We start from the raw sequence: 132165 nt of genomic DNA, 5'->3' as shown, positions 1-132165 counted from the left end.
CAAATTTGAATAATCAAATCATCATGGTGGGTGTGCACTGCTTCTTTATAGACTAGGTAGAAGCACAGATATATTGAATCTGGATGTATGGACAACAATGCTTCAATTGAAGGTATTGACCCCTAACCTTAATGTGTCTTTTTGGAATGGATAAATGAGCCAAGTGAAGTGCACCTCCATCAGAGATGAATTGAGGCATGCAAGCATGCGTCCTCCTAGAGATATATGCTTTTCACTAAGACAAGTAATCCACATACATGAGCACCTTGCTTAACTAGGACTCTGCCCTATATTTCACTGTGCATGCAACTAACTACATACAATAACAACTTAGATTTAGAACTGAACCACTAAATAAGGAAAAACATATAAACTGGAGTATTATGGATGGCTCATGCATGCTTGAGCACCTTGCTTAACAAGGACTTCGCCTTTTAATTCAAATACGACAAAAACTTAGATTTCAGAACTGAAGCACTGAATAAGTAAAAGCATCTAAACCGGACTTGAATTAAGGATGTCACATGCGTATAGTATCCCCCATCTCTTTGCCCTCCATAAATGCTCTTGCACCCTCATTCCTATTGTATGGCCCTGTTAAAGGAGGGCCATTGCAGCTGTTGTCTATTTTGTTGGAAGAAGAAAGTTGTTATAACTAGAGCATGATAGGAGCTACAGACAAGAAAATTTAACACTTCATCACTGAGGTAAGCATCTCCACCCCACCAAGCCTCTCTCAGAACATCTTGAAATTCCCTCTTTGCCAGTTTGATCAAGATACTTGCAACTTGATGATCTGTAGGAATATATTGAAGAGCTAGTGCTCTCTTTTGAAATCAGTGTCTGATGAAGCGATACATGATCCCAATGTATGCTTGGATTGATCATGAAACATTGGATATTCAGTGAGTTTGATGCAACTATGGTGATCATAGTGATTCATGGTAATGTTCAAACTCAGTCAACTATATTAATAAATTCCGAAACCATATGGCTTCCCAACTAGTAGAGCACTCTGCCATCTACTATTAGAGGAATTTTAAGGTGAAAGGTTGGTCTCGAATTAAAAAATGCACCATCAACATGAATTTTGAAAAAAACTAATAAGATTCAAGATGATGATGTCAATTATAAGGGTAAATACTTTTGGAATATATTTTCTCAAATATATTTCCCATTTATCTCATTGTTCAACAGACAAATTTTTTATGTATTTCCAATCTATTATATATCTATATATATCGACTTCTGATTTACTCAAATTTGAATGGAAATGAAAAATAGAGCGGATTTTTAATAAACCCTTGTAATAAATTGGAAATACATAAGAAAATTGTCTGTTGAACAATGAGATAAATGGGAAATATATTTGAGAAAATATGTTTTACTTTTATTTGTATATTATTTTCAGTTTATATTTGAGAAATTATGTTTTATTTTTATTTGTATATTATTTTCAGTTTTAATAAACCCTTGTAATAAATTGGAAATATGTAAAAAATTGTCTATTGAACAATTGAGATAAATGGGAAATATATTTGAGAAAATATGTTTTATTTTTGTTTGTATATTATTTTCAGTTTATATTACTGCGGGTCTATGAAACTATGCAGAGTAGGTATTTGTTGGATGTGAAGTTTAACACTGTATAAAACGAGTGCTTACTCTTGAAATATAATTAAAAAAGTTATTTTATTCTCTGAAAATTTATAATTCCTATTTTATTATTTTCTTTAGGAGGTCCATTTTAGATCTCAAAATTTCTTTAATATAGGTGCATTATCATTGAAGTTTGTTTCTTGTTGAATCAAGGAACACACTTGAGTGTATGAAGCAATGCTTTGAAATGCTCTTTTTGTCATGAGCACCACTTGCATAGTCCAAATTTGTAAACCCATCCGAGGTCAACTCTCCTTTGCCAACATACTTTGGACCAAAATGCTTAATGTCAAGTATTGGAGCAAGTATTTTTTAGTGATCCAAAGAGTTGTTTGTGCTCCGGCATGTGTTGGCTTAAGGTGCTCACCGCAAAATAAATATTAGGTTTGATATTTACCAAAAACATGAGGGAATCTATCCACTCCCTATATAAGCATCACTTAAATTTGAATTTGAATAAACAAATGACTTTATATTTGCTACCATAGGAGTAGTTGTGGGTTTATAGTCTATCATTTAAAATTTCTTTAGAATCTCAATTGCATAATGCAACGAGTTTTTATATTTTTTTCTATAAATATAAGATTGTCTACATGCAAGGCAAACATATTAGAATTATCAAACAAAGAGAGAATGAAATTTGCATATGTTTGAATGAAACCCATACCTAAAAAAAACTCATTGATCTTTGGAGTACCATGCATGTGGTGCTTGCTTCAACCCATAAATGACCACTTTCAACCTGAAAACATGGGTTTTATGCCCTTGCGCTTTAGGGTCTGTTGATTTATGCACACCTCCTCACTCAAAGCATTAAGAAATGTTGTTCTACATTCATTTAGTATAAGTGTCAACCAAACACTGATACAAAAGATAGTTAAAATGATGGAGGTATCTTTGGCAACATAAACAAAAGTCTCCTTGCTATCAACTCCATTGTTTTGGGAGAACCATTTAGCGACAAATTCTTTTGGCTTCCATCTTTTGCATGCTTGTCCTTGTACAACCCTGTGGAGTCAATCTCTAACTTGTCCTTTAGTTTAGGCACAACGTTAATTTTAGGTATGTTCTATGTTGAGAGCAAATTTACTTCAATTTTCCATATTAGCTCAATATCAATTCCAGATTAGAAATCACATTTAGCATGATAGTAAAATGCAGATAGAACATAAACATAAATCGCAGAAAACAAGCCAAGACAAGAGGACACAAGATGTGATGCTAGCCAGGGACAAACCCCAATGTGGGGAAACCCTTGATCAATTTTTCTTATATATTCTTCAATAGTTTAGTAGAGAGAGAGATAGTACATATACATCAGAAGTCAACACTTTGACTTGACAAGATAAGAGCAGAGATCTTCACCATGAAGATAACATAATGAGGTAGCTGATCTGATCTCAGGTGAAGGCATAGTTTTAAAAACCGCTCAGAAAAACCGGTAACCGGTCAAACCGGCCGGTTAGCTAGCTGGCCGGTCCGAACCTGCCTAAAAACCCGGTCAGCCTCTGCATTTGCCCGATTTTTGGCCCTAACCGGTGAAAACCGGCCGGTTTAGGACGGAACCGGCCGGTTTGTATCAATCCGGCCGGTTCTGTCCTAAACCGGCCGGTTTTAGGCATGCCCAGCAAAACATCAGCATACAGAGAGGACAAGAGCACTGCAACCATCTCCTTTTCTCGGTCATGCCTATCCATTGCCATGGAGATAAGTTTTTTAACAAAATAATGGTGATAGCTCGGGCAGCCCAGATCAGAAAGATCAGCAGCTGCTGAAGCCACATCATCAGTAGCGAAATATTCCTTTATTATTGACCCAACTTTTCCCTTGTATTCCTCCAGAGACTCGGATACAGTTTTACCCACCAGTTGGTGAGATGATTTTAACTTCAATCCTAGTCGGATGCATCTCCATCATTAATTAACAAAAACATGGTTACATTTTTGCATTCAATGGACACTTTCTGAATAACTTCCAAAGTTCCAAGTGCAATCCATTGTTTGGTGAAATTTTCAAAATGGGTTCAATACAAGAGCATCAGCAGAAGACTAAATTCTAATATCAAAGCAGAGTAGATCAATCACATCATATGGTTTTTTGCCAGAACGGGTTCTCTGCACAAGAATCATAAACAGGAGTAACAGTGTGTCAATGAGTGGCTCCATTTGAGCATCCTGTTGCATGCATGTCTAAGAATAGCAGTATCAGACTTGAATTCCAGGAAATCTTTCAACGATACTTCCATATGGGACAGTATAACATAATTTTTAGAGAACAGATCCTATACAATCATCACTAATAGTAAGAGGGACACTAATGAGAAAGCAGTGCGGTGCCATGGAATTTTCAGTTAATCTGTCATGATGGCAACAACTCAGCCTTGAAATTAAAGGCACTCTCTCCACACTTCCATATGCTACAATCCATACTGCGTGAATTTTAACACAACTGGTGATTTTCTGAAAATTGGTCCCATGCACAAGAAGCATCATCTACAGAAGAACAATAATGACAAAAGTACAGTGATTTTCACGAACAGGTCCCAAATCTATGTAAACAAGTTTCTATTCACCAGATAGGACCTCGGGCAGGGCATTTAGGCACAAGTAACTACTAACAGATCAACATATAACAAAGCTTACAAGTTACTAGTAACTACTTAGAAACAACTCCAAGAACCTGGCAGTATATTCTTCATCTATCAGTTGCCCGAGTTTGAGCTCATAGAAATCTTTGGCCGCCTTATCATATTATTCCTAAGATAGATACATCTTAAAAATAGTTTTGTTTCATTAAAAATTAATTATTTAATGTATTTTTTTAAAATCGGTTCGTTTAGACCAAACCAGTCCCGGTTAGACTGGTTCTGGTCGGTAAACCGGTTCATTAGGTGGACCGGTCCGGTCACCGGTTCCGGTTTTAAAAACACTGGGTGAAGGCATATTGCTTCAGCGAATCCTCCAAGGTGACTCCATCACCATGTTGCACCCATCACTGTGTTGCACCTCATCATCATGTGACACTGTGCAACACCTCATCATCATGCTGCACCTGACACTGTGCTGCACCCAATCACTGAGATTCTCTCATCACTATGCTGCTCCCATCAGAGCAATACCACTTCATCATGTTGTACTCATCATCAAGAAGCTGGTGCAATGCATCGTGCTGCAACTATATCTACATGTCCATCATCACCATGCTGTACCATTGTGTTGCATCCATGCTGCCCACAACAGTCATTGCATTTATCATGCTGCATCCATCCAAGTATGCTGCATCATTCACTGCTAGTCTAGGGCTACTTTGGACATCTACATGCTGTCATCCAATGGTCCAAAGATGTCCAATCCACTCACTGCAATATGTGCTTCTAAGAAAGGCTCTTTGTTAAAGTCAAATGGAATGTAAACATCGAAGGTGGATGATAAACATTGAATGTATTATTATTGACATGATATACATTTATAGTACATGTGTGACCGTTGGATTCCACATCCCAATGTCTCTTGGATTCTCGTGGCTGTTCACATTCTACACAACCCATAGAGGATTAGGTGCCCAACATTCCCTTCGTTAATCCAAAGGGATATGTATGAGTCCAAGAAGAGAGTTGTTATACAAAATGTGCAAAAATGCATAGTAGCACTAGGTTGAATGTGCTCTCTGAAATGTTGGTATGGGGGGGGTGGTTTAAGGATGACCACCAACACTGGAATGCTTGGTGCAGTTCCCAGAACTCTTCCAAATCTAGCGTGACGTCGAGGTCTTCTGCTAGAGGAAGCACTCCTCATGTTTTGAAGAGGGAAACCTTCAACCATGAAAGGCAGGTCTCACATTGCATAAAAAGGGAGAACCTCAATCTGAAAAGGGGGGTCTCAACCTGTGATAGTTTAAGGATGACCAACAACTCTGGAATGCTTAATGCAATTCCTGGAACTCTTCCAAAACTGGCAAGAAGCTGAAGTCTTCTGCTAGAGGAAGTGTTCCCAATTCTTTGAAGAGGCATCACCAACTGAAGGCATGCTCAGGGGCATATTTGTCTTTGGCTACAACTCTGAATCTAGTATGGCAGATTGTGGCTCAGGTTTGCTTGATGTGGCTTTGAAGCTTGTAGATGACCATCACTTTCCCCCCCGTCAGATACAAGGTGAGATGATGGAGAAAACTCAACTGCAAGATTGTTCAATACTCCAGAACAAGTTCGGACATATGACTGAAATATCTTTTTGGTTGTTGATGCCCATGGCCAAGAAGCGATCCATCCGAGATGAATCTTTGTTCTTGCAGGAGGCTTGTTTTTGAAGCATCTGTTTGAAGAATGATTGGTTTTATGACAATGCTTACATGGATGAAGATCAAAACAATGATCTTTCGTATGGCCAACTCGGTCACAATGTTGGCATTTAACAATTTTTCACTGCGAATGTGGAGCATAATCTGGAATAGGTGAAGGTGAACTGCAATGAAGAAACCCAACACTTTTTAATTGAATGGGCTTGGAATAGTTTGGAATATGAAAGGACAATTCCTTGTCATATCCGAGACCGTTTTTGTGTTTGTTATGGACAAGCTCTTCCCAAGGTCTGATTATGGGCTTGAGAAGCGTATGTTGAATTTCTGCTTCTGCATTTAACTCTGTTCTTGAGATGGGTACTGCATCTGAATCAATCTTAATCTCATTGATATGATTACTTTCTGGCAGCCGATGGGAGTCAGTCTCAATTTTCTGAATAGAAACAGATTCAGAATGCCAACTCTTTTGTCTTAATTCTTCTTGCTGAAGCTGTGTCTCAAGCTGCAAAAACTCAATTTTTTCTTGTGCATTGTGCAAACGGGTTCTAATGTTAGCAAAAGAATCTTTGTTGATTCTTACTATATCATGATCATAAGAATGTACCTGAATTTTTAAGAACTCTAATACTTCACCAACTTTGGCTATTTAACCTTTATCAAAATTACACTTAAAATTGATCACAACTATGAACTAGGACTTCAACACAAACTTAATGCTCCAACTAGCAAGCAACGATGATTGTAATGCATTCAAAATCCACCAATATTCAACCAATATTTTACAGATTCACATGTATAAACTCTATTGTTTATTAAAACCCTACTAAGAAGAGTATATGAAATTCTTGCTAAATCTATTGATTGAGGGAATGTCCTCAATATGCTAGCTATCTTTAATTCAGACCAAAACCCTTATAGATTACCACATTGAGTATTTCAAGCTTCCGTCCTTAGGGCAGATCAACCTGCTTCAAAGAGAGACGATTGTTTCCAAGGTTATTTCACAAGGTTCAAGATATTCTAAACAAGAAGCATGATCTCATAAATAATTATGTCTGCTGTGCACCTTAAGAATTCTCGAATTGTTTAGGAGATAACGTTGCCTCAGGGACTATCTCAGCCATGCCTCAAGTAGTTCGAAATTGATTATGACTGTACAGACTTGTGCCTCAAGAGGTCGCGCTTCCTCGAAGATGTTACAAGATGAGCCTTAGGGTGACCGATTGCTATAGAGATGGGTGATGAATTGATATCCTAGTCAGGTTGATTGCACCACAGATCCACCCCACCGAATTTACCAGGGCACTACTATGCTTTCGCTGTGGTCATGGGTTCTAGCCGCCACACAAATTTTTTACAGAGAAACAAACTACCACAGAGTGATCTTGCAGAGAGTAAGCAGAGGAAATCAACTAGTTTCAGGATGTCTAATTTTTCCTTCCAAAAAGCCTCACGATAGACCAAGAAGTGACATTCAACCTCAGAGAAATCGCTTTGGTATACGATTCTTGACACTTGGAAGGTTATGTGCAGAATATTGAAATTTGACAAAACCGAGAGAGTATATTGGTTCTTACTGTTAGAATAGCAGTGGCGCAGATATGCGAAAGTGCTAGGTTCCAATCTTGCCAGAAATCTGCCTTCGAAGCTCTGGCGGATATCGTCGTCTGTTACCTCTGCGACCTCAATAAGGCTGCCCACTACTTCGCTGGCCTCGTGGGCATAACGAAATATAACGCCTTCGATGTGATATGCGCCATGGAACATGTGGAGAGAGGAATGGTATTGGGATTGGGCATCGGCTCCACCGTTGCCTTTGCCATGGCCAAAATTGGAGAGCTTATGAAGTTCAGGAGCAAAAATACATCGTGGGCATCCCCACCTCTAAGCGCACTGCTGAGCAAGCCGCTTCTTTGGGCATCCCACTCTCGGTGCTTGATGATCACTGCACCACTGCTCGAATGTGGAGGCACCCTGCTAGAGAAACTGAGTCTCAAGGTCGATTACACATTTTAATGAAGGAATTCCCCCATTTCCATTAGAGAGATATCAATTAAGGATGTTGTCCGACAGTGCCTGCAACATCAAGCCTTTGAAAATGCTCGCAAAACAACACTTGAGAAAAAACCCTGAAACTGCAATAACAAAACTCCAAATACCCGTAGATCAAATGGAACTTAATTTACTCAAATCATTCATCCACGAGGAATATATAATGGGAAATAGGGGATCAAGAACGATTTCGACGATTTTTCTAAAGGTCATGAACACGAGAGCCTAGTTTTCATACTCGACAATGAGTTGGCAAAATGTTGTGGTCATCATAGAGAATATATGCAACGAATTTGAAAAACCAAATGGTCATTGCAGAGAATAATATAGTGACTCCGAGAATTATGGGCTTAGAATAGCAAAACTCTGATAGGGTAGGAGAAACCGAGAGCACAGGGATGAGGCATGGGAGTTACAACAACAAGGACTATAAGACTTGAAAATGACAGGTCCAGACCAAGGGAGACCAATAGAGATATAAAATTAGGGAGGGCAGGAATACGCCTGCAGCTTTGGTACCATGTTAAAGTCATATGGAATGTAAACAACGAAGGTGGATGATAAACATTTAATGTATTATTATTGACATGATATACATTTATAGTACATTTGTGTGATCGTTGGATTCCACATCCCAAGGTCTCTTGGACTCTCGTGGTTGTTCACATTCTACACCAACCCATAGAGGATTAGGTGTTCAACACTCTTAACTCTTCAAGTCAACCTTTCTAATTGCCTCCCACATGTTGCAATATCAAACTGATCCAAACTGGTCAACTCATTGACCCAACATACCTCAAATGTTGTTCCAACCTTGTTTGTACACTGCTGTTTGTGACTGTCTAGTTAGGGCACACTGCTGTAGCATTAGACTCCTCCAACAGACCCCAAACAACCCTTTGAAAGACTGTGGCACAATTTAAGAGAGCCCCTCCCTTGCTACGCTGCTACCTAAGGGCATATGCCAACCCTTGACTACCCTACGCAAGCCCAGCTGTGGTGCTATGGCTTGCGGCCTAGCACAACAACAACTTGTAGCTTTCGGTCCCTTAAAACATGCCCAAAGAAGTGTCAAAATCAACAATGTTTAGCCCTCAAGAACTCGGCCTAACAACTAGCACCCTCGGCCTCCATGACATCAACTCGGACCCTTGTTTTGACCCTAAACCAACCCTTATCTCCTCACTGTTTCTTCCTTCTGTGCTGCGGCTAGGAGACTGCGTTTAGGGTTAGGGCAATGGCCAGATCTCTGTGTTTAGGACTCTTCCTTATTGCGGCTAGGATCCCTTCCTTTAGGACAACGTTAGGAAGCCTTTTAGGACAGCGAATAAGGTCTCTCCTAGACCTGCGATTAGATCTCTCCTTGCTGCGTTATAGTAGCTTCATTAAAGCCTCCTCCATGGTAGTGTAGAGCTAGGGATTCTTCTTATTAGGTTTGCGTAGTCTCTTAGGGTCTCTCCTCCTACCAAAACCCAAAGACAAGTGGAGAGGAAGAGATCACAAGAAGAGTGTGTGTGCAAATGACTAGCAAGCCACCTCTTTTTATACTAAAACGTTGAGCACAAGTGGGCGAAATTTGGTTGTTGGCCGACCTTGACGAATTGTCCCATAACACAAATAAATTGATATCTCCATTAATACGTGTCAGAATTGGATGATCTTTAGATCAATCCTACACCTCTCGACGAGAGGAATCCAACAAAAATATCAACTGCCATAAATAAGATGACCCATGTGGGGTTTGGCCCTAGTTGCCAATTTTAAGATACATTCTCTCATACATCATTCCTCATGATGGAGTTGTACTCCTCTAACATGGCATCCTACGAAACTGATTGATCCATTGCATCTTCAAAACTAGAATGCTTTGCATCAATGATGGAAGACATTAGTGTCACATGGTTCAAAAGCCTCGTGGGACAATGATTTGCTTGAAAATAAATCTTTAAGAGCTCCATTCTTGTGCACCCTATATTATTTTAATAAACCATCTAGGCTTTCTCATTGAATTGGATAGTAAAGAGGCATTTCTTGTGAAAATCTACCCATGATAAAGGAAAAACCTTTAACACAAAGTGAGCTCTGAACTTATCGATGCTTCCATTTGTTGCATGTTCACCCTTGTACAACCCCCTAGAGTTTCACTCCCTTTGATCTAGGCACAATCTCCCATACATCATTACATCATTCTTCATGATGGAGTTGTACTCCAACATGACATCTTGCCGAACCTATTGATTGGTTGCATCCTCAAAACTAAGAGGTGTTGCATCATTGATGGAAGACATTATTGCCACATAATTCAAAATCCTTTTGGGAGGATGATTTACTTGACAAGCACTGAGCTCCAACTACTCTTGAGCTCCTTATACTATTTAGGTAAACTACCAAGGCCTTCTCAGTGAATTTGACAACAAAGACAACCCTTGCACCTTCAAAGGCTTGCTTATTTAACTCTAGTTTTGTTAGAATTTGTGGATCAACCTTTGGGACAAGAGGCTCCTTTACCTTAATTGTTCATTGTTGTTTCTTAAGAATTGGAGGACCATGTATCCTTCTCAAAATTGTGAACTTTGCTCACAACTGCCCTAAGATTGGATGTAGATTTACTAAACTTTAGAGGTCTTATTGTAACCCGCACAAATATTGGGAACTAAAAGCAAGGTGCGCTACTTGAGGCTTCTTACTTGTGAGTGCCTCCTTTGGGATCTTGTCCATGAAAACTTTGAGAACACTTGTTCAAACTAAAGACAATTATAAGAAATCCATTTGACCATATACACATTGATGGATCAAGATCATGTTTTATATAAAAAATTTAAATACATTTTTTTCAAAATTATTTCTAACTAAAAGAAAATGATATAAAATATACAACCAATTTAGCTTGTAGTTTACTATGTACCCCTTGGGTGAGAGACTAAATTGTACCAAGGGATAGCATATAGTTTCATGCATGAGACTAAGGATATATATTGCTAATGTTATAAAAGATTTAAAAAAATTAAAAATAAAAGTTATTGAATGAAACTACTATCAACTTTGGCAACAACAAAACACTCAAAAACACTAATAGATGAAACTTATAAATACTTCCTATTTTCAATTTTTTTTATTGGAAAAAAAAATACCAAAATTATACAACTAAGCCAACTTGTAGTTGAAACCTAACCCGAACTTTTTGTGACAATAAAACCCACTCCACAGCTGAAGGATGCTGATTGGCGATGGCTTTCAAGCTCCTGGGTGGGAAGTTAGTTCGTTGAAGAGGTAGGGAACATGAATACATACATCATCACATTACATAACTAGGATTAGTCAGTGGGGAAGAAGAAGACCAGTACAGAACATAGAATAATGGAGAAGGTAAATAAGAAGAAGAGGGGGGTGCATGAGGAGGAGGAGGAGGAGGAGGCGGCTGGGAAGGAGTTGGAGGCGTGGGAGAGAGCATACGTTGACGAAATTTCATGGGAAGCCTTGCAGGAGGACGAGGAGGGTCTTCTCAACTTGGACAAGAAACAGCAGCAACAGCAACAACGCCAATACAGACACCGTCTGCAATCTGCTGCAGTCGCGGCTTCAAACATTCAGCGAGGATTGATCCGTTATCTCTACATCCTCATCGACTTCTCTTGGGTATCAATCCCACTTTGATCCCCCTTGGCTCTCTCAATTGTATTTTTGTCTAGCAATAAACTAACTTACACATTTGAGATCTCTTTGTCGTTTCGGTTGTATAGATTAGTCGGGTGTGTAAATATTGAAAAATAGATTCTTGGGCCGCCCAACCCTAGTCCCCGATCATTTCTGTGGACTTCTTGGCATGTAGGCTAGTATTCTCTCACAATGTATTGCGCTGCACGTTGCTATGGAAATGTTGTGTCCGTTCATTTTGATTTGATTGGGGAAAGCTTAGGGTTCAAAACTCCATCCCTATTAGGTATCCATGTTCTCACCTTGGCTTGGGAGGTGTTCCTCGGCGTCTTAAATTTTTTGATCATTACATTCTCGCTGCTATGATTTTGTTTATGGCAGTCGCAATAACCCATGACATCTTTCAAATCACCTTCGCCAAAATGGTTGAGTAAAAATGCCTGTGGGAGGTTCGGTGGGCATGTTGATGCAACTATGTTGCACTTCAAATCAACTGGATGGCCATCTTTCCAGGAAAGGGCAATATTTTATAACCTCTTTTTAACATAGAGTGTATTCTTGAATGTATAGTACGACAATCTTTTGTAACCTCTTCCTGACATAGAATGTTTTCTTAAATGTGTAGTATATTTGGTGTTTGTAGTTATGTTGGCACGTTATAATGATCTTGATAATTTCTTAAGAAAGAGAGTAACACCACCTAGATTCTGCAGCTATATATTTCAAGATTCCATCCTTTGCTTCCATTTGCAATTTATATACAAGCTTTAACAATATGCAGAATTACCATTCTTCAACTAAGATGCTGTAGCTGAGTAGTGCGAAAATCACTTAGATCTTTACATCTGGCCTCATACACAAGCTTTCATTTGTTTGTAACCCTTGATCAACCATTGATTTGGCCCAGTAAATAAATTAACTTCATGAGGGGGAGAGTATTTCCGTGAATTACTCTTGTGCCTGTTCTTAGAGGGCATGATACTTTGCCTGTATCTATTATTAATAAACTAATTATTTAATCACTGTTGTCAGAATCTTCATTATATATAGTAATACAATTAACCATTTAATCAAGTAGATGACAAGCTACCTTTCTCTAAAAACACTTCGTGCTTGAAGCATTGCTAGATCAACAACTTTTTCTAGCCGATAGTGGAACATTATACCCATTAAAGATTGCGGTGCCCCTGTAAATTGTAAGAAGTTGTGATTTGCCTTATGGTGAGCATTGACGTGGGTGACTACGAGTAAGATATTGCAAATATTAGCATCATATATGCTGCTTACAAACGACAAATATTTGAGAAATGAGCAATGTTTTTGGTTCATTGTTAAATAATGATTATTTAATGCTAATTCCAAGGAATATTTTGAGTAAGTCAATGAATAAGCATGGGTCATTAATTTGACGATTGTTTTAGGGCTTTAGTTGTTGGAGGCAAGGCACCAAAAGGTTTACACTTGGGGTTTTTTTAATCCTTCATGGGGCTAAATAGATTTAGGATTAAGATGGATATATGAGAGTTGTTAGTACAATGATTATTTAATGTTGGTTCTAGGGAATATATTATATTTCATATAAAACAAGGAATATACACGATTGTTTTATTATACAATCACTTTACATTTTGGTTTAGGGTTTTAGTTAGGGAAGGAAGCATCATTGATTATGTTTTTTATTGGATATTTGATTGAAAGAATATTTCAAATAAGGGATTGACGGGAGTGATTGATTTGAAGGTCACTTCACATTGTGATCTAGGGTTTTAGTGAGGGGAAACCATATTATATTTCATTTGATGTTATATGTTTGTATCCAAAATTTTTGCTTGATTCCACAAGTTGTTGCAGAGGAGAGATAATTACGTTGTTTTGAGTATCCCTGGATCCTGAAAGTGAGTTCGTTTGTGGTTGACCTTTACTATGATTTTTAATAGCTTTTATTACTTTGATTTAATCTAACACTGGAAATTGGCCATTGTTTTGAAATTCCTTTTGTTGCAGAGGTAGATCTGTTTCCTTCTTCCGAATTAGTCCTAAGTCCAATTTATTTCAGTATTGAACAATAATGTGAAAATCAATATTGGTTTCTCAATCAAATGAAAATTTTGAAGCAAGGAGATCTTGAGTGTTGAAATTGTTGAAATAGAGTCTTTGGTATGATCTATGAGCATTTTCTCAGTTCAGGCGAATAAAGCTATCTTAGTTTAGCTTTGTGTGACCAGCATATGTTAGAAATGGAAAGCAGAAGGGTTCCTTTATTCCATGTCATTGGGTGCTTATACTTTTTGTTGAAAATATCAGCGAGAAAAGGGTTCCTTGATTTGTGCCTTAATCATAGGAGCTAGAATGAGTTCCTTATGCATGACTCGAGTTCCTAAAAAATAGGAGATTCCCTATAAATTGGGACGAGTTCCTAATAAAATCCATGAAATTCTTATCTGCTGATAAGAAAAATCTGAAAAACACTTTCTTTTCTTACAAACACAAAATTTCTCTACTCGATTTGCAGCGGAATTAGGAACAGAAATAAAAGCACAATCACACAATTTAACAGCACAATTTTTATGGGGAACCCAACTGGGAAAACCCTTTGCTTGATTATTGAGAGTTTATTGAAGAAAATTGAGCATTAGATCTCTTACAATACAACTGTTTCAATTGAAAACAACCTTGTTTTCCCTGCTTAATCTAAGCTTGAAACCTATGCAAGAATTCTGATCTTTGCTTCCTTACCCAAGGAATTCGTCCTTCTTGAATTCTAACAAGCCTTTCCTAGGCTTGTTCACCTTCTCTCACAAGCTCCATGCACAACCTTGTGCTTCCTATTGTTTTGGTGAGATTTTCTAGTGTGAGTTGATTGAAGAAAAGCACAAGTGATTGAGTTTCAAGTGGTTGACTTGAAATAGGACGAGTTGCATGAGCAGTTAACTCATGCTAACTAAATCAACCACAAAATCATTCCTTAATTAGAAAACTCACTAATTTTAAGTTTTAAGTTTTAACCATTCGAATTGCCTTAAAAAGGAGGAATGGAGGCACAAGCTTAATCATTGTTTTGGTGAGCATGAGTTGGTGAGACCAAACAATCTGAAGCATGAGTTTGTGCGTGGAGCTTGTGAGAAGGAAGAGTGTGCAAGAAAAACTTATGCACAGGGTAGTATAGGGCAGTAGAGATCAGTAGTCTTGCAGAAGTTTCAAACTTAGATCAAGCAGGAAAGACAAGCGTGTCTTTCAAATTGAAACAATTGTATTTTGTAAGAGATCAATTTTTGAGTTTCTCTATCAATAAAATTCTCAAACAAGCAGCGGGTTTTCCCAGTTGGGTACCCTAGACAATTTTGTGTTTTTGAATTGTGTGACTGTGCTTTTATTTCTGTTCCTATTCTGTTGCATCCAGTAGAGAAATTCTGTGTTTATGTGAGAAGAAATTTTATTTCAGATTGCTCATTTTAGCAGATCAGAATTTCGTGGATTTTCTACATTTTTCAGTTATAACTTATGACTCAACTTACTTTTAATACAAGGCAAACCTCACGGGGAAACCCCCAGGCATTTCCCAGGATTTTGTGGATGGTACCCTCTGTAAAGTTTAAACCTGTTGGTGCTGATTATGGTGCCTGAACTGGCAGGTTCATTTGAGTGAGGCATGCAACAGAGGCATCCAGCCTGGGGAGTGAACCTTGAGACCCCCCTGCATGAAGTTCAAAGCACTAAACTGCTTCAACTAGCCCACCATGTTTTACTGACAACAGTTTTTCTACAAAAAGACACGCTACATTGATGAAATGTCTATTGTCATGGTCTCATTTCTGTATAGTCATTACTGTTTGTGCTTTATGCTACTGCCACTAACAAACTTCTAATTTGTGCTTTCTAGTTCTTGTATACATGGTGGAAGTGAGGGCCCTATAATGCAATCATATTGATATGCTTTATCAAAGTTTAAACTAGTTAGACAGATTTATCAGTTTTGTTATTGCCCATCTACCAAATTGGCTATGTAGTCCAAAGCTTGCCTTTTTCTTGTTCCTTTACTGTAATCATATACTATCCTTAGTCTAGTTAGAAAAATCAGGAAGCAAGGCTCTGTATTTGTTTTGCTTGTCAAAAGTTGAAATTGGTTAGATGGATCAATGTTGCAAACATCAGCATCAGGATAAAACCAGCAAGGGTCTGAAAAATAAAAAATAATCAGAAAAATCGAGAAAATATCGGTAAAAATCGGCAAACATTGTCTAGGCCAAAAAAATCACGATTTTGTGATTTTTTCACAATAAAATTGGGATGTTTGTGACACTGAGATGGATAACGGTTCTGCTTTTGCTTATCTAGTAAATTTGGCATATATTCCAAAGCTTGCTTTTTTACGGCTCCTTTATTTTAATTACTTGCTAACCTTAGTCTAGTTAGAAATCTGGAAGTGAGGCTATGAAATACATCGTGTAAATGAACATACATAGCATTGAAGAAGTGCATTTGTTTGGCTTGTCAACTTCATAGCAAGCTCTTGGACAATGGATAATGCTAAATTAGGCTTCCTATTTTCTTTGCATGTTTCCATTGTCATTATGAGTTGTTGTGGTGCATTGGAAATGCAACCATATTGACATGCTTTATTAAAGTTTAAACTTGTTAGATGGGTTTATCATGTTTGCTATTGCCCTCTGCCATGTTGGGCATATAGTCTAGACTCCAAGGCTTTCATTTTTTTGGCTCCTTTATTGTAATTACTTGCTAACCTCTGTATGGTATTAGTTAGAAATCAGGAAGCAATGCTCTGTAGGTGTTTCACTTGTCAATTTCAAAGCAATCTCTTGGACGATGGTTAGTTCTAATTAAGTTTCCTATTTTCTTTGCGTATTTCCATTGTTATCACGAGTCATTGTGATTGATCCATTGGAACTGCACTTGTGGATGTTGATTACCATGGGTTGTCAATTTCAAATTAAGCTCTTGGACAATGGTTATTTCTAATTAAGCTTCCTATTTTCTTTGCGTATTTCCATTATTATCATGAGTCATTGTGATTGATCCATTGTAACTGCACTTGTGGATGTTGATTACCATGGGTTGTCAATTTCAAATTAAGCTCTTGGACGATGGTTATTTCTAATTAAGCTTCCTATTTTCTTTGCGTATTTCCATTATTATCATGAGTCATTGTGATTGATCCATTGTAACTGCACTTGTGGATGTTGATTACCACGGGTTGATAAGGACTGAGATGACATGGATGGTATTTATGTTCTTGATGCTTTACTGCTACCCCTGAGGCCATATTGTTCTTTAAAATTCACAAGATTGACTTCAATGTTGTATAACATATACCTCTATGGTATGAAATACATCATGTAAATGAACATACATAGCATTGAAGAAGTGTTGTGTTATTTATGGCAATGCATATTGAGGGTTTATGGCTTTTCTTATTGTCAGTGCATTGTTTGTCTTTTTCCGCAATTGAACTCATTCTGTATTTTGGAAATTAGAAAGGATATTTGTATTTTGGAAATTAGAAAAAATATTTTTATTTTGGAAATTGGAAAAGATATTATAAAAATAGCATTCTTTTTTGGTACTAGGCATCCATTTTTATTCATATGTCATTTATTGAGATATTTGGCGTTTCTCTGCTTGTATTCTTGCATTCACTTTCTTAAAACCTGATTATAACTGCCACATTCCATCAATGTCTACTTCCCTTTCCAGAATACAGTCCTTGTATTTTAGAAACAATCTACCATGGTTGTGTACCCATGCATTTTTTAAAACTGAGTGGAATGTATCTTCTATGGTAAGTAGCATAAGGTTTTGTCCAGCTCATCCTGTTGCGCTCCTAATTCTCTGCTGTTTTTGTTAACTTTTTCAACAAGTTGACCAGATAGGTTTGTTAGCAGACTCACAATGATAGATCTGTATTTGGTTGGGTTGCCCTGATAAACTTATTTCTACCGGTGGGCACTCTCAATCAATTTGCAATTATAATGAATCATTAATCATTCTTTTGAATACTTATAATTTGCAATTATAATGAATCATTCTTTTGAATACTTATCCTCTAAGTTTCAAGAAATGCAAAACCCCCCACCCCATCCCATACCAAGCACGTTTTGGTGAAACACGTTTATGTTGGAAAAACTGAGAGGGGGTAAATCAATATTTCATTTCAATTAGTTAATTTTAAACTTACAAAGCATTAAATATCATTGGCATCATATCAAAACATAAACCAGCATCACATCAAGAAATTTTTAGGTGGAAACCCTTCTCGGAGAAAAACCACCGAACGCTTTCTAATATAATTGATGAATACAATAATTTTTTAGCTCCAATTGAAGGGAAGCTCCAACTTCCTAATACAATATTAGAAAAACATTTTTTTAACCAGAAAGCTCCAACTCCTAAAATGATGCTCCAACACCTCCAACTGAAGGAACTAGCACCACCCTGCAAGCTCCAACTTGCACCACCCTGCCACCTTGAAGTATTTTCAGGCTCCAACCAGAGGGAGACTTCACTCTCCACCTAGCACCACCCAACCACACTGAATAGAGAAAAATAAATGTGGGCTCCCGTACCAGGGACAATGACCCACTTACAAGGATATACAAATAAACCCTTACTGCTGTCTCTGCTGATATATATACAGATCACAAACTGCTCACAACCTTCAGGACTGCTTTTAAATGTTGTTGTTGATCAGAGTTCAATTTGCAACACACAAAGATACATGTATATAGCTCAATAGTCTATAGATAAACAACCATAGGAATCTGCTTCATACCTCAATTTGTTGAAGAGATCATACCCCACAGAGGAAGATGAACATCAAGCTGCCACCGAATTCCCTTCTGTTGCCACTGTTGCTTCAGACTTGAATTAGGATTTTTCCCTGACACTTTAACTGCAAGTCTGACTTTGAATCTGTATTCAAATCAGTCCTATCACAGCTGTACCAGGTTGCCTTTTCCGCCTTCTAACAGACCTGAACCAACCTTCAAAACTGCCCTCCTTCTTTGGCTATCTTAGCCCCTTGTCTGTTGCTTAGACTTTTGGCCTTAGAAGCTCTACTGTTGTGATAAAAAATGTTAAAATCTGATGTTCTATGCTGTAACAATCACTTGTTACCAAACTTCTTTATGCTGCAATACTAGTTAAGCAATTGTAGATAAAACATAAACCAAATGCACAAAGGAAGACAACCAAGAAGAGAATGAGACACAAAGAATTTAGGTCCAACGACAAGGGCAAAACCCACAAGGGGAAAACCCAACCAAATTCTTCTTCTATTAGATATCAATTGTTCAACAGAGATACAAAGTACAATGAGAGATCAAGAGAATGAATAAGTTCACCCAAATCTGAACAAGCTGTAGAATGAAGATCATTGATAGCAGCAGCTGATGGAAACACATAATCAACCTTCAAGTTCTGCTCTTACTCTCCAAGTCTCTCTTCCTCACAATCTTCTTCAAGTCTCTCCAACTCTGTCTCTCAATTTTGAATCCTTCTTTCACAATGCACAAGTAGTGAGGGGAAAAGATATGAGACACATATATATATATGAGGAGCAACAAATTCATGCCATAATGGAGGATCATGCCTTAGAGTAACTCGTATGCCAAATAGGGAAGAGTAACTTAAGCCATTATGGAGAGAGGCAATGCATGCCTTCAATGGAGGAATCTCGCATGCCTTTGTAACTCATGCCCTTTTAGGAAGTGTAACTCATGCCATTAAGGAGAGAGGGTAACGAATGCCATTTAAGGAGAGGTATGCAGACCTTTGTAACTTATGCATTTAAGAGAGAGTGTAACATATGCTTTAAAGAGTGCGTAAGAGGAATCTTTTATGACATGCTTTCAATGAGTGTGTAAGAGGAATATGCGAAGTCTTTAATGAGAGTGTAAGAGAGAGTAACATAGTCATGTGAGACATTAAGGAGAGAGGAGTACGAAGTATGAAGGTAAGGTGACTTGAATTTCTTTTTGATAATAATATCATAGTTTCGTAAGGATAATGATAATAGTAATGGTAATATTGATAATTAAGTCAAAATTGAACTATTAGGAATGATTAATGATAAGTTGAGTGATTTCCCATTGACTATACTTGATTAGCAATTGATACAAGGTGATTTACTATTTTTGGAAAGTCATACTTGAGATGTTAGACATGACTTTCTATTTTTAGAAAGTCACTCTAGAATTGTCAGAAATGAATTTTATTTAAGGCGATTCATTCCTGAGCTGCCAATTTTCAACACTCCCTCTCAGCTAGGGAGGAATTTCTTTCTGCAACAAAGATCTCTACTTTCTTTGCTCATCTATGTTTTTCTCTGCTCTGGAACATTGATGTCTCTATCTAATGAAGAAGAATCACCATAGGGGAGATTCATCTATCACCCTATATCCACTGATCTTCCCATCTTGACACAGGCTTGGGGGGGATTAACACTTGTCAACACATGACAAGGATCGCGCACAACCAAGTCTCACCTTTACTTGGGGGATTACCACTTGTCAACATGTGACAAGGATCACGCTCAACCAAGATTTACTATAAGATTCAAGTGGTAGAACACCTGCATCTATTGACTTTAGGGGGATTACCACTTGTCAACACATGACAAGGATCTCACACAACCAAGACTCATCTTTGCTCGGGGGGATTACCACTTGTCAACACATGACAAGTATCGCGCACAACTAAGCTACACCCATTGGCCAAATGGGTGATAATCCCAACAAGCCTAGCTTGTGGGTAGGATGCATATTGGGGTATACTCTTGGCAAGTCCCAGACTTGATGGTAGGGGGGATTACCACTTGTCAACACATGACAAGGATCGCACACATCCTACAGTCAAGAGTTCCCTCAACCCTAGGAGCTCTCCTGGCTCCATTCCCAACTTGTGAGCTCAAACAAGAGGGAAGAGCATAACTCAATGTTCTCGATCATCCATGATTGCCCCCACCAGGAATGGTCACATCCGTTAGTCTAAGTTGCTCTCTGAATACCAAGAACTTCCCTTTCGACAAAGGCTTGGTAAGTATGTTAGCTATCTAATCATCAGTTGCAATGTTATGCAGCCTCACTGCTCTCTGCACCATATCCCGGATATAGTGATATTTAATCTCAATGTGCTTGGACTTGTCATGGAATACAAGATTTTCTACCAGTCGAATCCCACTCTTATTGTCACAGTATATTACCGTTGTATCTAGTACATGCTCAGATAGCTCTCCAAAGAGCTTCCTCAGCCATACTGTCTCACAACTAGCTATGCTAGCACCGATATACTAAGCTTCAACTGTGCTAAGGGTTGCATAAGATTTTCTACAAGTTGAATCCCACTCTTATTGTCACAATATATGACTGTTGTATCTAGTACATACTCAAACAACTCTCCAAAGAGCTTCCTCAACCATACTACCTCACAACTAGCTATGCTAGTAGCATTGTACTCAACTTCAGCCGTGCTAAGGGCTACAAACTTCTATTTTCTGCTCATCCAAGATATCATGGCAAATCCCAAGCTAAAGCAACATGCAGATGTGCTCTTTCTGTCAGTAGAGTTACAAGCCCAATCAACATCATAGTACCCATTTAGTCTCACATCTTTGGTAGTATATCTCAATCCAAGATTGATGGTCCCATGTAGGTATCTCAGCATATGCTTTGCAACAATCTAGTGTGCATGTGATGGGTTAATCATATATTGTAATTGACTTAAGAGTATTGACCTCAAAACATATGTCCGTTCTAGTGTTCACTAAGAACATCAGTTCCCCAATCAGTTGTCGATACTTAGAAGGATTAACCAAATCAGGATCTACAACTTCACCACACAACTTTTTGAAATTCATTTCCATTGGTGTATTCATGGACTTACTTTTTGTCTTACCAAATCTTTCCAGAAGATTGACAACATATTTTCCTTGAGAGAGAAAAATCTCACCAGGTTTCTGCGATACCTCAAGGCCCATAAAGTAGTGCATCAAATGAAGATCTTTTATTTCAATTCAGAAGCTAACTCCCTCTTACACTGGAGGATAATAGGTTCTCCACCTGTCAAGAATAAGTCATCAACATATAATACCAAAATCAAAGGCATACATTGGATCGTTTTGATGTAGAGATTTGGATCAACATTGCTTCTGGTAAAACCAAGCTTCATCAAGAAGCTATCAATGCGAGCATACTTGGCTCTTGTGGCTTGCTTCAATCCATATAGAGCTTTTTTCAGTCTAGACTCTACACACGAGTTTTCTTGTTATGTACTTCAAAGCCTTGTTGTTGCTCCACAAATACTTCTTCCTTGAGGAAGCCATGCAGAAAAACAATTTTCACATCCATTTGGTGAAGAGTCCATCCCTGGCTAGCGGCTAGAGCCACAATAAATCGGATAGTAGAGTAGTATATCGAGCAACAAGTGCAAAAATCTCATCATAGTCTATTCCCTCTTTATGAGAGAAACCTCTAGCCACAAATCTAGCTTTATATTTTTCAATACTTCCATCTGCACCATGTTTAATTTTGAACAACCATTTAGAAGTCACAACAAACTTACCTTGGGGTCTTGGAACTACTTCCCATACATCATTATGTATGATGGACTCATATTCTTCGGCCATTGCATCTTTCCATACTTGATTTTGCACTGCTTCTTCAAAAGTGCATGGTTCAACCTAAATAATGTTGCTCATGGCTACAACGTGTCTCTGGAATCGACTGTTAGTTTTTGTAGCATCGGATGGTTTTCTAGTCTCAAACTTTGTGGAGAGGCTAAAACACATGAGATCTCCAGAACCTAGAAATCGTTTCTGGAAATTCCACCAAGAGACAACACAATTAAATTAATTGATCGATACTTAAAAATTGCCTAAGTCTAACTTAGGGAAATCAATTAATTAATAAGAATTAATTGAGAAAGGTGAGAATTCTTTAGAAATTCACATGGTTCGACTTAGAGATGATCGCAGCCATCGATGAGGATTTAATCGAGGCCGTTGGTGATCCAACTGAAGATTATAAGAAGGAGATCGATGGGGTTGGTGAAGAAAACACAAGAAGAGCGTGTTTCCTTGGCAGATCGATTTTCCAGAGAGCAACATTTAGTTGGAAGAAATCGAGCCAGAAGGAAGCAGGATCTAGGCTCTAGAGGGAGATCAGTAGCAGATTTCCGAAGGAGGATTCTAGATCCGGAAGAGTCATTTGATAGGAGGAAGAGTTTTCCTCAGGGAGCTGCGCAGGAGGGCTTCAAAGGAGAGTTTGATTCAGCCAGAGGAAGAGTCGATTCAGTTACTGAGGGTTGGGATAAATTCCAGGAGGCCAAGTGTGTCACTTCCTGGTGAAGATACTGGCAAAGCTGCAGGATTCAACGTGTTTTTGAGGTAGTGTGAATTAGCCAGCGTAGAGGTTGATGCAGGGGCATTTCATGTGGCTCAGTTTTGTTAGATTTCGAAGCAGAATTAGTCGTGGTGCTGAGGTATTGGCTCACAAATATTTTGCCAATATGTCTCTCATATTGGATTGCTAGATTAGGCATCCAAAATTGTACACAGAATTTCTACTGCAGCATAATAATAAAACCCTCATTTGCTCCCCCAATTTTCCCACATTGGGTTTTTCGGGGACCATTGTCCAAAAATAACTACCAATTTTATTGTATGTGTATATTATTTCTCAGTGTCCAGTTTATTTTATGCAACGTTTTATTTGTGAAGAAATTGCAATGTGAGTTATTCGTTATTTTTTCAGTAACAAAATAAACTGAATAATAATTTTATCAATTAGAAGAATAATTTCCAATTGCTACATTTCAAGTGAATTTTTACACCGACATGGTTTCTTGCTTTCTCTGAAGGTTCTTCTGGGGGCAACATGTCTATTAGCATCTTGTAGAGTGTCACGAAGCCATAATGGTCTCTTTCTAGCAGGAGGATCACATGGAGGAGGATCCAAGGGGTCCATGGGCTCCATGGGTTCATCAGCAAGATCAGGCTCAGGCTCAGGATCTTCTTGAGCATCCAAGGCATCATCCTGACTTTCAACATTAGCAAGAGGAGGAGTGTCTCTTGCCTTTCCAAGAGTTGCATCTTCATCAAATGTTACATCCCTGCTAAACTCTATAGTTCTTTGACTAGGCACGTATATTCTGTAAGCTTTAGAATTTTCACAATAACTGACAAACATACCTTTCTTACCTGAAGCTTCCAACTTGTTCCTCTTTTCCTTTGGCACATGAAAGTAGACAGGGCAGCCAAAGATCCTCAAGTGCCCAACTTTGGGCTTTTCACCAGTGAAGACTTCTTCAGGAGTCTTGTTGTTTAAGGCTCGGTGTGGAGATCTATTTTGGACATAGACAACATTGTTAACAACTTCTCCCCATAAAAACTTTGGTAGCTTCTAATCATGCAACATAGCTTTGACTGCTTCCATGATAGTTCTCTTCTTTCAGCCATATCATTTTGTTTTGTGTTATATGGTACGATGGTCCCTTTCTTGATTTTAACTTCTTTGTAGAAGTCAATGAAATTATTTGAAGTGAACTCTCTTCCATTGGCAGATCTGAAGATTTTGATATGCTTTCTAGTTTGTTTTTCTACCAGAGCTTTGAAGTCTTTGAACATGTTAAATTCTTGACTTTTGTTTTTCAAAAAGAAAATTTGTGTTTTGCGAGAAAAATCATCCACAAAGACTATATAGTACAAGTAGCTAGCAAGAGAAGTTATAGGCATAGGTCCACATAGATCAAAATTAAGATGAAGTACCTGATTGGTTTTGCTTTTGCTTGAAGGGAATGGCCCCTTTACATGCTTTCCACTTGCGCACCCTTGGTAGGTCCAATCATGATCCACTCTAATCTTCGACATTTCAGAAACCATCTTTCTCACATGAGGCAATGCTTTGTAGTGCAGATGAGTGAACCTTCAGTGCCGAAGTTCACATTGATGATTGCTGTGATGAATCAACGCATGCATTTGTCTTCCATTGACTTTATAAAAACCTTCAAATCTCGATCCCAGAGTGAAGACATCTCTCATGCTAGATCTCATTGGCTAGGTGAGAACTTTTCCATTTATGAAAACAACTTTCATTACTTTATCTTCTAAGGCATATACAAATACAAGATTCTTTTTCAAACCAGGTACATATAAAACTTCTTGAAGAGATATAGTTTTAATTTGATGCAGATGAAAAGAAACAGAATCATATTCCTTTATGGGATATGTAGAGTTATCTCCAAGTATAATTTTTAGATTTGTCTCCCTCTCAACCAGATTTGAGAGAACTTTTTTACAACCAGTAAAGTGTCTTGAAGCACCACTATCAACCAACTAGCTATCACAAGAATTTGCAAGAGAGGAACTAGAAAGAGCAGAAACGAGAAAGTACGCTAATTGTGTCTCAACTGCATTATTATCATACCTTAGGTTCCTTGAAGTCTTGGAAGAATGATAATTTTCTTTACGAGCAACAAGTGCTTCTCTTCTTCTATAATTAGACTTGAAGTTGTTTCTATGGTTGTTGTAGTTGGATCTTATTTCTCTTTTGTTTTCTGGACAGTCATGAGCACAGTGGCCATGCTTATGGTAGTTGTAGCATTTAACTTTTGATAAGTCCCTGCTCCATTTGTAGGAGCTGATGGATTTGGGAGCAAACTTTCTTGAAAAGTGATGACCTCTTCTTCCTTTTTTGCTTTTAGTCTTCAACAACAAAGGCAGTAGGCTCTCCCTCTTCATGCTTGGGAATTCTTCCTCTGGAAATCATTTTGGCCTCTTCGTGATTGCACTTTCCCAGGAGCTCATCAAATGTAGTAAACTTATCATTGTTGTTGATGGTAGTAATAAAAGTTTTTCAAGTTGGAGAAAGACCTCCAAGCGTAATCAACACCAGCTCTTTATCAGACACAGTTTCACCAACTGTTGACAACTGATCCTTGATTTTTGATATCCTCATGAAGTATGCTTGAATTCATCTTTATGTCCTTGAGTTGATTCTTCAAAGCAAGGATTTGACTCAAGTTGTTTACTTGATACATTACAATCAACTTGTCATAGATTTCCTTAGATTTTTTCAAGTTGGAGACATAGGTGATAAGATGGTCTCCAGGAGGATCAAGGATAATCTTTTTAGCCTTGACTTCTCCTTTCATGTATCTAGCCTTGATAGCAGCATTCAAATTTTCTGGTGGATCTACTACCTCACCTTCAACATATTCCAGCACATCATGCTCCTCAAGAGTAATATCCAATCTTGCCTTCCATGGACCAAAATTTGAAGCATCATTCAACTTCTCTTCATTCTTGAAGTAAGAAGAAGACATCTTGATCAAGTAAAACAAATTTCAATAGCAAATAGGACAACAAATAAGATCTCCTTATTTCAACAACAAATAGGATCTTCAAAGGGCCAACAAGTAAGATTTCAGCAGCAAGAAAGGAGTAGCAAATAAGATTTCAACGGCAAGGAAGGAGCGTCAAGGAAGGACTCCTTATTTCAACAACAAATAAGAAGTGGCAACTCTTTATATTCTTGGGTTTGCTTTCACCAAAGCTTTGATACCATGTTAAAATCTGATGTTTTATGCTGCAACAATCACTTATTATAAAACTTCTTTATGCTGCAATATTAGTTAAGTAATTGTAGATAGAACATAAACCAAATGCACAAAGGAAGACAACCAAGAATAGAATGAGACACAGAGAATTTAGGTCCAATGACCAGATAAAATCCCACAAGGGGAAAACCCCACCAGATTCTTCTTCTATTAGATATCAATTGTTCAACAGAGATACAAAGTACAATGAGAGATCAAGAGAATGAGTAAGTTCACCCAAATCTAAACAAGTTATAGCATGAAGATCACTGATAGTAGCAACGGATGCAAAGATTGGATCAGCGTTCAAGTTTTGCTCTTACTCTCCAAGTCTCTCTTCCTCACAATCTTCTTCAAGTCTCTCCATCTCTTTCTCTCTCAAATTCAAATCCTCCTTTCACAATGCAGAAGTAGTGAGAGGAGAAGATATGAGACAAATATATATAGGAGAAACTATGAATTCATGCCATAAAGGAGGAGCATGTCTTAGAGTAACTCGTATGCCAAATAGGGAAGAGTAACTTAAGCCATTATGGAGAGAGGCAACACATGCCTTCAATGGAGGAATCTTGCATGCCTTTAGGAGTGTAACTCATGCCCTTTTAGGAAGTGTAACTCTTGCCATGAAGGAGAGAGGGTAACGAATGCCATTTAAGGAGAGGTATGCATGCCTCTGTAATTTATGCTTTTAAGAGAGTGTAACATATGCTTTAAAGATTGCATAAGATGAATCTTTTATGCCATGTCTTCAATGAGTGTGTAAGAGGAATATGCCAAGCCTTTAATGAGGGAGTAAGAGAGAGAGTAATGTAGAGTCATGTGGGGTGGAAAGTATGAAGGTAAGGTGACTTGAATTTCTTTTTGATAATAATATCATAAAATCATAAGGATAATGATAATAGTAATGATAATATTGATAATTAAGTCAAAATTGAACTATTAGGATTGATTAATGATAAGTTGAGTGATTTTCCATCAACTATACTTGATTACCAATTGATACAAGGTGATTTACTATTTTTGGGAAGTCATACTTGAGATGTTAGACATGACTTTCTATTTTTAGAAAGTCACTCCAGAATTGTCAAAAATGAAATTTTAGTTAAGGAAATTCATCCTCGAGTTGAAAATTTTCAACTAAAATGTTGTTCTAAACAACCCTCAATTACAACCTTCAATGAGTCCTCAAACATACTATGACAATCTGAAAAATTGTCTTTAGAAGAGGCCTTAGGTAAGACCAAAACTACACTTCAGATCTAGCCTCAGGACTATCACAGATCAACAAAATCATGCCTTGAAATAAATCCCAAAAAGGGGTTTGAATTTGTCCTCAACGCTGTCGCAAAAAAGGGGTTGAATATACCTTAGAGTCTAGCCACAAAGGGCTCAGAGTCTGCTTCAGAAGACTTGATGAGGTAAATTAACATAAATTTTCAAGGATTCAAGGGCCCTAACTATGAAAAAGTTTGAACTGAATTGTTCAAAATGGAGAAAGATCTTGTTGAGGATGTTTTAGCATGTATTCATTCTTCATGGAGTACCTCTGGGGTTAGCATTATCTAAGATGGATGGACAAATATTAAGCGTAAGCCATTTGATTGAATATCATTACAAGTTCACCAAAAGTAGCAATGTTTTTGAAGGCTCAAGATTGTTTAGGGGAGGTAAAGGATGCTCCATTGTTGATATTTTAATCAAAGCTATTGAGCAAGTAGGACTTGCTAAGGTGGTGCAAGTTGTCATGGATAATGCATCAGTTTACAAAGTTGCAGGGTTGATTATTGAGAGCATATATGATTCCATTTTTGGACTCCTTGTGTTTTTCATACTCTAAATTTGATCTTAGAAGTGATTGACAAGAAAGTTCCATGGATTTAGGAACTTACCGGTGACCGGACAAGCAATGGAGATAATTGAATTCATCACCAACCACCACTAGTCTCAAGCTTTGTGGTGGTTGGTGATGAATTAGTTATCTCCCTTGCTGGTCCCGTGAGCTCCTTAATCCATATAATTTTTTTTTTCAATCTCTTCTAATATCAAATTTAGATTATGGACAATGCAAGGATTCCAAACAATGTGATCATATTTGCTCTCAATAATCAACTTTACAACTTTGTAAACCGATGCATTATCCATGACAACTTGCACCACCTTAGCAGGTCCTACTTGCTTAATAGCTTTGATTAAAATTTCGGCAATGCGTGGAGCGTCCTTTATCTCCCTTGAATAGTCACTAGTCTTCAAAAACATTGTTGTTTTTGGTGAATTGGCAATGAAATTAATCAATGGCTTAAACTTAGTATTTGTCCATCTATTGGAGATAGTGCTAACTCCATAGCTACTCCATGAAGAATGAATAGGTGCTAAAACACACTCTCAACAAGCTCTCTTTACTTTCTTGAGCAGTTCAGTTTGGACTTTTTCATAGTTAGGTCCCTTGAACCCTTGAGGAGCTATGTTAATTGCCCTTGCTAGGTATTTCTAATAAGGAGACTGGATCACATTGAAAGGGATACTACTAGCATATATGGCCCTTGCCACTCTTGATCCAAGTTCCTCTCTCCATTGAACATTGATCATTTTAGCTAGTCTACTCACTTTTTTTTTTTGAATATGACTACTCCTATATTGATACAAAAATTTTGTTACAGAGAGGCAAAGGCCTCGAGATTTCTAGCCGTTGTATCGGCATGCTTACAAAAATTGCTGGGGACATTGACCAAAACCCAGCATACTGACTTACTTTGAGACTTGAGACATCTAAAAAACAGTGACAAAATACCAAGACCAGAGAAAGGAACAGCACAACCGCTGCCAAAACAGTGACCCATTAACATTCTGAACTGGAACAGAAGTAAACCGCCCACACCTGGGTAACCGGTAAAGCCGAAATTGAAAACCGAAGTTCTGAGAGCTAGAACCATGAAAAGGCTGTGAATTTGGATGAGAGTGAGCGACTTCAAACAGCAATTGGACAAAAACCTTGAGGCACCGACCTGATCATTCTTCATGCTGTGCAGAAGGTGGTTCTTCGACTATGCGGCAGCCATAAGGATTAGGGTCTTCACTTTTAGAGGGTTGGCCCTCTTTTTCTGAAGGACTTCCACCTAAAGGGGCACTAGGACCAGCTTGGAAGGGCGCTACCTGAGATGCGGAACCGCCTTGGGTGTTCCTTTGAGCATTCAAAGTCTGCATTGTAGCCATCTGGTCTTCCATTCTTGGAACCGAAGGGTGTCCCGAACTATCAGCCTCCCAATCCTCAGAAGCTTCACTCAGCTCAACAGTAACTGAGGCTGTGATGGAGGAGCGGCCAAGGGTGCATGGGAAACGGAAGCGCACTGTCTGGGAGTTGGGATGGAGAGAATGCTCGTCTGAGAGGAAACGCCCACGACCTCTGCCGCGTCCGCTTCTTGTTGCTGGATACCTGTCAAACCGAAAATTCAAGGCCTCTGACGAAGTTTCTGAGGTAGAAGAGGAGGGCTGACGGGAGGCACGTCCCCGTGAACCGCCCCGTCTGCTAATCATTCTGGTTCACAGCTTCGGCATTTTGAAGAAATCTGGAGGAATTAAACAGTCAGCCGAGGAAAGGATTGAGAGGTGGCGACCAAGGGAGTTGGAAGCATACCATCCCCTACGCTTGTCCTCGTCTGGTTTCTGAGACCACCGGTAGCCTGGGCTATCTTCCACCTTGCCAAACCTGCAAGTGCCGGAGAGAGGAGCGGGACAGAGTAACCTACAGAGCAGAGTATCCACCATACTTACATATCTACAGGAGTTGGTGAGCTGCGTAATTGCAGCATTAATGTTTACTGACTGAGATATCAAATCATGGTTTGTGCGATGCCGGCTGGCACTTGTGTTGAGCCACTTGCTCTGCCTTTTCGCCGCCATCCTTCTGAACTCTATGCTATACACCCGCATCCGGGGGTGATGAATCTTGTAGCACCAGAGAATTGCAGTCTTGTATGAGTTGTTCATCATTGGATTCACTTAAAGGTCCTGAGAAATAATGGAGCTGCTGATTGACTCCCTGATTAGCTAGTCTGTCTGCAACTATGTTGCGGGGGAGCCCCCCCCCCCTCGATCCCGCTCCCAATCCGCGCTCCGGGCGGGAGCGACTCGGGAGCGGGTCGGGAGCGCGCTCCCGAAATCGCTCCCGAAATGGGAGCGATTTCGGGAGCGCGCTCCCTAAAAAAATTTTTCGCTCCCTGCCTTTTCGGGAGCGATTTCGGGAGCGTTTTGCTTTTTTTGCAATTTTTTTTTTGTAGTAATGTTTGAAATGCAATTTTTTTTGAAAGAAACAAATAATTTTTGAGTGGGGCAGCTTAATGATCAAGTCTAGGCCTTAGTATTGATATGCTATTCATGGTAATGTTAAATTCTTAAAGTAAAAGTGACATTCTCCTTAATATTCATTTTCATCCTTTTACTTAAATTTTTAACATTACCATGAAATGACTCAGGATGTTTGAGAGTGGTTTCGGCCTCATTGGATTTCATATGGAGAAAGTAGAATTTTAGATTTCATTCAAAATCCAGTAGACTTATCAGTTTTTCAGGATTTCAGGATTGGGGGATTGCAATGTTTCCATTGACTTTTGTCATGTATTAGGGTACGGAACTCGTATTTAATCAAGAACACCAATCCCTCTATGTACCTTGATGTTAGTGACATTGTTTGTCGAACTCCTCTATCATGACCCTCCTAAAAATGTACGCATCACTCAAACAAAATCTTGACTTGACATGCTATGCTTGTTCTATCTTATGTTAATGCTTAGAGGGTGATATTAATGACAAAGATCCCTACAGATACAGAGGTAATGACAAAGATACCTTTGGATATTAATGCTTAGAGGGTGATATTAATGACAAAGATCCTGATTTTCCAACAAGACTCAAAAATTAGACATTTCTCGTGGTGGCAAGAGGCCCAAGCATAAGAAATAGATAATAGATTTACTTCTCTTTTCTAGTTTCTAGTAGCTTTTATAACTATTGACTCTTTCATATTTATTATGATATTTTTTTAAACAATATATGACAATTTAAGTTTGAAGTTGGCAATTATAATTCATTAGTAATGAATTATGAATATGATGCTTCATGAAAGTTGAAAGTTGTTTCATTTCATTTCATTTTATAACATTTCATTTCATGTTAGATATTATTTGTTGCAATGGTTACACTTAGCTTACAAGTACAACTTTGGTGATCAATGATGATAAATGTTATATATTGAATTTTGAAAGCTTGAAACTTTAAGATTGATGAATCAGGAGACTCAATATGTTGTATGTTACTATGTTACTAACTTGTGGACGTGGTTGATGAAGATTATAACTTCTAGATGATTGTTGTTGTATGGCTCAATCTATGTTTTTTTATGTTTTTTATATCTAATTCATCATTCTACATGTTTTTGTTGACATATATGTATCAAAAATTAGAAAATATAAAATATACATATATTTTTAAAAAATCGCTCCCGGATTCGCTCCCAAACTGGGAGCTTCTGAAAATCCCGGTCTTCGCTCCCGCCCGCTCCCGCCCGTTTTCGCTCCCGCTCCCGCTCCCGCTCCCGTTTTCGCTCCCGCTCCCCGCTCCCGCTCCCACTCCCAAGTAACATTGGTCTGCAACCTTATTGGCTGTTTGTCGAATGTGTTTGAAGGTTATGCTTTTGGAGGCCCTTAGCCATTCCTCTATTTGTTCCAATCTACTTAGAAGCCTCCAACTCGAGGCAATCTTTGTTGCTGGGGTGCCTAATTGGATCCTTGTGGCTGCTGCTATTAAAATTTGAGAGTCCCCTTCAACCTCAAGAGGGAAGAAGTCTTCCTTTTCTGCTATGTAAAGACCTTTCCATAAACCTTCTATTTCTGTGGCATTGTTGGTATCTTTGCCAATTGACCCATGATAAATAAACAGAGCTGAACCAACCTCGTTTCTAAAGACCCCACCGAAGCCTGCCGGCCCAGGATTCCCCTTAGTAGCCCCATCGAAGTTCAATTTGTAAGATTGTGAAGCTGGGGGAGACCAGTGAAGGGGAGAAGTAGTTCTGATAGGGGGATTAGTTTTGATTTGAGCTACGAAAGTGAGGTCCATGTTCCAGTCTCTCAGAATGAGGCGTTCCTGAGGAGAGTCTGGCAAATCCGAATCTTGCCAATGTCTTAGCGCAAGAGTTTCCTGCAGATTTCGATTGAGAAGGAGCCATAAGGTATCAAGAGACTTGCTAAGACTGTTGAAGGTTCTATTATTTCTTTCCTTCCATAGGATCCAATAAACGAAGCCCAGAATGAGGCTCCAAAGAGAGTTGAGAAGGCGGCTTTGGAATGGATGCTGGGGCCAGTTTTTGATGGTGTCTGTGATGTTTCCCACACATCTGCCTATCCTTCTATTGCATTGATCAATTCTTTCCCACATCTGTACTGCTAATGGGCAGGTATCCAATAGATGCACAATGGTTTCTGAGTTGAGATTGCAGTTAGGACACCTTGAAGGTCCATTGAATCCATGTTTTTGAAGATTATCCCAGGTAAGGATTCTCCCTTTGCTCAAAAGCCATAAAAAAGTGGAAACCTTAGGCAGAGACCAGGTTGCCAAATTTGTTCCCAAATCTGATCCTTTACTGTTTGCATGGGTTGATATAGGAGTTGGTATGCCTCTTTGGTGGTGAACATACCTTTTGGCGTGTGTCCCCATCGCAATTTGTCCTTTTTATCAGAGTGTTTAATTTTTCTGAGATTTAACTCCTGGTCGATCTCCTCATATGTTTCCTCTTGCCAATTTTCCTGCCAGGTGCTGGCTGCTTTCCAGAGTTTGAAGTCTTGTGGGGGATGCCTCTGCCAAAACTGATGAATATGGATTTGATTGGTTTGCCTCATCGAAGCTTGCCAGTTGGGTTTATGGAAAAGAGCGGCTAGTCCAGGGAGCTGTTGCCAAGAGTCCTCCCAAAATCTAGCTGTGGTGCCCGAGTGGACTTCCCAAAAGCTGTGCGCTTGAATGAAGGCACTCTGTTGCTTGGCAACATTCCAGATTATAGAGCTAGGAGTCGTTGTGCTGATTCTGATGAGATCTTCCCATTGACTACCTGGTGCATATTTTGCTTGCCATAGGCGTGCCCAAGGAATGTGTGGTTTGGAAATCCAATTCCACTAGATACGGGCTCCCATTGTATTGTTGCTGTGTAAGGGATCCCTCAATCCTAGCCCACCAGCTGATTTGTGTTGACAAACCTCAGTCCATTTGACCAGAGCCCATTTCCTGTTGAGTCCATCCGATCCCCAAAGAAAGTTTCTTTGTAGATTGCGGATTTTCTTGAGAACCCATTTGGGAGCTGCCAGTATAGAAAAGAGATAAAGGGGCATAGCTTGGAGAACATATTTGATTAAGACAAGTCTACCAGCTATGTTGAGCGAACGGAAGGTCCAAGAAGAGAGCCTAGTCTCTAACTTATCCAAGAGGGTTCTCCAGGAGGCATGTTTATTAGCAGAGGCCAGCAATGGAGCTCCCAGATATTTCGCAGGAAGCGCAGCTATCTGGAAGCCTAGAATCCTAGCAATGTTCCTCTGAGTCAGGGTGGGAGTATTGAAGAAAAAAAGCTGGGACTTGGAGGCATTGATGGAGGTTCCTGAGGCTTCAGAGAAGAGATTAAGCAGGTCTTTAAAGGCAGTGGCTTCTTGAACTGACGGGTGGCCAAAAAGCATAGTGTCATCAACAAACTGTTGATGAGAGGTGGGGGGGAGTCCGTGTAGAGAGATACCCTTTATAGAATGGGATGAGATGGCAAAATGAAGGAGGCGACTGAGGCCTTCAGCCATTAGAACAAAGAGGAAAGGGGAAAGGGGGTCACCTTGGCGGATGCCTCGGGAAGAACGGAAGGGGGTAGAAGGTGAGCCATTAAGCAGGATGGAAAAGCTAGGTGAAGAGATGAGGTTCATAATCCACCGCGTCCAAGTAGTGCTGAAGCCGAAAGCCAGTAACACCTGATTGATATAATGCCAACTGAGTTTGTCAAAAGCCTTGGAAAGATCTAGCTTTAGAATCATACTTGGCTTTTTTATAAGCTTGAGAGAGTGGATTACTTCATTTGAGAGAATGATGCCGTCCATTATCTGGCGCCCTTCGACATAACTGGTTTGCTCGGTCGAGATGAGAAGAGGGAGAAGAGGCTTGAGCCTATTCGCCAGGACTTTGGATATGAGCTTGTAAATGACGTTACAAAGTGCTATGGGCCTGTATTTGTCAGGCGTGTTGGGTTCATCCACTTTGGGAATTAGCGCTATGAAGGTGGAATTAAGGGAGGGAAGGATCCAGTGCATCGATCTAGATTCCTCCACCATTTCCAAAACCTCTGTTTTAATGAGCTCCCAAAATGCATGAAAGAAGTTGGCTGTAAAGCCATCGGGTCCAGGCGCTTTGCCATCCTTGAGTTGAGCCATGGCATCCTCCACTTCTTGCTTGGTGACGGCTTGGAGCAACATTTTGTTGTGGTCCTCCGAAACCAGTTTAGGAATATGCTGCGTTAATGAGCGTATGGCCTGATTCCTGCATCCTGGCGGCTCCCTGAGAATATCCTGAAAGTATTCTTTGAATTCCTGTTCCACATCTTCATGTGCCTCTAATCTCTCCCCCTGGTGATTGTTTATGAAGGCTATGTTATTATGCATTCTCCTCTGAATTGTTGATCGATGGAAAAATTTTGTATTTTTTTCCCCATCCTTTAGCCAGTTGATTCTGGATTTTTGTCGCCACAAAACTTCTTCTTGCTGCCTTCTTTCATCGATCTTAGTTGAGAGGGACTGCTCCTGTTGCGCATATTCCTCTGTTCTTCCCTCCAAGATAATTTTCTGCTGTAATGAGGCCATCTGTTGCTCCAACTCTTTCCGATTTTCTGAGATGTTGCCAAACTGAGTTCTGTTCCACGACTTGAGAGCCTGTTTGAGATGTTTTAGTTTTTGTTGTAGCTGGAACATCTTGGCTCCTGCTGGGGGGTGGAATGACTTCCAGGTCTCTTCTATGACTTCTTTGAATTTGGGATGCGAGAACCAAAAGGCTTCAAAACGGAAAGGTCTATTGCATTTTCTGCCCGGATGCGACCACTGAAGCATTATGGGCCAGTGATCGGAGCCCGCTTGAGGCATAATGGAAGCACGAAAATCCCCCCCAGGTGTATTGCATTGTCCGATATGAGGAAGCGATCCAGCCTGGACGCAATATGCTGAGGTCCGCTTCTTTTGTTGGTCCAGGTGTACATACCATTGGAGGTTTGAAGGTCCATTAACTGATTGCTGTTGATAAAGTCCTTGAAGCCGTAGCTGTCAGCTTCCAACTTCGATCTGCCTCCGGATTTTTCCTCTAGAGCCGTGATGATATTGAAGTCACTGCCCCCAATCCAAAGGGGGAAATGCCTTTCTGAGTTGAGTGCTGTGAGTGTATCCAAGAGATCCATCTTTTGTTGTAAGTTTTGAGGAAAGTAAACATTGGAGAGATGGCCGTGAATGTTGGTCCCCATTAGATGAAAGGTGGATTGAATGAAGAAGTGTGAGGCATGAAAGTCTTGAAGGGAGAGTATCTGCGGGTTCCACAAAATTGCCAGCCCTCCTGAAGCACCTGATGCATCCATAGAGACTGAGCGGCATCCTGGCCATACCTTGTTTAGAATCCTTTCCAGTACTGTACTGTTTCCTTTGGTTTCTTGAAGAAAGACAATAGAAGGCTTTTCTTGCTGAATCATATTTTTTAACATTCTGTGTTTTGTGGGGCTGTTGAGCCCTCTCACGTTCCATGATATGAGCTTCATGAGGAACCATGTGGGAGAGATTTGAAGAACCTGGTCAGCTTGGGGAATCTACCAGAGTCCACCAGCATTTCTCCTATGATTATTGTCCTTTGCAGATCCGTTTTGCGCCCTCGTTTCTTTGTGTCTCTCAGGATTTTCTTCCCATCCCACGGACTGCCAGCCTGAATGCCTAGGATTTTATTGTGTTGTGCTCTAGCCAGAACTACTTCCAGCCTTTCAATTTCCCTGGGGGGTATGGTGTTGAACTCCTTTTGTCTGCATGCTGTTTCCAGTTTGAGAATATCTAGACCTTCCAGATTTATGCTTTCGGGTTCCTCTTCCATGTGGATCGAGGAGTTCTGATCTTCCTCATTTGTCTGATGGTGAATGCTGAGAGCTAAAGCTGCATCGATTTCCATGGTGGAAGATTTCCGGGCTGTCTCTGGATCAAAGATTTCAGATGAGGTGGAGGCGGGAAAGCTGGCGAGAGTTGAGACAGGGGTCGGCACTTTAGAATGAGGGGCCTTGGGGGGGAGGAAGGCGAGGGGTCTGCTAGAGGGATATCAGTGTGAATCTCCGTAGAGTTAAGAGAAGTCAGAATTTCAAATCTGTTCTGGGATTCAGGACTTTTGGAGGTGCTGGGAGCTGTCGGATTTTTCTTGGCATTCCTTCTACGGCTAGGGACCTTTGTGAAGCCTTCAGAGTCTTTGCTAGTATCATTAGCTGGGGCTTTGGATTTAAGATTAAGAGGACAATCCCTGAAGAGATGGCCATGCTCATGGCATTTTCTGCAGCGAAAAGGTATATGCTCATAATCTATAGTTTGAATCCACTCATAATCGTCATGAAATAGACTTACCGAGTCCGTGAGTTCTTTGGTCAAGTGCATGTGAACGCAGATCCTGGCATAGGAGGTGTACCTCCGGGTTTTTGTTTCTTCGGCAACTTTGATGAATACCCCCAGGTTGTTGCCTATGTCCTTTAAGGTCTCCTCCCTCTAGTATTCCAATGGCAGAGAATACAATCTTATCCATACTGGAGCCCAGCTGAGATCTTCCGTGTCTGGGTTGAATCTTTCCTTCCAGTTGCGAAGGTACAGCCCTAAAGAGTTGAAAAAATACGGGCCTCCTTCGAAGATGCGATGTTTGTCTTCCAAGCAGTTGAAAGTGGCGGTGAAGAAGCCTTTGGGGCCAAGCTGCAGAGAGATTTGTCCTTTGGGCTTCCATTTGGAAGCTATCCAGCCATGCAGGGCCTTTTCAGTAGGCCAGAATCCCATGAACTTGCCTATGAGTGCATGATCCCTCATATATTGGATTTCGCTGTTGATTCTCTGACTGGGGAGCTCTACTTTTATTCTTTCAGCTAGTCTACTCACTTGAATTGATGGGATTGTAGCATTTTTTGAAGATGGTGATTCATGTTGTTGCTAAGCTGCTCCCCTCTTCCTTGCTTCAATCAAGCACAATCCTTGGCTTAATGTTTGGAGCTTGAGGAGTAGCATTGACAAGCTGATTATGCTTTTTTTAAGCCCATAAGCCTCTTCTTGCTCAATCTCATACTTCCTCCTTTCTTGTGGGTGAACTGTCTTTGGGCAAACATCAGTTACATCACCCTTACCCTTTTCCTGCAAAATTTGCCCCTTCATGCTTGGGTAAGAGGTATTGTAGCTCTTGTAAGGTTTCTGACGCATATTGAATATCCATTCCCATGCTTCACCATCTGCAACCCTTTTACTGCAAAAAATGTGCCTTCACTTTTGGGTAAGAGCTCTTGTAAAGTTTCTGACGCAGATTCCATATCCATTCCCATGCACCACTACCTGCAATTCTTGAAACCTTTGTTACATGCTTTCAAATAGGATCGAAGTCGGTCCTTGTGTTGCTCTTGGGCACTCTAGTAGAAGTATTTTGACCGGAAGCCATTATCGCTGCAAAAAAATACAAAAACAATTCTGCAATTAAATAAAATGAAAAAAGAAATAACAAAGTTAATTGTTTCCTTAGAAAACCCCTAGAAATATATTCATAGAAAACAATAAATTAAAAATTGCTAGGATTTTATCACAAGATGTTTTTGTAGTTGTTGTTTAAAACAACACCACAAAACAGAACCCAATGATGGCTGTAGCTGTCCAAAAACACCCCAAAACAACCAAAAATATGGGTGCTGTTCCTCAGATTACCACAAAACAGATAAAAGCTATGGCTGTAGCAACCTAACAATCTAAATCCTCTCTTGCTGAAGTTTCCCTTGCTCAAATTCCCCTTGCAATCACCCTTGCCCAATTTACTTTGCTGAGTGCTCAATTCTCCCTTGCTCAAGCCTCAAACAGTGTGAGGAGAAATGAAAGGGACAACCTCTTTTAAAAGAAAATTTTGATTTCTAGAGGCTTCTAGAAATATCCAAAAAAATAATATTAAAATAAAATAACTAAATAAATTTATTTTTAAAACACTAAAAATCATTTTGGTGGGTCCAAGGTGAAAATGTGGGCCACATATGTGCGCTGTATGAGCATTGAAACGTGCTGTGTGAGCATTGAAACACTTTGTATGAGCACTGTATGAGTGCTGAAACATGCTGTACAGTGCTTGGAGTGAGGCGCATTTTGGCATTTCTGTACTAAAACACGTTGGTGGGGGGGTGGGGGTTCTTGCAACTTAGCTTATTCCTAATTTCAATATACAATTTCAGTTTATGTTCAATCCTTGCATTTTCTGTGGGTGAGTGCTTTTGCCTGGATCTTGCTTTCAAGATTTCTTTTGTCTTTTTAATCTTCTCTCCAAACATCTATTATGTCAATAATTCCCCTAATCTCTTGCTGTTTCAAACTAATGATGGGGGTTCTATATCATTTCAATCATGCATTTCTAGGGATCTTATTTTAAGCCACTTGTTTTTGTACACTTTTTTCCTTCAAAGTTAAATTCTGCTTTGACTGATTGCTTTCTGTGAAATCTTCAATTCTTGCTCGTATTGGATTAACCTCCATTTCATTTTCATTTCATCACAATGCTTACCAACTTATGATTATTAAGTGTTACATGTAGTCAATGATTCAGTATGCTTTTGAAGAGTACTTTGGCATCTTTTCAAACATCTCCAGTTTATCATTAAGACAACTCACATTCATCTGCATATAAGTCATGGAATCACCATTCGGGTTACAATAAAATTTCATGCATACCAAGTCCATTCGTTTGCTTGGCACCATATGGTTTTAACTTCTATGACAATAATGTCATATAGTGATCTTTTCCATTCAGTGTTGTGCATTGCTGCGGACCATGCTCAGCCATTATTTAGGGTCCATAAATGAATGCCAAGGTTGGCAAATGATGTTTGTCTCCCTGGCGGCAGCAGAGAAGGATTTCAAACCAAATCGAATGGTGGTGGTTGCAAATCGTGTTGAGGCATTTGTGAGAGAATTCTTTGATCAAAATCCACTAAGTCAGCTGGGTATTGTTATTATAAAAAATGGCGTTGCACATTGTTTGACAGATCTTAGCGGTAGCCCAGAATCACACATTAAAGCTTTGGGAAATAATCTTGAATGCTCTGGAGATTCCTCTGTGCAAAATGCGCTGGACCTTGCTCATGGTTATCTGAGCCAGATTCCATCATATGGTCATCGGGAAGTTCTAGTCTTGTATTCAGCACTAAGCACTTGTGATCCAGGGGATATCATGGAAAGTATAAAGAAATGCAAGGATTCGAAAATGCGATGCTCAGTGGTTGGATTGTCTGCAGCAATTTATATTTGCAAACACCTCTGTGAGGAGACGAGAGGATTCTATTCCGTGGCACTTGATGAGGTGAGCTTGACTGGGCAATAGCTTTAAACAATAACATGCCATTTTTGCATGTTCCTTTTGTGACTGTTTTATGTTTATTCTGTAGTCACATTTCAAGGACCTTGTGCTTGAACATTGCCCTCCACCACCAGCCATAGCAAAGTTTGCAGTTGCTAGCTTGGTCAAGATGGGATTTCCTCAGAGAGGTGCAGAAGGAGTTATTTCTCTTTGTGCTTGCCACAAAGAAGTGAAGATAGGTGGAGGATATACATGTCCCAGATGCAAATCACGTGTGTGTGAACTTCCAACCGAATGTCATATCTGTGGTTTAACTCTTGTATCTTCTCCTCACTTAGCAAGGTCATATCATCATCTTTTCCCAGTTACACCATTTGAAGAAGTACTCAGTAGGACATCATCAAATGACAGGCTTCCAAGGACTTGCTTTGGGTGCCAACAATTTCTGCCAAATCCAGGTAAGGAATTTGATATGTGAAGTTCATTGAAAGTTAAAATTGAAAGATCTAAGTAGATTTGTTACTGTTAAATGTTTTGAATTTGAAACCAAGGTAACTAGCAATTGCCCCAAAAGGTGCAAGGAGAGGCCGATAGATTTTTTAAATTGGAAAAATGGTATAAAAATTGGAAAAATGGTCTGAGGGTAATATTTGTAGATATGTATGTAGCTACAACGGACATTTTTGCAATTCCATCCTAGATTGCTTTTCAAAGTGTTGGTACACTAATTATATTTCCCAGTAACATTACCATATTTTTCAAAAGCTATTCAATGGTTGTGCTCAGGATATTTAAAAGCTATTCTATTCCTTCTCAAATAAACTATTCAGTTTGCATGGAAAAAACACTTGAATGACCAGGTGTGAGTGACGTACACTACCGGCCAATTGGATAAAACAATTGTTTAATTGGCAAACAAGAAAATTGCTAAGAGGAACAAATTAGCCACTGCAACCAGCTACCGCGAGAACAACAAATTAAGAAAAAAAATGATGAAGTAAAGAAATGTTGGTGCAGGATAATTCCTAGAAAGAATCTCAAATCTGTTTAAGCTTAGTGTCCAGCGTTTCAAGTTGGCAAATTACTCGTGTATATCCATCCATAAATGCATGCCTCTTGAGGAGGAAGCTAGAAGTGAAACATCTGAACCTTCATTGAGTAAAGGTAACTCCTCATTTCCAGAGGAGTATACCCAAAAATAGCCTAATACTTAAATTTTTCTAAAGAATAATGTAGAATTTTTACAACCACAAACCAGTTTAGTCACTGACATCAGCTCATATCTTGCAAACCTTGCAAAAGGTTCAATCAAAAAAAGGATGGCAGAGACACTTATACAGAAACAGATAAGGATGATTTTATAGCACCCTTGTAGCCTTGACATAAATAGTTCATTAGGTAATAAGATGCCACAAGTTGATGCATCAACTTGCTTATGGTGACTTCAGCTTAAACAAAATATATATGAGTATGCAAGCAAGCTCACTGGGTTATCTGACTAAAGCATATGCATATATATGACTGACATTGCAGCCTACAAGCAGTTCGTTCAGCTGCCAAGGAAAATGCTCAAAGATGTATTTGTGCTTTAAGAGATTTTAACGTCTCAAAATGTGACTGTGATCAATAAACGATCTTGAATATCAAAATCAGCAAATGTCTTGACAACATCCATTCCACCGACATAGCGAGGATGCTGGCCAGGAAGAGGCAATGGCTGACTCTGGAGCTTCATGTCAATTGTGTCAAAGGGATGCCCAGACATTAGCTCTGCCGCTCCCCCAACAGTGCTACAAATTGGATCTGTTGCTACATCGGTTACCATAATTGGCAGCCACTAATCCTAAACCGGTTAAGACCAAAAAGAATTGGTTTTGCATTACAGTATTCACATAAAGAATCCCAAAATTTAAAAGATTGACTGTTACAATTTAATAACTCAGTTATTAGTAATCACTGTTCAATTTTGGACATCTACAAAGCAGTTATTTGGTCATTTGAGATCAGAACCACTGCTTAAAGTGTAGGTAGTTGTATTTTGTACAAAATCAAATTGGATACTGATCATAAGAAGGATTGTAAACGTGAGATTAATTGTTTCCCATCATTGTGAAATACTTTAAATAGAATTCCCACAAGTATAAATGGCAGCAGAATTTTATAAATAAAGAAATGAAAAGGCATAGTAAAATGTGTACATTGTAATATTTTTTTGTTTTTCTTTTAATATATTTCCTGCAAATTTTGAAAGGACAGAAACAACACTTAAGGTCTTTCATCAATGAAATATATATAGCACATCTTGTTTCTTCACACCATATATATTAGCTATTGGAATTCAACCCATTACACATAGTGCTTACAATCCATTTGGCTACAAGAACAATACCCTGGCAGATGTAACAACCATGATAAGTCCTACATGTACTCTGGAACATATAACTTCCATGCCTAGTCCTTATCCATTTTTAGCAAAGTTCGTAGATGCACAACAGGAGGGCATTGTTTCTTTAAAAATAATCATTTTAAAGGTGGAAGCCCACTTCTCCCTTTATTTTCTAGGACTGTTGTGGACTGTTGAAAGCACAAGCATAGATTAAACTTCCTTAGCTACAACACGAATTTAAAGTCAAAGGAATACTTACAAAGATGGGCATGGTGTTTGAGACCTTGCATAGGTAGACATGAGGGGTCTTCTTGTTTCTGTTCATGTTCTTACTTTTCCCATGTCATTCCTGTTCTTATTCTACAACTTCTATAACAATAATGGTTACCTGAACTTGACATTTTGGTCAGTCCGAAGATCAGCCCAATTCTGACGTTTCTAGACATGAATACTTTGCTTGCAGCCCAATTCATCATTTACAGAAATTTGTGAGTTCCATAAGAAAACACTGAATGCTGAATTTATCACTCTGAGAGGAAGACCTCGATGTTACTTTGGCCCTGCTGCTAGATGCAGAGAGAAGATGAATGTATTTCTCTAAGGTTTCGTTGCCTGATTCCATCTCAGTTCTTGATCTTCATTATCAAAATTATCTCTTTAATGCGTACCCATTCTACTGTTATTTTAATAGATGGGCTCCCTGAAATCTATGCAACCTCTTGCAAACACTCAGTTTTATGATAGAAGTATTCATATATATTATAACAAAAATAGAAGTCGATCAAATTTAAGTAGATCCAATCATGGTTCAGGAAGCCCAAACAGTGCAGATTTTACCTAGCTATTAGTAGATCACGGATTTCACAAGTATAGGCATACAGATTTAGGAAAAACGTTTTTAATCCTTGTTTTCCCCATTACTGTCCTCAGACATACTGATGTGACAAACCTAGTTTGCAGAAACATCAATATTTGGTTGAGGATCATGGTTTGGATTCTGCAAGAGATATGGCATTCAATAAGGTTAGACAATCTGGGGTTGGCCAACATATTTCCAACGATATTGCAGCTCAAGATTGCATACCCCAAGTCCCAATATCTGATATGTTAGTCATTTGCATGAACTTGAGATATGCATCTTTGATCTTCCCAACCTTGGGGTGAATAATCAAACCTGTGTTTTGATGGGTGCAAATCAGATCTGTGCTTTGATGAGTTTAAACCTAGTGTCCATATTCACTGCAGGCAATTCACAAATCTAGATTCATTGCAACGTTATAATAAGAATTGATAAATCACCCCATCACACCTGGGCTGGAAGAATGATAGACCACCCCACCACACCTGGGCTGGAATAATTGATAGATCATCCCACCACACCCGGGCTAGAGATTCTATATTGCACCTCTCTTATAAGTGTGCAATCATGATATTTACTTCAGATATTTTTGCATTTCATAAACCACATTTTTCTATCCTGCAACATGACATACCTCCACCGGAATGCTTTGGGGACACAGATATCCTTGGATCAAAGTCTGAATGAGTTCCTGCTGTCAAGGGACATCATTTGCTCCTCTGATGAGGATTTTTTATTATCTAGAATAAAAAATGGAAAACCAGGCTAAATGTTTGTTTCAGAAATATCAAAAGAATATATCAATTCTTTAACATGTATAATTGAAAGTTGGTAGTATTCTTGATTTTGCAAAAAGAACTGTAAAAGAGAAGTGTTTGATATGATGAGCAGGCATAACTGCAAAATTCCATTATTGAAGGAATCCACTTGGTTGGGTACTCAACTTATTTTGCCATTAGAAGAATAAGGTAATTCAACGTACCTCACAAAGGCATTGACCACCAAATTTCCAGACTCTATACTGCACCCACAAAAGAAGGTTTTGGAGGAAGGATTTTTGACTGTTCAAGAGAAATTACCTTGTCATCTGTTATAATATAGTCGTCATGGAAAATGACAGCATGGCCGTCCTTAGTGACCTGAAACAAATTTAAAGCAACCTTTGAATTTGTGCAACACGAAGACAAAAGCAAGTTTGAACATTTTAAAAACAAAGCAAATCTCCAAGTTCCGAGAAGGCAACAAGCCTAAACATCATAGCCTATGCCAGAAACTTAGTCTACCTGTACATCGAATTCAACAAAATCTACGCCATTCTCTGCAGCCAGGGCCAAAGATTTTACGGTATTTTCCATAATAGTAGGTCTGAGATTAGGAGCGTCTCCAGCACTAAATACTTTGTAGTCATTTGCATGAACTTGAGATATGCATCTTTGATCTTCCCAACCTTGGGGTGAATAATCAAACCTGTGTTTTGATGGGCACAAATCAGATCTGTGCTTTGATGAGTTTAAACCTAGTGTCCATATTCACTGCAGGCAATTCACAAATCTAGATTCATTGCAACGTTATAATAAGAATTGATAAATCACCCCATCACACCTGGGCTGTAAGAATGATAGACCACCCCACCACACCTGGGCTGTAAGAATGATAGACCACCCCACCACACCTGGGCTGGAATAATTGATAGATCATCCCACCACACCCGGGCTAGAGATTCTATATTGCACCTCTCTTATAAGTGTGCAATCATGATATTAAGATATTTACTTGAGATATTTTTGCAAAAAGAACTGTAAAAGAGAAGTGTTTGATATGATGAGCAGGCATAACTGCAAAATTCCATTATTGAAGGAATCCACTTGGTTGGGTACTCAACTTATTTTGCCATTAGAAGAATAAGGTAATTCAACGTACCTCACAAAGGCATTGACCACCAAATTTCCAGACTCTATACTGCACCCACAAAAGAAGGTTTTGGAGGAAGGAATTTTGACTGTTCAAGAGAAATTACCTTGTCATCTATTATAATATAGTCGTCATGGAAAATGACAGCATGGCCGTCCTTAGTGACCTGAAACAAATTTAAAGCAACCTTTGAATTTGTGCAACACGAAGACAAAAGCAAGTTTGAACATTTTAAAAACAAAGCAAATCTCCAAGTTCCGAGAAGGCAACAAGCCTAAACATCATAGCCTATGCCAGAAACTTAGTCTACCTGTACATCGAATTCAACAAAATCTACGCCATTCTCTGCAGCCAGGGCCAATGATTTTATGGTATTTTCCATAATAGTAGGTCTGAGAAGAGGAGCGTCTCCAGCACTAAATACTCTGTTCTTGCCAGAACCACGATGGCCCAAAATAGTCAATGATTGTTGCCCGCTTTCTATTTTATTGTCTGTTATTGGGCAATATATGCAAACACATACAGCCTCAAATCCTATCTTAATCTTTGAATCCTAAATTTCAGTTCACACCAGAAAAGACCAAATCAGAGGCATAGGAAATAATTCTTTTTAGGGCTAATGGTACGTAATGCCACAAATTCAATTGTTAACTGTCAAGAACAGTACTGGGAAGAATTCAAAATGAAGAACATACCATGCAAAAACTGGGCCATTCGCAGGCCTGTATATAGGATATTGAGATTTTCAGGAGTAGAAACCTGCTGCATTACAACAGGATCTATGTTTATGGACCAAGCAAGTATTGCTGCATCAGAAACCAAAAAGTTTAATTTCAATCTCCATTGAAAAGGTTATGAAAAATATCACCGATTTCGTTACCTAAAACCTTATAAGCAATGGAAATAACAATAAAAAAAATTATAAAATCTGGGAAGTCCCTCCAACGGGTAAATCTAGAGATAAATTCCAGTATAGTGCCAGTATCAATCACCAGTCTGGCGAACTATGGACGTCATTTGTTGCAAGACACCAGTCCTTATAACCGGGCTCTCCAACAAGCTCTGTAATATCGAAAAGCAACCTCTAGTGCGACCTAAATTAAGGGACTTCAAACATCTTTATATTTTCTTTCACGGAAAACACTAATCCTATAATATCAAAAGATAGAAAAGTTAAAAGACAAGCAAACCAAAGAAAGTTCCTAAGAGCTTTAATAGATCTTGTACTGTAAATAAAAATAGCAACTGTGGCGGCAACAATTTCTCCTTACCCCGGAAGTGAACTAGGTCATTCTTGTGGCCATGTTTCCTCTTAGTCACCAGGCTTCTCCATCGCTTACCTCACATTTTCTCGTTTCTTTACACAGGACATTTAAAACAAAAAGTAGATTCTTTGGTTCAAATTTCTTTGGAGATTTGATCAGTTAGGGTTTCTTCTTCTGTAGCGATAAAATTTACAAAGCTTTGCTAGGGTAATTTATATAATACAGCCAGGAATCAGGAAAAACCAGGAAAAAGAGAGAGAATGGGATCAGAAAACCCATTTTTGAGAGCACTAACCTGCAATTTAAACAGAAGAATTCTGAGAACCTGGGCGAACAATTTCTGAACAGGGAAACAGAGCTGTACCTGCCATTGAAAAACCCATAAGAGAACACTAAGAAAACACTGGACTAAAATTAAAACGTTGGAAGCAAAATGAGAGAGAATGGGATCAGAAAACCCATTTTTGAGAGCACTGACCTGAAAATTGAGCAGGAACAATTTCTGAACAGTAAAACGGAGGTGTAAACAGTGTATACTTGAGCACCTGAGTGAACAATTTCTGAACAGTAAAATGGAGGTGTAAACAGTGTATATGGAACAACAGAGGGCTAGGTCGTGCACAACAGATTGCACAGCAAAAACGGGACACATTATTGCAGCAGTAAGTGGAAAAGCACAAAAACATTATTGCAGAGGGCGTGGAAGAGAACATGAAGAGCAGAAAACGGACGGATATGGAAGAAGAGCAGGAAACGGTCTCCGAAATTGGAGGTCAGACGGAGACTTGTTGTTGAACGGGGCGTTCTTTGTTCTGTCGGGCGCGGGCGCATCGTCCAGCTATGCGAAGGCTTCCAGTCTGTCAGCGAGGCCATCGTCTCTTGTGGCCTCCCTCACAGGGAACGCCGGCGTTCTGCCCTCCAACCTCGGCATCCATGAATACCTCCGCCCCTTCCTTGCAGGGAGGCCGATACGCAGGTGCTGACGTGTTGTAGAAAAGTCGTTTGCCTGAACAATTTCTATCGAGAGGCCTAATACAAAAACAATTTGCCCGCTAAATGTGGACGCCAGGTGTCAACCTTAGAAACAACGCCAGGTGGCAACCTTAGAAACAAAAGGATGACGAAAGTCTCTTTCAAAAGAAGGCCTATGGACCTAAAAATTTGCAAATTCAGAAGTCAGGGTTCAATTTTCATTCAAAGTCCTAGAATGTAGCATCATTTGTTTTGCCCAAGTTCCCAACACAATACTCTGTTGTCAATCTTTGCAAACTGCATGAGAGATTCAGAACTTTTTCATGCAAGAAATGAAATTATACTACCTTAGATCCATGTCAATCCTGCATCTATTAAGCTATGAGAAGGGTCAAAAGGAAATGGAGGTGCAAATCTCTGGGTGCTTAAAGGATTTTAAATGTAGGGGGTTAAGATGGATCTATGCTGGTTTATTTTGTTACTATTATGGACTGCTCTTATTTTTTTATTTTTCATTTGTGTTACAGACCTGAAATTTTATTTCATTTTAGTTTATTAGCATTATCGGCATTATGTTACACATCTCATCCATGCTGGTTTGTAGAGTGCACCTTGTTTCTTTTGTTGTAATTAATGTCCATGGATGACCAAAATAGGTCAATGGCAGTAGGGAGAATAACGTTTGGCGGCAGTGGTAAGAAGTGCCTAGAGCATCTCCTAAGCAGTTCCAAAATATTAGGTCAAGGAGAGAAAGAGAGCAGACAATAAACTAGAAAAAAGGAGTTGAGTTTGAACCCAAAAGAGTAAACTCTAAAAAGTGAGCATCTCTTAAGCAGCTCTAAAATATCAGGTCAAGGAAAGAAAGAGAGAGTAGACAATAAAATAGAAAAAGGGAGTTGAGTTTGAACCCAAATGGGTAATCCTAAAAAAATGACAGATATTACTCTAGGAGAAGAAAGCATCCTAGTGACAATGCTGTGCCATGACAAATCCTCATGAAATTGGCCAAGTTTAAGCCCAAAAGGGTAACCCTAGAAAGTGAAACAGATAACATTCCAGTGAAAGAAAGCAATCCCAGTTACAATGCTGTGCCATGATAGGTCCTCCAAAAAGCAACATCCTAGCTAGAAAGTCAAACAGTTAACATTCCAGTGAAAGAAAGCAATCCCAGTTACAATGCTGTGCGATGACAGGTCCTCCAAAAAGCAACATCCTAGCTAGTATCTGAATCAGAAGAAGAGCCGTCATCATCCATGATCACAAGTGTGCCAAGGTTGAACCTGATAATGCCTCTGGAGGCTGGCCAGATGTGAGAGGATTTGATTTTAGTATCCTAGGGAAAAGAAGTCGGGGACCTCTTATTGTACCTCCCCTAGCATTCAAGGTTGACACATCCCTCTGGGAGGGAAGAAACAATTGAGGAAAGGTGGCCTCATGGTTTATTATGCATAGGAGCACCGTCTCACAGGTGTTACTTCCTGTGTCAGTGATACCACTATCAGTGGGGTGCTTAATGCTTCCAGTGATCAAGAGTGTTGTAATGAACTATGTGTGCAAGACTTTCAAGTACGTTATACCCACTTGTTTGGATGAAGCGTGACTCTAAGCTATAGTATGTATCTTCAACGCACGTCACATGCTGGTGCTGCTGGTGACTTGTATCCATCTCAATACATAATTTTTCGTGTCTGGCATCCTAGCTTGTGATTTTACTGTACTCTAAATAACCCTGCTTTATGGCCAGCCATTAATACCATACTTTTCATTTTTTCTTTCTGTAGCTAGAAAGAGCTTTATAACATTGAGGCAACTCAACATTTTATGGGCATAATGTTTAAACCAATCACACAAGTACAATGAGTAGGGAAGTTGTATATTGCTAATTTAGTCTTAGGAAATAGCAACATTCTTTTATTGCATTGATCAAAAGACATGTACATCACACGTGTTGCTTCAAACTCCCTTATATGGATATAAACATGTTAAAGCAGATTTTTTTGTTTGATGATGACATCCTTTTTCACAGCAATATTTCATATATTTATCAAGGTTGATGACTATGGATCTTGTTTTCTTCTGCTTTTTGCTACACTGCATATTCCACTAGAACATTGTTCCCATATGCCTGTCTCCCTGATACAAACCTTCTCCGTTCTTTCAAAATCAGCTTTTTGATGACAGTATTCATCCTTTCTGCCATGATGCTGGTCATGATCTTATAATAAGTGTTGCATGAAAAATAGGCCAAAATCTTGCAAAGCAGGAAGGATTCTTTTCCTTTGGAAATAAAGCTAGGAAGGAGTTAATAGCTTCTACCTGCTTGCCTTTCCATATTCTATGACTGCCAACAACTCTTCCTTAATTATATCACAGAGGTATCTTATTTGAAATCCAGATGTGTATTGTACATGAAACTCATTGAGTTGTACTTCCAATTACAATGGCCTGCACAACAATGAATTCTCCTCTTCCTGAAACACCTTTGGAATGAATTCTAACATCTCCTGTTTGGTTTTGGAGTTTGACCCATTCCAGTTTAATTTCTGAGTAAGGATGTTACAAATGAATTAGCTGCTTGCTTCATTTACTTGATATCCTTGATTCTAGTTCCATCTTCTAGGGCCATGTCTAGTGTATTGTTTTGCATTTTATCCACTTGGTTCCCCAGTCAGCATCCTAAATACCTAGATCTGTGTGATATTTGATGCCTTTTGAAGAAAGCCAGATTCTTACAGCGCTGAGTATTGGACATATTTCCATAGTAGAACTCTTTTTTTACGTAATGGTTGTGTCGAGAGGCACTCTCCGGCACAGTATGGAAGCACTGTGTTGTAATGTCCTATCTTGTCCTGTAAACAAAAATAATAAAATAATAAAAATAAAAATAAAATAACCTCGCGTTAAAATAAAAACTAATTAATTTGAGTGTTTTTGAGCTCAACGTTTATGAGAACCCATGGTATTAACCGGTGGTATTCATGTTGAATATAGCCTATTTAAAAAGGGAAATTAAATCAGCGAATTGACAATTATAACCCATGGTATTTATGTGGAATATAGCCTATTTAAAGGGGTAAATTAAACCAACAAATTAATAATGATAATTATAATTATAATAATATATTTCTTAATTATAATTAATAATTAAACCAGCCAAGATCCATCTTAACTCTAGATCTACCAAGTGTCTAGTGGGATAAAATCTCTTGAGGTGCAAACCTCTTTTAGAGTGAAGAGATTTGATCCCCCTCGGTGCTTAGTAGATCCATAGTTAAGATGGATCTAGGCTGGTTCTAGATCTTGTCTTTGATCAATTGAAAGCTATGTTGCCAGGAAACGTGGGTTCGGTGATGGGGACGGGGACATGTACGTCACTTTTTGAAACAGGGTGCATGGGTTCTTTGGGGATATATATATATATATATATATATATATATATGCATTTGTATATTTTCACTCTTTAAACAAGAAAAATAAAATACTTATGATTTAGAATTTAAAGATTTAAACATGTACATCATTGAATATTTGTCATTCACATTGAAATTCAAATTTCTAGTTTGATATCAAGTGCAAATTGGAGTTTACATATTAATAAGAATCATGATATTTTTTTCCCTAAGGAAAAATCGTAATCTTTCATTATATGGTGAAAAATTACATGTAGTAAATGCTATTCAGCATATGCGAAGTCTTCGTGACTTTTAAAAGTCTATGGTCTTTCCTGTACATGTCTCTGTCATATCCAAAAAATCATCACGCAGGATGATGCTGTATCAAAATGTCAAAAAACACCACGCAGGGTGTATGTATAGTAGGCAAAAATATACTTGCATCTCGCAGGATGCTGCTCATAAGTCGCTAGATTTCTATTTAACAGCTTATATACATTACAAAAAAAATCAATGGTCGTCCACTCGAGGGTAGACTTGATCTATGTAGGGCCTGTGGAAGTATTGATATTGAGCGTTGCCCCTCTGTTCGCTGATTATCCACTGTCCTGCTGGAAGGTGCGTGGCTTCCTTGGATAATCCGTCGGCACAGTGATTGTGTTCCCTGTAAATATGACGAACAATAATGGAGTTAAAATGTGCTTTGAGGTGCATCACTTCATCCAATATATTTAAGAGTGTGTGTGCGTGGCATCTAGTTTTCAGATTGATCCAATTAATGATAATGTTTGAATCCCCAAATATCTGTAACTCTCTGCAGTCATGGTTTAATGCAAAGTGCATAAGGTGTCTGATGGATATGAGTTCAGCAAAATTGTTTGTTCCCATGCCTAAGCCCATCTTCACTTTGTAATGATGATTCACTGTTATATTAAGAATGAACCCCCCGCCACATCCATGCTGCTGAGCGGCTCCATCGAAGAAGGCCCATGGTATAGATTGATCAATTGGGTCCAGGTCGGCAGGTCTGCGGGTGCGAGGAGGGGTAATGGCCGGCAATTCATGGTATGCTGCGATAATTTTGGTGGTGACTGTTTGCCAGCGAATCGATCCACTCTCAAATATCATTTTGTTTCTCGCCAGCCAGATCGCCCAGCTAATGATAAGGGGAAGGCACGCACGATTTGTTCCGGAGTGTGTCTGATACCAATTCTCCCATGCTGTAGAGATGGTTTCATTTTCCCACTTACTCACAATTCCGAGCTCCTCTGTTACCGTCTTCCATATCTGTTTAGTAACTTCACATGCAAGGAAGAGATGTGTAGTCGATTCCGATTGTTGTTTACACAGGATGCACCAGGTGGGGCCATGTACAGATCTGTGCATGAGTGCTTCCCCAGTGGGGATCTTGTTCCGGAGTAAACACCAAAAAAAGAGTTTAGTTCTGGGAGGGGATTTTAATTTCCAGATGATCGTCCACCAACTCTGCATTATTTCCGGCTTTTTGTTCTCAATCAAAACCAGGTATCCTTCCTTTGGGGTATAAAAACCGTGATCTGCCTTATCCCACATGAGTTCGTCTGGTCCTTCTTTGATACGAATATGGGACTCACTTAATGCATTAGTGTAGTCCTCCCAGATTTGATGCCATTCCGGAGGCAGGTTTAGTTGTGCTGCTGTTTTCCATGCCTGCATAAATATGGAAGTGTTCTCCTGATCCGCTATGTGGGCTATAACTTTAGTATTCTGCTGCTCAAGTATTTGAACGAGCTCGCGTGGGAGATAACACCTCCTGCCCCCTCCTGTCCATGGATCCATACCAATTCGAGCCCTGGATCCGTCATTTATTCTCCAAGTTAAGTGGCTCCGGATGAGAGGCAGCGAAGACAATAACGCTTTCCATACAGTAGATATACCTGTTCTGTTCCATCCAGGTAATCGGATCCAATCCATGAGGTGTAGTGGCCAGATGTACTTGTGATACGAGATTGTTGTCCAAAGATTTTGCTTTGTAAGCAAAGTCCATCCCAATTTCGCGGCCAGAGCGTGAGCAAAATGAGTGAGGTCCTTCAGGCCCCATCCTCCCCACTTTTTTGGCAGAGAAATGTTATCCCAGCTGATCCAAGCAAAAACTCTTTTGTCCTGTTTCCCGTTCCAGAGATATCTACAGCAAATTTGCCTGAGGCGAGCGAGGATACCTCTGGGTATCCAGGCTAAGGCCATCCAGAAGATAGGTGTGGCCTCCAAAACTGATTTAATGAGAACTAACCTCCCTGCTCTTGATAGGAAGCGATGGCTCCAGTGGGATATCCGATTTTCAAATTTTGTGATCAGCCAAGTCCAATCCGCAATCTTGTGTCCCGTCGGTTTGATCCAGTAACCCAGATATTTGAACCCCTGTTCCAATGGTCGAGGATTATATGGGAAACGCTGTAATGCCAGTTCGGATTCTTGAGCGGATGTAAAGACCTGGGAGATAGTTGATTTTGAATGGTTGGCCATCATGCCTGTTGCCTTGGAGAAAGAGGCAAGAATCTTGTCAAAGGCAGTCGAGTCCCTTATGCTTCCATCCAAAAATATGATAACATCGTCTACAAATAGAAGGTGTGTTAAGAAACACTGTTCAGTGATCTTCAAACCTGTTAATCTGCCATTCTGTTTTTCATAATAGATGAGTCTGCTCAGCCCTTCCATAACAAGAAGGAAAAGAAGCGGGGAGAGAGGGCATCCCTGTCTGAGTCCCCTTTCAGCATGAAAAAAAGGGGTGGCGGAACCATTAATGAGCAGACTGAAGGTGGGAGAGGTTATACATGCCATTATCCAGTTTGTGAATGGCAGAGGAAAGCCCAGATGGATAAGCAACATTTTGATATAAGTCCAGTCCACCCTATCAAAAGCCTTCGCCAGGTCAATCTTAAGAATGATGCCTTTTAGACGACGAGCTCGGATGGAATGAATGGCTTCCTGTGCAGAACCAATCGCTTCATGTATTTGGCGGTCTTCGAGAAAAGCAAATTGTTCAGGGAGAATGAACCGGGAAAGAATAGGTCTGATACGATTGGCAATGATCTTCGAAATAATCTTGTAGAGGCAATTGCAGAGAGAAATGGGACGGAATTCATCAAATGAGCTAGGGGAGTCATTCTTAGGTATAAGGGCTATAAAGGTGGTATTGATAGCATTGTACATCCATCCTGATGAGCGGCATTCCTCTATGACCTGGAGGAGGTCCGCGGCCATAAAGTCATAGAACGCCGAATAGAACTCAATAGGCCACCCATCTGGTCCCGGGCTTTTATCCTTCTTGAACCACTTTAGTACCCCCTCCAGTTCCTCCAGAGTAACCGGCGTGATTAGTTCATTTGCTTCTTCTTCTCCTACATACCGGGGAAAGAGACCAGCCACATGAATAATATCTGCCAGGTTGACTTCTTGGGGTGCTCTGAATAAGTTCCGAAAATGTGATGTACCCAATCTGGAGAGCTTTTGGAAATTGTCTGCCGATTCACCGTTGGGAAGGGGTAGCTTCCAGATCGTATTGGTGACCTTCCTTCCTTTGGCGTAATTCTGGAAGAATCTGGTATTGTCATCTCCTGCCTTCAACCAAACAGCCCTGCTCTTCAATCTCCATGCCTCCTCCCTTTCCTTGAGGATCTTGTCTTTCTGAATCTCTAGCTCTATCACTCTGTTTTTCCCTTCTGCTGAGGAGAATCCAAGATTCCTGTCATCCAGCAGGGTTTCCAGCTCTGATTCTACGTCCAGGATCTTCTGATCATCTTTGACCTTCTTCTCTTTGGCCCAGGTCTTGGTTATTTGTTTGAGCTTCGAAAGATTGTGACAAAAACCTTCTGCTGCCATCCTATGATTTGATATAGGATGGGACACCCAGTAGTCTTTGATCAGTTTAATATATTCCTCGTCTTGTAGCCAGATATGATTGAATTTAAAAGGAGCCCTTGGCTTTACTTCAGGTCCCATAATTTCCAAAAATATAGGGGAATGGTCGGATTTACCCCCTGCCCCTACCCATTGTCTGTATCTGGACAGTCTCTGGAGAAGGGGGATCTTGATCAAGAATCTGTCAAGTCTCCTAGCCAGGGCAGCCTCTCCCGTCCTCTGGTTCCTCCATGTAGGCAGCGGCTTGTTCATGGGAATATCAGCCAAATGATGCTGATCCAGGATGTCTCTGAAGAAATTGGACGAGGGGTCTATCTGAGCGAGCGAACCCCAGGATTCCCCATAACCTATTGAGAAGTTGAGATCGCCCCCGATGATTAGCTGGTCTACAGATGTCAAGTTAGAGCCCAGAAAATGCTGCCAGAAATCCTCCCTCCTCTGGCATGGACCGTATACATTAATGATCCTCAGAGTCTCCCCTAACTCTGCCGAGAAGAAATCCATGCCTATGAATCCCACTCCCCCCCAGGTGGCAGATACGTTTATAGTCCGAGGATTGTAGCTAATGGCTAATCCTCCAGCCCTACCAATGGCATCTAGCGCCTGGTGATGCCATCCAGGTCGCAGGCCGGCGAGGGTGTGTTCAATGTCTTCAGCGCTTCCCAAGGTCTCTTGCAGCATAAGGATATCAATAGGATCGTTCTCAATCAACCTCCGCATGGCTAGTTTCTTTGAGGTACTAGCCAGACCTCTGCAGTTAAAGGAGAGGCACTTCATGGGGGAACCCCTCCTGGGGCTTTCAGTGCTCTAAGGACCCCTTCCATAGTAGATTGTTTGCCAGTTACTACCTCTACTCCTGCTTTCTGAATAGCTTTGGAAAGATTAGATTTGCGACCCCGGGTTGAAAGGGCAGGGGGACCCGGGTAGACCACCCCCAGCCCAGATTGAGAGTCGGAACCCTGAGAGGGCCTCGACCGCAGGTTGTAAGGGTGAGGCAGAGTCTGGCAAGGCGAGGCCTCTACCCCAGAGGGAATTGTGGAGGAATGGACCGATGGAGAGGATGGAGCAATGATGGGCGGGGGGGGGGAGAAATGGAACAAGTTGCCAGAGAAACAAAAACAACCGAAGGAGCAACAACGGAATTAGAGATTGTAGGAGATATCAAAGGGGAAGAAGAAGATGTACCCGAAATCCGAGCTACCTCCGCAGCCGCAGCAGCCCGAGCCCGGGTCATAGGTGGAGAGGGCATCCTGATCGATTCTCCAGCCTTCTTCGACGTCCCTCCCGCACTTAGATCTTTTGGAGTCACTGGTCTAGATCGCGAAGCCGAGACAGGGGCTTGTGAAACCGTCACTGGAGCATTTCCTTTATGAGATGAGGGCGGGCCCGTGGAATCCGGTGATTTCGAGAGCAGAGGGCATTCTTTGAATACATGCCCTACCTTATGACACCTCCGACATCGAAACGGTACCCCCTCATAGTCCAATATCTGAATCCTGGTGTAATGTCTCCACTTCAGAGTGATCTTTTCTTCCAAGCCCTCCCTTGTGTCCAAATGCACCAGAATTCTTGCCAGTGCCCGGTTCTTTGACTGTACATAAGTCTTATCATATTCCAAATATGTTCCGAGGGCATTACCAATCCTGATGAACACCGCTTCCGACCAGAATTGTAGAGGTAGACCGGGTAAGCGTACCCAGATAGGTCCTGCTCCAATTTGTTCCCTCTCCGGATCGAATAATGGAGACCAGCGCTTGAGGAGAACTGGGGCCATCTCTATGTGCCAATATTTGGCCAGGATCAGATCTGTGTATTCTGCTCTCGAAAAATGCAGGGAAAACCATCCTCGTGCCAAGCTCTGAACCTCCGGCAGCTCCTGTAAGATGCCTCCCCATATCTCCTGTACCCAATTCGTGAGTCTGGTCGCAGAGTATGCCCTCCCTCTCACATGCCCAACGAGTACTCTGTTGGCCCTATCCACCACCTCTCCCATAGGAATGTCTTCGCCAAAGGTGATGGTGAGATCTTTTGAGGACTTCTTCACACACTTAATCTTCCTCTTTCCAGTTCTCGGCGCCGATGGATGCTTCGCTAGAGGATCAGGTCCCGAGTCCTTTAGGTGAGCCGCGGCTTTAGGGTTTATTACAGGAGAGTCAAAACATCCTGAAGGAAGGAAGTTAGGGTTTGCCGGGTCCGGGAGAGGCGCACTCAGGGGAGGCACCGGGTTGAAGGAGGGGAGCGGATCGAAATTGGGGGAGGGAGGCGTGATAGCGGAGAGTAGATTGAGCGTGCCAGGGGATAGAGGAGGGATGTCTAGACCCGGGGTCTCCAGGGAGAGTGAGCCGAAACGCAGCAGCGACGAGGAGGATCCAGGGTGAGCATCAGCCAGGGAGTTTGCCGGCTGAGGAAGTGCAGGTTCAATAGAGCTAGGGTTAACACCGCGACCGCAGAAAATAGACTGACCTTCATACGGGTCCTGCGAATAGTCGATTGCTTCCTCTTCAAACTCCATGTCTTCCATTGACCTAAACCGCCTTCGAAACCGCCAGACAGGAGTTAGTTGCCCGAGAAAGGTGGGACGACTGTCGTCCGGTTGAAAATACAGGGAGACCGCGATCGCCTTAATTCTTGATTAACAAAATAATAACTGCGGATTAATTTAGGCCTGAAACTTGGCAGGTGCTATAATCCTCGCTCGCCACCTGCCCGCCTCCGGCCACGTCAGAGCCCAGATGCCCATCGTTCTCTTTTCTAGCAAACCGTGATATATATATCAATAAGAATCATGATATATGTCCATTGTCATATTGCATTCAAAATTTGCCTCAAGGCATCTCCAAACATGAACTAAGAAATTTCAAAATAATAAACAATGGCTTCCTCAAGCCATGTCATCAACATCACTTAGCTCTTTAGTTAGCATGCTCTCTAGGTAGGAATCACTCTCATATTGAGGCTCTTGCTCATCCATAGCAACCGGAGGTATCTCAATAAGGCAAGCTGGTTGTATCTCCTTGTCCACACACATAACATCATTTGTGTATTGGTCCCATCTCTTGAAAGGACCCTCCTTCTACCCAAGGTTTTTTAGAGATATGAGACGAAGTGTGCTATGAGTGTACACCAAGTTCTCAGCTTTCTTTGAGCCTAACCTATTTCTCTTTATTGAATGGATAAAGGCATAAGTACTAGAATTCTTCCCTCAAGATGAGGAACTAGCTACCTGCAATGTTAGGGGAAGCCCATTAAATTAATTAAAAATTTAAAAATAAAAACTACAATGAAAATTTAATTTAAAAATTGGGAAATAAGATGAGAAACTCCAAACTAGCTACCTGTCCAAGTAATCGTATATTGCTACAACTCAGGAGCTTCAACACCATGAAACCACCACCAATCAATTGGATCCTTCTTGCTTCTGTTGACCAAAGCTGCATGTGAACCAAAGACACCTCTGCCACGTGAAAATTGGGCAAACTGAGATTGTATGTTAGAGGCTTCTTTTATACAACCATAAAGTCTCTTGACAACGGTCAAGAATCCTTTGAACACCTCTCTATCTTGGAAAGGAGGCCTCCTTGTTGTCGGATCATACCATTTTGGCTTAACTACATGAGCCCGACCTATTTCTCTTTATTGAATGGATAAAGGCATAAGTACTCCAATTTCTCTCGCAAGATGAGCAACTAGCTACCTGAAATGTCAGGGGAAGCCCATTAAATTAATTAAAAATTTAAAAATAAAAACTAAAATTAAAATTTAATACAAAAATTGAGAAATAAGATGAGGAACTCCAAACTAGCTATTTGTCCAAGTATTCGTATGGCGAATCGTTGCAACTCGTTGCCTTAATACGCTATATAATGAAGCTCTAAAAAGAGCCCTAACTGTTGTCAAGAGGAAGATATAATCTCACATCTATCCACAATTATACGCTGCTCATGGAGACAGTTATACACTGTTCATGGAGACATATATACGCAGGTCATGGAGACTGGTATATACGCTATTCATGGTGACTAAGTGCTGCCATAGAAGAACTTTAGACAGCATGGACTTGACAATGGTGCAGCCTCAAAGACAAGCTATTCAAGAGGCAAAAGGGTTGCACTAATAGCGCTGGAACCTCTCTTGGATCAATAAGAACAACTCAGTGATATTTTGATACAACACTGAGATGACTGGGCATGTTAGTAAAGGGCAGCATGATCAGTAAGACTACATGATAATATAGTGCAGCATAATGATGAATGATGCAGCATGATGGGCATGCATAATGATGATTGAGACAACATGATGATGATGATGAATAACACAGCGTGCTGATGGGAGCAACATAGTGATGGGGGCAGCTCAGTGACCAGGTGTAGCACAATGACGGGTGCAACATGAGTACGAGTTACAACACCATGATAGGTGAAGCAGTGACCTTGGAGAATCAGTTGAAGAAATATGTTTTCAACTGATCTCATGCAGATATCATAAAGTCAAAATGTTGACTTCTATTGCAAATGTACTATCTCTCTCTCTCTCTCTTTCTCTGCTGAACTTTGAAGAACATAAAGGAAGAATTGATCAAGGGTTTCCCCACATTGGGGTTTGTCCCTGGCTGGCGCCACATCTTGTGTCCTCTTGTCTTGGCTTGTCTTCTACGATTTATATTTATGTTCTATTTGCAGTTTCCTTTAACGCTGATATGATTGCTAATCTGGAAAAGATACTGTGAAAATTAAATAAATTGCTCTAGCATAGAACATACCTAAAATTAACATTGTGGGATCATACCATTTTGGATTAACTGCATAAGTTGCCATATGAAGAGGGGTGTTCAATTTATTCCACCGCCCATGTATAAACTTTTTCAGTTGTGGCCATAAAGTAGGATCCTTCCTATCTGCGATGGTTTGGATCCTCTCACACATGGAGTCTATGTTCTCATAAATCTCACCTAAACATGGAACATTTGTGTCTGCATAGCGGATCATATCACAAATTGGTTCTATAAATTCCACAACAAATTTGGCATCAACCCAAAAATGATCATCCAAAATCAACCTCTTCACCTCCAAAGCTGCATCTGATGTAGATAACCTCCACTGGTCCCACATGTCACTCACAACTGTGGCAAATAAAACCTCAATCTCTACAAGCCACCTAAGTAAAATGTAGTAAGTTGCAAATATGGTATTTGTTGGTTTGAGAAGCTCCATTTTGGCATGCTTGCAGTAAATGGCTTGTGATTGATGATGGTTTTATATGAACATTTGAATTTTGTGGTCATTTTCAATTAATGCTCGAACCCATTCACTTTCCCTATGTCTTTCAATGCATTATTCAAAGAATGCACTATGCATGGTGTCCAAAAAAATATGCTTGGGTACATCAAGGACAAAATTAAAATATTAAAAATCAAAATGTTTATTGTTAAATATTAGAAAACAAATCAAACTTGTAATCAAAATTAAAAATATAATTCATGTAATTTAAATAGAAAATAAATTAAACTTGAAAGTTGAAACTTGTCAGTGGTCATTAACCTATACTCCTTCTGAACCATTGCCCCTGTTGCTTTACACATTGGAGCCGCGTCGGTAATAACTTGGACAACATTGGATGGCCCCACTTTTGCAATGACATCACATAATTGGTCTTTCAAGAACATAGTTTTTTTTTCTTGACCAAAACAATCAATGGCCCTGAGAAAATAAGGACTAGACAAAGAAGAGACAATGATGTTCATCAATGGACGAATCCTACAATCAGTCCATTCATCCATGACAATTGCGTATCCATCTACACTCAACGCTGCCTTCAAGGGTGCCATTGTCTTCTCAAGACGAGCTTTCTTCATGTCCACCAACACAGTTTGGAGCTTTTCATAACTAGGCGCTTTATAACTTGGAAGTCCATCATTAATAGCACGAACCATTTGCTCAAAATAGGGGGAACGGGCTGAATTGAAGGGAATGCCACATGCAAGAAAAAATCTTGCTATTGCAAGATCAACACCTTCCCTTCCTTTCACATCAAAAATGTCATAAAGACCACAAAGTTTAGTTTTTTTGTGTGTATGTCTGGTAGCGCTGTTTGATGCTCTAGATAACACATGCTCATCACCAACTTGAACTTCAACATCAAATAGTAATTCTTCCCCATTGGAGTCATCATTTTCATCAACATTACGACATGGCTTGGAGATTGCTTCGCTTGCTTTACTATCAACCCTTTGTTGCTCTCTTTGTGCATTAAGGAGTCTAGTGGGATCATTTGGGTCTCCAATGCAAGCGTCAACATCCGTCTTTGATATCTTCATAAAATGAGCTTTAACTCTAGTATAATTCCCTTTTCATTCAAGCTGAATGACATTTTATTGTTGTTGTCCCCCCAACACGCTTTTTAGGTTTCTGTCTTTTCACATATTTCCAAAGTGGATATTGTGGATTTGATAAAGACATTGTTGATTTTGGAAATTAACCAAATTTGAAAATTCCAAATAAGGACAGTGGTCATTAGAAAATTTCAAAATAAAAAATCCGAAAGGCACAATGCTATATATTCTAAGTTGGATTTTACTAGCTTCATAGATATTGACTTTGAGAAACCATATGTCTGCAGGGTATGAAGGATACAATTTCGTTAATGTTTTAGATTTGCTATGATAGGAAGTATTGGCACCTGTGTTAGCAATTGTAACTTCAGTGTTGTAGTTAATCTCTGTGATTGCTATTTGAATCTGTTCTTTTTTTCCTGAATATTTCAGTTTAAGGATTATACAACATGCTTGATCTACATACATAGTAGGCTGAAATCTTCAGGAGAAAAAGAACATGTTCAAATAGCAATCACAAAAATTGACTATAACACTGAAATTACAACTGGTAACACACAGGTTGCCAATACTTTTTATCACAACAAATCTAAAACATACTAACAGTAACTATATCTTGCATACCCTGTATAAATATGGCTTCTCAAAATCAATATCAATGATGCTAGTGAAATCCAACTTAGGTTATATAGCTTTGTGCCTTTCAAATTTTTAATTTTGAAATTTCTAAGGACAAATGTCCTTATCTTGAATTTTCAGATTCGGCATTTTTTTCCAAAATCAACAATATCTTCTTCAAATTCCCAATATCCACTTTGGGAATATGTGGAAAGGCAGAAAGTCCCAAAGGGTGTTGGGGGGACAACAACAATAAAATGCCACTTTTGTCAGCTTGAATTGAAAGGGAGCTATACTATAGTTAAAACTCATTTTATGAAGATACCAAGGAAGGACGTTGATGCTTGCATTGAAAATGATTCCACTAGACTCCCTAGCGCCCAAAGAAATCAACAAAGGGTTGATGGTAAGACAGACAAGACAATCTCCAAGCCATGTCATACTGTTGATGAAAATGATGACTCCAATGAGGAAGAATTACCATCTGATGATGAAGTTCAAGTTGGTGATGAGCTTGTGCTATCTAGAGCATCAAAAATGACTACCAGTTGTGCATACAAGAAGGCTAAACTTGGTGGCCTTTATGATATGTTTGACGTGAAAGGGAGGGAGGGTGTTGATCTTGCAATAGCAAGATTTTTTTTTGCACGTGACATTCCCTTCAATGCAACCCGTTCACCCTATTTTGAGCAAATGGTTTGTGCTATTAATGATGGACCTCCAGGGTATATACTATAAAGCACCTAGTTATGAGAAACTCTGAATCGTGTTGGTGGACAAGGAGAAAGCTCGTCTTGAGAAGATCCTTGAAGGCATCTTGGAGTGTAGATGGATGCTCAATTGTCATGGATAGATGGACTATTTGTAGGAATCGTTCATTGATAAAAATCATTGTCTTTTCCCTCTGTCTGGTCCTTATTTTCTTAGGGCCATTGATTGTTCTTGTCAAGAAAAGAACACTACGTTCTTGAAATGACAATTATGTGGTGCCATCGCAAAGTTGGGGCCATCCAATGTTGTATAAGTTATTACTGATGTAGCTTTAATGTGCAAAGCAACAATGACAATGGTTCAAAAGGAGTACAAGTTTGTGACCATTGAAAAATTTCAACTTTCAAGATTGATTTATTTTATATTTAAATTACATGAATTACATTTTTAATTTTGATTACAAGTTTGATTTGTTTTCTAATTTTTAATAATAAACATTTTGATTTATTAATATTTTAATTTGGCCTTGATGTACCAGGCATCATTTTTAGACACCATGTGCAGTGCATTCTTTGTGTAATGCATTGATGGACATTGGGAAAATTGAATGGATTCGAGCATTAATTGAAAATGACCACAAAATTCAAATGTTTATATGCAACCATCACCAATTATAAGTCATTTACCGCAAACATACCAAAATAGAGCTTCTCAAAACAACATATATCATATCTGCACCCTACTACATTTTATTTAGGTGACTTGTCGAAATGGAGGCTTTATCTGCCACAATTGTGACACGTGGGACTAGTGGAGTACGGGTGCAACATGAGTACGAGTTACAACACCATGATAGGTGAAGTAGTCACCTTGGAGAATCAGTTAAAGCAATGTCTTCAACTAATCTCATGCAGATATCATAAAGTCAAAACGTTGACTTCTATTGCAAATGTACTATCTCTCTCTCTTTCTTTCTCTACTGAACTTTGAAGAGCATGGAAGAATTGATCAAGGGTTTCCCCACATTGGGGTTTGTTCCTGGCTGGCGCCACATCTTGTGTCCTCTTGTCTTGTCTTGTCTTCTACGATTTATATTTATGTTCTATCTGCAATTTACTTTAATGCTGATGTGATTGCTAATCTGGAAAAGATACTGTGAAAATTAAATAAATTGCTCTAGCATAGAACATACCTAAAATTAACATGGTATCAGAGCTGAGGTGAAGACAATGCCCACGCAAGAGTGAAAGAGCAATCACCGAAGACAGTTAGGACAGGACAAAAGGATCAATGGGTTCCTCATCCCTCTTCTAATTCACCAAGGGTGAAGTCGAAGTAGAGAATATTATCAGAATGGCGAAGTGGAAGTTTCTGATGGCCTACCTAAAGATCACTTCATTGGGAAGTTCGGATCTAAGGGTGGAAGGAAAGGCGGATACCTTGGTTGCAATAAGTTCGGCCATTATGCGAAGGAGTGTCCGAATGGCAGAGACACATCTCTTGATGAAGATAATAATCATTCCATGGACATCTTCAATGATCAGAGGAATGATAAGTAATGCAGGTCATCAAGGACACGACGACTCTTCAGAGAAAGCAAGGAACCCCAGTGCTTCAAGGCACTTCATCGGATAGAAGGGTGCACTCTCTAATTTGGTAGAGACTGAAGCAATCGTGGGATTATACTTGGAGCCGATGCCACCTATCCCAGAAAGGGTGTAGGGAACGTTACCCCTCAATTGAATGAGGGTAACTCGATTCATTTACAGAATCTCCTTTATGTACCTGATCGCAAGAAGGACCTGGTGTCCATTTCAACAATGGAAGTCAAAGGTTACGAGGTGGCACTCATCAATGGAAAGGTCCTCAGGTTTGGAACAACCCGAGGGGTTTGAGATTGATGATTAGGAATTTCACGTATGCATGTGGAAGAAAGCCCTCTATGGTTTGAAGCAAAACACCTCGGGCGTAGTATAAGAGGATTGATAGCTGTCGGATGAAGCTGAGATTCACTAGGAGTGAAACCAATCCAAACCATTACCCGAAGGTTGTGGATGATAGACCTCTCACACCGGCACCTATGTCTGACAGGTGCAGACCCTCTCACTTGTAGAAGACAGAGGGAGTTGGATTCTGAATGTGGAAAGATAAACTGCAAGTCTGTGACTACCTCGAGAATCTTAACTTTCAGAAGTTATATGGTAGTGATGTCGGACCAGATTTGGGAAATGCCTTTGAGTTTCATAAACTCATTCGCATTGATGTTCTTGGTGAACCTCCGTTCAGACATATGTTTTGCAGTTAGCATGGTGAGCTCATATTTGGTTAAGCCTCATTGGATTGGTGCTTAGAATCTTCTGAGATATCTTCGGGGCACAATCTCTCATGGATTGAGATACACTACCGGAAATATGAAAACTGCATGATTATTCGAATGCTGACTGGGTAGGCAGTATGGAGGATCACTAGAGCACTTCTCAGTGCTGGTTCTCTTCAGATTCTTCTTCGATATCATGGATGAGTAGGAAGCAGAGTCGGTTGTTATAAGTACCGCCGAGACCGGATCCATATCTACGAGTATGATCTCGTATGAAGCTAACTAGTTGGGGAAGCTCTTCAAGAGAGCTGTTTGTACACATGATGAATACCACTGTGATTTTCTGTGACAACTAAAGGTGGGATTCGATTATTGAGGCATCCCGTATTCGACGATTGCTCCCGCTGATAGACATCAGATACTACCTTATATGGGATATGGTAAGTCTATGAGCAAGGAAGCTCCATCGCTATGAGATGATGTACAGGTCGCTACACTTTGTCTAAGCCCCGGGGGAAAGATCAAATTTATGATTTTCCCGAATGACCTGGAGTCGTCAAGAGACCCTTGTAAAAGGGTCCTGCATGTTGCATACATTGAGTTTGGGAGCTCTGGGGCCTTGCATTTCTTACTGGAGCAACATACAACACAGGGTGACTCACCCTCCCCTGGTGGTGCGCACTGGGACAAGATGATTCAGACAGGACGATTCGCTCTCCTGTGGACAGGATGATTTGTTCTCTTGTGGACAGGATGATTCGCTCTCTTGTGGGGCAGGATGATTCGCTCTACTGTGGACAGGATGATTCGCTCTCCTGTGGACAAGATGATTCGCTCTCTTGTGGGACAGGATGATTCGCTCTCTTGTGTAGCAGGATGATTAGTTCTCTTGTGAGGTCTAGATGATGTGTTCTCCATGACGATTGTGTAGCAGGATGATTAGTTCTCCTGTGAGGACAAGATTGACTAGTTCTCCTGTCGAGGCATCCTACCCATGCAGTGTGGGACTCATGGGAAGTACCTCTCATCTGATCAATGAGCAGGGAAATGAGGATAGGGACCATAGTAGTACCAATGGACGCATCGCTGTATCTACCGTACTCCTTATGCTAGGATGACCTTCATTGATCTGGGATCAATGATACTGGTCTGGGGCCAGTGGTAAGAGTTGTACCTACGATGGCACTGACTTCGGGTCGGTTGAGGACTGGTCTGGGACCAGTGGTACATACTCTGAGATTGACTTCGAGTTAGTAGAGTACTGGTCTGGGACCAGTGGTAGGAGTTGTACCTACGATGACACTGACTTAGGGTCGGTTGAGGACTGGTCTGGGACCAGTGGTACATACTCTGAGATTGACTTCGAGTCAGTAGAGTACTGGTCTGGGACCAGTGGTAGGAGTTGTACCTACGATGACACTGACTTCGGGTCGGTTGAGGACTGGTCTGGGACCAGTGGTACATACTCTGAGATTGACTTTGAGTGAGTAGAGTACTGGTCTGGGACCAGTGGTAGAAGTTGTACCTACGATGACACTGACTTCGGGTCGGTTGAGGACTGGTTTGGGACCAGTGGTACATACTCTGAGACTGACTTCGAGTCAGTAGAGTATTGGTCTGGGACCAGTGGTAGGAGTTGTAACTACGATGACACTGACTTCGGGTCGGTTGAGGACTGGTCTGGGACCAGTGGTAGGAGTTGTACCTATGATGACACTGATGTCGGGTCGGTTGAGGACTGGTCTGGGACCTGTGGTACACACTCTGAGACTAACTTCAGGCCAGTGGAGAATGATATGACACATTCTCGATCATTTCTTCTTCTTCATGGTTTAGTAGAGCATAGCAGAGCCAGCAGAGCTAGCAGAGCTGAGCAGAGCAGGGCAGAGCCAGCAGAGCTGAGCAGAGCAGGGCAGAGCCAGCAGAGCTGAGCAGAGCAGGGCAGAGCCAACATTGCCAGTAGAGTCAGCAGAGCTGAGTAGAGCTAACAGAGCTGAGCAGAGCTAGGCAGAGCTAAGCAGAGCTGGGCAGAGCTGGGCAGAGCTAAGCAGAGCTGAGCAGAGCAGTGCAGGGCACTAATGGTAGAGATAGTACAGTTGGACACATGGATCAGTGGATGGAGTTCTCACTATTTGAGAGGGAGTGTTAAAATTGGCAACTAGGGCCAAACTCCATGTGGGTCATCTTATTTATGGCAGTTAATATTTTTATTGGATCCCTCTCATCGAGAGGTGTAGGATTGATCTAAAGATCATCCGATTCCAATAAGTATTTATGAAGTTATGAATTTATTTATGTTATAAAATAAATTGTCAAGTCAGCCAACAACTTGAGTAGGCTCAAAAGCCCAATAGTCATGTCTATTCATCATCTTCGTTTTAGTATAAATAGAAGAGGATTTGAAGTCATTTGCACACACACTCTTTATGTGATCTCTTCTCCACGTCTTGGGTTTTTGGAGGAGAGATACTAAAGAGTACGCTGGCCTAGTATGATGCCCTCGCTGCAATACGATGCCCTAGCCGCAGTAAATCTAACCGCAGAGAGGATGATGCCCTAGCCATAGCCAAATGGAGAGCACTAGCCACAAATTGAAGGAGATCTGTCTGCTGCCTTGGGGCGCTGCAGTACGCAGTCTAAAGAAGCCCTAATCAGTGGATTAAAGGAGGCCCTAACTGCTGTTGAGAGGAGCCTAATCTACAGCGCGAAGGAGGGCCTTATACGCAGGTCAAGAGGAGACTTGAACACAAGTCCCAGCCGTCTAAATGAGATCCCTAACTCACTGTTCTAAGCCGCAGTCATAATGGGGTCCATCTACAACTATAGGAGGCATTACATAGGTTGAGGTAATGTGAACTATATGTTGACCTTATTCACGGTCATACGCTCTCCTAAATAAGATTATACATCGCTACAAGGAGAGGCTTAATTCGCTGCCTTAATACGCTATATAATGAAGCTCTAAAAAGAGCCCTAACTGTTGTCAAGAGGAAGATATAATCTCACATCTATCCACAATTATACGCTGCTCATGGAGACAGTTATACGCTGTTCATGGAGACATATATACGCAGGTCATGGAGACTGGTATATACGCTATTCATGGTGACTAAGTGCTGCCATAGAAGAACTTTAGACAGCATGGACTTGACAATGGTGCAGCCTCAAAGACAAGCTATTCAAGAGGCAAAAGGCTTGCACTAATAGCGCTGGAACTCAGTGATATTTTGATACAACACTGAGATGACTGGGCATGTTAGTAAAGGGCAGCATGATCAGTAAGACTACATGATAATATAGTGCAGCATAATGATGAATGATGCAGCATGATGGGCATGCATAATGATGATTGAGACAACATGATGATGATGATGAATAACACAGCGTGCTGATGGGAGCAACATAGTGATGGGGGCAGCTCAGTGACCAGGTGTAGCACAATGACGGGTGCAACATGAGTACGAGTTACAACACCATGATAGGTGAAGCAGTGACCTTGGAGAATCAGTTGAAGAAATATGTTTTCAACTGATCTCATGCAGATATCATAAAGTCAAAATGTTGACTTCTATTGCAAATGTACTATCTCTCTCTCTCTCTCTTTCTCTGCTGAACTTTGAAGAACATAAAGGAAGAATTGATCAAGGGTTTCCCCACATTGGGGTTTGTCCCTGGCTGGCGCCACATCTTGTGTCCTCTTGTCTTGGCTTGTCTTCTACGATTTATATTTATGTTCTATTTGCAGTTTCCTTTAACGCTGATATGATTGCTAATCTGGAAAAGATACTGTGAAAATTAAATAAATTGCTCTAGCATAGAACATACCTAAAATTAACATTGTGGGATCATACCATTTTGGATTAACTGCATAAGTTGCCATATGAAGAGGGGTGTTCAATTTATTCCACCGCCCATGTATAAACTTTTTCAGTTGTGGCCATAAAGTAGGATCCTTCCTATCTGCGATGGTTTGGATCCTCTCACACATGGAGTCTATGTTCTCATAAATCTCACCTAAACATGGAACATTTGTGTCTGCATAGCGGATCATATCACAAATTGGTTCTATAAATTCCACAACAAATTTGGCATCAACCCAAAAATGATCATCCAAAATCAACCTCTTCACCTCCAAAGCTGCATCTGATGTAGATAACCTCCACTGGTCCCACATGTCACTCACAACTGTGGCAAATAAAACCTCAATCTCTACAAGCCACCTAAGTAAAATGTAGTAAGTTGCAAATATGGTATTTGTTGGTTTGAGAAGCTCCATTTTGGCATGCTTGCAGTAAATGACTTGTGATTGATGATGGTTTTATATGAACATTTGAATTTTGTGGTCATTTTCAATTAATGCTCGAACCCATTCACTTTCCCTATGTCTTTCAATGCATTATTCAAAGAATGCACTATGCATGGTGTCCAAAAAAATATGCTTGGGTACATCAAGGACAAAATTAAAATATTAAAAATCAAAATGTTTATTGTTAAATATTAGAAAACAAATCAAACTTGTAATCAAAATTAAAAATATAATTCATGTAATTTAAATAGAAAATAAATTAAATTTGAAAGTTGAAACTTGTCAGTGGTCATTAACCTATACTCCTTCTGAACCATTGCCCCTGTTGCTTTACACATTGGAGCCGCGTCGGTAATAACTTGGACAACATTGGATGACCCCACTTGTGCAATGACATCACATAATTGGTCTTTCAAGAACATAGTTTTTTTTTCTTGACCAAAACAATCAATGGCCCTGAGAAAATAAGGACTAGACAAAGAAGAGACAATGATGTTCATCAATGGACGAATCCTACAATCAGTCCATTCATCCATGACAATTGGGCATCCATCTACACTCAACGCTGCCTTCAAGGGTGCCATTGTCTTCTCAAGACGAGCTTTCTTCATGTCCACCAACACAGTTTGGAGCTTTTCATAACTAGGCGCTTTATAACTTGGAAGTCCATCATTAATAGCACGAACCATTTGCTCAAAATAGGGGGAACGGGCTGAATTGAAGGGAATGCCACATGCAAGAAAAAATCTTGCTATTGCAAGATCAACACCTTCCCTTCCTTTCACATCAAAAATGTCATAAAGACCACAAAGTTCAGTTTTTTTGTGTGTATGTCTGGTAGCGTTGTTTGATGCTCTAGATAACACATGCTCATCACCAACTTGAACTTCAACATCAAATAGTAATTCTTCCCCATTGGAGTTATCATTTTCATCAACATTACGACATGGCTTGGAGATTGCTTCGCTTGCTTTACTATCAACCTTTTGTTGCTCTCTTTGTGCATTAAGGAGTCTAGTGGGATCATTTGGGTCTCCAATGCAAGCGTCAACATCCGTCTTTGATATCTTCATAAAATGAGCTTTAACTCTAGTATAATTCCCTTTCCATTCAAGCTGAATGACATTTTATTGTTGTTGTCCCCCCAACACGTTTTTTAGGTTTCTGTCTTTTCACATATTTCCAAAGTGGATATTGTGGATTTGATAAAGACATTGTTGATTTTGGAAATTAACCAAATTTGAAAATTCCAAATAAGGACAGTGGTCATTAGAAAATTTCAAAATTAAAAATCCGAAAGGCACAAAGCTATATATCCTAAGTTGGATTTTACTAGCTTCATAGATATTGACTTTGAGAAACCATATGTCTGCAGGGTATGAATGATACAATTTCGTTAATGTTTTAGATTTGCTATGATAGGAAGTATTGGCACCTATGTTAGCAATTGTAACTTCAGTGTTGTAGTTAATCTCTGTGATTGCTATTTGAATCTGTTCTTTTTTTCCTGAATATTTCAGTTTAAGGATTATACAACATGCTTGATCTACATACATAGTAGGCTGAAATCTTCAGGAGAAAAAGAACAGGTTCAAATAGCAATCACAAAAATTGACTATAACACTGAAATTACAACTGATAACACACAGGTTGCCAATACTTTTTATCACAACAAATCTAAAACATACTAACAGTAACTATATCTTGCATACCCTGCATAAATATGGCTTCTCAAAATCAATATCAATGATGCTAGTGAAATCCCACTTAGGATATATAGCTTTGTGCCTTTCAAATTTTTAATTTTGAAATTTCTAAGGACAAATGTCCTTATCTTGAATTTTCAGATTCGGCATTTTTTTCCAAAATCAACAATATCTTCTTCAAATTCCCAATATCCACTTTGGGAATATGTGGAAAGGCAGAAAGTCCCAAAGGGTGTTGGGGGGACAACAACAATAAAATGCCACTTTTGTCAGCTTGAATTGAAAGGGAGCTATACTATAGTTAAAACTCATTTTATGAAGATACCAAGGAAGGACGTTGATGCTTGCATTGGAAATAATTCCACTAGACTCCCTAGCGCCCAAAGAAATCAACAAAAGGTTGATGGTAAGACAGACAAGACAATCTCCAAGCCATGTCATACTGTTGATGAAAATGATGACTCCAATGAGGAAGAATTACCATCTGATGATGAAGTTCAAGTTGGTGATGAGCTTGTGCTATCTAGAGCATAAAAAATGACTACCAGTTGTGCATACAAGAAGGCTAAACTTGGTGGCCTTTATGATATGTTTGACGTGAAAGGGAGGGAGGGTGTTGATCTTGCAATAGCAAGATTTTTTTTTGCACGTGGCATTCCCTTCAATGCAACCCGTTCACCCTATTTTGAGCAAATGGTTTGTGCTATTAATGATGGACCTCCAGGGTATATACTATAAAGCACCTAGTTATGAGAAACTCTGAATCGTGTTGGTGGACAAGGAGAAAGCTCGTCTTGAGAAGATCTTTGAAGGCATCTTGGAATGTAGATGGATGCTCAATTGTCATGGATAGATGGACTATTTGTATGAATCGTTCATTGATAAAAATCATTGTCTTTTCCCTCTGTCTGGTCCTTATTTTCTTAGGGCCATTGATTGTTCTTGTCAAGAAAAGAACACTATGTTCTTGAAATGACAATTATGTGGTGCCATCGCAAAGTTGGGGCCATCCAATGTTGTATAAGTTATTACTGATGTAGCTTTAATGTGCAAAGCAACAATGACAATGGTTCAGCTTGAATTGAAAGGGAGCTATACTATAGTTAAAACTCATTTTATGAAGATACCAAGGAAGGACGTTGATGCTTGCATTGGAAATGATTCCACTAGACTCCCTAGCGCCCAAAGAAATCAACAAAGGGTTGATGGTAAGACAGACAAGACAATCTCCAAGCCATGTCATACTGTTGATGAAAATGATGACTCCAATGAGGAAGAATTACCATCTGATGATGAAGTTCAAGTTGGTGATGAGCTTGTGCTATCTAGAGCATAAAAAATGACTACCAGTTGTGCATACAAGAAGGCTAAACTTGGTGGCCTTTATGATATGTTTGACGTGAAAGGGAGGGAGGGTGTTGATCTTGCAATAGCAAGATTTTTTTTTGCACGTGGCATTCCCTTCAATGCAACCCGTTCACCCTATTTTGAGCAAATGGTTTGTGCTATTAATGATGGACCTCCAGGGTATATACTATAAAGCACCTAGTTATGAGAAACTCTGAATCGTGTTGGTGGACAAGGAGAAAGCTCGTCTTGAGAAGATCTTTGAAGGCATCTTGGAATGTAGATGGATGCTCAATTGTCATGGATAGATGGACTATTTGTATGAATCGTTCATTGATAAAAATCATTGTCTTTTCCCTCTGTCTGGTCCTTATTTTCTTAGGGCCATTGATTGTTCTTGTCAAGAAAAGAACACTATGTTCTTGAAATGACAATTATGTGGTGCCATCGCAAAGTTGGGGCCATCCAATGTTGTATAAGTTATTACTGATGTAGCTTTAATGTGCAAAGCAACAATGACAGTGGTTCAAAAGGAGTACAAGTTTGTGACCATTGAAAAATTTCAACTTTCAAGATTGATTTATTTTATATTTAAATTACATGAATTACATTTTTAATTTTGATTACAAGTTTGATTTGTTTTCTAATTTTTAATAATAAACATTTTGATTTATTAATATTTTAATTTGGCCTTGATGTACCAGGCATCATTTTTAGACACCATGTGCAGTGCATTCTTTGTGTAATGCATTGATGGACATTGGGAAAATTGAATGGATTCGAGCATTAATTGAAAATGACCACAAAATTCAAATGTTTATATGCAACCATCACCAATTATAAGTCATTTACCGCAAACATACAAAAATAGAGCTTCTCAAAACAACATATATCATATCTGCACCCTACTACATTTTATTTAGGTGACTTGTCGAAATGGAGGCTTTATCTGCCACAATTGTGACACGTGGGACTAGTGGAGTACGGGTGCAACATGAGTACGAGTTACAACACCATGATAGGTGAAGTAGTCACCTTGGAGAATCAGTTAAAGCAATGTCTTCAACTAATCTCATGCAGATATCATAAAGTCAAAACGTTGACTTCTATTGCAAATGTACTATCTCTCTCTCTTTCTTTCTCTACTGAACTTTGAAGAGCATGGAAGAATTGATCAAGGGTTTCCCCACATTGGGGTTTGTCCCTGGCTGGCGCCACATCTTGTGTCCTCTTGTCTTGTCTTGTCTTCTACGATTTATATTTATGTTCTATCTGCAATTTACTTTAATGCTGATGTGATTGCTAATCTGGAAAAGATACTGTGAAAATTAAATAAATTGCTCTAGCATAGAACATACCTAAAATTAACATGGTATCAGAGCTGAGGTGAAGACAATGCCCACGCAAGAGTGAAAGAGCAATCACCGAAGACAGTTAGGACAGGACAAAAGGATCAATGGGTTCCTCATCCCTCTTCTAATTCACCAAGGGTGAAGTCGAAGTAGAGAATATTATCAGAATGGCGAAGTGGAAGTTTCTGATGGCCTACCTAAAGATCACTTCATTGGGAAGTTCGGATCTAAGGGTGGAAGGAAAGGCGGATACCTTGGTTGCAATAAGTTCGGCCATTATGCGAAGGAGTGTCCGAATGGCAGAGACACATCTCTTGATGAAGATAATAATCATTCCATGGACATCTTCAATGATCAGAGGAATGATAAGTAATGCAGGTCATCAAGGACACGACGACTCTTCAGAGAAAGCAAGGAACCCCAGTGCTTCAAGGCACTTCATCGGATAGAAGGGTGCACTCTCTAATTTGGTAGAGACTGAAGCAATCGTGGGATTATACTTGGAGCCGATGCCACCTATCCCAGAAAGGGTGTAGGGAACGTTACCCCTCAATTGAATGAGGGTAACTCGATTCATTTACAGAATCTCCTTTATGTACCTGATCGCAAGAAGGACCTGGTGTCCATTTCAACAATGGAAGTCAAAGGTTACGAGGTGGCACTCATCAATGGAAAGGTCCTCAGGTTTGGAACAACCCGAGGGGTTTGAGATTGATGATTAGGAATTTCACGTATGCATGTGGAAGAAAGCCCTCTATGGTTTGAAGCAAAACACCTCGGGCGTAGTATAAGAGGATTGATAGCTGTCGGATGAAGCTGAGATTCACTAGGAGTGAAACCAATCCAAACCATTACCCGAAGGTTGTGGATGATAGACCTCTCACACCGGCACCTATGTCTGACAGGTGCAGACCCTCTCACTTGTAGAAGACAGAGGGAGTTGGATTCTGAATGTGGAAAGATAAACTGCAAGTCTGTGACTACCTCGAGAATCTTAACTTTCAGAAGTTATATGGTAGTGATGTCGGACCAGATTTGGGAAATGCCTTTGAGTTTCATAAACTCATTCGCATTGATGTTCTTGGTGAACCTCCGTTCAGACATATGTTTTGCAGTTAGCATGGTGAGCTCATATTTGGTTAAGCCTCATTGGATTGGTGCTTAGAATCTTCTGAGATATCTTCGGGGCACAATCTCTCATGGATTGAGATACACTACCGGAAATATGAAAACTGCATGATTATTCGAATGCTGACTGGGTAGGCAGTATGGAGGATCACTAGAGCACTTCTCAGTGCTGGTTCTCTTCGGATTCTTCTTCGATATCATGGATGAGTAGGAAGCAGAGTCGGTTGTTATAAGTATCGCCGAGACCGGATCCATATCTACGAGTATGATCTCGTATGAAGCTAACTAGTTGGGGAAGCTCTTCAAGAGAGCTGTTTGTACACATGATGAATACCACTGTGATTTTCTGTGACAACTAAAGGTGGGATTCGATTATTGAGGCATCCCGTATTCGACGATTGCTCCAGCTGATAGACATCAAATACTACCTTATATGGGATATGGTAAGTCTATGAGCAAGGAAGCTCCATCGCTATGAGATGATGTACAGGTCGCTACACTTTGTCTAAGCCCCGGGGGAAAGATCAAATTTATGATTTTCCCGAATGACCTGGAGTCGTCAAGAGACCCTTGTAAAAGGGTCCTGCATGTTGCATACATTGAGTTTGGGAGCTCTGGGGCCTTGCATTTCTTACTGGAGCAACATACAACACAGGGTGACTCACCCTCCCCTGGTGGTGCGCACTGGGACAAGATGATTCAGACAGGACGATTCGCTCTCCTGTGGACAGGATGATTTGTTCTCTTGTGGACAGGATGATTCGCTCTCTTGTGGGGCAGGATGATTCGCTCTACTGTGGACAGGATGATTCACTCTCCTGTGGACAAGATGATTCGCTCTCTTGTGGGACAGGATGATTCGCTCTCTTGTGTAGCAGGATGATTAGTTCTCTTGTGAGGTCTAGATGATGTGTTCTCCATGACGATTGTGTAGCAGGATGATTAGTTCTCCTGTGAGGACAGGATTGACTAGTTCTCCTGTCGAGGCATCCTACCCATGCAGTGTGGGACTCATGGGAAGTACCTCTCATCTGATCAATGAGTAGGGAAATGAGGATAGGGACCATAGTAGTACCAATGGACGCATCGCTGTATCTACCGTACTCCTTATGCTAGGATGACCTTCATTGATCTGGGATCAATGATACTGGTCTGGGGCCAGTGGTAAGAGTTGTACCTACGATGGCACTGACTTCGGGTCGGTTGAGGACTGGTCTGGGACCAGTGGTACATACTCTGAGATTGACTTCGAGTTAGTAGAGTACTGGTCTGGGACCAGTGGTAGGAGTTGTACCTACGATGACACTGACTTAGGGTCGGTTGAGGACTGGTCTGGGACCAGTGGTACATACTCTGAGATTGACTTCGAGTCAGTAGAGTACTGGTCTGGGACCAGTGGTAGGAGTTGTACCTACGATGACACTGACTTCGGGTCGGTTGAGGACTGGTCTGGGACCAGTGGTACATACTCTGAGATTGACTTTGAGTGAGTAGAGTACTGGTCTGGGACCAGTGGTAGAAGTTGTACCTACGATGACACTGACTTCGGGTCGGTTGAGCACTGGTTTGGGACCAGTGGTACATACTCTGAGACTGACTTCGAGTCAGTAGAGTATTGGTCTGGGACCAGTGGTAGGAGTTGTACCTACGATGACACTGACTTCGGGTCGGTTGAGGACTGGTCTGGGACCAGTGGTAGGAGTTGTACCTATGATGACACTGATGTCGGGTCGGTTGAGGACTGGTCTGGGACCTGTGGTACACACTCTGAGACTAACTTCAGGCCAGTGGAGAATGATATGACACATTCTCGATCATTTCTTCTTCTTCATGGTTTAGTAGAGCATAGCAGAGCCAGCAGAGCCAACAGAGCTAGCAGAGCTGAGCAGAGCAGGGCAGAGCCAGCAGAGCTGAGCAGAGCAGGGCAGAGCCAACATTGCCAGTAGAGTCAGCAGAGCTGAGTAGAGCTAACAGAGCTGAGCAGAGCTAAGCAGAGCTAGGCAGAGCTAAGCAGAGCTGGGCAGAGCTGGGCAGAGCTAAGCAGAGCTGAGCAGAGCAGTGCAGGGCACTAATGGTAGAGATAGTACAGTTGGACACATGGATCAGTGGATGGAGTTCTCACTATTTGAGAGGGAGTGTTAAAATTGGCAACTAGGGCCAAACTCCATGTGGGTCATCTTATTTATGGCAGTTAATATTTTTATTGGATCCCTCTCATCGAGAGGTGTAGGATTGATCTAAAGATCATCCGATTCCAATAAGTATTTATGAAGTTATGAATTTATTTATGTTATAAAATAAATTGTCAAGTCAGCCAGCAACTTGACTAGGCTCAAAAGCCCAATAGTCATGTCTATTCATCATCTTCGTTTTAGTATAAATAGAAGAGGATTTGAAGTCATTTGCACACACACTCTTTATGTGATCTCTTCTCCACGTCTTGGGTTTTTGGAGGAGAGATACTAAAGAGTACGCTGGCCTAGTATGATGCCCTCGCTGCAGTACGATGCCCTAGCCGCAGTAAATCTAACCGCAGAGAGGATGATGCCCTAGCCATAGCCAAATGGAGAGCACTAGCCACAAATTGAAGGAGATTTGTCTGCTGCCTTGGGGCGCTGCAGTACGCAGTCTAAAGAAGCCCTAATCAGTGGATTAAAGGAGGCCCTAACTGCTGTTGAGAGGAGCCTAATCTACAGCGCGAAGGAGGGCCTTATACGCAGGTCAAGAGGAGACTTCAACACAAGTCCCAGCCGTCTAAATGAGATCCCTAACTCACTGTTCTAAGCCGCAGTCATAATGGGGTCCATCTACAACTATAGGAGGCATTACATAGGTTGAGGTAATGTGAACTATACGTTGACCTTATTCACGGTCATACGCTCTCCTAAATAAGATTATACATCGCTACAAGGAGAGGCTTAATTCGCTGCCTTAATACGCTATATAATGAAGCTCTAAAAAGAGCCCTAACTGTTGTCAAGAGGAAGATATAATCTCACATCTATCCACAATTATACGCTGCTCATGGAGACAGTTATACGCTGTTCATGGAGACATATATACGCAGGTCATGGAGACTGTTATATACGCTATTCATGGTGACTAAGTGCTGTCATAGAAGAACTTTAGACAGCATGGACTTGACAGTGGTGCAGCCTCAAGGACAAGCTATTCAAGAGGCAAGAGGGTTGCACTAACAGTGCTGGAACCTCTCTTGGATCAATAAGAACAACTCAGTGATATTTTGGTACAACACTGAGATGATGGGCATGTTAGTAAAGGGCAGCATGATCAGTAAGACTACATGATAATATAGTGCAGCATAATGATGAATGATGCAGCATGATGGGCATGCATAATGATGATTGAGACAACATGATGATGATGATGAATAACACAGCGTGCTGATGGGAGCAACATAGTGATGGGGGCAGCTCAGTGACCAGGTGTAGCACAATGACGGGTGCAACATGAGTACGAGTTACAACACCATGATAGGTGAAGCAGTGACCTTGGAGAATCAGTTGAAGAAATATGTTTTCAACTGATCTCATGCAGATATCATAAAGTCAAAATGTTGACTTCTATTGCAAATGTACTATCTCTCTCTCTCTCTCTTTCTCTGCTGAACTTTGAAGAACATAAAGGAAGAATTGATCAAGGGTTTCCCCACATTGGGGTTTGTCCCTGGCTGGCGCCACATCTTGTGTCCTCTTGTCTTGGCTTGTCTTCTACGATTTATATTTATGTTCTATTTGCAGTTTCCTTTAACGCTGATATGATTGCTAATCTGGAAAAGATACTGTGAAAATTAAATAAATTGCTCTAGCATAGAACATACCTAAAATTAACATTGTGGGATCATACCATTTTGGATTAACTGCATAAGTTGCCATATGAAGAGGGGTGTTCAATTTATTCCACCGCCCATGTATAAACTTTTTCAGTTGTGGCCATAAAGTAGGATCCTTCCTATCTGCGATGGTTTGGATCCTCTCACACATGGAGTCTATGTTCTCATAAATCTCACCTAAACATGGAACATTTGTGTCTGCATAGCGGATCATATCACAAATTGGTTCTATAAATTCCACAACAAATTTGGCATCAACCCAAAAATGATCATCCAAAATCAACCTCTTCACCTCCAAAGCTGCATCTGATGTAGATAACCTCCACTGGTCCCACATGTCACTCACAACTGTGGCAAATAAAACCTCAATCTCTACAAGCCACCTAAGTAAAATGTAGTGAGTTGCAAATATGGTATTTGTTGGTTTGAGAAACTCCATTTTGGCATGCTTGCAGTAAATGGCTTGTGATTGATGATGGTTTTATATGAACATTTGAATTTTGTGGTCATTTTCAATTAATGCTCGAACCCATTCACTTTCCCTATGTCTTTCAATGCATTATTCAAAGAATGCACTATGCATGGTGTCCAAAAAAATATGCTTGGGTACATCAAGGACAAAATTAAAATATTAAAAATCAAAATGTTTATTGTTAAATATTAGAAAACAAATCAAATTTGTAATCAAAATTAAAAATGTAATTCATGTAATTTAAATAGAAAATAAATTAAACTTGAAAGTTGAAACTTGTCAGTGGTCATTAACCTATACTCCTTCTGAACCATTGCCCCTGTTGCTTTACACATTGGAGCCGCATCGGTAATAACTTGGACAACATTGGATGGCCCCACTTTTTCAATGACATCACATAATTGGTCTTTCAAGAACATAGTTTTTTTTTCTTGACCAAAACAATCAATGGCCCTGAGAAAATAAGGACTAGACAAAGAAGAGACAATGGTGTTCATCAATGGACGAATCCTACAATCAGTCCATTCATCCATGACAATTGGGCATCCATCTACACTCAACGCTGCCTTCAAGGGTGCCATTGTCTTCTCAAGACGAGCTTTCTTCATCTCCACCAACACAGTTTGGAGCTTTTCATAACTAGGCGCTTTATAACTTGGAAGTCCATCATTAATAGCACGAACCATTTGCTCAAAATAGGGGGAACGGGCTGAATTGAAGGGAATGCCACATGCAAGAAAAAATCTTGCTATTGCAAGATCAACACCTTCCATTCCTTTCACATCAAAAATGTCATAAAGACCACAAAGTTTAGTTTTTTTGTGTGTATGTCTAGTAGCGCTGTTTGATGCTCTAGATAACACATGCTCATCACCAACTTGAACTTCAACATCAAATAGTAATTCTTCCCCATTGGAGTCATCATTTTCATCAACATTACGACATGGCTTGGAGATTGCTTCGCTTGCTTTACTATCAACCCTTTGTTGCTCTCTTTGTGCATTAAGGAGTCTAGTGGGATCATTTGGGTCTCCAATGCAAGCGTCAACATCCGTCTTTGATATCTTCATAAAATGAGCTTTAACTCTAGTATAATTCCCTTTCCATTCAAGCTGAATGACATTTTATTGTTGTTGTCCCCCCAACACGCTTTTTAAGTTTCTGTCTTTTCACATATTTCCAAAGTGGATATTGTGGATTTGATAAAGACATTGTTGATTTTGGAAATTAACCAAATTTGAAAATTCCAAATAAGGACAGTGGTCATTAGAAAATTTCAAAATTAAAAATCCGAAAGGCACAAAGCTATATATCCTAAGTTGGATTTTACTAGCTTCATAGATATTGACTTTGAGAAACCATGTCTGCAGGGTATGAAGGATACAATTTCGTTAATGTTTTAGATTTGCTATGATAGGAAGTATTGGCACCTGTGTTAGCAATTGTAACTTCAGTGTTGTAGTTAATCTCTGTGATTGCTATTTGAATCTGTTCTTTTTTTCCCGAATATTTCAGTTTAAGGATTATACAACATGCTTGATCTACATACATAGTGGGCTGAAATCTTCAGGAGAAAAATAACAGGTTCAAATAGCAATCACAAAAATTGACTATAACACTGAAATTACAACTGGTAACACACAGGTTGCCAATACTTTTTATCACAACAAATCTAAAACATACTAACAGTAACTATATCTTGCATACCCTGCATAAATATGGCTTCTCAAAATCAATATCAATGATGCTAGTGAAATCCAACTTAGGATATATAGCTTTGTGCCTTTCAAATTTTTAATTTTGAAATTTCTAAGGACAAATGTCCTTATCTTGAATTTTCAGATTCGGCATTTTTTTTCCAAAATCAACAATATCTTCTTCAAATTCCCAATATCCACTTTGGGAATATGTGGAAAGGCAGAAAGTCCCAAAGGGTGTTGGGGGGACAACAACAATAAAATGCCACTTTTGTCAGCTTGAATTGAAAGGGAGCTATACTATAGTTAAAACTCATTTTATGAAGATACCAAGGAAGGACGTTGATGCTTGCATTGGAAATGATTCCACTAGACTCCCTAGCGCCCAAAGAAATCAACAAAGGGTTGATGGTAAGACAGACAAGACAATCTCCAAGCCATGTCATACTGTTGATGAAAATGATGACTCCAATGAGGAAGAATTACCATCTGATGATGAAGTTCAAGTTGGTGATGAGCTTGTGCTATCTAGAGCATCAAAAATGACTACCAGTTGTGCATACAAGAAGGCTAAACTTGGTGGCCTTTATGATATGTTTGACGTGAAAGGGAGGGAGGGTGTTGATCTTGCAATAGCAAGATTTTTTTTTGCACGTGGCATTCCCTTCAATGCAATCCGTTCACCCTATTTTGAGCAAATGGTTTGTGCTATTAATGATGGACCTCCAGGGTATATACTATAAAACACCTAGTTATGAGAAACTCTGAATCGTGTTGGTGAACAAGGAGAAAGCTCGTCTTGAGAAGATCCTTGAAGGCATCTTGGAGTGTAGATGGATGCTCAATTGTCATGGATAGATGGAGTATTTGTAGGAATCGTTCATTGATAAAAATCATTGTCTTTTCCCTCTGTCTGGTCCTTATTTTCTTAGGGCCATTGATTGTTCTTGTCAAGAAAAGAACACTATGTTCTTGAAATGACAATTATGTGGTGCCATCGCAAAGTTGGGGCCATCCAATGTTGTATAAGTTATTACTGATGTAGCTTTAATGTGCAAAGCAACAATGACAATGGTTCAAAAGGAGTACAAGTTTGTGACCATTGAAAAATTTCAACTTTCAAGATTGATTTATTTTATATTTAAATTACATGAATTACATTTTTAATTTTGATTACAAGTTTGATTTGTTTTCTAATTTTTAATAATAAACATTTTGATTTATTAATATTTTAATTTGGCCTTGATGTACCAGGCATCATTTTTAGACACCATGTGCAGTGCATTCTTTGTGTAATGCATTGATGGACATTGGGAAAATTGAATGGATTCGAGCATTAATTGAAAATGACCACAAAATTCAAATGTTTATATGCAACCATCACCAATTATAAGTCATTTACCGCAAACATACCAAAATAGAGCTTCTCAAAACAACATATATCATATCTGCACCCTACTACATTTTATTTAGGTGACTTGTCGAAATGGAGGCTTTATCTGCCACAATTGTGACACGTGGGACTAGTGGAGTACGGGTGCAACATGAGTACGAGTTACAACACCATGATAGGTGAAGTAGTCACCTTGGAGAATCAGTTAAAGCAATATGTCTTCAACTAATCTCATGCAGATATCATAAAGTCAAAACGTTGACTTCTATTGCAAATGTACTATCTCTCTCTCTTTCTTTCTCTACTGAACTTTGAAGAGCATGGAAGAATTGATCAAGGGTTTCCCCACATTGGGGTTTGTCCCTGGCTGGCGCCACATCTTGTGTCCTCTTGTCTTCTACGATTTATATTTATGTTCTATCTGCAATTTACTTTAATGCTGATGTGATTGCTAATCTGGAAAAGACACTGTGAAAATTAAATAAATTGCTCTAGCATAGAACATACCTAAAATTAACATGGTATCAGAGCTGAGGTGAAGACAATGCCCACGCAAGAGTGAAAGAGCAATCACCGAAGACAGTTAGGACAGGACAAAAGGATCAATGGGTTCCTCATCCCTCTTCTAATTCACCAAAGGTGAAGTCGAAGTAGAGAATATTATCAGAATGGCGAAGTGGAAGTTTCTGATGGCCTACCTAAAGATCACTTCATTGGGAAGTTCGGATCTAAGGGTGGAAGGAAAGGCGGATACCTTGGTTGCAATAAGTTCGGCCATTATGCGAAGGAGTGTCCGAATGGCAGAGACACATCTCTTGATGAAGATAATAATCATTCCATGGACATCTTCAATGATCAGAGGAATGATAAGTAATGCAGGTCATCAAGGACAAGACGACTCTTCAGAGAAAGCAAGGAACCCCAGTGCTTCAAGGCACTTCATCGGATAGAAGGGTGCACTCTCTAATTTGGTAGAGACTGAAACAATCGTGGGATTATACTTGGAGCCGATGCCACCTATCCCAGAAAGGGTGTAGGGAACGTTACCCCTCAATTGAATGAGGGTAACTCGATTCATTTACAGAATCTCCTTTATGTACCTGATCGCAAGAAGGACCTGGTGTCCATTTCAACAATGGAAGTCAAAGGTTACGAGGTGGCACTCATCAATGGAAAGGTCCTCAGGTTTGGAACAACCCGAGGGGTTTGAGATTGATGATTAGGAATTTCACGTATGCATGTGGAAGAAAGCCCTCTATGGTTTGAAGCAAAACACCTCGGGCGTAGTATAAGAGGATTGATAGCTGTCGGATGAAGCTGAGATTCACTAGGAGTGAAACCAATCCAAACCATTACCCGAAGGTTGTGGATGATAGACCTCTCACACCGGCACCTATGTCTGACAGGTGCAGACCCTCTCACTTGTAGAAGACAGAGGGAGTTGGATTCTGAATGTGGAAAGATAAACTGCAAGTCTGTGACTACCTCGAGAATCTTAACTTTCAGAAGTTATATGGTAGTGATGTCGGACCAGATTTGGGAAATGCCTTTGAGTTTCATAAACTCATTCGCATTGATGTTCTTGGTGAACCTCCGTTCAGACATATGTTTTGCAGTTAGCATGGTGAGCTCATATTTGGTTAAGCCTCATTGGATTGGTGCTTAGAATCTTCTGAGATATCTTCGGGGCACAATCTCTCATGGATTGAGATACACTACCGGAAATATGAAAACTGCATGATTATTCGAATGTTGACTGGGTAGGCAGTATGGAGGATCACTAGAGCACTTCTCAGTGCTGGTTCTCTTCGGATTCTTCTTCGATATCATGGATGAGTAGGAAGCAGAGTCGGTTGTTATAAGTACCGCCGAGACCGGATCCATATCTACGAGTATGATCTCGTATGAAGCTAACTAGTTGGGGAAGCTCTTCAAGAGCGCTGTTTGTACACATGATGAATACCACTGTGATTTTCTGTGACAACTAAAGGTGGGATTCGATTATTGAGGCATCCCGTATTCGACGATTGCTCCAGCTGATAGACATCAGATACTACCTTATATGGGATATGGTAAGTCTATGAGCAAGGAAGCTCCATCGCTATGAGATGATGTACAGGTCGCTACACTTTGTCTAAGCCCCGGGGGAAAGATCAAATTTATGATTTTCCCGAATGACCTGGAGTCGTCAAGAGACCCTTGTAAAAGGGTCCTGCATGTTGCATACATTGAGTTTGGGAGCTCTGGGGCCTTGCATTTCTTACTGGAGCAACATACAACACAGGGTGACTCACCCTCCCCTGGTGGTGCGCACTGGGACAAGATGATTCAGACAGGACGATTCGCTCTCCTGTGGACAGGATGATTTGTTCTCTTGTGGACAGGATGATTCGCTCTCTTGTGGGGCAGGATGATTCGCTCTACTGTGGACAGGATGATTCGCTCTCCTGTGGACAAGATGATTCGCTCTCTTGTGGGACAGGATGATTCGCTCTTTTGTGTAGCAGGATGATTAGTTCTCTTGTGAGGTCTAGATGATGTGTTCTCCATGACGATTGTGTAGCAGGATGATTAGTTCTCCTGTGAGGACAGGATTGACTAGTTCTCCTGTCGAGGCATCCTACCCATGCAATGTGGGACTCATGGGAAGTACCTCTCATCTGATCAATGAGCAGGGAAATGAGGATAGGTACCATAGTAGTACCAATGGACGCATCGCTGTATCTACCGTACTCCTTATGCTAGGATGCCTTCATTGATCTGGGATCAATGATACTGGTCTGGGGCCAGTGGTAAGAGTTGTACCTACGATGGCACTGACTTCGGGTCGGTTGAGGACTGGTCTGGGACCAGTGGTACATACTCTGAGATTGACTTCGAGTTAGTAGAGTACTGGTTTGGGACCAGTGGTAGGAGTTGTACCTACGATGACACTGACTTAGGGTCGGTTGAGGACTGGTCTGGGACCAGTGGTACATACTCTGAGATTGACTTCGAGTCAGTAGAGTACTGGTCTGGGACCAGTGGTAGGAGTTGTACCTACGATGACACTGACTTCGGGTCGGTTGAGGACTGGTCTGGGACCAGTGGTACATACTCTGAGATTGACTTTGAGTGAGTAGAGTATTGGTCTGGGACCAGTGGTAGAAGTTGTACCTACGATGACACTGACTTCGGGTCGGTTGAGGACTGGTTTGGGACCAGTGGTACATACTCTGAGACTGACTTCGAGTCAGTAGAGTATTGGTCTGGGACCAGTGGTAGGAGTTGTACCTACGATGACACTGTCTTCGGGTCGGTTGAGGACTGGTCTGGGACCAGTGGTAGGAGTTGTACCTATGATGACACTGATGTCGGGTCGGTTGAGGACTGGTCTGGGACCTGTGGTACACACTCTGAGACTAACTTCAGGCCAGTGGAGAATGATATGACACATTCTCGATCATTTCTTCTTCTTCATGGTTTAGTAGAGCATAACAGAGCCAGCAGAGCCAACAGAGCTAGCAGAGCTGAGCAGAGCAGGGCAGAGCCAGCAGAGCTGAGCAGAGCAGGGCAGAGCCAACATTGCCAGTAGAGTCAGCAGAGCTGAGTAGAGCTAACAGAGCTGAGCAGAGCTAAGCAGAGCTAGGCAGAGCTAAGCAGAGCTGGGCAGAGCTGGGCAGAGCTAAGCAGAGCTGAGCAGAGCAGTGCAGGGCACTAATGGTAGAGATAGTACAGTTGGACACATGGATCAGTGGATGGAGTTCTCACTGTTTGAGAGGGAGTGTTAAAATTGGCAACTAGGGCCAAACTCCATGTGGGTCATCTTATTTATGGCAGTTAATATTTTTATTGGATCCCTCTCATCGAGAGGTGTAGGATTGATCTAAAGATCATCCGATTCCAATAAGTATTTATGAAGTTATGAATTTATTTATGTTATAAAATAAATTGTCAAGTCAGCCAGCAACTTGAGTAGGCTCAAAAGCCCAATAGTCATGTCTATTCATCATCTTCGTTTTAGTATAAATAGAAGAGGATTTGAAGTCATTTGCACACACACTCTTTATGTGATCTCTTCTCCACGTCTTGGGTTTTTGGAGGAGAGATACTAAAGAGTACGCTGGCCTAGTATGATGCCCTAGCTGCAGTACGATGCCCTAGCCGCAGTAAATCTAACCGCAGAGAGGATGATGCCCTAGCCACAGCCAAATGGAGAGCACTAGCCACAAATTGAAGGAGATCTGTCTGCTGTCTTGGGGAGCTGCAATACGCAGTCTAAAGAAGCCCTAATCCGTGGACTAAAGGAGGCCCTAACTGCTGTTGAGAGGAGCCTAATCTACAGCACGAAGGAGGGCCTTATACGCAGGTCAAGAGGAGACTTAAACACAAGTCCCAGCCGTCTAAATGAGATCCCTAACTCGCTGTTCTAAGCCGCAGTCATAAAGGGGTCCATCTACAACTATAGGAGGCATTACACAGGTTGAGGTAATGTGAACTATACGCTGACCTTATTCACAGTCATACGCTGTCCTAAATAAGATTATACATCGCTGCAAGGAGAGGCTTAATTCGCTGCCTTAATACGCTATATAATGAAGCTCTAAAAAGAGCCCTAACTGCTGTCAAGAGGAAGATATAATCTCACATCTATCCACAGTTATACGCTGCTCATGGAGACAGTTATACGCTGTTCATGGAGACATATATACGCAGGTCATGGAGACTGTTATATACGCTATTCATGGTGACTAAGTGCTGTCATAGAAGAACTTTAGACAGCATGGACTTGACAATGGTGCAGCCTCAAAGACAAGCTATTCAAGAGGCAAAAGGGTTGCACTAATAGCGCTGGAACTCAGTGATATTTTGATACAACACTGAGATGACTGGGCATGTTAGTAAAGGGCAGCATGATCAGTAAGACTACATGATAATATAGTGCAGCATAATGATGAATGATGCAGCATGATGGGCATGCATAATGATGATTGAGACAACATGATGATGATGATGAATAACACAGCGTGCTGATGGGAGCAACATAGTGATGGGGGCAGCTCAGTGACCAGGTGTAGCACAATGACGGGTGCAACATGAGTACGAGTTACAACACCATGATAGGTGAAGCAGTGACCTTGGAGAATCAGTTGAAGAAATATGTTTTCAACTGATCTCATGCAGATATCATAAAGTCAAAATGTTGACTTCTATTGCAAATGTACTATCTCTCTCTCTCTCTCTCTTTCTCTGCTGAACTTTGAAGAACATAAAGGAAGAATTGATCAAGGGTTTCCCCACATTGGGGTTTGTCCCTGGCTGGCGCCACATCTTGTGTCCTCTTGTCTTGGCTTGTCTTCTATGATTTATATTTATGTTCTATTTGCAGTTTCCTTTAACGCTGATATGATTGCTAATCTGGAAAAGATACTGTGAAAATTAAATAAATTGCTCTAGCATAGAACATACCTAAAATTAACATTGTGGGATCATACCATTTTGGATTAACTGCATAAGTTTCCATATGAAGAGGGGTGTTCAATTTATTCCACCGCCCATGTATAAACTTTTTCAGTTGTGGCCATAAAGTAGGATCCTTCCTATCTGCGATGGTTTGGATCCTCTCACACATGGAGTCTATGTTCTCATAAATCTCACCTAAACATGGAACATTTGTGTCTGCATAGCGGATCATATCACAAATTGGTTCTATAAATTCCACAACAAATTTGGCATCAACCCAAAAATGATCATCCAAAATCAACCTCTTCACCTCCAAAGCTGCATCTGATGTAGATAACCTCCACTGCTCCCACATGTCACTCACAACTGTGGCAAATAAAACCTCAATCTCTACAAGCCACCTAAGTAAAATGTAGTAAGTTGCAAATATGGTATTTGTTGGTTTGAGAAACTCCATTTTGGCATGCTTGCAGTAAATGGCTTGTGATTGATGATGGTTTTATATGAACATTTGAATTTTGTGGTCATTTTCAATTAATGCTCGAACCCATTCACTTTCCTATGTCTTTCAATGCATTATTCAAAGAATGCGCTATGCATGGTGTCCAAAAAAATATGCTTGGGTACATCAAGGACAAAATTAAAATATTAAAAATCAAAATGTTTATTGTTAAATATTAGAAAACAAATCAAACTTGTAATCAAAATTAAAAATGTAATTCATGTAATTTAAATAGAAAATAAATTAAACTTGAAAGTTGAAACTTGTCAGTGGTCATTAACCTATACTCCTTCTGAACCATTGCCCCTGTTGCTTTACACATTGGAGCCGCGTCGGTAATAACTTGGACAACATTGGATGGCCCCACTTTTGCAATGACATCACATAATTGGTCTTTCAAGAACATAGTTTTTTTTTCTTGACCAAAACAATCAATGGCCCTGAGAAAATAAGGACTAGACAAAGAAGAGACAATGATGTTCATCAATGGACGAATCCTACAATCAGTGCATTCATCCATGACAATTGGGCATCCATCTACACTCAACGCTGCCTTCAAGGGTGCCATTGTCTTCTCAAGACGAGCTTTCTTCATGTCCACCAACACAGTTTGGAGCTTTTCATAACTAGGCGCTTTATAACTTGGAAGTCCATCATTAATAGCACGAACCATTTGCTCAAAATAGGGGGAACGGGCTGAATTGAAGGGAATGCCACATGCAAGAAAAAATCTTGCTATTGCAAGATCAACACCTTCCCTTCCTTTCACATCAAAAATGTCATAAAGACCACAAAGTTTAGTTTTTTTGTGTGTATGTCTGGTAGCGCTGTTTGATGCTCTAGATAACACATGCTCATCACCAACTTGAACTTCAACATCAAATAGTAATTCTTCCCCATTGGAGTCATCATTTTTATCAACATTACGACATGGTTTGGAGATTGCTTCGCTTGCTTTACTATCAACCCTTTGTTGCTCTCTTTGTGCATTAAGGAGTCTAGTGGGATCATTTGGGTCTCCAATGCAAGCGTCAACATCCGTCTTTGATATCTTCATAAAATGAGCTTTAACTCTAGTATAATTCCCTTTCCATTCAAGCTGAATGACATTTTATTGTTGTTGTCCCCCCAACACGCTTTTTAGGTTTCTGTCTTTTCACATATTTCCAAAGTGGATATTGTGGATTTGATAAAGACATTGTTGATTTTGGAAATTAACCAAATTTGAAAATTCCAAATAAGGACAGTGGTCATTAGAAAATTTCAAAATAAAAAATCCGAAAGGCACAAAGCTATATATCCTAAGTTGGATTTTACTAGCTTCATAGATATTGACTTTGAGAAACCATATGTCTGCAGGGTATGAAGGATACAATTTCGTTAATGTTTTAGATTTGCTATGATAGGAAGTATTGGCACCTGTGTTAGCAATTGTAACTTCAGTGTTGTAGTTAATCTCTGTGATTGCTATTTGAATCTGTTCTTTTTTTCCTGAATATTTCAGTTTAAGGATTATACAACATGCTTGATCTACATACATAGTAGGCTGAAATCTTCAGGAGAAAAAGAACAGGTTCAAATAGCAATCACAAAAATTGACTATAACACTGAAATTACAACTGGTAACACACAGGTTGCCAATACTTTTTATCACAACAAATCTAAAACATACTAACAGTAACTATATCTTGCATACCCTGCATAAATATGGCTTCTCAAAATCAATATCAATGATGCTAGTGAAATCCAACTTAGGATATATAGCTTTGTGCCTTTCAAATTTTTAATTTTGAAATTTCTAAGGACAAATGTCCTTATCTTGAATTTTCTGATTCGGCATTTTTTTCCAAAATCAACAATATCTTCTTTAAATTCCCAATATCCACTTTGGGAATGTGTGGAAAGGCAGAAAGTCCCAAAGGGTGTTGGGGGGACAACAACAATAAAATGCCACTTTTGTCAGTTTGAATTGAAAGGGAGCTATACTATAGTTAAAACTCATTTTATGAAGATACTAAGGAAGGACGTTGATGCTTGCATTGGAAATGATTCCACTAGACTCCCTAGCGTCCAAAGAAATCAACAAAGGGTTGATGGTAAGACAGACAAGACAATCTCCAAGCCATGTCATACTGTTGATGAGAATGATGACTCCAATGACGAAGAATTACCATCTGATGATGAAGTTCAAGTTGGTGATGAGCTTGTGCTATCTAGAGCATCAAAAATGACTACCAGTTGTGCATACAAGAAGGCTAAACTTGGTGGCCTTTATGATATGTTTGACGTGAAAGGGACGGAGGGTGTTGATCTTGCAATAGCAAGATTTTTTTTTGCACGTGGCATTCCCTTCAATGCAACCCGTTCACCCTATTTTGAGCAAATGGTTTGTGCTATTAATGATGGACCTCCAGGGTATATACTATAAAGCACCTAGTTATGAGAAACTCTGAATCGTGTTGGTGGACAAGGAGAAAGCTCGTCTTGAGAAGATCCTTGAAGGCATCTTGGAGTGTAGATGGATGCTCAATTGTCATGGATAGATGGACTATTTGTAGGAATCGTTCATTGATAAAAATCATTGTCTTTTCCCTCTGTCTGGTCCTTATTTTCTTAGGGCCATTGATTGTTCTTGTCAAGAAAAGAACACTATGTTATTGAAATGACAATTATGTGGTGCCATCGCAAAGTTGGGGCCATCCAATGTTGTATAAGTTATTACTGATGTAGCTTTAATGTGCAAAGCAACAATGGCAATGGTTCAAAAGGAGTACAAGTTTGTGACCATTGAAAAATTTCAACTTTCAAGATTGATTTATTTTATATTTAAATTACATGAATTACATTTTTAATTTTGATTACAAGTTTGATTTGTTTTCTAATTTTTAATAATAAACATTTTGATTTATTAATATTTTAATTTGGCCTTGATGTACCAGGCATCATTTTTAGACACCATGTGCAGTGCATTCTTTGTGTAATGCATTGATGGACATTGGGAAAATTGAATGGATTCGAGCATTAATTGAAAATGACCACAAAATTCAAATGTTTATATGCAACCATCACCAATTATAAGTCATTTACCGCAAACATACCAAAATAGAGCTTCTCAAAACAACATATATCATATCTGCACCCTACTACATTTTATTTAGGTGACTTGTCGAAATGGAGGCTTTATCTGCCACAATTGTGACACGTGGGACTAGTGGAGTATCTACCTCAGATGCAATTTTGGAGGTGAAGAGGTTGATTTTGGTTGATCATTTTTGGTTTGATGCCAAATTTGTTGTGGAATTTATAACACTAATTTGTGATATGATCTGTTATGTAGACACAGATGGTCCTTGTTTAGGTGAGATTTATGAGAACCTCCACTCCATGTGTGAGGATCCAAACCGTCACAAATAGGAAGGATCCTAATTTATGGCCACAACTGAAAGAGTTTATACATGGGCGGTGGAATAAACTAAACACCCCTCTTCATATGGTAGCTTATGCAGTTAATCCAAAATGGAATGATCCCACAAAAGGAAGGAGGCCTCCTTCCCAAGATAGAGAGGTGTTCAAAGGATTCTTGATCGTTGTTAAGAGACTTTATGGTTGTCTAGAAGAAGCCTTTGACATACGATTTCAGTTTGCCAAATTTTCATGTGGCTGAGGTGTCTTTGATTCACATGTAGCTTTGGGCGATAGATGCAAGAAGAAGGATCCAATTGATTGGTGGTGGCTTCATGGTGTTGATGCTCCTGAGTTGCAACAATTCGCTATACAATTACTTGGACAGGTAGCTAGTTTGGAGTTATTCATCTTATTTCTCAATTTTTGTATTAAATTTTCATTTTGGTTTTTATTTTTAAATATTTAATTAATTTAATGGGCTTCCTCTAACATTTCATGTAGCGAGATCGTCATCTTGTGAAAGGAATTGGAGTACTTATGCCTATATCCATTCAGTAAAGAGAAATATGTTGGTTCAAAGAAGACAAAGAGTTTGGTGTACATTCATAGCAAAGTTCGTCTCATATCTCGAAAAGACCCTAGGTACAAGGATGTGACCAATACACATATGATGCTATATCTGTGGACGAGGAGATACAACTAGATGGCCTTATTGAGCTACCTCCAGTTGCTATGGATGAGCAAGAGTCTCAAGATGAGAGTGATTCCTACCTAGAGAGCATGCTCAATGAAGAGCTAAGTGATGCCGATGACATGTCTTGAGGAAGCCATTATTAATTGTTTTAAAATTTCTTAGTTCATGTTTGGAGATGCGTTAAGACGAATTTTGAATGTAGTATGGCAATGGACATATATCATGATTCTCATTAATATGTAAACTCTAATTTGCACTTGATATCATGCTAGAATTTTGAAATTTCAATGTGAATGACAAATGTTTAGTGATGTGCATGTTTAAATCATAAATATTTTATTTTTCTTGTTTAAAGTTGGAAAATATACAAATTCACACACACACACACACACACACACATATATATACCTTGACAAACCAATGTACTCTGTTTCAAAAAGTGACGTACTCGTCCCCGTCCTTGAACCCATGTTTCTTGGCAACATAGCGTGAACACATTTGGCGGGTACTTTGCCTCCCCATCTATTGATCATTGCAACTTCAAAATGCTTACATCTCTAGTTGTCCAAATTGCCACTATCAACCGCTCTTGGCTGCTCCAAGGTGACTGAACATAGGCTCACTGATCTGCTCTTTAATAATGTCCTTTGTTGCTCCAAAGGATGACGTTCTTAGGGTCTTTGCAACCTGGCCTCTTATCAATGTGATTTCCCTCCTACAACCCATTGAACTGGGGCACACAAATCTGCCTCCTAACAATCCATTAGCTCCTCTAATGAACACTGACATGAGGTCTTCAAGATGTTTGCCCTCTAGCTGTCTTTTGCTCCTCAAAGACACCAACACATAGGGTCTTTCCTCGTACCCTCATATTGTCTCTTTGCTACTCCAAAAAAGACAAGACTAGGGCTCCACAAAATTGCCCTAAGACAATGACAAATTAACTCCTTTGTCATTCTCCTTAGGGCATCCAAATTTTCCCTCACATAGCCCACACTGATTGATCTAAGGCTTCAATCACAACCCAAATAACAATGAAACCCTACTTGGTTCACTGTACTTAGGGCTTCAACAACTTTTGTCTAAAATCTTATTGAACAAATCGACAAATCTTGTCTTCTTCACTTCAAGACAACCCCTTTTCTCATTTGCCCTGGACACATCTCTATCCACACATCTAGTTGTACTAGAGAATCAAAGATACATTGCAGCCTCTATTCCCATTGCACATCACTTTGAGGAATGCTGCCCTGTACACAAAGACATTGGGTCATCATTTTAGGGTCTCGACCAAGGGACAAAACTTGGGATTGATCTTGCATGGAGGAACCCAAAACTAGGGCATTATAAACTGTTGTCAATAACCCCTATTGACAACCCTATCCACACCATCCAACCCGACATTCTCTCTCCTTGAAGACGTTGCTAAACAAATATAGTTCTGTGGGAAATACCTCAGCCCTAACCACAAATTGGACTGTGCATAACCTCAGGAAACTTTGCCCTTATTCCTCCTTTGCAACAACTCAAACCCCTGCATATAGAACCCTCCTCTCCTTCGCTCCACTCTTCATCAACTCGGCCAGTCAAGACACCCTCACGTCCTCATGTATAGGGAGTTTTGACCCTCAAAACAAAGGTATAAATGCGGCCCTAATAGAGATTTGTTGCAAGGAGGGTTCATACCATATTCTAGTGAAACTCCACAAGTCGCATGCACAAATATCTGTCACATAACCATTACTAAACACGACCAACCTTCCTCCTTTGTCCTGCACTAGATCACGAGACAAAAGACATACAAAACACGTCTTTTCTGCTGCTAATGTAACTCAAACCCTGAGGTGTGCAACCTCCTTTAGCTCTGTCTTCACTTGAGAAGATTGCACTTGTGGATTATCAAATGAGGCTCATTGCTTCCCTTCCTATAGTGTTCTATGAGGGAAAAGACTAACCCTCAAGGGACATCACTTAAGCTTAGCCGACTTGACTATTCTTCATGAAACACCAACCAACTTAGGGAATTAATATCTTTCATTTATTCAATACCCTCCATGGTTGCCTTAAGTCCTCTGTGATCCTTTAGGGGTGCCCTTTTGCGATGAATGAATGAACAAATAATTCTCGACTTGGTTTTGTGTCCACAACTTTGGGTGCAAAATCCCATCGCTTGGGTACACTGCCCACAAAACCCTTGTGGTCTATCTTCTTCGAAACCTAGTACCCTAGTGTGTGGGAAACCAACACTCACTTTTAGCGAAGGAGGTACTTCCACTACATGGAAGTAACCATCAACATTGTCAGCGCTAACCCAATCTTTGACGTTCACTACTGCAACATACCCTGTAGAATGAACCACACTCTCGTCGGTAGTGTCTTTGCCTCCTCTCGTTAGAACCTGAAGATTCAAACTTCCATAGGGCATCTCCCTCTAAAGCTAGACTCCCTCTGAGTCTACACAACCTCCACTGACTCACATTTCTACTGAACTTGTAACCTACAAGGCCAGTTTGAGCTGTGGTCGAACATGGGCCACATCACCATCGCAACCCTGCACAATAAGTGATCTCATCCTCATGGGTCAAATTTCACACATGCACATGGCCCTCTGAGTCTACACAACCTTCACTGGCTCACACTATTACTGGTCTTGTAACTTACAAGGCTAGTCTGAGCTGTGATCGAACATGGGCCACATCACCACCGCAACCCAGAACAATAAGCGATATCATCGTCATGGGTCAAATTTCACACATGCACATGGCTCCAATCTAGGATTTGCAACATCACGACCCAATGAAGAAACTAGCCTGCCACATCTCGTCCATCACACGAAACCAAGTCGTCCATGCTAATGCAATCTTTGAGCAGTCCCAATGATCCATCATAAGTCATTGAAAGTCCACCATCAACAATCTGCCACACAACAAATTGTTGTTCACCAGGTTCTCCACCATTCCACCAGAACTCTTAGCCTATCTCGCCACCTAGCCAGTCGAGATCACATCTCCATGTTCTCAGCGAAACCTTCTGCTCCATGCTCTAGACAATCTCAACTCCCTTTGAGCTGCTTCGCTGTGCACACTCTGATCCATTGGCCCATCAGAGTAGCTCTGATACCATGTTGATTTTTCTATGACACTTCAGAATTAGGTTTGAGTCTAAGATCACAATCACAAACACACTGAAATACCACAATACTATTACTTTGAACAACAGAAAACCAATAGTAGTGAATCAATCTTGTGCACATGATGCTTTTTAACCCACAACTTGTTATATTACCAACTTTAATACAACAATCTTAGGTCTCTCGTACCAAGGATCATGGCCCTTACATACAACCTTGATACAAGACACAACTAGTGCTTGGTGTCGACAACTATGACCTCCAATCTGTCCCTGAACAAAGTACACAACCTACTTGCTGAAGGTTCACACTACAGTCCTTTAAATCCACGTACCTTGAACACATTTGACATGTACTTTCCCTCCCCATCTGTTGATCACTGCAACTTCTGCAACTTCAAAATTGCTTGCATCTCCAACTGTCCAAACTACCACTATCAACCACTCTTAGCTGCTCCAAGATGAATGAACATAGGCTCACTAAAATGCAATCTGCTGCTCCAAAGGATCAATTTCTTAGGGTCTTTGCAATCTTCCGTCTTATCAACGTGTTTTCCCTCTTGTAACCCACTGAACTAGGGCACACAAATTTGCCTCCTAATAGTCCATTAGCTCCTCTAATGAACACTGTACATGAGGTTGTCAAGATGTTTACCCTCTTGTTGTCCTTTCCTCCTCGAAGACACCAACATATAGGGTCTTTACTGATGCCCTCATATTGTCGCGCTGCTTCTCCAAAGAAGACAAGACTAGGACTCCACAAAATTGCCTTGACACAGTGACAAATCAACTCCTTTGTCATTCTCCTTAGGGCATCCAAAACTGCCCTCACACAATCCAACACTGACTGATTTATGGCTTCAATCACAACCCACACAACAATGAAACCCTACTTTGTTCACTTAGGGATTCAACTACTTCTGTCCAAAACCCTATTGAACACGAGCAAATGTTGCTTTCTTCTTCACTTCAAGACAACCCCTTTTGTCATCTGCCCTAGACACATCTCTGTCCACAGGTCCAACTATACTAGAGGTATGCTGTGGCCTCTATTCCCACTGCACATCACTGTGAGGAATGCTGCCCTATAGACATAGACATTGGGTCATCATCTTAGGGTCTTGACCTTCATACTTGTGCTTAGAAAAGCAGGCCGCAAGGGATAAAACTTGGGACTGATCTTGCATAGAAGAACCCTGAACTTAGGCATTATAAATTGTTGTTAATAACCCTTATTGACAGCCCTATCCACATCATGCAGCACAACATTCTCTCTCATTGAAGACGCTGCTAAACAAACACGGTTTTGTGGGAAATACCTCAGCCCTAACCATAGATCGGATTGTCCCACTCTTTTGTGCATAACCTCAGGAAACTCAACCTTTATTCCTCCTTTGCAACTACTCAAACCCCTGCATATAGAACACTCCTCTCCTCTACTCCACTCTTGATGAACTCGACCAGTCAAGACACCCTCACGACCTCATGTACAGGGAGTTTTGACCATCAAAACAAAGGTATAAATGTGGCCCTAACACAAATTTGTTGCACAGAGGGTTCAAACCCTATTCCAGTGAAACTCCATAGGTCACATGCACAAATATGTATCACACAATCATTACTAAACATGATCAACTTTACTCCTTTATCCTGCACCATATCATGAGACAAAAGAGAAATACACAATTCGTCTTTTTTGCTCCTTATCCAACTTGGACCCTGAGGTATGAGGTCTCCTTTAGCTTTGTCATCGCTTGAGAAGAATGCACTTGTGCATTATCAAATGAGCCTCATCACTTCCCTTTGTTCTATGAGGGCAACGACTAGCCCTTAAGGGACATCACTTAAGCCTAGTCGACTTGACTATTCTTCATGAAACCCCAACTAACTTAGGGAAATTAATATCTTTCATTTGATCAATACCCTCCATGGTTGCCTTAGGTCTCCCTTGATCCTTTAAGGGTGCCCTCATGCAATCAATGAATGAACAAATAATTCTCGACTTGGTTTTGCGCCCACAACTTTGGGTGCAAAACCCCATCGCTTGGGTACACTGCCCACAAAACCCTTGTGGTCCATCTTCTCCCAAACCCAGTACCCTAGGGTGTGGGAATACCTCCCAAGCTACACAAATCAATATGATATTGAGGCCATCTCTCATCTCCATGAAATGCTCTACATAAAAGGCCATCTTGGGCTTCAACCTGTGGGATGAATCAACTGAAGTGATTTGAGTGTACTGTTTATAAATTTTCTCGCTAATGATCTTGTTTAGCTCTTGCTTGTTAAGTAGGGGATGGCATGGGGTGTTGAGGGAGTATCTAAATGAGGGGAACCTATCCATCGAGAAGCTTACTAGAATAAGCATGTACCCTCATCAATCCAGTAATGGATTCATTGGGAGGAATTAATAGAGGCAATGGCTAAGGTATTTAAGGAGCAAATATGCAAGGTAAGCGTATGATCTCTAGTGGTGACTAAATCAATAAAACTTAGCACTTGATGAAGTAGTGAAACCAAAGCAAAAATGGCCTCAACCTAAACATGGTGGGCAACAAATTTAACGTAGATGATGTGTTGGGGAACAATTCTTTCGCAAAAGATGTTATGGTAGAGTAGCAGAATTTGAATCCTCTTTGCGTTGACCTTGCCCTCCTCTAGCAAACATGGTCCCCAAACATTGGATTTGTACAAATTCATGTGCTTGGTAAAGTTTTCTAGAAGTTCCATCTTGGATTGAATGTCTTGAAAGTGGTACTGATTCCTGATAACATTTTTGCTCTAGAAGGGCTAGGTAACCATATCCCTTGTTGATTCGAGGTTGGAGAGTCCGTCTTAAACTAATCAAGCCTAAAAAATTGAACACCCAAGTAAGTGTCGGTAGTGGTGATATCAATCTCCTTGCCTTGAAATAGAAATGGGGCTTCAATAGGATGCTCTTTGAGTCATTAAAGATCATAACCTCGATTACCATAGTTGATCGTTAATAATCGGAAATCACAAAACCTAGTCAAGGTGTCTTGCTGTCTTTGGAGGGCGTCCAGAGTAGAAGCTAGGAGGGCCACATCATTGGCAATGAGTAGGATGAATATCAAGAAATGGTAAAGGAGGAAACCATCCCTAGGTTGGATATGCTCCCATGGAAAGGATTCTAGCTCATCTATGTATCTTTGAACGAAGTGCGTGAAAAAGGACATCCGTGCTTCATCCCCAATGGTACCCCAATAAACTTTGACAAACCATGTGCTTTACAAAGGCGCCTGAGTCTAAACTCATAGAGATGTATAATAGTAGTGAGGAGAATCCCCAAGATGCCAATATCTATGAGACTCTAGAATAGGGCCTCATAATTGAGTAAAATGTCTTTTGGAAGATGACAAAACAACCTAAAACTTTTGAAGAGCGATGTCTGAAGGATTTGAACGAGAGAATTTTCTTTCCCTTCATGATCTAAACAAACTGTTAGTATTAAAAACTAGTAACTAAGAAGTGTTGCAAGGATTGACTTTATCAACACCATTTTGGTTTGAGGATTTAACCATCTAGAATTCCATATCTCCAATTTTTTGTTTACTTTAGAGAAAATTAGATTTCAATCTATTGATTTTATTTTCAGGAAGCTCAAAGGAATCCGTAAATAAGACGAGGGTTCTACATTTTTGTTTTGTGACCAATGGAATTTGCAATTGGGGTGGTATCATACTCATGTGACACATGGCCACGGAGGCTCCACCGATCAGGAGGGTATCGTCGGGAAATTGAGAGTGATTAATTTCTTGAACATTCCTTGCAATACTAAGACCTGGGAGAGAACCAGCCAACCTCTCAACTTTGAGCATACGACTCAAAGCTTTAGCCATGATTATATAAAGAAGAGGCGATAGAGGACAACCTTGCTGAAGGCCTCTAGAGGCAACGAAGAAGGGGGCTGTTCGACCATTAATTAATGGAGCGATCCAAGGGGAGCCAATACAAGCGTTAATCCATAAAATGAGATCATTACTAAAGCCCAACTTTTCCATAACAAGAAAAAGAAAGGAGTGATTTATTCGGTCAAACACATTTTCCATGTCCAATTTGATAATCATTCCAACTTCTCCTGCTTCTTTACTAGAGTGCATTGCTTCCTGCACTAGAATGATGTTATCAAGAATGTTCTGATGCTGCATGAAGCCACCTTGATTCTCTGATATAATGGAATCAAGTAGGGGTTTTATTCTATTGGCAATGATTTTCGTCAAGATTTTAGAAGAAGAATTGCACAGCGAGATAGGTCGGAATCTGGGGAAGGAGGTAGGATTGGCTTCTTTTGGGATTAGGGCTAGAAAGGATGAGTTGGTGCTTCCCTCGAGCTTCTTTTTGACTCTGCTATAATTCAACATTTTAAGGAGATCCTTTTTGATGGTGTTTCAGAATATTTAGTAAAAACAGATAGAGAATCCATTTGGGCCTGAAGGCCTTCTCAGGTTCCAAAGTCCAAATCACACTTCAAACTTCTTCTAAAATTTCACCAGAGAGAACAAGATTGGTTGGAGGGGAGATAACTTGAGGCATTTCTTGAAGAAATTCGGAGGCACTGCCTAAAGGAATACTATCTTTATTGAGAAGAGATTTAAAGAAGTTATAAGCCTCCATTTTAATTTCTGTAAAGGAGCTAACTTTCTGCCCTCCCTCGAGCTTTATCTCCCTTATTCTATTCCTGTTCTCTTGGGCCATAACTTGTTTGTGGAAGAAGGAAGTGTTAGAGTCCCCGACTTTCAACCAAAGACTGCGAGATTTAAGCCTCCACAAATTTTCCTCTTGCCTGCTAAGATTGAATATCTGAGAGGAGAGCTCCTTTTCCTTTTGGATGTTTTTTTCTTCAATCTGGATTTTCTCCATCATATTATAGTGCTCTTCTAGTTCATGGACTTTGTCTCTTCTTTCTTTCCCTGGGGGTTGGTAATTCTCTTTCAGCCACTTCCTCAACTCTTTTTTGACATTTTTTAGCTTAGTTTCCCAAACATAATTGGGGGAGCCCTGGACATGGCAGAACCAGGCCCGCCTTACCAGATTCCCAACCTCTTCGGATTGACACCAATCTGCGTTGAATTTGAAGGGCAACGGTCCAATATTTTCAGTCTTCTCCATTGTGATCATGATTGGTCGATGATTCGAATCTCCCTGTGATTCAATAGACGAAGAGCAGTCCAAACCATTGAGAAGCCAGTTGCTATGCAACATGAAACCATCCAGGTGAGCAATGATAAAGTGGTCCCCTAAATGTCTATTAGACCAAGTGTATTTCCTAGTCTTAGGCTTGATATCAATCAAATCCCATCGTTCTATTGTTTCCTCCATTTTATCTCTGAATGGGTCCTTGTTCGAAGACCCTCCTCTTTTTTCTGTCATATTTAAGACTGTGTTAAAGTCCCCTCCCATTATACTGTTAATGTGGTAGTTCCTTTCCTTTAGAACTTCTAATGAGTCCCAGAATTCAGCCTTATCGCTATATAGAACTGGTCCGTAAATATTTATGAAGAGAATTCTTTCCCCCGAATCCTTTTTCTCCAAAAGATCCATAATCCAGAACTTCGTCTTAATTTCTTCAACCAAAGTGAAGTTCTTGTTTAACCAAAATATGCCGAGCCCTCCTGAGGCTCCCCTTGAAGACTGAACTGACCCAAAACTATCTCTCCAAGAATTTCCAGCTGCTTTTAGAGCCTCCGCTTCTTCTAGCTTTGTTTCTTGAGGAAACACCACCAATGGAGATTCTTGTTTGATTATGTCTCTAACTGCTAGGATTTTAGCAGGGTTTCCTAGCCCCCTTATGTTCCAGGATATTACTTTCATTACTTGTGAATGGACGGGGAGAGAACAACACCCTTTCCTTCTTTATTTACCTTTTTTCCTTTTAGAATCTCTAAGATAACTGGTTTATTACCCAACTTTTTGTTTATTTATGCTTCTCTTTCTCTCTGCTCCCTCTTGTTCGGCCTCCCTTTTTTCTTCGAGGATCAACCCAGGATAAATTTTGAGTCATATTTCGGGTGAAAATTCATTCAACGTCCTTGAATAGACTACCAGGTATGGAGCTTGGGGCGTTAGGGGCAGGAACAATCTTCGGAGGGGTGACTTCACCTCTGCCTTCCTTCGGGTTACTTTTTGCTACTATTTCTAGCTCCTTGTCACTTAACACTTTGAAGGGGTTTGAGGAGGATGGAGTAGTGTTGTTGGCCACAGGGCCTCGAGACTTTGGCATCGGTCCTTTTCCTTTCGGAGCTCTTTTTGGTTTTTGCCATTGCTCCTCCTGAGCAGTTGAAGCATCCATACTTTTATCTTTCCCAGCTTTGTCGCAGTCTTTGGCAAAATGACCATAATCGTGACAGTGTCTGCATTTAAATGGGATTTGTTCATAGTCCAAGACTTGTCTGTGCTTCCATTCTCCCAGATTTAGATTAATTTCAGCTGGCAGACCCTTCTCCAAATCTACTTCTACACAAATTTTGGCACAGGCAAATTGGGAGCCTTTGGGTTCAGACTTGTCCAAGTATTTCCCAACTCCATTACCAATAGCCCGGAGGCAGTCATCACTCCAGCAAGAGATTGGAAGGCGCGAAAGCTTGACCCAAACTGGAATAGCAGTAGGGATGTCCTCGTCTGGGTTGAAGTCAAGGGTCCATTTGTTCAAATACATCCCTCTGGAGCCAAAGAAATATGGCCCATTTCGGAATACTACCTCTTTGTCCTCCTTTATTTCAAATAAGAAGATAAAAAACCCATTGCCAACCGCAGAAAGAGAAATCTCACCCTTCATCATAGGATTCCAGGTTTTCTTTATCCAGACTTCCATCGATTTGGGTGAGGGCCACATACCCGTGAATTTCCCAATCAAGGCTCTCTCGGCATAAGCAAGGGAGGTTCGACGCGCCCCATCCGACAAGGATACATTCTTAGTCTCATTGTTTCGCTTGAAGAACTTGGTTGCATCGACAAAAGGACACACACACTTTGGAAGGGAGGCCACCAGAGATTAGAAGGCGACGTCAATGAAGGAATCCGGCAAGGGGGGCGCCCCCTCCACAATGGCCATATGAGTAGCTTCTTGTTCTCAGTTCAAACCAGGGACACCCGCCAGAAAAAAAAAAGTCTAGTCTCTAGTTCATCTCTCTCAAGCAGTCTCATCACTCAAGAAACATCACTATTAACTAACAATCGTTTGGTGTCAGTTATTTGACAACCAATCTACCTTGAATAAAGGACAATTACCGTCTAGCTGATGTAGCATGTCTCACAACTCCTCTTGGTCGTAACCTATACACATCTGCCTAGTCCTTTGGCTCCTAATTTGCAACAACACTTATCTGCATCTATTAATGATCTTGCTCCTTTAGGTCACTGAACATAGCTCCAATATGCCCTTTAGGTGATCATTCGTCCATCAATGACCCAACACATAAGGTCTTCATTAGCTGCCCACTTGTTGCTCCTTAGTCCTTCAAGAAGTCAACACTTGGGGACTTCTTGCCTACTAGTTGCTCCTTAGTCCTTCAAGGCCACAACTCTTAGGGACTTTTTCCCTCCATTGTCTTCCTACGCTTCACCAATGAAGACAAACTTTGGGCATGGAGGGATGCCCACTTCTTTTGTAGATGTCCTTCTCTTACAAGCATTCTAGGGCTAGTCAAACTGCTCCCTTTGACTTCCTTCTTTAGTCCTTCAAAGATCAGTCCTGAGCATCTCCTTTTTGCCTCTTCTAACAACTCTCTTTGTCCTTCAAGAGCCTGCACATAGTGCTTGGAGCAAGCCACTACAACCCTCCCAAAACTGTTCTTTTGGCTGTTCCAAATACTGTCCTAAACTAGGACATCCTCATCCACTAGCAACTAATCAACTTGAGACACAACACAACTTACCTCTAGCTGTTCTACTCCTTCTTGACCTGTGCTTTCCTTTTGTGATTCTCTGCCTGGTTAGGGCTTTCTGTAGCTACTGCTACAACCCTCAAACTAGCCTTTAATAAGCTCATCATCCCTTCCTAACAGCCTGTCTAGTCCTCCTTGATGCTTGACCTTCTCTTTGATATGTAGCGACTTGATTAGGCCTGCAAAACTAGCCTTTCGACTTCCCAAAACTAGTCACAATAAAGCTCAGCCCCAACTACAATCAAACAAATCTTTGGTCCCTGTTTCATGAAGAGATCCTTCACCAAAACACGCCAAGACTTCGTCCCTTACTTTGCTTCCAACATTTGCTCAAAACTCGGCCCAAAACAATGTTGAGAAATGATCAAAACAAACTTCTTCCTCTCCTTCGTTTTGTCCTCTTAGAGGTGCGGCCAAATCAAATGTGTCCTTATGATTAGTTGCACTTATGTGCCTTTTGAAGTCTCTCATGTGTCTTATTTATATGTTCCTTAGGGTGCAATGAACAACCCTCCAAAGGGCACTTCCATTGTCTAGCTGACCTGAACTTGTTGACAATTTCACCCACATAAACATATAAAAATTAATTTCTCACAATCTAGATCTCATCTCTTGGTGTTTCTCACAATCTAGATCTCCTCTCTTGGTGCTTGAAGCTGCCCCTTGCTCCTCTAAGGGCGCTCTTCCATCTCTAAGAATCAAATGTCAAAATCTGTTCTTGGTTTTGGCCGAACTCCTTTGAGTGCAAAACCCCCAACCTTGGGTTCTTAGCCCACAAGAGACTTTGTGGTGCCAATTCCTCCACAATACTCAAGCCTAGGGTTTTGACTACCTCCCAAGCTACAAATCTCAACATCGATCTCCATGGGAACTTGATGGGTCATCTCCCACCTACTTTTGGATAATCGAGTTGACTAGAAATAGGAAGTTGGTTTTAACCACCTCAGTTGATCTTTCCTGGTGTGGTTGAATGACTTCACAGTTGACTTCAAGTAAGATCAATGGATTATTTGATCAACATTCGTTCATAACCATGACCTGGCCGGTTGACAATTGCAACAACATTTCTCTTCATCACAAATTCAATGAGTAACACAGTTGAAGTTTCTTCAAAATACTTTTAGTCGACTTCATAATTTCCCTAGCAAATTCTTCAAGGTAGGTCAAATTCCCCCAATTTCGCTTAGTCAATTGTTGAGTACTCTCTATATAAAGCAACGAGCTATAGTAGACTATTTATTGTCAACAATTGGGTCTACATTAGTCAATGTGATTTATAATTCACATTTGTAGGTCTGCAACATGGTTGGCATATGCTCTAGGTTGAACTACGACATGGTCGACTAGCAACAAGCAGATTGATTTCTCTGTAGTAGATGTTGCCCTAATATATAACCAGTGGATCAATCTACTACAATATTCATATATTTTTATGGTTAGTAAAATACTCTAGGAATTCTCACTAGCATTAAGCTCACATGGTGGTAACTACGTAATGCCTCTCCATCTTTATCTATTTAATGGATCTTCATTCTGTAGGATGCTGTAGCTTTTCTTCTCTTTTGGAGTGTGAACAACCTATATTTTTCATCTTTAGCAAATCCCTCTACATGCAAAGGATTTTTTCTCATCTTATTCTCTTTATAGTCTTCATATGTGCAGCCTTAGACCAACCATGAGTACAATACATGAGCATTCTTCATAGCATTTCTAGTTTTTCTTGTGCAGGCTTGTTCTAGATCAACATTCACAAGCAATCAATAAACATCCATGAATAATCTTTCAAACTTGCAGGTCTTTATGATCTCGTATCTCTTTAAGGCTCAAACCACCCTCATTCGTGTCACCTAGTCCAAAAGGAGTAGGTAATGTTGCCAATGTTGTAATCTTCTAGATTACATGGGCATTCAAGAAGAGAAATTACATTAGGGCAAGTACAACAAGAACACACATGTAACTCAAGAAATTAGAGATAATTGTGGGAAATGCTTGTTGGAGAATCTACTAGGGCAACTATTAAAACCAATTTTCCTTATCCTTTATAATTGCTTGTGAACATTAGTTATTTTCTTATTGTTTTCTATTAGATCTTTTCAAACAATTATCAAGAGCTGAAACAATAAAGACAATAGACACAAGAAGTAGGCCGCAAACTAGGGCCAAATGGAGTAGGTAATGATGTCAATGTCGTAATTTTCTAGATTGCACGGGCATTTAAGAAGAGAAACTACATTAGGGCAAGTACAACAAGAACTCACATGTAACTCGAGCAAGTAGAGATAATTGTGGGAAACACTTGTTGGAGAATCTACTAAGGCAGTTATTAAAACCAATTCTCCTCATCCTTAATAATTGCTTGTGAACATTAGTTAATTTTCTTGTTGTTCTTTATTAGATCTTTTCATCAAACAATTATGAAGAGCAGAAACAATAAAGACAATAGACATAGGAAGTAGGCTCCAAACTAGGGCAAAATATCTCCAAGGGGAAAACCCAAAAATAATCTCTTCACTTCTTGTAGAATTTGATCAAATGAGAAAACCAAGACCCAAACATTTTGACCAAGACCCCCTACAAGCACCAAGTTAGCATTGTTACCCACCATTTTGTAGGTATTATCCCTAAGAGATTTTTTTTCTCCAAAATGGTCCTCAGCTAGCAGCCAACAGCGCCTCGCAGCCATCAACTAGCTCATTGTGCCATTTCTCTGCTACATGAGCCAACAATATGGTCCCTTGCCCATCTGCCATGATTGTATGTTTGAAGGTGGGCCTCTAGAATCTAAAGGTATGCCTTGTCATTTTGAAATTGAATTTTGTAGTTTGCTTATCATGGACACTTCTGGGCATGGATTAATGGGGGGATTCAGCGGAAAGAATGGGCTAGGTCGAGATCTCTTTTACTGACCATTTGGTTTTAGGGATGGTATTTCACGGGAAACCCCGATTTTGGTTGCGTGGTCCCGCTCTCTTATCCGCTTTTATTACCCTCTTTCCACTCATTATTACCCCATCCATCATTTCTCCAACTTAGGTCCACATTCCTCCATCGGGTCCACATAGGGTTAGCTCGCCCCTTCCCCTTGCTCAGACCTTGGGTCATGGCTTGGAATGAAGCCCAAAGGTTGATGTAGCAAAAAAGAAAGTTAAAAGCGTATATGGGCACATTCAACAGGGAAAATACCACAAAATGCAAAAGATGGTCGGGACAAAAACATTTAGCAAACGGGCAAAAGCCAATACATGAACTCTACCCCATCATCATGGCCATTACCCTGGTTCCAACAGGTTCTATGAGCCTTCTTCATCATATAGGAACCCATGATTGTCCCAACCCCTGGTGGGCGATGAACTGCACCACTTTAAAGGGGAGAATTCACTGCTATATCTTATACATCATGCTTTGACCGCTTGAGCCCTGAGCAGTTAATCAAAGAAAATCATAAATAGGCAACAGGCATATAAAGAAGGGTGGAAAAATCAAGGCTGGGGCACCTCATGTACCACAATTGCTCCTTCGTACACATTATAAACCCAAGTGTGGGCTTCCCTCTTGTTAGCTACTCTTGTACCCCAAGATGTGACCGTGGGTTGCCCCTTCTCATTCCCTAATTCATTCACCTATCTGCCACATGCCACCACCTTTTTACGGATGTACCTTGACTATATTATCCCCTTTAGAAGCAGAAACCACCTAATAAGGTACTTGGCTAATCCCATTAGGAGTTTAGGAGACATTGGCACACCCTGAAGACCATTATGGAAGTGCAAGCCATTATGAAGTTGCCACTTGTGGTCCATGATTAGGTAAGCTCGTTTACTCGATTTCTCTAATGACTTGTTGTACTGGAAGCCTAGGGGATGCATTGGATCTTATGCAAGATTGCAGATGGTTTCCATTTAGAGTTTGGTCTCCCTATACGGGGTCCAGAGGGTTACATTGGCACATATAGGGTGAGCGTTGAGAGCCATGGGCCTCCACAACAACAAATTGCACTTCATGGATCCCCACAACCATTAAGAGATTCCTCATGGTTCACTTATTGGACGAGGAAGATGCACCTGATCAATCATGCCCAACTGGCAACAAATCTACACCATACACTTAGCAGATGATCTAGGACCTCTACAATTGTGTGGCATCTCCTACATTATCGTCCTAGCCCTTGAGGGCATCCGACATGCATCTTCAATTTGTTTGGAGACCAATGAGGACACTTGTGTGCCACCACAGTCATTTGGGGCACCACAGGTTATTACAATGGGCCAACCCCTTTTCCACTGCTTTTGAGGGTCCTATTCTTCATTGTGGCACCCATGGACCTCATTAGTCCTCTTGGAGGGCCCTACAACATGCATAGATTATTATTTGACCTTTTGAGAGGCTTACTTTTTCGTTTGTGAGCTAGTTTGGTGGGTTTGTCACCAATAGGGGTTTTATTTGCACGTTATTTTATCATTAGGGGATAATGTAGGTCCATAGGCTAATTCAAAGGAGGCTATATATTGATGTTAGATACATTCATACTTGACTTGGGATCTCTCTAATCATAGAGAACTTCACATTTTTTTCCTTGGAGGATATTTTTGGAGATGGATGAATTTTGATGTATGGATTTGGGCTATTTTTTTTGTCTACGTTGTAAGTAAATTTTAACATTGTTATTCTTGTCGCTGCATACTGCTAAAATTAGGGCTAGTTGCTGCATAATTGAAATGTGGAATTAAGCATGGTTTAGCTAATTAATGTATGGGCCAATGTTATATGAATGAAATGTTCTAGAGATTATTTGTCTCGATAAGCTTGCATCATTTGCTTTGAAGTATAAATGTTTGAAGGTCACTTTTCTTTTCTTTCTCTCAACATTAGATGAAGTTGACTTTCCGGGCCTCCTTGATCAAGAAACCAAGTTCTTACTCATCATCATCCTTGAATCCATATCCCCAAGTGAATTAGGCACTGATCCCTAGAAATGGTGGTCATCTCCTTAAGCTTTTGCATTTTTAACCACTTTTTCCTAGGTCTAACCCTCAAAGGTCACCTAGGGCATCAATTTCCCGGGAATTGACCCAAGGAAAAACTTCAATCTCCTACAGGCTATTGCGCTGGTGGGTCCCCTCCCTCTCCTCCAAATTTGAGGCAATTTTAACGGTGGAATCTTCGGGAATCCCAAGCCCTAGGTATAGTATCGAATTTTGCCTAGGCATCCCCAAGGCTAGACCTCAACAGGATCAATTCAACCTTTTGAAGTAAATATTTTTGTTTGGTCCTTTCCCTTCACCTTCTCCAAGATAGGAACATCATTGGTTGTTGCATTCCATCCTCGAACCTGGGCTGGGTCCACTTGTCCCCATGTGGTCCCACTTCTCAATAAAGATTATTTGTCAAGGACCATTTTGGGAATCCTGGTTTCCCAAGGGTTATAAGGATTGAGGACCTCGTCTACAAGCCTATTCCTTTTCCCTTAACCTTCCAATCCTCACCCCTTACCCCTAGAGGACCAAGTCCCTTGCTTAAAGAGCAAGCAAGTTCCATTCTTCACTCCATCCTTGGGAAAGGGTTTCCAGGGTCACTTTCCACCTATCCATTGACATATACTTTACAAGTGATCCCTACGCTACAGGGACTTCTCCCATTGTTGAAAGTCCATAAAGAGCAGGAAGACTTAGCTATGGTGACAGTGGGTCAAGCCTCCATCGTTGCCCTTAACCTAGCAGTTGCCCTCTTAGGAACCCCTTTTAGGTCCCTTGTTGGTTTGAGTGATAACATTTTGGCGTTGTTGTCGGGGACACGAAACATGTCTTGTTCCCTTTACGACATATTGACATATCATTATTGGCAACTCCATTGGAAGAACAAAGCCCTAGTTTTTCATTGAACTTCAAAGTCAATGCTTGTAGGGTGAAGCAAGCATTTGTTAAGGCAATTTCATTCACCCTGGCAACTCCCATGTCATTAAGGACCTAGAAAGATGTTGACCACATATGACAGGGACCCCAAGATACCCTTTATCGAAAACCACGAAGAATATGCTAATGTTTGATGGGGATCCACATTCTGCAGCCAACCACGTGGTAAGGTTCATAAGGTACCTTTCAAGGCAAAATATAACTCAACGTTGTGACCAAATGGAATTGTTTGTTTTATCCATTGCCCCAAGTACTGATTGGCTCGAATCATGTTAACCTAAAAGCATTCATTCTCTTACAATGTTGACTACGCAGTTCTTGTTGCATGAAGGGTCGAGTTTTCAATCTCATGAAGACATATCCCAAATGCTAGATATGGCCCTTCGAGAGGAGGAAGTTATTGAATATGGTTTTATGTTTGAATAAGTGCCTCTTATTGATGCATACTTTAATTGTGGTGCCAAAGGAGAGATTCATGAATTTTAAAGCATGTCCTCTAAGGATAATGAGGAAGTTCTCAACCCCGAGAGCCCTTAGACATTGCAAGAATGGATGATGGAATATGAAAAGTCTTGTAGGAAGCTGATGGCCACATATAACTCCCAAGAGATTTTCTCCCACTATTGTGAGCAATCGTAAAGGCTCCGTAACATAGAGTGAATATAAAGAGAGTCCTACCGATGACCTTCTTCTTGAGGCATTTTATCAAAATCATGTAGTAAATACCTTGGAGATCATTCTTAGGGAACGAATGAAAGGTCCTCCCTATCTAAAAAGGAGAATGAATGGCATCCTAACCATGTGAGAATTCTGAGGAAGATCATTGCAGTCAAATAAATGAAGAATGTATATGTGACTTTGGGGTTGTTGATTGGGGAATTATGTATGATTATAGAAATGAGGACCCCATGGTTCCTCAAGTCCATAAGAATGAGCTCAGGGAAAAGGAAAATGCTCTCCCCCTTCTAAATAACAATGTTGGTACGGTAAGTCTACTTGGGCGAAGCTCAAGAGACCGTGGTTCAAATCTCATTGAGTACACTGACCTGTTGTGGTGGCAACTAAAGGAATAGATTCCCCACCCTCGCCTTGGCAGCACTTAGAGTCTGCTCTTGCTAAAACCATAGGATCTTAGTATATTTGACTTGCAGGTAGTTGGATGTACTCTTGGTGTTATAGAGGTAGCTACGAGGATTGATCTTGGGTCTCCCATAGATTAGGCCTGGCAGTTACCGATTCACCATGTGTTAAATAAATAAAATGTTGGTCCTTATGAACCTCTTCCTAGTGATTGGAAAGGTCTTTTCTTTATGTTCCAAGATGATTCAATCAAAGAAGAGCCTTCCAAGATTGTGGGAAATTACGATGACTCTAATATAGAAGAAATTGAGGAATATGCTTCCCTAGGCCATGCCACCGATAAAGGGTTTTTCTCCATGTTTGAGTGTTCTTCCCCTACCGTGGAAATAGATGTTTGTGATGATGTTCATTTCTCTACTTGATGAAGAGTTGATTTCCCCTATGAAGAACTGGGGATCATGGTTTATCCCTAAGTACGATGATGGGTCCACTTTTTGTTTTCCCAACGACCAGAATAGTGTCATCCTAAATATGCCTGCGATTTCACTCCTTACCCTAAGGATGATAGGTCTGAGATGGCCATTCATCAAAGGTTCATGTACTTGATCATTGGCATTTCCATCTCTCGGTTAGAAGACCAAATTCAATATTCTCGGCTGATGTCTTTCCTTTGTTCTAGGGTTCCTTTCTCTATAATATGAATTTCCTGTTATCCCACCTCCCGCCCCCATAACTCCTCACATCATTATTCTCATTCATATTGTCGAGTCCATTGCAAAAATAATAATGGAAGCATGCATTCTTGTATTGATCAATTAACATGTTGGTTGCATTGAGTCTATGATTATACCTAGCACTTGACATTGTATCATATGCATGGTAGAGTAGGGTGCATCACATGTTGATTTTGCATTAGAAGTAACATCATATGATATTTGTCATGGTAGATTAGTTGCACTTAGATTAAAATTTGCATATCTTTATTTCTCTGTTGATTTTATGGCCTAACATATTAGCATGTGCGATCATGAGACGCTGCGAAAGCATGTTGGCCCGTGTTTTTCCATTTATTATATATGTAGGTGACAGTTCTAGGGTAACCAAGAGATTGTTGGAGTTCTCGTGACCTCTCGTTCAAGTAGCTTCGCCCACTTTTGAGAGACCATGTCCGAGTTGGAGCCAGATGTTACCCACCATTTTGTGGGTAGTATCCCTAGGATATTTTTTTCTCTCTCCAAGAAGGTCCTCAGCCGGCAGCGAACAACCCCTTGCCGGCAGCGAACAACCCTTTGTAGCCATCAGCTAGCTCATTGTGCCATTTCTCCACCACCTGAGCTAGCCATGTCGTCCCTCACCCATTTGCCATGATCGTATGTTTGAAGGTGGGCCTCCCTAATCTAAAGGTATGCTTTGTCATTTTAAAATTGAGTTTTGTAGTTTACTTATCATGGACACTTCTGGGAATGGATTAATGGGGGGATTCGATGGAAAGAATTGGCTAGGTGTATGCTTCTATCCCCTAGACCCCTTTTAGGAATTAATCTTGGATTCTAGTCCCGTGGGATCTCTTTTATTGACCATTTGGTTTTAGGGATGGTATTTCATGGGAAACCCCGATTTTGGTTGCGGGGTCACGCTCCTTATTAGGTTATATTACTCTCTTTCCACTCATTACTACCCCATCCATCATTTCTCCCACTTGGGTCCACATTCCTCCATCGGGTCCATATAGGGTCAGCTTGCCCCTTCCCCTTGCCCACACCTTGGGTCATGGCTTGGAATGAAGCTCGGAGGTTGATGCGGTTAAAAAGAAAGTTAAAAGCATATATGGCCACATTAAACACGGAAAGTACCACAAAATGCAAAAGATGGTCAGGACAAAAACATTTAGCACGCGGTAAAAAGCCAATACATGAGCTCTACCCCATCATCATGGCCATTACCCTAGTTCCAACATGTTCTATGAGCCTTCTTCATCATATAGGAACCCATGATTGTCCCAACCCGTGGTGTGCGATGAACCGCCCCACCTTAAAGAGGGGAATTCACTGCTATATTCTTATACATCACGCTCTAACCCCTTGAGCCCCGAACAGTTAATCAAAGAAAATCATAAAAAGACATATAAAGAAGGGTGGAAAAATCAAGGACGGGGCACCTAATGTACCACGATTGCTCCTTCCGACACATTAAAAACCCAAGTGTGGGCTTCCCTGTGTTAGATACACTTGTACCCCAACATGTGACCTAAGGTTGCCCCTTCTCATTCTCTAATTCATTAACCTATCTGCCACATGCCACAACCTTTTGACGGATGTACTTTGACTATATTATCCCCTTTAGAAGCGGAAACCACCTAATAGGGTACTTGGTTAACCCCATTAGAAGTTTAGGAGATATTGGCACATCCCAAAGACCATTATGGAAGGTCAGGCCATTATGAAGTCCCCACCTGTGGTCCATGATTAGGTAAGCTCATTTTGTTGGAAATACTGAGAAGGGGGTGAATCAGGATTCCTTTTCATTTGTTACTTTTACCAATTAAATCAATTATATTTAGAACACAAAATGAGCAATAGGAATAAATGCTTTTATTATATAATCTTTATAATGAATCAAGTACAATATATATAGGGCTCTAACCCTTGATGAAGACACTGATCTTCAATTCCCTAGGCTCCAACCTGTTGCCAAGCACCAACTTGGTCTTTTGTGAGGCTCCAACCTCTAGGGCACCGACCCTATCTTCTCAAGGCATCGACCTTGCGTTTAGAGGCTGCAACCCGTAGGGAACCAAACCTTATTTTGTACCGGCTCCAACCTGGTTTCTTGAGGACACCGATCCTCTAGGGCTCCAACCCTATCCTTCAAGGCACCTACCTTGTTTGTTCGAGGCTCCAACCTTTAGGGCACCAACCCGCTAGGCTCCAACCCACTGCTATACTTTGTTTAGATATGTTTGATAGTAATTCACGGCTCCCAAAATCTTCTCCACTGAGTTCTTTTCAATCTACAACTTCACCGTAGTCTCCATGCTACTTCATGAATCATCAATGACAACTCGTCTTCATATGAAGGAGTCTTCACAATTCTTCATATTGCCCAACAGAGTCTGCAAATTTGACCTCATGATGATTTCAACAATGCATCATGATCTTCAAGATCTGTTGATGCTTATCAACAAGATATCTGCACTAGGCCTCAATGTCTTTTCAAAACAACTCTTTGTTTCGATCCTCTATACTTATTGTTGTGGTAATTGCTTCAAGAGTGGCACTTCGGAGTAATTCCTTTAGGAGTGAATGACTGTCGCGGTGATTGCTTCAGGAGTGGTTGCTTCTTGCTGTCGTGATATCTTACTTCCAAGGAACAAACTCACAAATACTTCAATGTTGGTGTTGTCCACTGCTCCCTTCAAACGATGACTGATGAAATCTTACTTCGCTGGTTCGAGGTCATACAGATTTTCACAAAACTGTTCTTCAGGTTGCGGTTTGTACTTCTTCCATAGATTAATTCATCACAGGTCCGAGCCTTTCAAAGATTAACCCAATCAACAGAATTTCTTTTCCTGCTCGACCTTCGACTTCCTTTCGTTTGTTCCTTCAAGTTCACGAGTTGTGAACTGTCTCTTCTTCTCTGTGATAGATGCCCGATTCGCCTACTTGAAGTGAAGCATTTCAACTTGTATATATATGAGTTTTGCCAATAAACGAAAAGACACATTCATTGGTGGAGAGGCCGACTTGTGCATGAGGTGGCACATTAGAAATATATTGGAGGGCCTTTTGTTAATATTCAACCAATTATAACATAGCCTTGTTATTTATGGAAATCACATCATAAGAGAGGCTATACCCATATTGGAGATCCCACATGCCACGTCATTCCTTTAATCCCGCAATCACAACTTTCATGAAAATCGGAGATTTTACAAGTATGCACATGCTCTGTCTTCTGATATCAACATCACCGATATTCACATATCACCCCGTAGCGGAAGCGATAAGTCAATTGGGTCCACAACTCTATCGCAATCAGAGGTTTTAACAACCCTTTGGAACTTGCGATATTGCAGATGCGATATTACATTTAGTCATGCTAAATGGTGTAGTCGGGTCCATAATACATATATCGCAATCGAGGGTTTTATCGTGACATCCCTTTAAGACTTGCAATATGAAAGATCTGATGTGGTGGATGCGATATTATATTAATTCATGTTGTAATGGTGCAGTCCGGTCCGTACTGTATATCGCAATCGGGGTTTTTAACATAACATCCCTTTAAGTCTTGCGATATGAAAGTTCCGATACGATGGATGCGATATTTCTTTAGGGCGTGTTATAATGGAACGATCGGGTCCGCACCTTATATCGCAATCGGGGTTTTAATGTGACAATAGCTTTAAAAGGACTTGCGATGTGGCGGATGCGATGTTGTATTACGATGTATTTTAATGGAACCATTGGGTCCGCAATGCTCCTTCGATATCACTGTTTTCTTCTGATAGCTCTTCCGATAGCTCTTTTGATAGCTCTTCTTTGATGGCTCCTATTCTTGACTTCCAATGGCTTCCCTGATGGCTTTCCTCCTTGGGTCTAATGCTTCTATTCTGTCTATATATATATATATATATATATATATATATATATATATTCAATCCACTTGGGTCCTCCATCTCATCATATATCAAACTTTCATTACTATGAGCATTATGATCAATGGGCATCAATGGGCAACATCACGTATCACAAGAATTTGCCATCACAAACACTACCATATTGACATTAATGACAACTTTGATTAACAATCTCCCCCTTTTTTGTTGATGGCGATATTCTTTCTCTTTCAACATTCTCTCCCCCTTTGACATCAATGGAAAACGGGGTGCCCAAGTACTCCCCCTGTCAAGCTGCTTCTCTTCTTCATGAATACTAGATCTTCATGGGTGTGTTACTCCCCCTGTCATGGTGCTCTTCTTTTTGCTTAAGATAGAAAGATTTTTGCCTTATCATCAGCTAGCACATTATCCCCTCTCCATGTCTCAAAAACTACTTCATCATGGCTTCAACAATGCTGCTCCAAGAATGTCCCAAACAGACCTTTAAAGTTTGTCTTTAACAATGTTCAAGTCCAAGTTTTTATGTTTCTACAATCCGTATTCTGTTGTCTCCATAGTCAGACTTAAGCCTTCATAGTCCAAATCAAGAGAAACTGCCATTGAAATTGTTTCTCGCTATCTCTCTTCAGATACGAGTTCCTTTGTATCTCTGTGCTTCTCTTTAAGTCACTGAGCTATATTCGACTACACAACATTCTTCTTTCTATAGTCCTTTTGATGAGCCATCTTTTCCTTGTGTTCTTGTAAAGTTCTTTGCACGTTATCTCCACTAGCAGAGTTTGATATCCAATCTGTGACTGTCTTTTGAATTCTTTCTACTGTTCTTACATCATATCCCTGAGTCGAGACATTCAACTTCTTTAATAACAACAACATAGTTATTTGCCCTATTTCTCTAGCATTAGATGGCCTTCTCCGCTGCTCCAATTTCTTCTTAGTGATCAAGTGGAAAACATCTTCAACAACAGTCCATTGGATAGATAAGAGATCATGTTCTTCAATGGAGTGTTCTTGAGAAATGATCTATCAAAAAATGATTGTCAGTATAACTCAACAAGGATTTCATAAGGCCCATTCACAGATGGCTTCTGTAAGAATGCTTAATCATCATAAACCCCCCCTAACTGTATGCGTGATCTTTATTTTGGCAGAGTCTCCCCATCAAATGCTTAGATTGTCGAAGATTAGGTCAACAACATGTGTTGTTGGATGGAGAGTTCAGGGGATTTTTGGATTGTATTTGCTTCCTTCTCCATACTTGTGTAACTTTCTTCTCTGGCATGGTTCTAGCTTGTGTAGGAGCCCAAGTCAAGTTATAATCACATGCCATATGACCAATGTTATGACACTTGAAGCATTCTATGTTGTTCATGAATAAGAATTCATGATTTCTTGCAAAATTGCTTCTCAAAGATTGACGGGGACCATAATATTTATCTTTGTGATATGCCCTACAACCTTTTGCCATGTGTCCAAAGTTTGTACAAGCATAACAATACCCAAGAAATAAACTTTGGTACCTGGGAGATGGAGATTTCCTTGATGTACTTTTGGAGTCTTTCTACCTTGAGATCCTTTGATGATAACCATTGCTTCTCGCATCATTGACATCATCTGCATTTCTTTTTGGAACAGGACTTCCTTCATTGTTGCCTTGACTCTTATCTTTACCTTTGCTGAAACTGGGAGCATCAACATTTCTTTCTAACTTCCTCACATCTTTGTTGTTTGAAGCATTATCATTCTTGCTTGAGGATTCACCTTCATAGCCAAGACCTGATTTATCAAATGGAGATCTTTGATGGCTGAGCATGTCATCCAAGGCTTGAGAGCTCTTCAAGATTTTGTCCATTCCTTCAACCTTTTTCCCGAGGGAGACAATCTCTTCTTCCAATCTTTCGCAATCATTATTCTTCTTAGCAAGTTGTTTCTCAAACTCTTCCTTGATATGTATTGCTTCATTTGCTTCTATTTTAAGGGAGATGATATCTGACTTCATTTTGAAGATTTCTTCATTTTCTTTTGCTAGACTGCTCTCCATTTCTTCCTTGATCCTAGTAGCTTCACATGTTTCGGCCTTGAGAAGGTTGATGTCAGATTTTAGTTTGAAGATTTCTTCATCCTTTGCTTTTAGTTGACATATCATGGTGTTTCTTTCCTTTTTTGCTTCATCAACCTGTCCTTCTATGATTGCCAATGCTTCCATTGTCTTCTCAGCTCCTTGTACTAGCTTTCTTGCTTCTTCTAGTTGAGATTTAAGAGAGGAGACCTCTTCCTTGTATTGACCAATCTCTGCTTCAAGTTTGTTCAAGCTTTTGTGCCTTTGTTCAAGGTGGCTTGACAAGTTATCTTCCTGTTTCTTTGCCTTATCCAATTGATTTTTCATGGATATGACTTCTTCATGATGCTTTCTTTTGTTTTGATGAAATTCCTCCTTAAGCTTGGCAAACTCTTCATTCCTTTCTTGTACTTGAAGCTTGACAAGGTCAACTTCCTTCCTTGTTTGGTCTTGGTCACCAGCTAGTGCTTTCTTCTTAAGTTTTTAGTTTTCCTTTTTCAAACTGATAATCTCTTCCATGGCAACGATAAGTTTAGTGAGGAGATCTTTTTCAAAATCTTTTTCATTTTCTTCATCTTCTAGGTCTTTAGCCTTGATGTTATCACTCTTACTTTCAACTTCCAAGATGGGTTCTGGATTTCCTTCTTGCTTTCCATCATCTTCTTGACTAGTGGTCATGGTCAATGCTCCTTTTGAGTGAAGGTCATGAAGTTTGTCCCATATACCCTTTGCTGACGAACACTTTCCTAAATTGTCCTTTATAGAATCTGGTAGTCCATTCAAGATTGCCTTTATCACTTTTGCATTGTACTCCTTGGATTCTCCATCCATCATGCTATCAACAATCACTGATTTCCAGACTTCAATGCCTTGAGTCTTTAAAAAATTCCTCATTCTTGCTTCCCATATATCAAAGTTTCCATTGAACAATGGAGCCTTCACAAATTGATTGATTTCAACTTTGGTGGTTGAGGGAGACACATCTTTAGGAGGATTGGAGACTTTCTTCCTTGGCTTCACCATTTGTGTTCTAATTGATCAACCTTCAAGCTATTAGGCTTTGAGTGAAGGTACTGGCTCTGATACCAATTGTTGGAAATACTGAGAGGGGGGTGAATCAATATTCCTTTTCAATTGTTACTTTTACTAGTTAAATAAATTATATTTAGAACACAAAATGAGCAATAGGAATAAATGCTTTTATTAATATAATCTTTATAATGAATCAAGTACAATATATATAGGGCTCCAACCCTTGATGAAGACACTGATCTTCAATTCCCTAGGCTCCAACCTGTTTCCAAGCACCAACTTGGTCTTTTGTGAGGCTCCAACCTCTAGGGAACCGAGCTTATCTTCTCAAGGCACCGACCTTGCGTTTAGAGGATCCAACCCCTAGGGCACCAACCCTTATCTGGTACAGGGTCCGATCTGGTTTCTTGATGACACTGATCTTCTTGGGTTCCAACCCTATCCCTCAAGGCACCTACCTTGTTTGTTCGAGGCTCCAACCTTCATGGCGCCAACCCTCTGGGCTCCAACCCACTGCTATAATTTGTCTAGATATGTTTGATAGTAATTCACGACCCCCAAAATCTTCTCCACTGAGTTCTTGTCAATCTACAACGTCACTGTAGTCTCCATGCTACTTCATCAATGACAACCCGTCTTCATATGAAGGAGTCTTCACAATTCTTCATATTGCCCAATAGAGTCTGCAAAGTTTACCTCATGATGATTTCAACAATGCATCATGATCTTCAAGATCTGCTGATGCTTATCAACAAGATATTTGCGCTAGGCCTCAATGTCTTTTCAAAACAACTCTGTTTCGACCCTCTGTTCTTATTGTCGCAGTAACTGCTTCAGGAGTGGCGCTTCAGCAGTGATTCCTTCAGGAGCGACTGTTGCGGTGACTGCTTCTCACTGTCGCGATATCTTACTCCCAAGGAACAAACTCACAAATACTTCAATGCTGGTGTTGTCTACTGCTCCCTTCAAATGATGACTGATGAAATCCTACTTTGCTGGTTCGAGGTCATACAAAGCTTCACAACACTGTTCTTCAGGATGCACTCTGTACTTCTTCCATAGATTAATTCATCACAGGTCTGAGCCTTTCAAAGATTAACCCAATCAACATAATTTCTTTTCTTGCTCAACCTTCGGCTTCCTTTCATTTGTTCCTTAAAGTTCACGAGTTGTGAACTCTCTTCTTCTCTGTGATAGATGCCCGATTCGCTTGCTTGAACTGAAGCGTTTCAACTGGTATATATATGAGTTTGCCAATAAATGAAAATACACATTCATTAGTGGAGAGGCCGAGTTGTGCATGAGGGGGCACATCAGAAATATGTTAGAGGGCCTTTTGTTAATATTCAACCAATTATAACATAGCCTTGTTATTTACGGAAATCACATCATAAGAGAGGCTATACCCATATTGGAGGTCCCACATGCCACGTCATTCCTTTAATCCCGCAATCACAACTTTCATGAAAATCGTAGGTTTTACAAGTGTCCACACGCTCTGTCTTCCGATATCAACATCACCGATATTCACATATCACCCCGTAGCGAATGCGATATTTAATAAACTGTTTTTGATAAGTCAATCGGGTCCACAACTCTACTGCAATCGGAGGTTTTAACATCCCTTTGAAACTTGCGATACTACGGATGCGATATTACATTTAGTCATGTTAAATGGTGCAGTTAGGTTCGTAATACATATATTGCAATCGAGGGTTTTATCGTGACATCCCTTTAAGACTTGCGATATGAAAGTTCTGATACAGCGGATGCGATATTATATTAAGTCATGTTGTAATGGTGCAGTCGGGTCCGTAATATATATTGCAGTCGGTGGTTTTGACGTAACATCCCTTTAAGTCTTGCGTAATGAAAGTTTCGATACGACGGATGCGATATTTCTTTAGGGCGTGTTATAATGGAGCGATCGGGTCTGCACCTTATATCACAATCGGGGTTTTAATGTGACAACAACTTTAAAAGTACTTGCGATGTGGCGGATGCGATGTTGTATTACGGCATATTGCAATGGAACCATCGGGTCTGCAATGCTCCTCCAATATCGCTGTTTTCTTCTAATAGCTCTTCTGATAGCTCGTCTTTGATGGCTTCTGTTCTTGACTTCCAATGGCTTCCCTGATGGCTTTCTGCCTTGGATCTACTGCTTCTATTTTGTCTGTATATATATATATATATATATATATATATTCAATTCACTTGGGTCCTCGATCTCATCATATCCTCATATATCAAATTTTCATCACTATGAGGATTATGATCAATGGTCATCAATGGGAAACATCATGTATCACAAGAATTTGCCATCACAAACACTGCCATATTGACATCAATGACAACCTCGATTAATACATTTACTCGATTTCTCTAATGACTTGTTGTACTGGAAGCCTAGGGGACACATTGGATCTTATGAAACATTGCAGATGGTTTCCATTTGGGGTTTGGTCTCCCTATACGGGGTCCTAATCCTCCAAAGGGCTACATTGGCACATATAGGGTGAGCGTTGAGAGCCATGGGTCTCCACAACAACAGATTGCACTTCATGGATCCCCACAACCATTCAGAGATTGCTCGTGGTTCACTTATTGGACGAGGAGGATGCACCTGATCCATCATGCCCAGCTGGCCCCAGATCTACACCATACACTTGGCAGATGATCCAGTTCCTTGATGATGTGGCATCTCATACATTATCATCCTAGCCCTTGAGGGCAACCTGTAGGCATCTTCGATTTGTTTGGAGACCCATGAGGACACTTGTGTGCCATAGTCATTTGGAGCACCACGGGTTATTACAAGGGGCCAACCCCTTGTCCACTGCTTTTGAGGGTCCTATTCTTCATTGTGGCACCCTTGGACCTCATTAGGCCTCTTGGAGGGCCCTACGACATGCATAGATTATTATTTGACCTCTTGAGAGTCTTACTTTGTCATATGTGAGCTAGTTTGGTGGGCTTGTCACCAATAGGGGTTTTAGTTGCACATTATTTTATCATTAGGGGATAATGTAGGCCCATAGGTTAATTCAAACTCCTTAGGAGGTTATATGTTGATGTTAGATATATTCATTTGGATCATCACTTGACTTGGGATCTCTCTAATCATAGAGAACTTCACATTTTTTTCCTTGGAGGATATTTTTGGAGATGGATGAATTTTAATGTATGGATTTGGGCTTTTTTCTTGTCTTGGAGCTTTGTCTTGCAAATGAAATGCTGGTTGGATATACTCTATAACGTTGTAAGTAAATTTTAACATTGTTATTCTTGTTGCTCCATACTACTAAAATTAGGGCTAGTTACTGCATGATTGAAATGTGGAATGGGCCAATGTTATATGAATGAAATGTCCTAAAGATTATTTGTCTCGATAAGCTTGCGTTATTTGCTTTGAAGTATAAATGCTTGAAGGTCACTTTTCTTTTCTTTCTCTCAACATTATATGAAGTTGACTTTCCAGGCTTCCTTGATCAAGAAACCAAGTTCTTACGCATCATCATCTTTGAATCCATATCCCCAAGTGAATTAGGCACTGATCCCTAAAAAGGGTGGTCATCTGCTTAACCTTTTTCACCTTTTACCACTCTTTCCTAGGTCTAGCTCTCAAAGGTCACTTAGGGCATCAAGTTCCCAGGAATTGACCCAAGGAAAAACTTCGATCTCCTACAGGCTACTGCTCTGGTGGCTCCCCTCCCTCTCCTCCAAATTTGAGGCAATTCTAACAGTGGAATCTTCGAGAATCCCAAGTCCTAGGTCTAGTATTGAATTTTGCCAAGGCATCCCCAAGGCTAGACTTCAATAGGAACCTTTTGAAGTAAATATTCTTGTTTGGTCCTTTCCATTCACCTTATCCAGGATAGGAACATCATTGGTTGTTGCATTCCATCCCCGAACTTGGGCTAGGTCCACTTGGCCTCGTGTGTTCCCACTTCTCAATAAAGATTATTTGTCAAGGACCATTTGGGAATCCAAGTTTTCCAAGGATTATAGGGATTGAGAACCTTGCCTACAAGCCTATTCTATTTCCCTCAACCTTCTAATCCTAATCCCTTACCCTTGGAGGACCAAGTCTCTTGCTTAAAGAGCAAGCAAGTTCCACTCTTCACTCCATCCTTGGGAAAATGTTTCCTGGGTCACTTTCCACCTATCCATTGACATATACTTTACAAGTGATCCCTGCACTATCGAGACTCCTGTCATCGTGAAAGTCCGTAAAGAGCAGGGAGACTTAGCTGTGGTGATAGTGGGCTAAGCCTCCACCGTTGTCGTTAACCTAACAATTGCCCTCTTAGGAACCCCTTTTAGGTCCCCTGCTGGTTTGAGTGGTAACAAGCCCTCTTCCAAAGCCCATCCAAGCAAGAAGTCAAGGTCAACTCTAATCAACAAGAGTCAAACGTTATTCAAATTTTCTCCAAACTCAAATTTTGGCCTCCAGTTTCAAAACTTTGGAACTGTAGTTACTTCAGAGACTTCAATCTGCAACTCTAGACCTCCTACAACAGAACAGAAACCCTAATCGTCACGTGTGAGTAGAAAAGTTAAGATTTTAGCTTCTTTCTTTCACTAAAGTTTTTCTCTGTCTTCTAATCTCCTCACTCTTGTTTTTCCTTCTTGTTCTGTTGTAGATCAAATTGTGTGTCAAATGATGTTGAAATTGCTTCTATATATACACATTTGCGGAGGACGAATACCCTCTTCTAGGTCGACTTATCATAGGTAGGGCCGACTTGTGCTTGGAGGTCTTTTTGACTTTCTAGACACAAATAAATTATTTTTCATGTTACAACTTGCCCAATAGGATCTTATACAAATGATATTCACTCTCTTGATTCATAACAAATTTTCTTATGACATGACAAACGCTAGAAGCATGAAGAATATGCTTCACCTAGTTGACCAATCAAAAGAAGCATGAAACCCATGCTTGAAAATAATATTTCTCTTTTTGGCTTTTGTTTGTTACAAAAGATATACTTAATGACATGAGTACAATGACAATTATGAAGACCGAAACTAGTTACATTTTTCAACAATGCTCCCATGTCCTTGAGTATTTGGTACTTGAGAAAATGCAGGATGCCATCCCTATGGACGAGCATGCATCCCTAGGTATAATTATTGATCCTTAGGAAATGATTCAATTCCCCTCACATCTCGTCTTGAGCTTGGGTAGTTTCCTTTTCGTATTTTCTTAAAGTTTCATTTTGTTTACTATTGTGGAATTGAGATGTCTAATAACTGTTGAAAATTGGTAGCTATGGTTGGTATTTTCATTGGAATATCAAAGAGAAAATTTTGTATTTTTGAATGTTGACCAAGTTGACCTAAAGTGCACAAGTCAGCCCCACACAAATGAATGGGTTTGACGCCAAGGTCAAGAACCCTCCTCTTAATTCATGTATGAATACAAGTTCGTTGACCTCACATTTGGCATTTCATCCATCACATTATTCGCCCTTAAACATGGAAAGTAAAGGAGATTTGACTTCTGCGTTGACTAGCCCTTTGACATTTGTTTTGACAAGCGTTGCCTTTGGTTTGTTGCTCTCTATTTGACCAAATTGTTGACTGTTTTTGGAGGCCGAAAATTTTAGAGGTTCGTTGAATTTGTTTGACCGAGATTCTGCTCTTGTTTTTGGGTTGTTGATTAAAGGTTGACTGGATTAGTTGATTGTGATTTTGACTGATATTTGATTGGATCGATTGATCGTGATTTTGACCGAGATTTGACTAGATCGGTTGGTTGTGATTTTGATTGAATTTTGACCCTTTTGTTGCCTCGGCCAAAATTTGCCCTTTTGTTGCAGACTTGACTTTGACTGTATTCTCTCCTGTTTGATTCGTTTGACTTGGAATATCAAGGTGAGAAAATTGGAATCTTGTTTGAAATATTTTGATGTACATTTTAATGAACTGTATTCTCTCTCATAAGGAAAGATTGTCTCTTGTCTCATTGTTTGTTGTGATCTCTATTGCTTTATTGAAGAAAGTGAACGATTGAATTTTTTCATGTATAAGTGCTTAATGATCGGAATGCTATAGGAAGACTAATTGTATCATTGGAAGTAGTTATCAATTTGAAAAATTGCACTAGAAAATTTACATGGTATTAGAGCTTTGCTAAAGGAAAAGAGCATTGAGATCACCTTGAGCAGCACCTTGAAGAACATTGGGAGAGCATTGGAGAACAATGATCTTTTTTGATTGGTTATCTTCATCATGAATTCCTTCATGAAGACCGAGAACAAGCTTGACGGAGCTACAAATTACAGTGCATGAAAGGCTAGAATTGACCTAGTGCTTGCAAGGCACAAGGTCTTGGGTATTGTATTGGGAAAGGTCACTAAACCAGCAGACCAAGTAGGAAAAGACGACTTTCAGGACGCTGATATCTTGGCTAGAAGCATCATTGTGGAATCTCTTAGGGGCAATCTAATTCCTTGTATTGTTGATCACAAAACTTAAAAGGAGATGTATCATGCCCTTATTGGATTGTAAACAATCAACAACATCAATCAATATATAAGTCTAAGGGGTCAACTTCGTGATGTCAAAGATGACAAAGAAAGATATTGTGGTATCATACTTCATAAGAATATCTCAAATAAGAGATCAACTCAAAGCTATTCAAGAATAAGTATCTAACAAAGAATTGGTAGCTATGGCAATGGGTGGTCTACCTGAATCTTGGGATCTTGTTGCAACAAGCATTAGTGGAAGAGAAAGTCCACCATCCTTTGATAAGCTTTGGGATGCCTGCACACAAGAAGAATCAAGGCTTCTTTCCAGAGGCAAGATTGCTAATTTAGGTGAAGACTCTCAAACTTTTGCTGCCCACTCAGAATAGCAAGGGAAGAAGAAGCTTTGGAAGATTTAAATGACGTTCAATACAAGACCTAATTCAGGATCTGCTCCAAAAAGGGAACCTACTCCACAAAGAAGACGTCCTCCTCCCTCATAAGAAAGAAGAGATATCACAAACGTTCAATGCTATTGTTGCCAAGCATATGGTCACTACCAAAATAAATGTTCTCAAAGGAATGATCCTCGAAGGGATGATTATTGTAGGAATGATGATTGAAAAAGGAAGGGATGCATCATGCTTCTGCACTTGACTTTGACGAATCCTCACATAAGAGGAGGCCTAGAAAGAGAGATTTTGATGATGAATACTCATTTACTCTACTTTTACAGGTTCCATTGCAGGTCATGATGAAATATGGTTGGTGGACAGTGGTGCCTATAGGCATATGACTGGAAGTCGCGAGAACCTCTCTGAATTGGTTGAAAAGAATATAGCTCAAAGGGTTGAGCTTGGAATCAAGAGGTAATGTATATATCAACAATATTTTATGTTCTTGGTTTGAAGAAGAATTTGTTGTCAATTTCATCTCTTGAAGACAAAGGGTATATAACTGCATTTATTGATGAACAAGTTCTAGTATGGAAGAGGGACTCCTTTGAATCTGCTAAGGTCATTGATGTGCGAATTGGAGGGCTATATTGTTTCCTTGGTCGATCTATTCAATCCTCATTACACAACACCACTGATCTTTGTGAGCTATTGCATCAAACTTTCAAAGCTACACTCGTGTTCATTATAAAGCCTTGTCTAGAATGAATGATTTTGTTAAAGGTGTACCTGAAATCAAAATTGAGCATGATGGAGTTTGCAAAGGATGTGCTCTTGGGAAAAATGTCGAAGGTTGATGTATTAGCAGTAATAGTAGATCCAAAGGGATCTTGGATCTTGTGCACTCTGATGTTTGTGGGCCTATGTTTGATAAATCCTTGGGTGGTCATTTGCACTATGACTCTTTTATGGATGATTAGTCTCGTAAAACATGGATTTATTTCTTGAAATCCAAGGATGAAGTATTTGAGAAGTTTCAGGAATTCAAGGCACAGGTTGAAAATGCTACAAGAAGGATCAAGACTTTAAGGTCTCACAATGGAGGAGAGTATGCATCCCAAGGAATTGATTGCTTTTTGCAGGGATGCTAAAATTAAAGAGGGAGTTGATAGTTCCCTACTATCCTCAACAAAATGGAATCGTTGAAGGGAAGAATAGGACTATTATGGAAGCTTCCAAAGCCATGCTTCATGATCAAGAACTGTCGATGTTTCTATGGGGAGAAGCTTCAAGAATGGTTGTTTATGTTCAAATAGATGCCCACACCTAATATTGGATTACAAGATTCCTGAAGAAGTCTTCATAGGTGAGAGACCCAATGTTGAACACTTAAGAATTTTTGGTTGTCCAATTTATGTCCATGTGCCCAAGGAGAAAAGAATGGAGTTGGAACCTTTCGGGAAGAAAGGAACGTTTGTTGGCTACAATGAAAATTCAAAGGCCTTCAGAGTCTATGTTCTAGGACAACGTTATATTGAAACTTACAGGAATGTTATTTTTGATGAGGATGCTGCTTTCTAGAAGTCCAAGGGTTCACACTTGGACTCTGATGATGAGATGCAGGTGGCTCCAGAGAGTGTGGAATCAAAAGCTAAAGAACCAACTTGAACCTATGGAATAAGATCCTCATGAAGAGTTTGATGATCATGAATTAGTTTACTCTCCAAAAACCACTGTACCTGAGACTAGAAAGAGACCTGCCTGGCTTAAAAAAACGTTGAAGGACGTTGAAGGACATGCTGCACCTCGTGGGACTTTCAGGGAAAGCAAGATGCTGAAGAAGTATTATGGTTAAGCAACAATGATGTGTAAGATCATTGAGTCCGAGCCATCCACCTATGAAGAAGCAATTGCACATCAAGTGTGGAAAGATGCTATGATTGAAGAGTACCAATCGATATTAAAGAATGATGTTTGGGAAATCGTGCCAAGACTTGAAGGGAAATCTGTTATGTCTTCCAAATGAATCTACAAAGTCAAGCATGCAGCGGATGGAAGTGTTGAGAAGTACAAGGCAAGATTTGTGGCTCAACGATTCTCACAGAAAGAGGGAGAGGATTATGAAGACACATTTTCTCATGTTGCCAATTATGCTTTTATTTGTCATTGCTCTTGCTTCTATTGTAGGTTGGAAATTGCATCAAATGGATGCCAAGGCTGCCTTTCTGAATGGAGTCATTGAAGAAGTTTATATTGAGCAGCCTCAAGGCTTTGAAATTCATGATAGAGAGACACGTGTTTGCAAATTGAAGAGAGCCTTGTATGGGCTTAAGCAAGCTCCTCATACATGGTACTCTTGCATTGATATCTATTTGTTGAGCCTTGGTTTCAAAAAGAGCGATGCTGATCCGAATTTGTACTTCAAAGATGTTGAAGGTGAGCCCTTGATTTTGCTGTTGTATGTAGATGATTTGTTTCTGATTGGGGCCAAAGTTCTCATTGTCTATTGTAAGAGGGAGCTGATTCGTGAATTTGAGATGAAGGATCTTGGGCTTGTTCATTATTATTTGGGATTGGAAATTTGGCAAAAGCCCAAGGAATCTTTGTTGGACAAGGCAAGTACACTATTAAGATCCTTCAGAAATTTGGCATGATGGACTACAAGTCCATGGACACTCCTATGGTGACAAATTTGAAGAAGATACATGACTGTGATTCTAATATGATTGATCCCTTTATGTATCACAAATTGATTGGCTCGTTGAACTATCTTGTGAACACTAGACCTAATATTTGCTACGCTGTGAACACGTTGAGCCAATTCTTGGTTGAGCCTCGTCATGTGCATTGGGTTGCAATAAAACATATATTGAGATATCTCTATGGTACCATTGAATATGGTCTAAGATATGTTTCTAATGGAAAATGGCAACTGCATGGTTTCACTGACACTGATTGCGTTGAAAGCTCTGATGATAGAAAGAGCACCTTTTCTGTTTTAGTGCTTGGGCTCTGCGATGATTTCATGGTTTAGTAAGAAGCAAACTTTTATTGCTCTAGTAGGAAAGTTGTGTGGCTTCGAAAGTTGTTTGTTAGAGTAATAAGCAAACTTTTATTGCTCTAGTAGGAAAGTTGTGTGGCTTCGAACGCTGTTTGTTGGATTGTTTGATCAGGTGGTAGTATCGACCATTGTATATTGTGACAATCAAAGCTGTGTAAAGCTTTTTGAGAATCCAATTTTTCATGACAAGTCGAAGCACATTGAGATCAAGTATCATTACATCCGGAATATTGTCCAGAGGGGAGCTGTGAGGCTTGAATATGTCCTTACCAATGAGTAGATTGCTGATGTTTTGACAAAGCCATTGTCCTGAATGAAGTTTGCTTATTTCAGAGAACAACTTGGAGTTGTTGAGAATCCCTCTCTGGGAGAGAGGGAGCATTGATTGTATAACATCATGTGATTGACAATCTTCCTTGGGTTGTAGCTGAGAGGCCATAGATTATGGTTGGGAAGATTGTCACTCCCTTAGGTTAGTTGACCGAGAGGTCAGTGAGTCTGGTTGGGGAGCTTGGTTCTGAGGCATGAAGTGATCCCTTAGGTCATGATGACTGAGACACCAGTTTGGTTAGGGACATTGATTTTGAATTCTCTCCCTTGGGTCATTTGACTGAGAGACTATATAGTTGGGGATTGAGATAGGGATTCCTCCCTTGGGTCGTGGATCGAGAGACCTTGTTTATGGTCGGGGAGATGGACCCTGTGTAACTATTGCATATAGTTGGAGAGTTTGGCCTCATTGATTGATCGCATGGTTAGTTGGGCACTGGCCTTGATTCCATTGGGTTTTGGCTCATGGGATGTGATATGTATCCTTCCTTATGATGAGACTTGTACAATTGACCTCCCCCTTGGGTAGTTGCTGAGAGACCTATGGATTGGTCAGGGAGATTGATCTTGAAAGAGAGAGACTTGTACATTTGATCTCTCCCTTGGGCTGTTGATGAGAGACCTATGGATTGGTCGAGTAGATTGATCTTGAGAGAGAATGAAAAGTACCACCCAACTAAGAGGGAGTGTTGAAAATTGGTAGCTATAGTCGGTATTTTCATTGGCAAATCAAAGAGGAAATTTTGTATTTTTGAATGTTGACCAAGTCTGCCGAAAATGCACAAGTCCGCCCCATGCAAATGAATGGGTTTGACCCTAAGGTCAAAAGCCCTCCTAATTCATGTATAAATACAAGTTTGTTGACCTCACATTTGGCATCTCATCCATCACATCATTCGATCTGAAACAAGGAGAAAATCACAAGTGTGAAGGAAAGGAGATTTGACTTCTATGTTGACCAGCCTTTTGACCTCTGTTTTGACCAACATTGACTTTGTTCATTGCTCTCTGTTTGACTGAATTGTTGATTGTTTTTGGAGGCCGAGAATTTCAGAGATTTGTTGACTCTGTTTGACTGAGATTCTGCTCTTGTTTCTGGGCCGTTGACTGAAGGTTGACCACAGGTCAACTCTGTGCTTTGACTGAGATTTGTTGGGATTCGTTGACTGTGATGATTTTAACTGAATTTTGGCCCTTCTGTTCAGCTTACTCAGGCCGAAATTCGGCCCTTCTGTTGTAGACTTGACTTTGACCAGTGTTGACTGTATTCTCTCTACTTTGACTGGTTTGACTTGGAATATTGAGGTCAGAAAATTGGAATCTTGTTTGGAATATTCTGATGTACATTTTGATGAACTGAATTCTCTCTCATAAGGAAAGATTGTTGGGTTTTCCCCTTGTGGGTTTTGCCCTGTCTGCTAGCCTAAATTTTGGTGTCTCTTGTCTCATTGTTTACTGTGATGTCTATTGCTCTGTTGAAGAAAGTGAGTGGTTGAAATTTTTCATGTATAACTGCTTAACTATTGAAATGCTATAAGAAGACTAATGTATCATTGGAAGTAATTATCAATTTGAAAAATTGTATTAGTCTTGATTGCACTAGAAAATCAACAATAATAGTACTGAGTATATTATATTGAGAGTTTGTTGTGTTCTTGATAGAGTGAAAATTATATTTGTTGATCTATTGATTCTAGCAAAAACATTGGAGGGGAATAAGGAGCGATGCTTAAAACCATCGCAGAACATAATAATATTCTCTCTAAATTATCTGTTCATTTTGACATCTGAATGTAATTGACTTTTCGTTTGGTACCATCAACTTTATAGAAACGTAGGCCTGATTTTTATTGCTTGCATCAAGTAGATTTGTTTCGTTAGTGCTTGAAAACATTACCGTGAACTATATATTGTGATAGTAATATTTTTTTGACTAGTAGAAATTTATTCTGACTTTTAGTTAACTGGATGCACAGGAAGCAAAGTTGGGGTGCGACTTGCTTGTCCCAAATGCAAACATCATTTTTTCTTTGATTGCGACATTTATATTCACGAGAGCTTGCATAATTGTCCTGGTTGTGAGAGCTCGCCAGCAATTACATTATAGAGAAGCTGTAGAAGGATGATACTCATCATTTGCTTGGCAGTAAACATGCCTCTGTTTTTTCTCATTCCTCAAGAAATGCTTCATTGACCTCAGAAACATATTTCCGGACTCTTCTGGCCAAAGATCACTCCCTTTCACCAATTTCTATTTTCTTTTCTTGAATCAAATTATGATTTTGGGTAGGCATATAATTTTGGCATGTCTCTGCCCAAATTATGTAAGCTTGGTTGTGGGTCTGTCCCATAGCTTAAGCCATTGTTTTGGAATGTTGTAGTAAATTAAAGTATTAGTAATTACTATTATTTAATAGTATGCTTGGGCTTTTCAAATTATATGTTAATTGGCAGATATGTAAGGAAGTTTGCAGTTGATTGTTGCTTTGATATTTCATATTTTACAGTTTCTTTCTTGGCTTGACATTGTCGGGAAATTATTGAAACTTTGATGTGTGAAAAATGGTGGCATAATTAACGACTACAAATATGTTGTTAGGCCATTAACGAATGGCCTAGTTATTTATTTATAATATTTCCACACCCCCCTGCATAAAGTTGCAACCAAGTGCTACAGCAGAACCAAATTATACCTATTCTCCTATGACCCCCTCACCCCCTGACACCCCGTTTTGTATAGTACAATTGATTCTATGTTTAAGTAGGATTACAGTTTGTAGAAATGTTGACATCCTTGTCATATATTTTCGTGAGCAATAGCAAACATTGGTGGCTGTGTATCCACAGGATTCCCCTTAATTCTGTCAGGCCAGGGTAACTCCAGCAATTTAATGAGCGCAAGACAGAACTGATTGATTTATTCATTAGACAATTATTTATTTATACATATACACAACGGATCAGTTCATCTTCTAGATCACTGTCCAGCTTCACCTCATCCGTTTCGGATTAGGTGTCAACATTCCCCCCCTTAATCTGAAGGGATGTTGGTGAGTCCAAGCATCGTTCTGAATCTTTCAAGCTTTTCTCTTCCAAGCGCTTTGGTGAAGATGTCTGCAATTTGCTCGTTTGTGGAACAATGACGGAGATGGATTGTTTTGGCCTCAACATGATGTCGGATCAGATGATGTTTAGTATTGATGTGCTTAGTACGATCATGGAACTTTGGGTTCTTGGCCAATTTTATTGCAGAGGTGTTATCAATCATGAGTGGAGTTGATTGTATTTGTTTTACCTGCAAATCTTCAAGAATTTTCCTGAGCCACACAATTTCTTTCGTTGCTTCAGCTGCTGCCACATATTCTGCTTCTGTTGTGGAATCTGCTGGTACTGATTGTTTGCGTGATCTCCAGGAGACAGCTCCTGATCCAAGACTCATAGCATATCCTGAAGTAGATACCCCAGTTTCTTTATCTCCATCGAAGTCTGAATCAGTATCCAATCAAGTTGAAGTCGTCCACCTGTGTATATTTGATTCCAAGGTCTTGAGTTCCCTTCAAGTACCTTAGAACTCTTTTTGCAGCAGACCAATGTCCCTCACAAGGCTTTTGCATAAACCTGGAGAGGATTCCAACAGCAAATGAAATGTCTGGTCTGGTAGTAGTGAGGTAGATGAGACTTCCTACAAGCTGTCTATACTTTGTTGCATCCTCAAATTCCTTTCCTTCAATAGATGTGAGCTTCAAGTTTTGTTCCATTGGAGTAGAAAGGGAATTGCACTCTGTCATGCCAAATCTGTTTAACAAATCTCCAATGTATTTCTTTTGAGAAAGAAATATGGACTTTGGATGTTGGGTTACTTCAATGCCAAGATAGTAATGAACATAGCCCAAATCAGTCATTTCAAATTTTTTTCCTAATTCTTTCTTTATGGATGCAATATAGCTTTCATTGTTCCCTGTCATTAAAAGATCATCTACATATACCAAAGATATACAACTGTTTTGCCAACTTTCTTGACAAATAAAGTTGCATCATCAAGATCAAAATGTTTGAAGTTGAGTTTCAGAAGATGCTCAGTTAGTTTTTCATACCAGGCTCGTGGTGCTTGTTTGAGGCCATACAAGGACTTCACAAGTTTGCATACTTTGTGTTCATGTCCTTTCACAGCAAATCCTTCAGGCTGGGACATAAAAACATTCTCTTTTAGATCTCCATTCAAGAATGCAGTTTTTACATCCATTTGATGGACTTTCCAACCGTTCTGAGCAGCTAGTGCAAAGAGTGTCCGGATGGTGGCCCATTTTGCTGTGGGAGCAAAAGTTTCCTCATAATCGACCCCTTCC

The 132165-nt window shown here is 40.2% G+C and overlaps 1 protein-coding gene across 1 annotated transcript; it reads left to right on the top strand.

Annotated features, from left to right (window-relative positions):
• The first annotated feature begins 11364 nt into the window (after positions 1–11364).
• Positions 11365–130316, top strand: LOC149150856 (general transcription factor IIH subunit 2-like). Its single transcript, XM_089442966.1, has 5 exons — positions 11365–11643; positions 21359–21365; positions 39413–39867; positions 39953–40322; positions 129796–130316. The coding sequence occupies exons 1-5, from the start codon at positions 11365–11367 to the stop codon at positions 129924–129926; spliced, it is 1242 nt and encodes a 413-aa protein (XP_089299092.1). The 3' UTR covers positions 129927–130316.
• Positions 130317–132165: the final 1849 nt, after the last annotated feature.

The sequence above is a fragment of the Pinus tabuliformis genome, chromosome 9 (genome assembly GCF_031772625.1).
Source record: "Pinus tabuliformis cultivar Carrire ecotype Pingquan chromosome 9, CPIR1, whole genome shotgun sequence".
Classification (NCBI taxonomy): Eukaryota; Viridiplantae; Streptophyta; class Pinopsida; order Pinales; family Pinaceae; genus Pinus; species Pinus tabuliformis.
This window is presented reverse-complemented; position numbering and strand designations above follow the sequence as displayed.

Bases quoted from the DNA above. Each gene is read 5' to 3' on its own strand.
- LOC149150856 (XM_089442966.1), top strand. From the start codon at position 11,365: ATGGAGAAGGTAAATAAGAAGAAGAGGGGGGTGCATGAGGAGGAGGAG. The intron at 39,868-39,952 runs GTGAGCTTGACT...TTTATTCTGTAG, and splicing joins ATTCCGTGGCACTTGATGAG to TCACATTTCAAGGACCTTGT. The intron at 40,323-129,795 runs GTAAGGAATTTG...CTGGATGCACAG, and splicing joins ACAATTTCTGCCAAATCCAG to GAAGCAAAGTTGGGGTGCGA.